This window comes from Pteropus medius, unplaced genomic scaffold (genome assembly GCF_902729225.1).
Source record: "Pteropus medius unplaced genomic scaffold, Ma_sr-lr_union100, whole genome shotgun sequence".
NCBI classification, from domain to species: Eukaryota; Metazoa; Chordata; class Mammalia; order Chiroptera; family Pteropodidae; genus Pteropus; species Pteropus medius.
In genome coordinates, this window is record NW_024354875.1 from 20,008,358 (window position 1) to 20,152,536 (window position 144,179).

A 144,179-nucleotide genomic window follows, 5' to 3' on the forward strand; every position below is an offset into this window, starting at 1 on the left:
ACTCAAAGTCTAAACCCAACCAAATTGATTGAATGTTAAAACAAACAAAAATTACAACCTCCAGAAGATAATAGAAGGAATAAACTCACAATGTAGTTTAAAAATTTTCAAGATAAGTCCAAAATTCCTTGACATATAAGTAACCAGGGAAATATGACAAATTTCAAAGGGAAAAAATAATTAATTTCAATTCCCAAGTGGCCCAAATGTTCCTTCAGGTAAAGGTAAACACTCTTGAAATGGAAAGGTAGAAGTACTCAGCAGTAAAATAAAAACTGTATGAAAAAATGAAAATGTACTGAAAAATACAATATCTTCCTTTAAAGTATATAAAGTCTCAGAAACTCGTGTGGCAATATCAAAAGATGTATATTTGTCTCAGAAGGAAAGAAAAGAGATCAGTTTAGAAAGCATATTTGGTAAAATGGTAACAAAAACTACAAATTTGATGAAAGGCAAAAATTTACAAATCTAGCAAACTCATCAAATCTAAATAGAATAAACTCAAGGAAAACCATGTGTTTTGACATCATAGTCAAAATACTGAAAACCAAAGATTTAAAAAAAAAAACAAAACTTGAAAGCAATCAGAGAAAAATGGCATGTTAAAGGTTTACACGTTTTTAAATTACTGTGAATTTCTCATCAGAAACCACACAGACAAGAAGACAATGGAATGCTATATTTAAAGTACTGAAAGAACTGTTAGTACAATATTTTGTATCCAGTAAAAGTAACATTCATCAGTGATGATGAAATTAAGTCATCCTAATGAAGGAAAATTAAATGAATTTCTTACCAAGGGATCTCTGTAAAGTAACTAATAAAATTCTTCAATCTGAAAAAAAAAAAAACGATACTAGAAAGAAACTTACGACTTCAAGAATAAAGGAAAAACAAGAGAAATGGTTAATATCTGTGTAAAATTAACAACATTTTTCTCCATTAATTATTTAGGATATATGACTGTCGAAACAAAACTTATAAAATTATTTTATGGGTTTCCAATATATGTAGATATAATATATATGGCAACTATAACATAAAAGGAAGAAGGTAGAGTGATCTGCATAAATGTCTACATTTTATGTGAAGTGGTAAACTACTAATTCCAAATAAACCATGAAACATGATTTATGTATATAGAAATATCTAGAGAAAACAACAAAAATGGTACAGAGAGATATAGCCAAATAACCATAGATAAATTTTAACAAAATTTTACCAAGTATTAAACTATTCTAAATTAGAACAGAAAAAGGATAATAAAAAACTAAAAATTGAGAAAACAAACTAAAAAATACACAATGTAGATTGAAATGCAAACATAATAATAATTATATTTGTGTGTACAAAATTAAATATCAATTAAAAGGTAGAAATTCTCATATTGGACTTACAAAGACTCAACCATAAACTGCCTACAAAAAACAAAACCATTTTAAATATATTGATCTAGACAAGGTAAAAGTAATGGAATGGAAAGCGATATACCTGCAAATACTAATCAAAGAAAGCTGGAAAGGCTGTTTTAATATCAGACAAAATAGACCTCTAAAATAATATTATCAGGATAAATCGGGACTTTACTTAATGACAAAAAAATGACATGACCAAAAAACACGTAACAGTACAGACTGTATATGTAGTTAACCATAGAGTTTCAAAACATGAGGAGCAAAATCTGATATTACTGATAAGAGAAATACATAAATCCATAATCATTCATAGAGGTGTCAACTCTTCTCTATCAAAAATAATAAATATGTAGATAGAAAATTAACAAAGATATAGAAGCTGAAAAATACAGCCAACCATCTTGACTTTATTGACATTTATGAAACACTCCATCAGAAAAATCAGAATGCAAGTCTTCAAGTGCACATGGACAATAAGTATATAAAAAAGTAATTATCATTGTTAGTAAATCAGGAAAGCAAAAAATGTAAAAATAATGAGATCCTATATCATTATTTATAATAGATAAAAGTTACAAAGATTGAGAACACCAAATGTAAGCAAGGGTGTGAGGCAATCGGAATGCTTATACATTGATAATGGGGAATAAATTGGAAGAAAAAGTTACAAAACATGTTTGGCAGTTTCTTATAAAATTAAATATATACTTATTGCAAAATCTAAATAATTCTGCTTCTTGATATCTATCCAAGAGAAATGAAAATGCATACTCTCAAAAAGTTTTGTACAAGAATAGTTGTAGAAGCTTTGTTCATAATAACCAAACACTAGAAATAATTAAAATGCCACCAACAGGAGACTGTATAAACAGATTGTGGTATACATATGAAAAAAAAAAAATCAGAAAAGTAACTTGGAATGATAGAACTAGAAAGAAAGTTGAGAAAACTCTGTGAGTTAATAAAAATGTTCTGTATCTTGATGGGATAGGGCTTTCATGATGTTTGTTTTTGGAAAAAGGAATTGAACTGAATTATTAAGATTTATGTATTCCACAAAAATACAACAGTAAACAAATATGAAATTCATTTTTATGGTAATACGAATTGGTGATTTTGAAACTACTTTCTGTGTGCTCTAGGCTTGAGCAAATGAGTAAACATTGACAATATTCGAAGCCCAGTTTCTCATTTTTGTGAATTTGAAACAGTATGAATTCATCATTTTTACAAAAGAGAAAAATAAATGGATAGATGCAAAAACGATATTATATATGTCATATTCCCTTTCTCTGCCCACTAAGAGGGCCTAGAAGCAATGACACAAGCAGCAATGAGCAAACCAAACATCCCGATCTTGGTTTCTAAATACCATTTTCCACTAAAAGTCATGAGGCATTTTTGGAGATAAAGCTTACTTCATAGATGGAATATGAAAATTAGTAAATAAGCCTGAATTGCCTTGTACTGTCTTCATTAAGTAAGTATTCAAAGAGTGATGAGGACAAACCAAAATGACACAGAGCCAAATTTAAGAGGGCCCTACTGAACAAGTCTGATATAAATTAAGCATTAAAAATGAGTAATAATATTAATAGAATACAATCTATTGTATAGAATAAAAATCCATAAGCCATCCTAACATAAATAGACAATTCTTTATAGTTTATCAAGCATTCATAGTTTTTAGTGGGAGATATCTATTTATTCTACTGGTGAAAATGAAGTATCTTACAATCTGTTTTGGATCTCTAAAACATATGGCACTGTGGTGTATGAATATAGTATATGGTATACGAATACATAGTGTGAACTTAATAAATATTTGTGGAGTCTAGGAATAAAATACAAATAAAAGGAAAGAAAAACAAATGGTATTATGTACATTTGATGGTCTTATTTTCGACATAATATGCTATTTTAAATTTTGCAATAAATGTTGAAACAATTTATCCAAACTACATTTTTATCACCTTTTGAGTAACAAATTACCTAGTCGACCATATAAAAATCTACTCCTCCAAGCAGCATCCTTTCCTTCCTCATGCTTTCCATGATAGAGTTCCCAAATATTTCACAAGGGAATCCCATATAGAGAAAATGAGATACACACACTGCCAGAAATGGGACACAAGGGAGATTACTTGGATATTAATACATGTGAGTTACAGTAAATTAAACTAAATGAAGAGCTGTCACATAAGGCATCGTGTCTACTGATTGCATATGAGCGATTCTAGACGAATTGCAAGCTATCACCTATTCTCTCCACATCAAACCAGGAAACAGTAATGTTTGCTTCTATTTGCAATGGCAATAAAGAACAAAATCTGAGTGGTTTTTTTTTTGTTTGTTTTTTTGCTCCTGTTATATTTTCGTACACTTAATATATATTATATGCCGTTGATTACTTTTATTTTAAAGACAATGTCTCCAAAATTGCATCATACGCTCACATTTTTGTTAACCTAGATACATAAAATCATAGGTGTATTTTTCTAGTTTCAATTTGCAATGATTTTTTCATAATCATTTTATTCTTTCTGATTTCTATGTTTTTCAAACAATCATATTCTTTTCTCTTAATTAAGACATATTAGAATTTAATATGCCCTTATGGAAAAATAAAAGACAGAAGATATCCAGTAAGGCAAGTTTATTAATCTCATTATCCAATGCCAATTAAAGCATTGCTACACTAAAGGTAAGTTTCAGCTGATCTTTTTCACTCTGGTAACTGACCTTTTATAATTCAGTGTAAGGAAATGATTGGTTTCATCTGCTAACTTTGAAGTCAACATCACATCTTTCCTTTTTTTACTGAACAATTGATTGTTCTCAAGTTCTGTTATATTAGATACCATATTAGGGAGACAAAAGTAAATAGCTCAACTTATGTGCCATTTAAAACCTTCTAGCTTTTCATGCTACCTCTTGTGTTGTCTTTTATTGACATATCCTCACAGAATACAAGCACAAAATAATGGGAAGTTCTTACATTTTACAATGAGTTAAGGACCAAATTCCAAGGCTAAGCAAATTAGATAAACTCCTTAGTATCAACAAATAAAGCAAAACCTGAGTTTTCTTGCTCTTAAAATGAAAGTGTTAAACTAGATAGTCCATAGAGTTTATCATACATCTAATTGTGAAATAAATTCATTTAAGTAAAATGAAAATAATAAGATGTTCATATATGAGACTCCCAGTTAAGAAGGTCCTCTGAGTTCAGGTATTAACTTCCCCACTTGTCCTATTATATAGAACACAATCTTAAAGATATCCTCAGATTTATAGTATGACTCGCTTCTTATAACGCATTTCCATATGCAATGCCAAATATTCATTTGCACTGGAAGTCCCAATCACCCACTTTTGGCTACCTACATATCTCAACTAACCAGCTACAAATCTGGGAGTTTCCAGCTCTAATGACATTTCTAGACTTGAAACTATACCAAAAAGCATGGGTATGACATCCTGAGCTTTTGTCTGAAGGATGATAAAATCATGTACAGAAAAATAATTGCCTAAATGTATGAACTTTAACCCATAGATTAAAGAAATAGTCAGGAGCCTGGAAGATTCCTCCCTTTATTATATTAGTCTGCTAGAGCTGCCATAACAGAATACCATAGATTGGGTGACTTAAACAACAATTATTTATTTTCTCACAGTCCCATAGGCTGGAAGTCCAAGATCATGGTTTCAGCGGGTTTGATTTCTTCTGAGACTTGTCTCCTTTGTTTGCAGATAGCTGTCTTCTTTCTGTGTTCTCACATGGCTTTTCTTCCATGTACACACCTTCCTGATGTCTCTTCCTCTTCTTATAAGGATAGAGCATCACCCTCTTGACCTCATTTAACTTTACTTTCTTAAAGGCCCTTTCTTCAAATACAATCACATTGGGTATCGGGGCTTCAACATAAGAATTTTGAGGGAACACAATTCAATCCATAACATGTACTCACTCATCAGCTACTCTAAATTGTGGTTACTCAGGAAAATTTTTGAATAATGAGCAGACATATCTATTAAGCTGTTTCTCTTTGAGTCTTGTCATGAAGAAATATAGATCTTGGTAATATATAAATTAGCATCAGTTTATATTTCCTCCCTCAGTTTCCCTTTTCCTTACTTTCCCCTCTCCTTAGTTCTTCCCTCAGATTATATTTTTTAGATCATCTTCCATAACATTGATAAGTAAATTTTATATATATATCTTCCTCAGGACCATCTAGATCAAGCAGACAAAATTAGTTCATAACATATAGAATATTCAAATAACATAGTTAATTCATTCCCAGCATTGTACCAAAGAAGCAGAAAACACACATTTTTTTCAAGGTAATGTGAAACCCATAGAAAAGTTGAACTTAAAATAGGCTATGTGGAAAATTTCAATTTAATTATTTTTAAAAAAGAATATTATATAGACCTCGTTATGTGACAAGAATTAAATTGGAAGTCAACTATAAGAAAATATACTAAATATACTAAAATATAAGGTTTAAAAAATCAGGGAAATTTGTCTATTTTTCTTATTGATGTACTCCAAAGACCTAGAAGACTTGGCATATAATATGTACCCAATCTTATTTTTAAATAAATTAATAAACAGTTATTATTTTAAAACTTATATCTGGAAAATTAAACACATACTCAAAAGATTTATGAGTTAAATGGAACACAACTATTTAAAACTGAAGAAAATAGACACACATCATATCAAATCTTGTGGAATGCCGCTATTTTTTTTTGGAGGAAAACATATATATTAAATATCAGGAAAGCCTAAAAATTAATAAACTAAGGTATTGATTCAGGAAGATATAAGGTAAACCAAAGACTATCTGAAAAGAGAAGAAAATAATACAAAATTAAAAAATGATCAAATAAAGCAATCTTTGAAAAACTAAGAATAGACACATTTATGGTAAAATCCAAAAAAACATAATACATATGACAAAAAATTAGAAACAAATGAGTATATGAGTATATCGAAAAGTTTATTTTTATATTTTATGTTATTTTTATTAGGTATGTAAATATTTATAATTATTATGTTTCTAGTACACATTTATTATTATTAAATATCTCCTTTTAGGATGTGGTTCCATAGTGTAGTGGTTAGCATGTCTGCTTTACACACAGAAGGTCCTGGGTTCACACCCCAGTGGAGCCACAGTCCATAGTCTACGGCTGTGCCATCCTGAACAAGCCTGATGTCTAATCTCTGCTAAGCAGAGTTGGGCCTAGTTATTTCTTGGATGGGAGACCACCTAGGTGACCAGGTACTGTAGGCATAAATAATAATAAAATTAAATTAAAAAAAAACTCTTTTTATCCTCTTTTAACCCACTTAAAGTATTGTGTATTGAGAAATATATAGTCTAATGTTAGTATTGCTACATCTCTAAAATTTTAGTTAGCATCACCTAGTATCACTTTTGGCATTCTATTATTTTAAAACTGTTAATTTTATGTAATATTTACCTTTTTAATTCAAATGAAAATTGCTTCTTAAAGAAATATAACACATACAATTTGATTGTGATTATTGATGAATTTAGCTTTACCTCTATTATTATATTTTAAGTTTTCTTTGCATTTTTGCTATATTTTATAGTAGATTTCTTTTTAGAAGTTTTATATTAACAGAAATATCAAGAAGATAGAATTCTCATATATTTCCTCTACCCTCACACACATTTCTTCTATTATTAACATCTTACATTAATTAGTATAGTATATTTCTATAATACTTTCCTTTTGCGCTTACCTTTTCTTCTTATTTCATTAGTCTCATATTAGTTATTTAGGCCAATAAAATTGTAAAACATAAATATTGTTAATATTTTTTAATTCAGAAATATTCGTACAAGAAGGAAAGTTGGAGTAGTGAACCATTCACCTATAACACCATTCACTACAGTATGTCCATTCCTATAGTAAAAACAAACAACAACAACAAAAATAAACTGAATTCTCAAACTTGTTTTGAACATCCACTCTATCTCTTTATGTAAATGAAACTTTGCTTTTGCAACTTTTCGTTTCATTCTATATATATATATATATATATATATATATATATATATATATATATATATATATATATTTATATATATTGCCCATACCTTGTTTCATATCCATGGCTTCAATTATCATCTTAAATTTTGATTCTAAATACTAATCATTCATAAATCTATATCTCCAGCACAAAGCTTGAAAGATTATTTTCCAATGTAATCACCTTTTGCTTTCTTTCTCTTTATTTTAAAATTTCTCTTTGGCTATATTTATTCTCTTTTTTTCCTACCTCCCAGAAGTTGCTACATGGTAACTTTTATGACTATTCCCTATACATGTTCATTTGATCTATTTCTGTCCTAGTTCTCTCAGGAATTTAGCTTTTGAATGATTTCTTTACTTTAGTTCGCATTTACTCTTTTCTCAGTGGTTGCCTCTTCTAAAATTCAAAATATTCTTCTCAAAGATTATTAAAATAATGGCTATGAAATTATGAAAAAAATACTTTTAAAACCATATTTTTATAACCAACATACCTAACTTTAAATATGAATGAAGACTTTTCAGATTTGCAAACTCAGAAATTATATCATCCACATATATCTAGAAACTATTTTTGAATAAAGTAATTGTACCATTGAATGTCAAAAAAATAATAATAATAAAACACTGAAGCCAGAGAATTCCAAGCAAAATTGATGAATACATTCTAATAGAATTTATAATTAAGATAAAATACTTATTGCTGTTATGACTGTGTAATTTTTATTTCAAAAGAAAATTCTAAAATCCAAGAGGCATGAGATGAAAAACATTTATTAACAACATGAAAAAAATTAAAAGAAGTTATGAGCAATAGGAAAGTTGAAGAAGGTCTGTCTTAATTTGACAAAAAGTTAGACTTGCTAATTATAATATGGCCTTAAATTTTTTATGAATCTTCTAAACCACTGGAGAAAAAAGAGCAATAATTTTACAAAGTACGAGAAAAAGAAAAGCAGGAGAAAATAAAAGAAAAATAAAACAATGAGAAAATATAAATAGAAAACACTGATTATAATAGCAGCTATAAGACCAAACATATTAGTTACCAAATATAACATCAGATATTACATAAAATATATCAATGAGTATGATAAATACTAGTGTTTACAACTCCCCGCTTCCACCGGCCACCACACCTAATGTATTTAGAATGAATGATATGAGCCCTTTTCCCAGGTCTCATTTCTCAAGGGTGAATTGCCAGGTGTGGAACGCCAGGCCTAAGATGTGGGCCAGTAGTCGCTGGAGGATGAAGGTAAGTAACAGGAGCTTGGACTCCCAGGCATGTGGTGCCCACATACACTCGTGCAATGCAAAGCTTATCATTGTGCAAGATGATACAAACTGAGGTAGAAAGAGAAACAAAGAACACAGGCCAGGTAAACATTATTTACATGAGTCAGTTCTAAATGACCTAAAAGTCTAGGTCATCTTGAAGGTAGGATTTTCAAGAGAGAAGATTAAGTCATATTTTATTTAACAGCTTGTAGCCTTGAAATGTAACTTTTAAATATCAAGGGCTCCCTCCATCTGTACTTCTACTCCATGCCCCTCTTATATCACAGGTGGGCCTGCATTTAGATTTACAAATGGATTTGACAATTTTTTGCATACCATGTCTTATTACATTTCATTCCTTCCTTCTAAGACTAATTTCTATTATAATGATGTACAGATTTAGTATTTTCTGTAGTGGGGTATGTAAATTGGAAATTTTCTCAGTCTTGGTCTGGAAATATCCTCATTTTATCCTATATTTGAATCATAAGTGGAAAATTCTGGATTGAAATGTTTACTTTCAGCATGCTCAAGATATAATTCTAATGTTTATATTATTTACTTTTGTTGGTACAAAATCTGCCAAAAGTCCAATTTTAATTCCTTATGGTATACTTATCATTTTTTCTTGTTTCTTTTATGATTTTTCTTAATTTTGATGTTCTGCAGTTACCATATTATGGCTGTGTGAATTTATTTGTATTTATTGTACTAAGCACTAAATATCTTTCTTCAAATTGATGATTGATATAGTTCTTTGATTCTCGATGTCCAGTTTTATACAAGTAACTCAATTTACTTCTCCAAGTACACCAAACAAGGAGTATTGGACTCTGTTTCCAATATACGTCAGCGTCATAGCCTAGGCTCTCAAAAACATTCAGAAGCAAAAACTCTCGAGAACTTTCTAGCTTTAACACATTCACACCTCTTCCTTTTATGCCCTTCTTCTTTTTAGGCATCTTGGAATTTTTTTTCTGGGATTCAAATTCTGCTAAGTATTTCTTTTTATTTTATTCTACTTGTCTACCTACATAGATGGACAGGGTATTCAGATACTTTCTCATCATTTTGATGTTGCATTACTGGTTCCAATTTTATTTTTACCTTTGTTATTTTATCTTAAAGTAATTTTGGTTTGGAAATATAATTTTGTTGATGTGAAAAAAACTCCAGAAATTTGTTTTCATTTCTTTACTGCTTTTTCAGCACAGATAAATTAGGAGAAAGATGTATATTTATGTCATCCCTTCATTCTCTTACCTCCATTTTTAATAGTAAACCAAAGAAATCTACATACTATCCTATGAGTCTCCCTAGATGTTACCCTCCATTTAGAGTCCCATGGAATAACATGTCTTTCTCTCTTTTTATACCCCCAAAGCATTAACTGTCTATGAAGCATCTTTACCACAAAGGTTTTCAGCACTCATTATTACCAATATCAACAAAGTATGAGATCGGTATTAGTTGGGGAGGGGAAAGGATCTGTATAAGATTAAGGTTATTTTGCACTTGGTCTTGGGTAGTTCTATGCTTATTTCCAGGAACACCTAGAAATCTGGCACTAAACCTTGGTAAAAAAAAAAAAAAATAAGGATTAGATGCACTAGCTAGTAATTTATAATATCCTTTTTAAAGCTTAAAACTTCCCTGGAGACACCAGTTTGTCTCCATTCTCTAGATTTTATTTCTTCTTCTATTTTTTCTTTTAAAGAGTAGTTTCAATATATTAATGGTGAACAGCACAAAATGACTCAAAAGGCCAAGAAAGATAAATAAGGGTTTGATCTGCCTGATTCTCTAGTGCATGCCAGAACAATCCCTCTCTGTGCCTTATGGATAATGCCCATTAGATGAGTGAATGCTGATCTTGCAGGGGGAAAAATAGTTTTTCTTTGCTTCTGTGTTATGGGTGGAAAGCTCTCTCGTCTCCCTACCCCCGCCACCCCAAATCCACCTTGGAAAGTTTCTGTCTGTAGGATCACCCACCTGCAAATGTAAGACCTGAAAAACACAGCTCATGAAAAACAGTTTTTGTAGCTACACTTTTCATTCCTTTGGATTAATTTTTCTTTTGTTTGCAATAGCACATCTATAGATAGACTAATAACCCAATCTATTAGAAGCTGTTCTTCTTTTCTACTGCTTAATTGTCTAGATTCAGGTTGATCCCTCTCACATTCTGAAGAGAAAATAATAAGACATTACATTAGAGTTTTCAGAAGCACGAACATATTTCATCTCATTCTATCCTCACAGAAGCCCAAAAGGAAACAGGCAGGACAATGTTGTTATGAATTATGTGATGAGGGGAAAACAAAGAGTATTTCACCACAAAACTTACTGATACCATCAATTTTTAAAAAAACAAAAGAGTGAAAAGAAATGACAGGCTAAGGAATTAAAATAAACAAATTAAGAAAACCAAATTAAGAAGTTACAAATAGACTGAAGTATGGGGGTGGGAGGAGAATTTTTTAAAAATTAACTAAAATAACAGGTAAGATTGTGTCAGAAAAAGAAATCTAAACTGAGGAGCAAAAACAAATTATTTAAAAGCAGATATTATCACAGAAATAAATACCATTAAGCTGTGGAAAGTAAATTAGTTATTTAATGATTTCAAACTAATTGATACAGTTTTTAATAACATGATAGAGGTGAATTAAATGCAATAAATAAAAAACAGAAATGAGCAACATAAAAGACATTTTATATACATATATATATACACGTACATATATACACACAAATACACACACACACACACAATGTGGGGGTAGAAATTAGAAGATTTCTTGAGATAAAAGCAATATATGAGAAGAAGGAGCATTATGCTGATAACTTGTGAAAAGGTCGACTGTTCGCTACAGAGTATTGAGAAGGAAAATTTCTACTGTAAGTCACAAAAAAGCTTTTGATCAAACTAACCCTGATTCTCCTTCTAAAATTATTTAAATAGTACCTAATGTTAAGTAAGTATAAAGAGTTAACACTGGTTTTATTTTTATATGAATAGTAAAAGAGAGAATAGTACACAGGAGGTTACCAAGTATTGAAGTGAAATATAATGTCACAACTAAAAGTTAGCAAAGACCTAGATCTGGAATCATCACTGTATTTTAATTAATTTCTATTGTTGGAAGAACTAATAAATATGTGTACAGAATTATTTTATAATTTGTAAACTTAAATTAAATAGAACTGTGGTTTATAGTAAATTAGCAGAAAAGGTGAACTATCATACATTTATAATATTTTTGTTATAACTATTGTAAAGAACATTTGCAAGGTCACATTTGCCTCCTTGCTTATTGCCTTAGGCAATACAAAGAATTATACTGCTTGGTTAAAGTTATAGGGACAGTTTTAATTAGTAATATAAACTGGAATAAACATTGACAAAAAAGAATAGTTCAAAGCATAATTTTATCTTGCTTAATATAGTAACATGATATAAAAATCTAAATTAAACATAGCTTTACATTTTTTTCAGAGAAGAATTAGCTCATTTAACAGGTTGTCCACAGGTCCTAAGACACTCAGATTTTTTACTTTACTCTGCTTTTATGTGGGAAGTCCAAATTTGAAAATTTCCACTAGATTTTATGACATTCTGTTACACTCTTTCTAATTCAGTCATTTTGCCTTACAATGCCTTACAATTGGCTGTTAGATTCCTTGGGGAAATGTAAAATGTAAAGAAACATTAAACTCAGATAACTTCACTACCTGTCATAGAAGTGACGGAAATATTGTTACACATCATGTCATTTTTATGACACTTATGATTGAGATAATATATATTTGTCGAATGCTAAATAACTGGTAATGTATACATATTCTCAAAATCTTAGAGGAAGAAAGGGTAGTTAAATTGTGTGGTAAGGATAAAGTTGTAGGTGGTACAAACTTTTAAACTTAGCTATGCTTCAGAAGATAAGAGAATTCTTTAAACTTTAGAATGTACTTTATATAGAATAATTTTATAATTGTGGATAAGATCAGAATGTCCAGCAGTAGATTATTTCAACAAGAATGAGACTAATTTATAAATAATGTAGTACTGATTTGAAACGTAAACATTATAGACAGTAGAAGATAAGGGGGGAATAAAATAATGCCTAAATATCGTTCTAAGAAAACAATTAAAATGTATAAAACAGTCTTTCAGTCAAAATGGTGGAGTAGGTAAACACTGTGCTCGCCTCCTCCCATGACAACATCAAAATTTCAACTAAATTACAGAACAATCATCACTAAAAGTCACCCGATATAAGTCTAGCTGAACAGAAGTCCTATAATGAAGGACATACAGAAGAAGCCACCTTGAGCCCTGCCGAAGGGGTGGAAACAAAGAAAGGACTGGTCCCACACTCACGTGTGGCATTTAAAAATCAGGAGAAATAATTCGGCTGCAGCAGCATCCCCTGAGTTAGAGGAGCCCTGGCCTCACACCAGACTCTCTAGCCCAGGGTTCCAGTAACAGGAAGAAAAGTCCCCATAACTTCTGACTGTGAAAACCAGCAGAGATTGTGGTTGAGTGAGACAAAAGCTACTAGAGTCTCAGGCATTCCTCTTAAAGGGCCTGTGCATGGAATCACTTTTTCTGAGTTCCAGTGCTGTGGCAGCAGTTTGCAAGGAACTAGGGACATATGAGGAAGAACTTAATTGTCTGGCTTTAGAGTAAGAGCTTTCTAGCTTCCCAGACAGAAGTGCTAGAGAAATCATTGTGCCTTGTGGAGCCTTCCTCGCACCTAGCCTGCACATGCCGGCAGGCCCATATTTGAGTCTCCATCAACCTAGCTAACATTGTTTGCCCTGCTCTGGATATTCTCTGAAATTCAACCTCACCCAGCTTACAGACCCACCCAAGGAGCTTCCACTAGCTTTTCCTTACAAAGAGCTTGTCTTGGCTCATGCTTTGGACTTTTCTAAAATCGTTGAAAGTTTCACAAACCTCAAACAAGCAGTATTTCGACTCAGCATACCTTGTACTTCTTGCTAAATAGCTCCAAGCCTGGAACCAGCAGCCACTGGCCTCAGTTTACAGCTGAGTTTCCCCCTGGCACCTCCAAACAAAGCACAAGTGGCAACTACTTGTAGATACTAAATGGCCCCTGATGGGCACAGACAGTAGCCTACACCAGAGCCCCTTCCAAGAGGCCCCAGAATCAACTCATTTGGTGGCCAGCTTCTCACCACACCAGAGAACCATCCAACCATCTCCAAAAGCAAAACATCCAAAGGGAAGACTCGGCAGGCACCAGAGCCCAAGTAAAGCGAATTCTGCTCCATAAAGTCAGCCCCTGCAAAACAGCTCCTTCACTGTAGACATGCCCAGATCTCACAATCATCAACCTGAGGATTAATCCCTCCCAACAACATGCCAACAGCAGTCAAGGCTCAACTACAATAGGAGGGCAAACACAACCTGCACAATGGATACATCTGGAGCACCCGACTCAGGTGATCAAGGAAACTGCACCACTGGGTCCCGTGGGACACCTACTACAAAAAACCACTCTACTAAGACTGGAAGACATAGTAGCTCTAGCAAATACAGAGAAACAAACACAGGGAGTCAGCCAAAGTGAGGAGATGAAGAAACATGTCCCAAATGAAAAAACAGAACATAGCTCCACAAAAAGAACTAAACAAAATGGAGACAAGCGATCTGTACAGAGTTCAAAACACTTGTTATAAGGATGCTTAATGATCTCATTAAAAAACTTTAACAAAAAGATAGAAAACATAAAAATGGAGATAGAAAACATTTTAAAAAGTCAGAAACAAATACAACTGAAATGAAGATGACATTAGAGGGAATAAACAGTAAATTACATGAAACAGAGGATCGAATCAACAAGTTGAGAGATAAGCAAAAAACACCCAATCAGAACTACAAAAAATATAATAATAACAATAATAATAATAATAATCCAAAAACATAAGACCAGTCTAAGGGTACTCTGGGACAACATCAGTATACCAACATTTGCATCATAAGGGTACCAGAGGAGAAGAGAGAGAGCAAGAAATTGAAAACCTATTTGAAAAAATAATCATGAAAAAATTCCCTAACCTGGCAGGGGAACTAGACACAAAAGCTTAGGAACTACATGAAAGCCCAAACAAGATGACCCTAAAGAGACCCCCACCAAGATACATCATAATTAAAATTCCAAAGGTTAAAGACAAAGAGAGACTCTTAAAAGAAGTTAGTTACCTACAAGGAAGCTCCCATAAGACTGTCAGCTGATTTCTCAATGGAAAGTTTACAGGCCAGAAAGATTTGGCACAAAATATTTGAAGTGATGAAAAGCAAGGACCTAAAACCAAGATGATTCTTTCCAGCAAAGGTATCATTTAGAATTGAAGAACAGATAAAGAGCTTTCCAGACAAGAAAATTCTAAAGGAGTTCATCACCACCAAACCAGTATTACAAGAATGTTACAAGGACTTCTTTAAGAAGAAAAAATCAAAAAAATAAATACTAAAATAGCAATAACTACGTATCTATTAACAATAACTTTAAACGTAGATCAATTAAATGCTACAATCAAAAGAGTGGCTGAATGCATAAGAAATCAAGACCCTTACATATGCTGCCTATAAGAAACTCATTTCAGATTGAAAGGCACAGACTGAAAGTAAAGGGATGGAAAAAGATATTTTATGAAATAAAAATTCTGGGGTAGCAATATTTATACCAGACAAAATAGACTTTAAAATAAAGTCTATAACAAGAGACAAAGAAGGACTCAGTAATTCCACTTCTGGATATTTATTCAAGGAAACTCAAAACACCAATTTGAAAAGACATATACATCTATTTGTTCATTGCAGCGTTATTTATAATAGCCAAGATATGAAAGCAACTTAAGTGTCCATCAATAGATAAATGAATAAAGAAGTGTTACGTATAGACAATGAAATATTACTCAGCTACAAAAAAAGAAAAAATCTTGTCATCTGCAACAACATGGATAGACTTAGAGAGTATTACGCTAAGTGAAATAATTCAGAGAAAGAAAAATGTTATATGATTTCACTTATATGTGGAATCTAAACCACAAAATAAACAAACAAAACAAATTCAGATACAGAGAACATTTTGATGTTTGCCAGATGAGAGTGGAGTTGGGGAATGAGTGAAAAAGTCGAAGGGATTAAAAGAGTACAAATTAGTAGTTACAGAATAATTATGGGGATGTAAAATATAGCATAGAGAATACAATCAAATATTTGTAACAACCGTATGGTGTCAGATGAGTACTAAATTTATTGGGATGATCATTTCATAAGTTATATAAATGTCTAATCACTATGTTGTATACCTGAAATTGATGTAATATTATATGTCAACTGTAATTGAAAAATAAAAAATTATCAAAAGTCACACATTTAAAAATGTGTAAACATTTTTTTTTTGGTATTTATCTGTCTATTCTGCACCATTTTTCACTTTAAAGAATTATTTTCTTTATGTTCTCAAGTACCTAATGGGTTCACATTGTTTCATGTCACTTCCCAACTTTTCGGTCCTATCTCACGAGACCTTAATATACCTACCTCATCTTTTCTGTAAATTCAGAAATTACTTCACTCAGAACAGCTAGCCTCAATTATATATTATATGTAATTTAATGTTATTAAACTAATGTTTTTCAGAGTTGACTGATGATAATAATCTGGGTTTCATATTAAATAATGAAAACTGTAGAAACTCGTTTATTTTATTGTTTTTTTTTTTGAAATTAAATAATCACTCTTTATTCAAAATAAATAAGCCCTCTTAGTTATAGGAAAATACACTCTTGTTTATTTTAGATCAATTGATTGATGCATTTGAATTAACTCTTGCCAAGCAGTGTATGTGTGTGTACGCTCTATTTGTGCATGTATGTAGATCCATATTTGTTTATATGTATACCATGTTTTATATACTACTAATAATATGCATTTATTTATACCATATTAATATATTTTATATACAATTTTACATAGCATAATATACATAGTAATAGTACATAATATAATTGTCAAAGTGAAAGATGCACCTATCAATTAGTACATTTAAATTATTTTGTATTTCAAAATATAAGCACTATAACACTTTGATGAACATCATTATGCATAAATATTTCCTTGCATTTGTGACTTTGCTTTATTGCATAAAACTTTTGCATAGTTTTCTATGTAGAAGTAATAAAAAAAATATGCTATTAAATGTTTTACCAAAGAATCTGACATGCATCTACCTTTCATATTTAAGATGGTGTATAATTTGTATCAAAAAGTTGGCTCTTTAGGAAAAGAGTGTCTGGAAGATTGTATATGTATTAAAGAAAAAAGGGGGGGTGCATTAAAAAAAAGAGAGGAATTCAAATTTTACTGAATAGTTGGAGAAAAAGAGAGTAAAAGAGAGAAGCTAAGGAGAAAGAGAGAATGGAGGAAGGAAAAATTGGAAGAGGATTTTTATCTAGAAGAGAAAAAGAAAAGGAAAGAGAGAGTTGAATAACATAGCAAGAAAAAATCTGGTGGAAATCTCTCATGGTGGGAATGGAAGAGAGATTTTTCTATGCAGGTGTTTGTGTATATGCCTATCTTGATTCTTCTTAACTGTGAGATAAATACTATTGTTTTTCCTGGTAAAAATATATTGTTGGCATTGGTCAAGGTTTGAAAGCTTCTTATAATAAACTACATTTAATTATTGCATTGTATCCCTTGTAGACTTTCCACAGTGTATTTAAGCTATATGATATTGTTTGACCATAGAAATATAATCTTAGTCATTGTAATTTATGCCTTGGTGAGCATTTCAATATATACTGATCATTCCTAAAATTGGAATTACTGCAACATATGCTTCAGTTTTTTTCTTTAATTGACTTGGTCAATCAGATTAGGAATCATTTAAAGACTCAGCTTACACTTCCCAATTTTCCTCTGGCCTAGTAATGCTGTATTATTTTTATACTCCCCACGTGGGGTACGTGAGTTTGCTTCCTATCTTACTCAAACTTCGCTAGATATGAGAAACTTTTTCATGCTTAAACTTTTAGTTAATTAGAGGTAAGGAAAAATAATCTTATGGTGAATTTCAGGTAAATTTCTTTTAATATTTTTTATGTTAAACATGCAAAAATACATCTGTATCTCTGTATCGCTTCTTTTGTGAATAACCTGCATACAGAAAACGTTTTCTCCTGTTGATGGTTGTGGTATAAAAGCTTTTAAATATTAAGATAATTAATACTTTATGAGCAAAATATGCTGCAATCTCTTCCAACATTATCATTGTTCGTTTAATTTAGGCATAGTCATACACTTCCTTTTTTATGTTCATGTCATCAAAGCTACTATTTTTAGTTGTGCTTTTTACCCTCTTTGTACATTTAAAAAGGTCGTTTATTCTTCTGTGTAAGAGATGTTTTATCCTCCTAATAATGTCTGATGGTTCCTTCTAATGATGTTATGACTTAATTTTTATTTTATTAATATACTTTAATATACCTGGCACCTATTTACATAAAAGGTATGATATAACAATGTAACTATATTATTCCAAATTACTAAATAGTTTTTTCCAATAATGTTTATTAGAAAAGGCCCCTCTTCCTCACTGATTTTAAATATCCTTGATAATATATAAAATTTTAATATCAGTATTTTACGATTCTTACACCAGTAAGATTTTAACCAATGTTACTAGAATGAAGTGAAAATAATGGAAGAAACTTAGAGGCTATCCAAATAGAAGCAGATCAGTGCTCTTAGAAAATTTAGCATATGATTTGAGAAAGGGAGGCGTTTCTACAATGAAATAGTTTTTCAAAAATTCAAAAATATATGCTAAATAAAACCAAAATGCTAGTTTGGCATTTCTGGTGAGAATAATGTAGTTTATACCCTTTAAGTAATTAATATATTATGTCTAAGATACTATTTTGCACATTCCTGAAATGATCATATTTGGTCATTTTGTTTTAAAATAATGTTACACTAAATTAGCTAACATTCTCTTTAGAATTTATATTTTTTCACAATTAAGATTGACATGTAGTTTTCATTATTGTCTATATTTTAATAGAAGATTCATACTATCTTAACAAAATAAATTTAAGGTTCTTTTTAGTTTTTCTATCCTCAATATATATAGCATAGAAATTAATATATTGACATTTTAAACTTATTTTTGTTCAACTTCCTTTTTAATTCTTACTTATCCTAATATGTTACCTTTTAGATATCTAAAATTATAGGTATATAATCATATTTTCATATCTTATTTTAAATTTACTATGCCTTAGATCAATAAACAAATAGGTTAAGTTAATATAAGAATAGTTCTTATTTGATTTATAATTTTAATGAGAGTGCCTCTATTACTTCAATATTATCATAATATTAAGTACTTAAATAATATAATATTTATATTTTAATTAATAATATATAATTAATAATAATTGTATGTTTTGAATTAAATTAAATCAAAGGCTGTATCATTTAATCTATAGTTACCAAAGATATTTAAAGACATTGCAATACATCAGCATCTATTGATGTTCGACTTCTCCAATGGACAGTTAAGAACAGCTTCTCTGGACCCAGAGTACCTGAGTTTAAATTCCAGCTTCAAAACTTGCCAGTTGTGTAATTGTGTGAAGTTTGCTGAACTTTTTTTCCTAGTTTACAAATCTTCAGAATGGAATAATCATAAAATTACTTACAGGATCATTGGGACGACTAAATTTCTTAAGATATCGAAAGCACTTAACCCCACTCCTGTCATAAAGAATTGCTAAATGTGTTTGTTATTTTCTTGTGAGATGTAATAAAATTATTGATAGTATTATCTAATATTAATTCCTCCCTTAATCCACTTGATAATATATACACACACATATACAAGCATACAGTAAACTATGTGAACTAATAGGTATTTTAGTATTATTCTACATCCTTATATTACCAAGTACAGTTGGATAAATATTTTGTGTGCTACATTAAGTTTTGGCATGTTTACAATATATGTCATGTGTGTTTATTTTATTTGATCTGGTTCAAATGCGTAAAACAAAATATGCATTAGTTTCTATTGCTGTTATAACAAATTACTATAAACTTTCTGGCTTAAACAACACAAATCTATTATCTTACAGTTTTATAATTCAGATGTGAGTCTCACTAAAATTAAGGTGAAAGCAAGATTGCCTTCCTTTCTGGAGGTTCAAGGAAAAATTGGTTTCCTTGACTTTTCCAGCTTCTAGAGGCCATCCCCATTCTTTGGCTTGTGATCCCCATTCTTCATCTTCAAAGAACTTTTTTGTCATTACATTTTTCTTTCTGACTGTAGGTGAAAAGTCTCTCCATTTTAAGGACTCATTTGATTAGGTTGTGTCCACTTGAATAATTTAGGATATTCTACCTATTTCAAGGTCTATAATCTTAATCGCATCTGCAAAATCTTTTTTTTTGGCCACGTAAAGTAACAGATTCTATATTAAGATTAGTATGCGTATATCTTCGATTAGTTCTCTTTTAATTGTTTTGGATTTTAAGCATTCTCTTATCTAGCAAACTTGATTCCCCACTTAAAATCTCTTGATACCTTGAAACTCATTTACTAACGCATAGCTGATTCTCCCATTCACACTGTCTAAAATCTGTACAAAGATTCTATACCCACCTTGTGTAGTGGTTGCTGTCATCAAGTATAGGCTTCCTCAGATAATTTCACTATAGCTTCTCTGTTTTAGAGACATTTCAGGGGGCACCTTTCCATTATTTCCTAAATGCAGGTATTAAACTGAAAGAATTATTTCAGCTCATTTTTAAATATTTCCCCTCTCTTCTGAAGTTAAATCATTTTACATCTAACTCATTATCTCTCACTGAGAAACAACTAAAATATTTCCTTCTTTCCTTTTTATACTAGTTTGCTTGAGCTGCCATAACAAAATATTGTAGACTGGCTGGCTTAAACAACAGAAATGTAGTCCTCAAAGTTCTTGAGGCTGGGAAGTCCAATATCAAGGTGCTAGCAAGATGCTGAGACCTCTTCTCTTAGCTTGTAGGCATCTTGCTGTGTGCTCACATGACTTTATTTATTTATTTATTTTGTCCATAATGGAGAGATCGCTGGTGTCTATTCCTTTTATTATAAAGGCATCAGTTCTATCAGATTAAAGACCTATGCTTATGACCTCGTTTAACTTTAATCATCACTTTAAAGATCCTATCTCTAAATAGAGTCACATTAAAGATTAAGGATTCATATAAATTTGGTGGAGACACAATTCTGTCAATAATACTCTTCCACCTACAAAAGCAGTCTAAAGACTTTGGTTCTCAAAATATGCACCTTAGAAAGTATTGAGTTTCTTCCCCTACAATCACTTTGACATTCTGAAAGAAAATGGCATTTATTTTAAAAATTTAAAAATGCATTTATGCAAATTTGGGGAAAAAATAAATAATCTGAAAAAAAATATGCAACATGACATCTAATGTATACAAATAAGTTAGTAATACAAAATCTTAATTTTTAATCAGGATAATCAAGCAGATAATTAACTTTAAAAATATTACATCAAGACTGAATTGTCTCTCAAGTTGAGACAGATTTCATTACTTTGGGACAAGAAGGAAGATGAAGGGTCAGAAGTAATGATTAAGATAAACATAAAATTAATTTAAAAATTGCTATTCAGCACATAGAAAATGAAAATTTGTGATATTAATGAGTTAAGAAATACAGAAAGTAATGGATTTGCATCACCACTACTCTTAATATTAGAGAATAGAAAAACGATAACTAAAGAAAATAAAATAAATTTTACAATAAAATGATAGCTTCATGTATTCTTAAAATATTCATAAATCATAAAATTTTAAAGGTCTGTTTTAAATGATTAAATAGATAAATATAAAATACATACGAAAATAAGAATATGCTATTAAAATAAAAACAGGAAGAATTTTTATAAAGCATCAAATTGAATGTTTAGATATAAAAATATAAGGATAGAAATTAAAAACTCTCATTGAATGGGTTAGACACAGCTGAAGAGAGTTTTCATTAACTGGAAGATATATCTGAAAAAATTGCCTGGCATTAAAAAAAGCAATTAAAAAATTAAAATATAGAAGAAAAATTAGATGTCCAAAAGTTATATGTCTAATAATAATAATAAATACAGAGAATGTTGGGGAGACAATACTTGAGGGTAACATCTAAGAATTTTCTAAAATATTTAAAAGAGTTGACTACACGGATTCAAGAAGTACAATATGTTTTAAGTAGGCTACTCTGTTTCTTCATTTTTTAATTGTTTTTAGAATTTAAACTGAATCGCAGTTTTTAATTTATTTAAAAATCTCCCTAGAGTCATTCAAACTGTTAGGAAATTAATGTCCTAGCAGCAAATTAATTTCTCGCAGCAAATTAATATCTAAACAGAATATTTTCCAATAATTGATTTTACTTAATGAGTATTGTGACTTTTATTGTGGTGTCATTTCATTTTCCTTTCATATTAATCCTAGTAATGTTTTTCTTTCTCATAAAGGTGCTATAGCTTCTTATTTGGTGGCTAATAAAATCTCATGCCATAAATTTGTTTTTTTACAGTAGAAACAATGCTTAATTTGTATTTAATAAGAAACCAGAGTAAATTTGAAAGCAAAGAATCTAAGCAAGCCTGAAGACTAACAAGAAAGAATTTCTGAGGGAAATCTTCTACTCTAGATGGAGTTCAAAACAATATAAAGTGAAATAAAATTTAGGTTGCCAATCCAGCACCAATTATCAGAGCCTGATACCAGCAATCATGAGGCCAAGGTTGCACAACTTAAATTGGTAATTATATTATGATGATTTAAGGAGTGTCCCACCCCAAAAAAGATAATGAAGACTATAGCTTCTAAGACTTCACCTAATTTATAATGTCATTTTATTGTTTTTACAGATAATGATACTAAATTAAATGTAAGAATCCTATACAGTAGTAGAACTATTTGTCTTAATAAATTTAGTTACAAAGGAAATTATGATTTTGATGTTTTTTGTTATCTTCATTTTTACTTTTATTAGGTTTATATAATTTTTCTGTCTTTATAAGATGTTAAAAAACATATCTATGTAAAATATATTTATATTCATTTTACATAGAATAATATCAGATTTTTCTATCTTCAGACTGAGGTCTTTATTCACATAAAAATAGAATTATATTATTTTTAATATAATTTTATTATGCATAGTTTATGCATGTCAAAATGTACAATATTCATGTAAAATACACAGAATAATATTAGACTAAATATTTACATAATAGCCACCTGGTTTGAGAAGTATGACATCAAGAGTACATTGAAAGAATACTGTTTATAATAAAATTACGTGCCCCTCCTACATCTCTCTAAGATAATTACTATTTTGAATTTAGTATTCGCAATTCACTTTTATAAAAAATACATTTAACCACATGTGCATGCATTCATAAATAAATGTGGTTCATTTTTGCATTGTTTTTATCTTTATGTGAATGAAAGCATGAGTGCAATATGCTGATTTACTAAATCTTATCATTGTAGGAGTCTTCCATGAAGAGGCATATAGCTTTACCAGCATGATACCTTCTACTAAATGCATATATTTCAATTTATTTCCGTATATATGTCTAGAATGTTGAGCACCATTTTATGTTTATTAATTATTCATGTTTCCTCTTGTGTGACGTGCCTGCTCACGTGTTTTCTCTTCTTTGATTATAACGCTTTTTTTTTCTAACTGATTTTTAAATACTGCTTAATGCTTTTGCCTGCCTATTCTGACTGTTATCAGTATAGTTATATCATTTTTCATGAATTGATGTGATATATATAATTTTTATATGTGCTACATATAAATGTATATACTTACAAAATTCTTATTTTAATAAATTGTATCAAGTCATATCTACTAATGACAGTTTTTAGTTTTTCAACATATCTGTACCACTTATTTCTTGTCTCATTATACTGACTTCAAAATGCAAAAAAATGCTCAGTAGAAATGGATGAAAACAAGCATTTCACCTCCTAATTTTAATAAGAAGGAGTTTAATATTTCAACATCAGGATGTCATTTGATACAAAATTTTGATAGATGCTCTTTTCAGATTAAAGAATTTCTCTAGTTTCTCTAGTTTTCTGTTATTTTTTGTTTGTTTGTTTTACTTGTTCATTAAAAAAAAATGATATTTACTTTGTCCAAATGTTTTTCTCTGCATTTTTTATAATTGGGTCCTTTAAAAAATTAAGATGGACAATTAAATTGATAACTATTCCAATGTTAAATACAGCTTGAATTTCTGGATAAACACTGTATGGTTTATATATTATACACATTGATGGATTTCATTGTTAATACTTTACATCTCTGTATATAAAATCATGATCGATAGTGACCTATAATTTTTTGTTTCTTATACATTTTCTGTTTGATTCTAATTTCAGTGTTATTTGAAGCCATACACATTTTTGCATGTTTTTGTTTTGTGAAATACCTTTTATTTAATTGTCTTTGGACTAGTTTGTTTACATTTGGTATTAACATCGTTCGATGTTTAATTAATATTTGTTTAAATCACCCTGTAAAACTTTCTGAATTTGGTCATTCTTTTCTTAGCATATTTTTTAGATTTTCAATTACAATTGGCATACAATTGAATATTAGTTTCAAGTGTACAACACAGCAATTATACATTTATATAATTTATGATAAATCTAGTATCCATCTGACACCATACACAGTTATTACAATATTATTGACTATATTCCTTATACTATACTTTACATCCCTGTGACTATTTCTTAACTATCAATTTCTACTTCTTAACCCTATCAAAACTCCCTCCCATATGGCAACTCTCAAAATGTTCTCTATATTTATGACTTAGTTTCTGTTTTGTTTGGTCATTTTGTTGTTGTTGTTGTTGTTGTTCTTTAGATTCCACATATAAGTGAAATCATATGGCATTTTTCTTTTCTGACTTACTCCACTCAGCACAATACTCTCTAGGTTCATCCATGTTGTTGCAGATGGCAAGATTTCATTCTTTTTTCTATTATTTTTTATGGCTGAACAATATTCCTTTGTATATATGTATCACTTCTTCTTTATCCATTTATCTATTGATGGACACCCAGGTTACCTCCATATATTGGCTATTATAAATAAAGCTGCAATAAACGCATGGATGCATATGTCTCTTTGAAGTAGTGTTTTGGGTTTCTTCAAATAAACACCCAGAAGTTCCTCATTTGGATGGCCTCCCTGTGTACTAGGTAGGGCTCCTAAGTCTCAGTCTTAGTAAAGTGGCCTTATGGAGTAGGTATCTTGTGAGACCCAGTAGCATAGTCTTCCCTGGTCACCTGAGTCAGGTGCTTCAGGTGTGTCCTTTATGTGGGTTGTGTGTGCCCTTATCTTGTAGTTGAGACTTAGTTCCTGTTTGCACATCAGTGAGAGAGACTGACCCTCAAGACGATTGGCTGTGAGGACTGACCAGTAAGGAGCTAACTCTACAGAGTAAGATTCACTTTAGAAGGGTTCTGGTGCCTACCCAGTCTACTCTTTGGATGTGTCATCCTCAGATGCAGCCATGGGTGGTGCTCCAGCTTGGGTCGAAACTGGCCACCAACGTGCCAGCCCCAGGACCTTCTGGGAGGAACCCTGCAGCAGGCCAAGTTTGGCCAGCAGCTTGTGTACTGCCTGGAGCCATTTGGCAAGAGTCATGAATTTGGTAATTCTTAAAATGATAACTTTAATTATTATTTTAATACCTTTAATAGTTATAGAACCATTCATATTTTCTATTTATTCTTGAGTTATTTTAAGTAAGCTAAATTTTGCTGGGAATGTGACAAATTAGTTGCATTTTCAAAATTTCTAATTTATTGGCAAAAATATAAATGTATTTTTTTATTATCTCCTTAATCTCTATTGTATTTATGCTTGTTTTATTTCAAATTTCATTTGGACCTCCTCTCTTTTATTTAAATGAGTATTGCTGAAGATTTGACAATATTATTAGTCTATTCAAAAAATCTTATTGGTTTTCTTTTTTGACATGTTACTTGTTTTATTTCCTTCATCAATTCTATTTTATTTTTTATCCTTATTTCTTTCATCCTTTATTTAATTCAAGTTTTTTTTTGTTTCTTTTCTATTACCTGAAATTAATTGTTTAACTCATTCATGTTTATTTTTCTTCTTTTGTGATACAAGTATCTTAAGGCAGCAAAATTTCCACTGTGAACAACTTTAGCTATGTCTCTTATTCATTCTAAGTACTGTTTAATTTATTTTTGGACATTAGGCATTTTAGGTGTTTCTTTTAGATTATTTTTATTTTTCCTGAAATACAGCTTTTAGGTTGTTTAACTAGGTTTGAAAATTACTAGATTTTTTTTTCCAGACAGTAAAAATAGGGAACGCATAATCTTAGCAGAGATTAAGAATCCCAGAGGAAAAGAATAATTTGAAGACTGCAAGCTAAAATTCAGATACGATGACTTGGAGATATCAGAATCATGGGCATGTAGAAATGAAAACTAGACAAATGAAACTGACAGGGAAGTCCATGTTAGAGTTGTAAATTTGAAAATTGTTAGTATAGAGATTGATTTAAAAGTCATAGGAATTAACACTATTCTCCTAACAGAACAATTAGAACATAAGAGCGCCCAGGGCCAAGGGTCTAGGAACCCAGCATCTAGAAGTCAGGTAGATTAAAGTGATAAAATGAAGGCAAATTAGTTAATAAAGAAGAAAAGCTTAGTTTTTAAAGAGAGTAGAGAAATAATTAGGTAGCTGGAGGGGAGCATTTGGTCAAAAATGTTTTGTTTTGTTTTGTTTTGTTTTGTTTTTTGCTTTGTTTTGTTTTGTTTTGTTTTGTTTTTAAAGGAGGAAAATACCAGAACATGTTTGAAGGCTGATTAAAAAAAAAATCCTGAAGAGAGTGTTCGATGACATAAACAAGACGAGGGGAAAACTAGAAAAGTGAAAGTGCAAAGCAGCCTAAAATAAAAACACTGACAATATTAGATGTTGTCAAGAAGGTAGATCAACCAGAATTTTTGTTTATTGTTGGTGAGAATATAAAATGGTACAATAATTTTGTTTAAAAGTCTGTCATTTTTTTGTAATAACCGTATACTTTATGAGCCAGCAATACTACTCATAGGTATGTATTCGAAAGAAATAACAAGTCTATGAAAAGAATATCTATCTCCGCTTTATTCATAATACCTCAAATTCAAAATAACCCAACTGTCCATTTATAGGAGAACAGATAAACTTCTGTGTACTCAGAAAAATGTAGTATTATTAAGCCATTAAAAAAAACTTACTGATATATGTGACAACATGGGTAAATCTCAAAAACCGTTTGAAAGAGTTATATAAGCCAGACACAAAGTAGTGCATACTATATGATTCTGTTTTATATGAAATTCTAACAGAAACAAAACTAATTTTTATTGGGAAAAAATCAAAAGAGCAGTTTCCTCTGTTGGGAGTGGAGGTAGAATATTGATTGGAAAGGGAATGAAGAAATTGTCTGGGGTGATAGTTGTGTTCCTATCTCTTGATAGGGGTTTGGGTTGTATCAATATCTTCATTTATCAAAACTCAACAAGTACACATTCTGTTATATTTAAAATTTACCATGAGAAAATAAATAAATATTAAACTTTGATTAATAGTAACCAAATGTTGAAGCTTTTAAGAGAAATGTAATAGTGTCTACAATTCATTTGAAAAAACATTAAAAATTACAAGACGAATTGATGACGGATAGATATATGATAAAATGAGTATAGTAAAATATGAATGGTATAATATAGGTTATGGCAACATGGATGTCACTTGCTATGCATTTGAAAATTTTTATAAGAATATATTGTAAAAATAAGCAGTAGAAAGAAGGCTTCTGGGGCTATGTAGTCATATTTTCTTTTTTTTTTTTTTTTTTTTTTTTTTTTTTTTTTTATAGGAGAAATGCCACCACAAGGATTTGGAGAAGAAAAGGGAGTCAGAAAAACACTCTTCCTACAATAAACTGACACTGGTAGAATGAAATAAATAAATAAATAAATAAAAATGAACATAATTAAGTCATTTTGGTATAATAAAACTACTCAGGAATTTCAAGTTGTAGAATTGCAAGAAATGTCTGGACATTTTTCGTGGCCCAACTGCTCATCATTTGTAAGATTGTTAAGGGCATTGCTAACATACATTTTTCTCTATACACTTGGCATAGTGACCATTCATTGAAATTTCAATTAATCAAATGTTCCCATTCTTCCTCTCTCATAGTCTTGAATCATGTGAAGGGCCCAAAATCATAGTTTTGTAAGTGCATAATGCACCTCCTTTCCCACGTCTGTATGTTCATTTAAAATCTATTCTTCACCATCCTACGTAAAAATCTTTTCTTTTGCTCTCTCAGTGCTTTGGAGTCAAAGACATCTTCATTTCATTTTTGCAGTTCCCTCTGAGGAGCTGATGTAAGCTGGCAGAAGACGAAAAGTATTTAAAGTGTGGCAGAAGAGCTCAGTTCACATAAAGCAGTCATTCTTTCTCTGATAATACTCTTGACTACTCTGAACTGTGCTAGGTTAAACAAGTTCAATCTCTCTATAGTACTTTATACAGGATTTGAGTTTTCTCTAGAAAGGCATGCCCACATTTATTTATTTGCATGTTTATATTTTCTGTGGCAAGCAAGAACAAAAGGAAAGTAGAGATGAGGGTCTTCTCTAATGGAGAAATATTGGGATGGACTTACTTGAAATGTGCCATTATTCACACCAAGAGAAACCTCAGTATCCTTTGTAGAAAAGGAAAGCACTGTGCAGAAGAAGCACAGCCAAGGTATTCTCTAAACGCAGCGTGACATAGACTGGACCCTGAAATTAAAAAAAAAAAAAAAAAATCTATTTGTTTTCTATTTTTAATGACAGAAGATTAAGTAAAATTCTACCATCTAGGTTGAAGGGGAAAAAAGTAAAAACAAAATGAATTAAAAAGCAGCAGTATATTCAAAATTTAAATTTCTTGTCAGTTCAGTAATGTAAGATGTCATGGGTAACATGGGAAATACTTATTTAAATTTTTCATGTATCCTCAGAATGAATCAAGATTGAAATGAGAAAGTGCACATAATAGAGAAAAAGGAGCAAAATCTAAAGCTTTCTTCCAGGTAAAAGATTAGTCATTTAGGGACTTCCCATCTAAAATGCAAAGTAGCAACTGCTATTTGCTTGCTGAGGAGCAAGCTTGTCAAAAATAATTCTCTAGACATTTCTACTCTGTTAAATAACTAGCATATATTGTTTAAAAAACAACCCCTGTCTTTAATCCTTATTAAAATACACACATACAAACACAAAAACCTTCTCCAATAGCAAATACATTTGGTCTAAGAGGCTGATCATATTTGAATAGATATATAAATTCTGGTTTAAATTTTCTAACATAAACAGACATTTGTGTTTAGATTTTTTTAGTGCACTTCATATTAGAGTTTTGTTTTTATTTTGGGGGGAGAGTTGTTAATACTATGTACAAAGCAGGTCAGTACATGCGTTAATCATAAAAACATACAAAGAAACTTGAGAAAACGTCTTTATTTCAAATTCTGACTTTGTCTTTCACACTCCAGTTGTTACTGGTATTAGACACTGTGACATAGACAGAGAAGGGACATGACATAGATAAAGCAAACAAAAATTGAACAAAACACAGGAAGACGACATTTATAATGTCACTGACAAAGGCAGTCACTTCACTTTAAATAATGTGGCAGGCTGCAAAACTATAGTAATTACTAGAATTCCATTTTCATTAACTAATAAACCAAGGAAAACAATTTAAGTATCTGAATGTCATTTTTCAAATGAAAATAAACTGTAAACATTTGAATAACATCACAGCAGGGATAATATACCTAAAGAAATCTATTGAAACATGCTAGTGGATTCATCCTCTTCTATCACATTAAAACTGCAATTGACTGTAAACCTCCTACCACTCTCCACTGAGACTTTAATTGTAAAGATTCCTGTTACATATCATATTAGAATTTAGTTAAAATTGTAGAACACATTATTTCCAATCAGACGGCCAACCATCACTCACAAAGATTTTTAAAAAGGTGATTAATAATTCATCTCAGATAAGGAAAAGATCTATATTTATACCATCTTCTCAGCCACCATAAACTACCTGACAATTGTTCAGTAATGATGCCCAGTAAATTCTTTAAAATGGTAATTTGTCATTCTGTCACTTCATTTGTGACCTAAAATTCCTCACTTGAGGCATCATCAAATAAATTAATCACTTTCCAGGATCCATTTCTCTGTTCTGCACGTTATTATGCCCGAGCTCTCTTGTGTTTCTCTTCATTTACATATATTTAATGGCTGAGCCGTGGTTCACGATGGCACATAACGCACACATCTCATTACAGGTGAAATATTCTAACTGCCACTATCACTGGGAAAGAAAATAACTCTCCCAATTTAATTTTCCTGATGTAACAAAACCATGATTCTTCACTATGAAATGTTGATGCCATCCATCAGTCACAATCAATAAAATCATCATAGAAGTACGCCTTCTTCAGCATCTTTCCCTCATACTGGTATTATTTGAGGAAGGTAATTAAACTCATAATATGTAATGAATGTAAATGAAGTAAAAATCCTCATGTTAGCTCTCTAACTATGATGATTTTACAGCTTTGGTTTAAAATATTTCTCCCACAACTTACACATACATAAGTCCTGAATAGAGAGATATCCACTGCAAAGACGCTATTCATCAACAAACAGAACTCATTTTTAAAATAGTATTTTTAACGTAAAAGTATTAAGTATTACTATTTACAGATTTTCTACTTAAATGATATATTATCTTTGAATTTATGTATTTTTAAGCTTCTTCAAATGTAGCTACCTAGTAGTTCTGATGCAGATTCTATCATGTGACAAATTAAATGATATTTTTTTAAGTAACCTGGTCTACTTGATTCCTGCCATTTAAGAGCTGCAGGTGCCATCTGTTCTCAAATAAGAAATTGTCTTGTTGAACTTGGCAATCTTACTCGTCTCTGCCTGAAGAAGCCTATGAAAACATAGATCAAAGAAGCAGGACATTTTACAAACAGTGGTTTGGGAATTAGCACTTCAGAACTATTTCTACCTACTGTAAATATTCATCTCAAATTGCTATGGTATTATTTTTGCAAAGGTCAATAGGGAGTGTTTTAAAGTAAGCTAGTGTCACATAAACATCGCCCACGTCTCTAAGTATGTTACAACTTAATTGAACATTCATTAACTGGTCCCACATACGTAGCTTCAGGAGAATGATGCCTTACAGAAGTCCATTTGGAATGAGGATTCCCTTCATTATGGATTCATCATCAAAAATGGCAACTTTCTTTATCTTGGAAGTGGTCCTTGTTTGCCCGTTTAAAATAATGCTTGTGAGAGTGTCTAAAATAAGTGAAATATTAACTCTATGTCTCTGAAACAAAGGAGAAAGTAGGTGAATACCACTGCTCCACAGATGAATGACCTAACTACAATATTGACAAACCATATACACTGTATTACCTTCCTTCCTCATTAATTATCATATAGTTATTTTTAATAGGCACTTACTTTTAAAAAAAAGACGGTGTGTGCAGTTTTGCATATGCTTTTATTAACACTACAGCAGTCTGTTAACCTAAAGCAAAACCTCCAGCACATAAACCCTAATAGACTTAACTGGAAAATAGGAGCTGACCACTATTCTGGAGCTTGATGGGGAGACCCTGAGCTTTATCTGAATTTTTAGAATGTCATCAACTTATTGAAGCAAGAGCTAGAATGGGCATTCCTACATGAGACTAGACTGGGGCCTCAGATGATGTTCTGATGTGGCATGGAATGGTTCATTGTGGTGACAGTGGCAGGAAATAGAAATGAGCTTTTATCATAATTAAAAAAAAAAACAGACACAACTCAAGTCCCATAGAAAATAAGATTATGATGCAAGGGTAAGGATTAGAAGACTTAAACTTAAGTATTAAACTTAGGCAATTTAAAAATCTCACAAAAACTATAGCTAAATGACACTAAATACATGTATTAAAACAGAAACACTAAGCAAAATAAACTATTTTGGACAATAAGAAAAATAGAGAAAAACTACTTTTTGTGATGTATGACTGAGTTCTATGTATTTCAGCAAATTTGACGTTCTGAAAATTCAATGAACTAAAGCATATTTTAAGGACAGATGCTAGTAGCCAGCAAAGAAAACAGGTATGAAGATGAGTAGAGTTTGTTTCAGGAACAAAGGAAAAAGAGGAAAGACTCTTGCAAATACAAATGCATATATTAATTATGTTAAATGTACCATGGAAACTAGTGATTGCCCACATTGTGGAAGAGTGCACTTAACAAGACCAACCTTTAACGGGGGTGGGGGACATTTCCTTATTATTTAAACAATCATCTCTTTTGCAAAAGAAGAATTTACTCCCCCAGTCATATTTACAGTTTTAACAAAAGTTGCCCAAACTGTTTGAAATTCCTGGCTATTCCTCTCATAGAGACCTGACCAGTGACATGTGCACCCTAATAATAGTACCAGAGATATTGTTGTTATAATTATTTCCTTCAGATATTGTTTTCTAAAACCATAAAAAATTTAAAACATAATTAAACCCCAAGCTGCAACTGCTAAAATAAATATTCCTTGGTAATTTCCAATTAAATTGAAGTTTGTATGGGGCAGCAATCTTAGTCCATACATCCCTTTGTAGCCAAAAGCAAATGTTTATAGGCTTCTCAATTAATCACTTTTGCTTGAGATAACTCATTATTGAAAATTTGGATTACCCCAGAATACAAAGTAAACATTGTGCTGAGTTTGGTCCACGAGTTAGCTGGGAATAGGTAACTGCGTTAGTTACATTGCTCTTGAGAGCCTCCTTCTGATCTGTAGAATGAGAATTAAAAAAACAAATATGTAACTTACAGGTTGTCTACTAAAATCAATAAGCAAATAGGTGATAAAGAGCTATAAAGCTGTAAATATTAGGCTAATAACATTTATTTTTCTTTTATGTTGTATTTGTTTGCTAGGGCTGCCATAACAAAATATCAAAGACTAGGTAGCTAAAACAATAGAAATTTATTTTTCATGGTTCTGGAGACTGGAAGTCCAAGATTAAGGTGTCAGCAAATTTTGTGCCTCCCATGGCCTCTCTCCTTGGCTTGCTAATGGCCGCTTTCTCATTGTGCTCTCCCACAGTCTTTTCTCTATCATGTGTATCCCTGGTATCTCTGGATTAGGGCTCCACTTTTATGACTTTATTTAAAATCAATTACCTCTTTAAAAGCCTTTTTCCTATAGTCACATTTAGGGTTAACATATAAATTTTGAGAGCTCATAATTAAATCACTACAGTACAACAACCACTTTGTGTGTGTGTGTGTGTGTGTGTGTGTGTGCGTGCGTGCGTGTGCATGTGTAATCAAAAGTTTTAAAGAAGGTATCTCGAATTGAGATGATAGTGTCACTAACTGAGGTAGCCTAGATGTCTGAGACTCCACGTGAAGGAAAGCTGCCCTGCGTAGTTACTGAAAACTGCAGCAGACTTTGCATGGATACGATATAAACTCTTGGTTTTATTAAACCACGATGACAGGCATGACCTAAAGTGACTCTTCATGAGTCATACCCTTGTATAAGCCCTTCTCTTTTCAGCAGGCAGAACTTGTTGCTTCTTACCAACATAATATGGCAAAGGTGGTGAGATATTACTATGTTACATCATAAAGACTCTGCTTAACAAATTGCAGGGGAGAGACTCTCTTTCTGGCCTTTAAAGTGAAAGCTACAATGAAGTGAACTGCCTGCCTAAGGAAAGCTCATTGTATCAAGAAACTGGGAGGCCTCTAAGTTCTGAGGATATCCCCTAGCCAAAACCTATCCGAAAAGTTGGGCCCTCAGCGTTATAATCTCTCTGGTGTGGGATATAGCTGATCGAATATTTAAATCGACATCAAAGTGACCTTAAATGGTTCATTGTGGTGATAGTGGCAAGGTGAAATGAGTTTTTATCATAGTTAAACAAAATAGATACAACTCAAGTCCCATAGAAAATAAGATTGTGATGCAAGGGTATGGATTAGAGGAGTTTAACTGTAAATCTTTTAAAAAATGTCACAAAAACTATAGTTAAATGTCACTAAATATGTGTAAAACAAAAACAATAAACAACATAGATTAAACTATTTTGGACAATAGGAAAGATAGAGAAAAACTACTTTTTGTGATATATGAATGAGTTCTATGCACTTTAGCAAATTTGATACTCAGAATATGAATTTGGAAAATGAATTCTTCTAACAACCATATGCACTTGGAAGTCTACTAACCTCTACAAAGGAATGTAGTCTGGTCAACATATTTTTTTGCAGCTTTGTGAGATCCTGAGCAAAAGACTCGTAAACTTTGCCTATACTTTTGATTCATTAAAGCTTGAGATAATAAATGTATTGTTTTAAGCTTTGAATTAGCCATAGTTTGTAGGCAGACACTGAGACTTTAGGGTTTTTCATCATCATAGCATACATTTAGTCTATTCTGGCTAATCTTGGAACAACTGGTTAGGGTGGAAACAATAGAGGCTGATTGCCAAAATATTAGCTACATAATCAGTTGGACAATCATAACCAACATGAACATAGAAGAATGGACTGGTATCTTTCAGAAGAGAGGTGTGCTACTGTACCAATCTTTCACTCACATTTTTGGCTATTGGGTGATATGAAGAAAACATACTTCTTAAATTACAAGACATCAGGAAGTTTAGAGGGTTATCAAAAAAATGGAATTTTAGAAATAGGACCTTGGGATACCCATAAAGGATAAACTTAAATATGATTTAAAATAAAATAAAAAGTAGGGTCATCAGACAATTGTGCTGGCTTCTCTACAGGATAAATAATAGATGCAATCCCTTGAGAAGCTTCACATCTATGAGACTCATGCACTCATTAAAAAGAAGAGATGGAGTTTAAATAGTTAAATACACAATCCTGAGGCTTACAAAGAACTAAATCCTCTAATGCTTAGAAAAGTTTTGACTAATGAATTACAGAATGGAATCTTAAAGCATGGCAAATTCAAAAGAGAATTCTCTAATAAGAGTGCTTGTTTGTTTGGGAGGTTGAACAACTAAATAAAACATCAGAGACAGCCTTAGTTCCTTCAAAACGGCAGCATCCCAATAGAAATGATAAAGTAAAATATTCTCTCTAGAGTTTGTAAAATTGTGGAGTATCAATAAATACAGTAAGTAAGTAATCTGTCTATTGTACATTTTGCTGCTGGAATTCATGAGAGCTATGGAATCTCTTTATGTATAGGTTTTATAATTGGGCATACCCCTACTCTCCAATAGTATAATATAAACAGACCTGATTGAAAGCATGGTGCTGTCTTTTCTAGTCTTTGATTCTACCAGAGAATTTTTTTAAAAAATGTTTTAGCATCTCATTCTAAAATGCTAAAGTGGACTCTTTTTTTCCCCTCTTTGACATTTGACTGCAACAGGCACATTGAGTTCTATACCAAGGATTCTGTTATCACTGTAGAAACATGCCCAAAGGAGAAGCTGTCCATTGTGAATAATGCTGTTGTAGTTCAGGTGGGCGGTAGGTATGTGGACCTCAGCATTTTCAGTGGAACAGTGTCCAGTAAATATATGAGCCTTGTACCACCTCTGTATATTTCACAAAATAAGATGAAATGGAACTGACAAGCACAACAAACTCATTCCAAAATTTCTTTTCATTTAGTAGTTTCAGTTCAGTTCGGAAAATCTAAACCCTGAAATATATTTTACCTGTTTTGTACTATTGCACAATGTAGTGAAATTGTTTTTTCTTTTTTTGTTTTGGTTTTTGTTTTTAGTTATTAATGTTACCATTTGCTGTTTCTATTTCCATGATACTCAGTTTCAATGATAACAATTAATAGGAAATGTGCATTTGCTCCTTAGTGCTGGGAACTGGATTTTTTTACAGGCACATCTAATTTTCAGAAATTGTATGTACCACCAAGGAATAAAACAAAAAATGAAATACTCTTCGTAGGAAGACGAACAGAATTAATATTCCAATTAGGTAATTACAATCTACCATCCTAAAAAATCTTCAGTCCTTTCCTTTTCAAACTCAAATTGTTTTGCAACGTAGTTCTGTTATTCTTAAAGCCTACTTTCTTATACCACACACAAGTGCTTTTCAAGTTTGGGTGAAAATCATTTTTTTATAACGTTTAGAGTGGCTAGTTTCAATTGCTTTGGAATTTTCTGGTATGATACAGTAAATGAACTGATTTTTCTGCTTTCTTACTCCCCCCACCTCATTTAAGAATCAGATGAAAGGGATCATTTACATGATATACTATAACATGTTAGATATCTTTTACTGAAAAAAAGTATCAAATTAATGTTAAGAGAATGGACTTTAAATTCTCAGTATCTCAAGTTTTTCCCAATGCACAATTCTAATAGGTCCTACCTTATCAGATATAATAATAGTAGTTAATACTTGAGAGCATTTATTGCACACCAAGCACATGTCTAAATACTTTATACATATAGCAAGTCTATGTATGCATAAGCCACCTGGAATAATTTCTGGCATAAACTGAGCACTCAATAAATGCTAGTAATAATAGTGGTTATTATTAGTGTTAGTAGCGGTCATAGTAATAGAAATACATGTGGTAGAGTTTTTATCTACTTTTTGTCACTTCATCTGTTATAGATTTCAAATACAGCTCTTCACCAAAAGGGCATTTCAAAAGTTCTGTTTAGTTTTAGGAAAAAGTGCAAAGACTATGTTATGAATATCTATAAAAGATGATGAAAATTTCACATTAAATCCTTCAAATTTTAAAATTGTCCTAGAAATACAATATGTATTGGCACAAAAAGAATTTCATCCAGTAAGTAGGGAATAACAACATAAAGAAAACATGGATTCTAATACTAGTTTCCTAAATTAATAAAGCCTTTTTAGAATATTGAACACTTGCCAACTTTTGTGTTTTCTATTAAAAATATTGCTTTTGTGATGATGGTTGAGAGGGCTGGTTTTAGGAATAAAAAATGGAAAAGTTAGGGTGCTCCTTTCCCTTATGTATATGACAACTCTATGTTTGGACCAAAAATGCCCCATATCTCTCAAGTGGGAATAGAGTGAGAAACAACAGTTCACATGCATGCATCTTTGTGCATGCTCACAAATCCTCTCGCTGTTTTAATATGCCATGTTTTCCTTATTCATTCTCTAGAGAGAAAAGTTAATGTAATAGAATTATAATCCCAAACACCAACTTCTATTGAAATTATTAAAGAATATCAATAATTACAAATTTTACCATCTATTTTTAAGATAATGACATTTTGTTGTTCTTGGCTAAAGTGTCAAATAAACATGCTCTTTGTTAAAAACTAGAGCAAAAGGACTAAGTCTTCCATTCTTCTCCTCTGAAGGAATCATTGTTCATAGAAATTGGTTTATATTCTTGCAGGTGTCTATGCTTTTCTTCTCTTGACAAGGTATTGTTACTATGCTTTCACAACAGTATTTAGAGATTTTTCTTAATAAATATTTGAATGATCTTCACACATTGGGAAACAAAATACAATCTTGAGAATAGATTAAGTAGTGCGATCACAAAGGCAGGAGGGGAGATTTGAACAGAGACCTGAATAAATAGGTAGTGTGCTGATCCAGGGAATGGATTTGTCATTAGGACACAGGTTTGTTTCATGTCTCCACTATTTCAAGGAACCAAATAGACTAATGTCATGTAAATGCTGTGTACTCATGTGAGTTTTTCACTCATAAAGATTTCTATATGTGCAACAGAAGTACCTTAACATGTTAATAAATATTTCCAAATAGCCTTCCAATCTAGTTTACCAAAATGTCCTGACATCAAGACTACATGAGGGTACCTGTTCTCCTCAGCTCTTACCAACCCTGCAGACGGTCATATTTTTTAATGTTTCCTAATTTTGCTGGTTAGAAATAGTGTTTCTACTTCCATTTCTCTCATTACTAGTGAGTTTACAGATCTTATCATATATTTTTGACCATTATTGCTTCTTTTTCTCTTAACTGACTATTATGTATGTGTTTTTGGTCATTTCCTAAGGGATATGTAGGAGGTCATTGTGTATTAAATTATCTTTTCTATCATATAGGTTAAAAAAAATACTGTTTAATGCTGGTTTTTTAACTTTGCTTATGTTGTTTTCTATAAAATATTTTTAAAATTTTTATATAGTCAAAAATTATTTTTCTTCATCTTTATTAAGCACCTCTGCTGTGCCAGCCTCCCTTCTAAGAGTCAGGGATAGAAATATAGTGGAAGGAAACAGACAAAAAAAAAATGTGTAAATGTGAGGTGATTCCTATGTTGTGCAAAAGATAAGCAGAAGAAAGAGTCAAAAAGTTTTAGGGGAGTGGGGCTGCCTATTTACATGAAGCAGAAAGGCCTTTCTGAGAGGGTGACATTTAATTAGACCCGAGAAGGGAGTAGAGGGAACCACATAGGGAAAGCCTTTCGAATCATGGAAACAGCAAGTGGGGCAGGCCCCTGCTAAGCATGCACAAAGAATGGCAAAGAGGCCAAAGGCGAAGTAGATGAGTGAAGGGTGAACGGGAGCGTATGAGATCAGAGAGGTGGCAGGTATCAAACCAGGTAGAAACTTATAGGCTGTGATGTGAATATTTTCAGCAGTGTATCTGACTTAATTTTAAAGGATCATTCTGTCTGAACAACAGAGAATATACTATAAAGTATAAGAATGAAAACTGAAGCAGGAAGAGTATTTATAAGGATATTGTAATTGGCCAAGTAAGAGATAATAGCTTCTGGGCATTTTGACATGCTTATGAGTTACTTTTTTTAAGAATATAAAGACAAAATTTATGAATATTTCCTTTTTAAAATTAGGTTGAAATTTTTATTTGTAATTAGAACTTTTATATTGTACAATGTTTTATTTTTAATATTTATTTTTATTGAGAAAACTGAATATAATAATATGTACAACATGTTGATTTGATACAGTTATGTACTGCAATAAGATTATCCTACTGTTAACTAACACCTCTATCATGTCACATAATCATTATTTCTTTTTTGTGGTGAGAACATTTAAGATCTCGTCTTAGCAACTTTGAAGTATATAATACAATACTGTGGACTATAATCACTATACTGTGCATTAGATATCCAGAACTTATCATCTTCAAGTTGTAAGTTTGTACCCTGTAACACCTCCTCAATCCCTCCACCTCTCCAGCCCCTGTTAACCACCACTTTACTCTAAGCTTCTATAAGTTTAGCTTTTTTAGATTCCACACTCAAGCACTATCATATGGTATTTGTCTGGGGCTTGTCTCACATAATGTCCCAAAGATTCATCCATGTTGTCTTTCTTTCTCATGGCTAGAAAATATATATACACAAATACACAGATATATATACATATATATATATTCACATACATACATGGTATGTGTGTGAGTATGCATATGTATCTCACATTTTCTTTATCCATTTCTCCATTGACAGACACTTAGGTTGTTTCTATATGTTGGCTTTTGTATATAATGCTGCAATAAACATGGTAGTGTGATTTTTCTTCAATATCCCATTTTTATTGCTTTTGAATATATACCCAGAAGTAGAATTTGTAATTTTTTGAGAAACCTCCATACTGTTTTCCACACTGGCTGACCAAATTTACATTCCCACCAATAGTGCATAAGGGTTCCCATTTCTTTACATCCTCACCAGCATTTGTTATATCTTATCTTCTTGATGATAGTCATTCTAATAGATGCAAGGTGATATCTCATCATGATTTTGGTTTGTATTTCCCTGATGATTAGTAAATGTTGAGAACCTTTTCAAGTACCTGTTGGTCCTTTGTATGCCTTCTCTGAAAAAGTGTCCATTCTGTTGCTCTGCCCATTTTTAATTGGATTCTTTTGGGGAGGTTGTTATAGAGTTGCATGAATTTTTTTTATGTATTATGAATATTAACTCCTCAGCCATCATATAATTAGTAAATATTTTCTTCCATTCTATAGGAAGAATTAATATTGTTAAAATGTCTATGCTATCCAAATCTATCTATAGATTCAATGAAATTTCTATCAAAATGCCAATGACTTTTTTCACAGAAATAGATAATACAATCCTAAAATTTGTATGAAAACATGAAAGACTTTAAATAGCCAAAGTAATCCTGAAAAGAACAAAGCCAAAAGCTATTCATATTTTGTTGAAATAAATAAGAATCCATTGCCAAATCTAAAATCATGCAGAGCTACTCTTATATTTATTCTGACAATTATAGATTTGGCTGTAGTATCTAGGATTGAAAATTTTTTATTTACTTTTTGTATATGGTGTAATAAGGGTACAACTTCATTCTTTTGCATGTGGAGATCCAATTTCCCATACCATTTGTTGAAAACATAATTCTTCCCCCATTAAATGTCTTGGTCGCCTTGACAAAAATCAGTTGACCATAATACATTAATTTATTTCTGGACTCTCAAGTCTATTCCATTGATCTATATGACCATCCTTATTCTAATATCACAATATCTTGATTTTTATGTTGCTGTATGGTGATATTTTGAAACTGAGAAATGAGCATCTGTGCTTCTTTTTCAATATTTTCTTACCGATTCTGAGTTCCTTTCAATTCCATATGACCTTAGGATAGGCTTGCCACTTTCTAAAAAGAAGCTAGCTGAAATTCTCTAAGGATTGCGGTGAATCTGTAGATTAATTTGGAGAGTATTTCCATTTTAACGTATTCCAATTCATAAACATGGGATGTTTTTCCATTTATTTAAATACTTTTACTACAATGCATTGCAGTTTTCATATGATGAAACTTGCACTTCTTTTGTTAAATGTATCCTTATATATTTTATTCTTTTTGACACTATTGCAAATGAAATGTTTTCTTGATTCCACTTTCAGATTATTCATTGCAAGTATACAAAAATACAATTGATTTTACATATATTCATCTTGTATCCTGCAAATTTGATGAACTCATTGAAAAACTAACAGACTTTTAGTGAATTCTTTAGGATTATCTTTAAACAAGATCATGCCATCTGTGAATACAGTAGGTTTTTCTTATTTTTGACCTGTATAATTTTTATTTTTATTTTTCCTAATTATTCTGACTAGAATCTCTAATACAATGTTGAATACAAGCAATGAGAATGAAAATTCTTCTCCTATTATCTCAGGAAGAAAGCACCAATTCTTTCACTGTATATGCTGGCTGTGGATTTTTGTACTTATTCCCTTTTTTTTTTTTTTTGACCATGCAAAACATTTTATTTATTATTTCCAGAAATAGCTTAGGTATGGACAAAATGGCATTAACTTTTGAATGCTATTTTTTACATTTCTTTGCTTTTTAATTTGAAATTTATTGTGGTGACATAGGTTGATAAGATTATATGTTTCAAGTGTACAATACTATAACACATCATCTGAATATTTCATTGTCTGCTCAACACTCAAAGTTTAGTCTCTTTTCATTACCATACATATGACCCCCTTTACCCACTTTTACCTGCCACCACCTATCTTCCCCTCTGGTATATATATATTACCATATATATATATATATATATATAGAGAGAGAGAGAGAGAGAGAGAGTCATTTGTATCTCTTCTTGGGAAAAGTGTCTTCTGCCCATTTTTCAATTGCATTGTTTTTTGTTGTTGTTGTTCAGTTAAATAGTTATTTACATATTTTGACTATTAGCCCCTTATCAGAGGTACTGTTTGCAATTATCTTGTTCCACTCGGTTGGTATACTTTATCAGGATAAGAAATTTCCCTTCTCTTCCTAGTTTGTTAAATGATTTTGTTTTTTCATGAAAGAGTATTGGATTTTGTCAAATGCTTCCTCTGCATTTATTAAGATGAACACATGCTTTTGGTTATATTTATATGGTATATTATTATATTAATTGATTTTTAGATGGTAAGCCAAACTTGCATTCCTGAAATAAATCGCATTTGGTCATGGTGTATTTTCTTATATGTTGCTAATTTGGTTGCTAGTATTTTGTTGAGGAGTTTTGTATCCACATTCATAAGAAACATTGGTCATTAGTTCTTGTGAAGAATTTGTCTGATTTTGGTATCAATATTGACTTCATAGAAAGAGATGAAGAGTGTTCTCTTTTCTATTTTTTGAAAGAGCTTATGAAGAATTACTTATTTTAAAATGTTTGGTAGAATTATTCTGTGAATCCATCTGGGCCGGTGGTATTTCGATGATATATATACATATACATACACAAGCACGCAGATATATAAAATCACATAAAATATACATTGTTATTATTACATCTATCTCTTTATATAAATAAATTCAAAATTTATCTTAGTAATTTGTGTGTTTTTAAGAATTTGGTGAGTTCGTCTAAGTCATCAAGTTTATTAGTACACAATTATTTAAAGTATCTTATAATAATCATTTTTCTCTGTAAAGTCATTGGTAATGGTCCCTCTTCCATTTCTGATTCTACTGAATTTTCTCTCCTGTTTACTCAGTCAGTTTAGCTAAAGTTTTGCCAATGTTTTAATTTTTTCAAAAAAGAAAATAGATTTGGTTTCATTGATTTTCTATATTTTTTTCGATTGCATTTTCATGCCATTTATTATTTACTTTCTTCTACTTGCTTTGTGTTTAGTTTTCTTTCTTCCCTCCCCCGCAATGTTTCAAGGTGAAAGATGTTTATTGATTTGAGATCTTTCTCTTTTTTAGATTTTAGTCATTTACAGATGTAAATTTACCTCTTATCATTGCTTACGTTACATCCCATACATTTTGTTATATTGTGCCTTCATTTTCATTCATCTTAAAATATTTTCTAATTTCCCTTTTGCCTTCTTTGACCCATTGGCTATTTAACTGTATTGAGTATTAACTGTGTTGTTTAATTTTCACGTATGTGTTAGTTTCTCAGATTTCTTTATGTTAATTATTTCTAATCTCATTCCATTATAGTCAGAGAATATACTTTGTGTGTGTCTTAGCATATTTTCTTTCTTGGAGAAAGCATTCTTCCAATTTTCTAATTCTTTCTTCTGCCAGTTCAAATATATTATAGAGCCTCTTAAAGAAAAAAAAAATTCAACCAAGTAAATATAGAGATCTAATTGGCTTTATTTAAAGATTCATGAATCAATTAAGCGGTATCCCTCCAGTAAATAGAAGTTGTTGAAAAGAGTTATAGAAAATGAAAGGCTTTTATAGACAGAGGGAAGGTGGGACAAGAGGTTAAAAGAGTGGATTATTTTAGGCAAGGTCAATTTCCTTTAGGGGAACACCATGGGTGTTATCAGGTAGATTATCTCACTAGTGTTGATCAGAAAAATTCCAGACTGATTAGTTTAAAATTTCACTACTGGGAGAGACTGAGATTGCAACTAGATTAGGTATAAACTCTAGGTTTCTGTTGTCTTCTTTTATTCTGATATTTGGGTCATACTTTCATGGCTTTCCATATCTCATAATTTTGTGTTGGAAACCGAACATTTCAGATGATATATTATAGCAACTCTATATACTTCCTCCCTCCCTTTCGGGACTTGTTATTATTATTTGCTTCTTTATTTTGTTTAGTAAATGGCTGGGTTGTTTTAGTAAAGCCTATTTCATTTCTTCCTCCCTCCCAATGTGAAGTCTCTGATGTTGCTTTTTAGGAGGCACAGCCTTAGTATGCCTATAATTCACCCTGGGATGACAGTGCTTTTGGCACACCTCTCTTTGATTATCTCTGTCCCTGACCATACTCAGGTGTTAAGCTCCACTAATTGCTGGTTCATTGCTCTATTGTTTTCAGCAATGCCCTAGGGACACAAATTTCTTCATAAACTAATCCAATCAAATTTGGGTACTTTGTAGCTATAGAGCTTGATGTCAGAAATTTGCTCTGATCCTAAGGGCTCTCTAGCTGATATCTCTTTTCCCATTTCTCTCCATTAAACTAACTGTTCTACAGTTTAGACAATATTTCCTGTAAATCTATTAATCTTGTATCTTAGCCCTTCACTAAAACCTCTACTGGTTTTGAGAGTGCTCTTAGTCTATTGCAGATAAAATCTATTCTTTTGGAGAGGGATTCAAAGTTCAACGTTCCATGGCTTGCTTGTCCCCTCCACCCCCTTCCAGCAAAGTCCGAGTTGTGTCTTTGGTGCTGGCAACAGGAGCAATGATTAGCTTTTCTTTAAGTGACACCTTACTTTAAGAACTGACTCAATGGATGAGAAGGAGGCGTCATCCCTAGGTCTCTTTGCCTTGCCTTTCTTGCTCCTGGCTTGGAACTCCACCTTATAAACCAAAGCAAGTGCAATCTGAGGTTCCAGTAATCTCAGAAGCACCATGCCCATGGTGGAGCCTCAGTCCCATGTATAGGGGCTAGATAGAAGATGGGAACCCCCATCTCTCAGCCACACTCACCTAGAACTTAACCCCAGCAACAGGTGGTTAGAAACAAGATGAGAAATGCTGATGTCCTGTACCTCCAAGAAATATAACCCTTCAACTGGTTGCTGGAAGGAGAGAGACCTGTGTTCTGGGGTGTTCCAGTCTGGAATAGAATTTCTCTCTTACTGAACTGGGAGAAGGAATAGAAGAAGGATGTGGTCTTTATTCAAACACCACAGGTTCTTACGGTTCTTACTGAGTTATAGAAGATTTTCTAGAATAAATGTTTTTGCTATATGCCCTTAGAACCATTTCCTGAAAATTTAAATGGTTATTTTTATTTATAAATTTTACCAATTTACTGGGAGTGGGCTTGTAGAGATCCTCAAATGTCAAGCCAGAAGTGAAACTACCGTTGTATTTGTTTTTTAACTAAACAATATAGATTCTACTTTATGTAAATAGAATCATATGTGTGTACTTCTATTATGTCTGGTCCTTTCACTTGGTGTTACATTTATGTTGATATACCTGAGATATATCTATGTTGTTTCATGTATTAATAATTTTTTCTCCTTTCCTGTGTACTATTTCATTACTCATTGTCCTCTAAAATGTTATTTGGTCTGGGACAATTATAAAGCTCCTATGATAATTTTTCATATGATTTTTTGATGGACATAAACAGTCATTGGTTCTCAGTATATTCTCAGGAATGGAAATTATAGGTCATAGAATGTTTATATGTTTAGCTTTAGTAAAATTTGTAAATTTATCAAAATCTTTTTTTTCAATTTACAATCTCACCAACAATAATTGAGAGTTAATTGCCCAGCCACCCTGTGGCATTGTTTGGCACTTTTAATTTTAGCCTTTCTGTTAGAGCTGTGATTCTGTCTCATTGTGCTTATAATTTATATTTCCATGAAAACTAATAATGTTAAGTATCTTTTCATATGTCAGCCAAATAATTTATTTTAGGTGTAAGTTGTAGTTGTTTGTTTATATACATATATATTTTTAAATTTATTTGGTTGTCTTTTTCTATTTTATTTTTAGGAGTTCTTTAGATACTATGTCAGATATGTGAATTACAAATATATTCTTATAGCCTATGGCCTGTCTCTTCATTCTGTTAATGATGTCTTTTGATGAATAAAATTATTTATTTTAATAAATTCCAGTTTAGTCACCTTTTCTTTTTCTAATATTTTGGTATATTTTAAAATAAATTTTTACCTCAAATAAAGTCATAAATATATTGTCTTACTTTTTGGGGGGAAACAATAGTTTTACATATCATACTTAGATTTAGAAACTATCTTAAATTACTGTTTCTGCGTGGTATAAAACAGAGTTTAAAGCCCATTTTTATCTATATGGATATGTATTGTCCCCTCAAAATTGGCATGGCATAAGTAGGCCTATTTCAAAATTGTTTACATAGTTGCTTTGATATTTTATTGCCAATACCATACTGTCTTCATTACTGAAGCTTTACCTTGAATATCTGGCATTGTACATTCTTCAATTTTGTTCTTATTTAAGATCGCTGTGGCTATTTTTGGTCTTCTGCTTTTCCATACTTTTAAAAAAAATTTTACACATACACATATCACTGTACCCCAAAGCATAATCGGTGAGTCAAAATGATTAAATCAGGCTGTCACTGATTACCCATAAATAAAAGAGACCCAAAATTTTTTTTAGGAATGTTTTAGAGGAAAAGAGTTAAGAATATGCAAAAGGAAATGAATACATGTTTTAATTTGATATTCTTAACTGTAGAATAATGTAAAAGATTTTAGCAAACCTAATTAAGAAACTGCTGCTTAATATTTATATATTCAAACCATATTTTGAAGGAAAACAACTCTAGTTTAACTATATCATAAAGTATTCCTTACATCTTTTTATTGCAAAGAATGTACATTATTGAAAAGAATGTACGCATTGTCAGCTACATATTATCATCTATAGTATAAACTGTGTATGTGTATATATATGTGTGTTTGTGTGTATATATATATATACAAACACAGTTTATATATATATATATACACACACACACACACACACACACACACACACACACACACACACACATATATATTTTTGTTTTGTGCATAAGAGTATTATTTCCCTAATAAGAATATGAGTTCCCTAAGGACAAAAATTTTTAAGGTTTCTTTTCATCCTTCATGGCTAAGCAATCTATAGTGCTTACTGAAATGCTCAACATATTGAAATATTCAATAAATGCTTCTTAATTGATTGACAATTGACTAAAGGCCTGTTGGCTGTCTGCTGTCTTACTACTTGGCATTTTTCTATATATTTTTTATATAGCTCTGGTGATAGTGCACAGCAGAGACAGACTGCTATGCAAGTAATTTTTCAATTTATCCTTGTAGTGACAGTGGTCATCTTTGTCAGGCTCCTAATACTAACATAAGAACTCAGCACTAAAAAAAAAAAAAAAAATAATTCTAATGGCAAAATAAAATATTGGAAGACACTGCCTCGAAATAAGAATAGAGAAAGGAGTTCACCAGTGAAGTCACCTTTGGATTCCTTCATACCTATTCAATCTTCTAATCATACACTGTAGAATGCTAAGCACAAAACAGACATATTGTGATTATCTGTAAACATTAAAAGATATAGCATCGAGCTGTATTGCCTCCACTAGGACTCTAAGCCGTAAACTTGTAAGTACATTAGAAGCCAACACTCTTAGCAGACTTTGCTGAATTGCTGGCAGCATCAACATCTGATCGATATGCATGTTCACCAGTCAAGCTGACTAGTACATCTGTTCTGTGAAGAAACATACATTCTGCCTCTAGTACAATCAGTGTAATTAAAAATTAACATGCATTAATTGTTAGAGCTGATGTAAACAGCTGATGTTCCACTTAGCACTGTCTTCTGTACATATCATTAGGCAAAGCCAAATATTGTTAAGTAAACAGGCAGTGCTTACGAAAAGGAGAGAAATAGAAAACTAATTCCAACTAAATAAACTGACACTGTATTATAAATCAAATTAAAACGATTAACTAGAGCCATATTAGGCTCTGGATCTTCAGAGGAAAACAATTACAAAAGTCACATTTAATTATCTGAATCTTATTTTGGTAAATGTATTTATGTTCAGTCTGTAATGGAGTCGGTGCATGCGTGATACACTAGGATTTCGGAAGAGTGGGAAAGAACTCTAGGAAAATTATGATTCAGGATTGATTTATGGCTGAAACATTCTGAGAGAATGCATCATTCACAGCCACTCCAGCAACCAGCATGCTCTGGGGAGACCCAAATCTGAAGTTCAATGTTAAAAAGAGCCTATTTTCTTCTGCATGCATCTGCATAACTGCCATTGCTGTCAGTAGGAGTTACAGGCACATACTGAAAAGAGAATATAGACCTCAGGAGTTAAGTCCTGTCTGACTTTTTTTTTAATATAATGTCATAGCAAAATGATTTCTCCATCTTGATTCAAACCCAGAAAGAGAAAAAAAAAGAAAGATAGAAAGAAACTCCAACAAGCAAATCTGTCCAGTAAGAGCACTCCCAGCATTGGTTCAGAGAGCAATTCTGTCTTTACATATTGCCTGGGAGATTCAGCTGCTAGGACCCCAGGCACTTTCTCCTCTGCTGAGGCTGTCCCTGCAAGTGGCTGGCCTCTCACTCCCAAGCTCAATTTAAAAATAGTGTAAATATGAATTTTGAGGATGATTTCTTAGGCTATTGCCTTTTGAAGTTTGACTGGGTTTAAGATAAACAAAAGTCCCAATAAATATTATTTTCAAAAGGAATAAAAAACACAGGGTGCTAGGGTCAAAGGAAAATCTGACAACAAGAAATTACTTAACAAACACACTGCTGTACTACTCGGGGCCAACCTTTTTTGTTTTTGTCATAATGGTAAAGTCAATGTAAAGAGAATAAAGACATAAAAACTTCTTAGCAAGTAAACATACAATGGTGAGACTTCTGTTGTAACTACTTAGTGATGTGTTTGAGACAGTGCTTATGTTATTTATTCATGATTATATCTAACGACTACAAACTAAATTAGTTCATGTATTGTAGAAAGATATAAAAATGTTGAATATACTCATAACAAACATTAGATGTGTCAAGGATCACAGGAACCAAAATGAAGCCTATAAATGTTAAATAAGTTATATAAATTTAGGGCACAAATAGAAAAACTTGCTTATGAGATTCTAAGTTTTCTGTTTGCTATTCAAAACCCCCAACAATCTGCATGAAAATAATATGAAAAATGAAATGAAAAATTTTAAAGTTAACAGTTATAGGATAACTATTTTTGAGAATTTAAATGCCTAAAGACATCATCTTAATTATAAAAAGTCTGATATTTATACAATATTAAGCCATTAGTATTAAATATCAATTACTATCTGAAAACACAGTTTGTGAAAATTGTGGCATGATATTAAATATGTTTTTCAAAATAAAAAATTGATTAAAAATTGTTGGATGAACTACTTAAGCAAAATAACTTAAAAATCATGTCCAAATTAATTAAAAGTTATCACATATCCAATGTATGGATTAATGATTAAAAAGAAGTAAATTATGCTTCCCACAGAACGTATATTAAACATTAAGTATTTTTTAAAAATTTTCCGATTGCTCAGAAAATGTTGATGATTCTTTTGGTAGCACAACACCATTCTTATGAATGTCTCCAAGCAGTAACTTGTGAAGTATTGTAGATATTTATAGTTTGTATAATTAAGATAAACTTGTTTTTTACCTTGAATATTTCTTTTAAAAAAATATCTCATATCATTTTACTTTTTTGAGATTATACATGAGTATGCACACACACACACACACAAGTCAATAAATTCTGGGAAATTTTGTCTAATTTCAGTTCTCCATATTTGTAAAATGACTAGACAGAATTTGCCAAAATTAAAATGTTGTGCACCACTTTTGTTAACATTGAAAATAGTAAAGCTATTCTCACTCTCAGGGAAAGGCGAGATGAAGAAAATACATTGTCCATGAAAGGAATAAAAATACATTTTTCTATAGCATTTTTATGAGGATCTCCTGTAATATATAATAATAATTCTCAAATCCTCAGTGTATTTACATATATACATTTTCCCCAATGAAAGAACTCTGAATTTGTGTTATCTTAAATCCCTTACAGTCTGTAGGAGACTTTCATGAATATAGTAGCAATCAAATACAGGCACACCTCAGAGATATTGCAGGTTTGGTTTCAGAGCACTACAATAAAGCGAATATCTCAAAAAAGGAAGTCACACAATTTGGGGATTTCCCTGTACATATTAAAGTCATGTTTACACTATACTGTAGTCCATTAAGTGTGCAGTAGCATTATGTCTAAAAAAATAATAATATACATACCTTAATTAAAAATACTTTATTGTTTAAAAATGCTAACCATCATCTGAGACTTCAGCAAGTTGTAATCTTTTTGCTGGTGGAAGGCCTTGTCTCGATGTTGTTGGCTGCTGACTGATAAGGGTGGTGATAGCTGAAGGTTAGGGTGGTTGTAGCAATTTCTTAAAATAAGACAACAATGATGTTTGACTCTTCATGAGCAATTTCTCTGTAGCATACAATGATGTTTGATAGTATTTTATGCACAGTTGAACTTCTTTTAAAATTGAAGTTAGCCTTCTCAAAACTTATTGCTGCTTTATTAAATAAGTTTATGAATTATTCTAAATCCTTTGTTGTTATTTTAACAATTTTCATAGCATCTTTACCAGGAGTAGATTCCACCTCAAGAATTCACTTTCTTTGCTCATCCGTTATAGTTTTATCATGAGATTGCAATAATTCAGTCATATCTTCAGGCTATAATTCTTCTTTTCTTGATAACTCCACCACATCTGCAGTTACTTTGACCTCTTCACATATTCTTATTGACATCTAGAATAGTAAATCCTTTCCAGAAGGGTTTCCATTTACATTGCTCAGATCCATCAGAGGAATTACTATGGCAGCTATAGCCTTATGAAATGTATAACTTAATGAGACTTAAAAATAGAAATTACTTTTTGGTCAATGGGATATAGAATAAATATCTTAGCAGACATGAAAATACATTAATCGTATTGTACATCTCTATCAGAGACCTTGGGTGACCAGGTATATTATCGATGAGAAGTAATATTTTGAAAGCGATCTTTTTTTTCTAAACAGTAGGTCTTAACAGTGAGCTTTAAATAGACAGTAAATCATGTTGTAAACAGATGTGCTATCATCCAGACTTTGTTGTTTCATTTACCAAGCACAAGCAGAATAGATTTAGCATAATTCTTAAAGGCTCTAGGATTTTCTAAATGATCAAAGAGCATTGGCTTCAACTTAAAGTCACCAGCTGCATTAGCCCCTAACAAGAGAGTCAGCCTGTCCTTTGAAGTTTTGAAGCCAGGCATTGATTTGTCTCTAGGTATGAAATTCCTAGATGGCATCTTCTTTCAATATTAGGCTGCTTTCATCTACATTGAAAACCTGCTATTTCGTGTAGCCGTATTCATTAATTATCTTAGCTAGATTTTGGTAACTTGCTGCAGGTTTTACATCAGCACATACTACTTCACTTTGCACTTTTATGTTGAGATGATTTCTTTTTTTAAATCTCTGCTGGCTTTAAACTCTTCCTTTGCAGCTTCCTTACTTCATAGAATTGAAGAGGGCTTTGCTCTGGATTAGGCTTTGGCTTAAGGGAATGTGGTGGCTGGTTTGATCTTCTGTATAGACCACTAAAACTTACTTCATATCAGAAATAAGGCTTATTATGTGTTCACTGGAGTAGCACTTTTAATTTTTTTCAAGAACTTTTCCTTTACTTTCACAACTTGGCTAACTGTTTGACACAAGAGGCCTAGTTTTTGGCCTATCTCAATTTTTGACATGCCTTTCTCACCAAACTTAATTATTTCTAGTTTTAATTAAAAATGAGAGATGTGTGACCTTTAATCCTTAGAGGTCATTCTAGAGTTATTAATTGCATAATGTAATATTGTTTTGTCTCAGAGAATAGGGAGGCCCATGGAGAAGGAGGGAGATGGAGAACGAATGGTAGGTAGAGCAGTCAGAACTCACAAAACATTTATCGACTAAGTTTGCCTCTTACATGGGTACATTTTGTGGTATCCAAAAAAAATTACAACAGTGATATCGGAGATCACTGATCACAGATCACCATAACAAATATAATAGAGAAGAAGTTTGAAATATTGTTAGAATTATCAAAATGTAACACAGAAACAAAAAGTGAGTAAATGCTGTTGAAAAAAATGTCACTGATGGACTTGCCCAATGTGGGGTTGGCACAAACCTTCAATTTGTAAAATAAAAAAAAAAGAAAAAAGAAAAAAGATAAAAAAGAAAAAGAAATAAGAAAAAAACACAATATCTGCAAAGTGCAATAAAGTGAAGCACAATGAAAGGAAGTATGCTTGTATCAATATCTTGTTAAAAATTCTTCAAGATCATTGAGATACAGTTCAAATTTCTTATTATCGTATGGAAAGCTCCTCAATACCTAGCCCCTTCTTACCCCTTCGGCCTCAACTTTGCCACTTCCCATTAGACTGCATTGAAATCAAATAACACTTTCTTTAGCTGTCCCCTATACCATACTCTCTCTTCAGATCTGGCTGGATCAATTTTCTTCCAAATCCTTCATTTGAGCAATCTTTCCTGTTTTTCAGAGATTATCTGGCAAAACTTTCCCAAGTCTGTGAGTCCATATTTGGCACTTATCCTCAATTCCTTATTCTATCACAACTATATTGCAACTGCCCAGTTTCTCTCCTTTGCTAATTATAGGAATCATAAATGTTGAAATTATATCTGTTCTGGTATCAGAACAACACTTACAACATAATGGATAGTCAGTAAATATTCCAGTATCCATTTTAGCACTCTGATCTTGGAGACATTGTCTTCTAATTTTATCTCTTACCACTCAAATATTTCAATCATTTGAGTTGGGAATTAGAACAACTCAATCAGAGTCCTTATTCTACAATTAATTAACTGTGAAGACTTTAGTTAATCTCTTTAGCTCTCTTCAGCCAGTTTCTTCGTCTCAGGATATGCCTTGCATGTGAACTTTGTCTTTCAGGTGAGTTTCTTTCAGAAAAAAAGATTGATTCCTCTGTACTAGGTGACTTTTAAAATCTTAATCAGCTCAAAAAATATGGTGTTGCTGGACTAGAAAATATTAAGTTGAGGTAGATGACAAGTATACAAGGCCACATCGCTCAATTATATTAAATAGTTTTATTATAATTTCCTTTCTACATAGTCTTCTTTCATTAATTCTATACTTAGTATTTTTTTTCTTTTTTTTTCACCAGTTCTAGTTCCATGTTGACTTCACATCCACAGATTATGTCCCTGCACCCTCAGCCTCACTTCCCAACTATTTTCAGACATATGTAGTTTACCATTGTTAATGTGTGAAATGTCCAAACCTGTAGATCATTTTTATAAGAGTTTATTTGAGGGAAAACTGATGACGGTTACCAGGATGCAAGATTTTAGATGCTCTATAAAATAACAATTTCACCTTTTCTTTCATGCATTTCAGATTAAGAAGAGAATTCAAGAAAGATTACATGATGGTGGGTGAAAGTAAGGTGAGTATTGGAGTACAAGGTAGTCAAGATTAGGTGCCCTTTTGAGGGGGGTTACTCCTTTGAGAGGTTTTACTTCTGGCATTTCAAAGGTGTATTAATCGAGATACATAAGAACGATGGACAGAGGTTCTTAAAAACCTTTCACAAATAAGTTACAGGCCTACGGCATCACTACCCACCATGACCTGCCCAGTTAGGAATTTATGATCAGATCATCTTGTGAGGTTATTTCATAGAACCTCTTTTTTTTCATCTACACCAGCTAGCTAGTGTTCCAGAGGTCTGCCTATGATATCTTAATTTCTCTCTTCCTCAGCTTGTTTTTCTGTAAAATGGGTATAGTAATAATATCTATAAAGGGATTTTTTTTTTTGGTAGAAAATTGAGTTAATTTTCTTAATATATTTGGCACACGGTAAGCTTTATAGAAAAATATTTTTATGGTAAGACATCAGATCCTTTTCCATTTACTCTGGTTTCATCTTTGGATTAATTACCCATCTGCATGAGTATCATAACCTCTCAACTGGCTCTTTTATTTCCAGGCCTTTAATTATGTTTCTAGTTTGTTCAATACCAGAAATCAATTTTTGTTTAATAACTTTGAGGCTTCCTTCTACTCTTTGGGTAAACAAATTTTTGTAAACAAAACAAAATTAAACCAATAAACGCACCTTAAATTATTTTCCTTTCGCTTCCAATTTTTGCTCCCTGTCAATTCCTTTGTGTACCTCACTATTCTTCTTGAGTATGAAGCATCTTATAGCTTAAATAAAATATTTTGAGCATTTTTGAGTAGAACTGTCACTATGTTCTTGTATCTACATTACAATAGCCATGTCCTCAGACCAATTGGACACTCTCCGATCCATTATAACTTTAAGGGAGGGAGAGTTTTACTGCCATAAATATTTGTTTAACATTACATGGGAACTTGAGAACTCTTAGCAACAGATTAGAGACTCTCTTTCTGAAAAATTGTTCCTTACCATCAGGCAGAGGTAAAGCTCAGTTCTTATGAGATGAAGACTATAGTATTTAATATTTCAGAGGAGATAGAAAAGAGGCTGTTTTACACTCTACCTAGTTTGTGAAATTGTAGGAATTTAGCAAGAAAAGACCAGATATGCTCAATACTCCCTCCTACTCTCACCTCAGCCTATCCTTACTCCCATTGCCGCCCCAGGCAATATGGCATGAAAAGGCTCAGCAAGAAATATTCATTTGTAAAAGAAAAACAAATCATTATAGCAACACTCACTGGTCATTCTGTAGCAAATGTGCAATGCTCAGATTTTGTATTTTCCTGAAATAACATGCACATTTTAGGCATGAAATTATGATTGTTTGACTGTGAAATGCTGCACCCAAACACCATGTGGCTTTTAGCAGCATATCATCATATCAAGAACTATTTTTACCCTTTGGCGATTTTTCCTGCTTTGGCTCTGAGAGCTAGTCCATACGGTATTTGTATGTGGCATCAGTGGCAAAGATTTTTTAGAAGAGTAGATTTTTTTATGTAGCATCATGTACCAATGATAGCACAGCATCTAAAGTAGAAATTAAAATAACCTACTTTCAGGTTTAGCTGGCAAGAATTAAAGTCACAGCAAATCTGAAAGAAGGAGAAACAAAAATAAGAAAGGACTTGAAGCATAGTTTTCTATTCTTTCTTATTTTCCTTAAATATGATTTAAGTACCTACAAAGTTTTAGAGTACCAGAAAAATAACAGTATATTTAAAATGCATATTTTACATTTCTTCCCCAAAGACTTTGTATCTTAGTGGCAATGAACTTTGTCTAGCATCTCATTTGACAAAAGTAGATACAAATCCTTAGAACTTCCGTGTAATTGCTGCTTTTCAGAAGCCTGGGCAAAAGAAAAGAGCAACTTTTTACAAGATTTAAGTGCATATTGGTCCCCTTCCAGGACTCAGACATGAAGCCATATAAGAAATATTTTGAAAAGGCAACCAAAATTAGCCAAACTCTTTAAACTTCCAAAATGCTTGGAGCAAAAGTCTGTTTTAGTTTAATCCAAATTAGTTTGCAGACTTAACTAGAAAGAGAAGCTATAGGAAAATATGAGCTGGCTTAACGTTTGTGTCTTGTCTATAACTATAAAGTTGGCTTTTGTCTCCTGAAGAGACAGATCTGGTTATGAGGTTTCCAAATTTGTGATGCCATAAAGGTATAGTAATACAGACCATAGATTTTTAGATTCAAAAACTCAATTTGCAATGAAAATAAAACAAAACTATGCTAATTCATATGAAATTTCTACCATCCCCTCTATATGCTAAGGAAATAACAGCCTTAGAAAGATTAAGTAAATCAACATTAGTTTATACTCACCTATTATACACTGCTGTTTGACTTGGTGAGAAGATATTTCAAAACTGCAGAAGTCACTATTTAAGGTCTACTATTGTTAATCATATTATCTTCTCACAGTTACTCTTGTAGTAATTTCTTTAAGTAGCTTCTAAGCACTATTCCTTTATAATAAAATGTTCCAGAGTTTCTATTTAAACTGAAGTTCAACTTGTCCATGCAATCTAACTTGCCGCATATGTATTGTAAAGAAATTCCATTTTGTCAGTTGATTTATTGCTGGATCAGAAAGAATAAACTCTTGAACCCCCAGGGAGAAAAATTATGCTGTTTCATTCTGCTCATGACATTTCAGCATAGGCCAAAAAATAACTGGGATTATTTTCTCAAGTGAGCAAACTGAAATAAAATTTTTTAAGAAAATTTTTGTCAAAATCAATGTTTTTATAAGCTTTTAATTGCAAGAATTGTTCTTTCTGACAATATTCAAGCTTTATGTTCATTTTTTCTAGAAAAGTATTCTTAAACTATTTATGTCTTAAAATTTACCATCAAAATTAAAGGAGGGTACTAGGTAAAGAAACAAATATGCAAAGTAATTAATTTATTTCTAGCTAATTATTTTAGTGAACTATCTGCCTGATAATTGAATTTGGTTGAAGCAGTGTAATTGTCCTTGTCATTTTTGACCATATATATTTAAACCTCCACATAACAATAGCAGTAGTCCTAATAATAAAGAATAACAATTATTGATTGTTCATAGACGTATGCAAATGCTAAAATAAAATAACATTTAAAGTTCTCGATCTTGAGCAGTAATAACTATTATGATCTCATTTCGGAGAAAATGAATCTGAAGCTTAGAGAAATTTAGTAACTTGCTGACAATCACAAGTCTAGTAGTTGGCAGACAGGACTTTGAAGCATTTCGTCTGACTTTAAAGTTCGTGTAGGAATTACTGCCTATTCCTGTGCTGTTTTCCTTCTGTCCAGAAACTAGCCCATTGGGTACCCAATAGGCTAGATTGCCAAGACTGCCTTTAGTATGATTTTCTTTCATGTCATCGTTCTTCACCATTACCGTATGGGGGAAAAAATTGCCATTAAGAATGTAGGATGGCTTTCATTATTAGCGAAGCTAATAGAAGTCTGTTTGAGTTACCATAGCTGATTAGCTCAATTATGATCATCGAACAAAAGAAAGGGGCAAGAAACATCAAATGAAAAATGCCTACATTAAAATTCTCAGTTTTCCAAAATGTGACATATCAAGGAGGTTTTTCTAATGAAGAAAAACACTAGTTCTCAAAAACAGAATAGTGGTTCTTAAAGTTGATTAAATGTGTTATTCAGCTTTATGCTGTGAAGCAACTTACAGTACTCCAATTGTTTACTCACTCAGCTACATGTAAAATGTGTACTTAGGAATGCTTTATAAGATATTCAACAAAGTCTGTCTTATTCAACTGCACTGATTAGAAGGAGCAAGCATTTCATTTTGGCATAGTGTGGCCCACTACCTCATTTCCTACTGTTTGAAATATTAATCAGAGTTCAGAATGCCAAGTTGTGAGCAGAGAAGAACAATGTGTAGTTTAAAATAAAGTAAAATAACAATAGTGATGATAAGAAGAAGGTGAAATGGTGCAATTTTAAATTATGCCAGAATGTAACTGGTTTGGGGGAGGGAAGAGGGGAATTAGTCCCATGATGTTATCAAAACAGAACCAAAAAAACCTCTAACATTACAAAAGAAGCAAAGTTTAAATCTACCCTGTAGGAGTGAGAATCACCAAAGCACTGGGTGGGTGACTAAATGAGAAAAACTCGAAGAAAATGTCTGCGAAAAGAGCTACTGGTGAGGAGGAGAGAAAAATTGCCAGGCAGCCTGAAAACAAACCTGATTTAATCGCAACCATATTAAAAATATGACAGAAAATCTCATGGAGAAAAACCAGTGTAGTAAAGAAAAGCAAAAGCTATGTGGAGTCACTTAAATGTTTTTCATTAGCTAATAGAAATAAAATATTTGATTACTGGCCCCTAAGTTTGGTTGGTGTTACAAGTAAATGAGTTCCAGATTTTCACCCAAAAGAAAAAAAAAAGTCTGCTCCTTCATAAATATAGAATGAGACCATTTATCTGCAGATACAAGTCACATTAGAAAAATGAGATCTATCACCTCTCCTCCAATCACCATTAGATGAAGAAACTATAAATTGAAACAAATTAAATGACTATTCAGTGCCACTAGCATAGTCACTGTCAGAACTTGTACTTTGCAGGGTGTGAGTCTGTATGTGCTGTAACTAGGGGAACAATTTTTAATCCCTTTACACTAAATCATATGTTTATTTTTTACATTTTAAAAAGCCAAGCTTTATTTATTTTCTCTTATTTTCTTTCCTTCTCTTTCTTTCCTTCTCAACTTTCCTTCTTTCTTTCCTTCTTTCTTTCATTCCTCGTTTCCTTCCTTCCTTCCTTCCTTCCGTCCTTCCTTCCTTCCTTCCATTATTCCTTCCCTTCAGCCTTCAGCCCCCTATTCCTTCCTTCCTTCCTTTCTTCCTTCCTTCCTTCCTTCCTTTTTCTTCCCTTTCTCCCCTTTTTAACCTTTTCTTCCTCACTTTCTCTCTTTTATTCCCTCCCCTAAAGAGCTATCATTAAATCTATGATTCATCTTACATTCTTGCTTCTGTTGAAAGAACTTCCAGACTGAAATCTAAACCAATAATGTAAAATTCCCAATGAGCAGATCATCGATATGATGGAACTTTGAGGAGAATACCACTACAAATACAGCTGAAAGCTTTTCTAGTTTAATTAATTTAAGTCCCCTAAAATATTAGCTATACAATGTCTAAAACACATCTTTTCTAACTATAAAGCTAGTATTTTATTTACTCTATTGCATTTATCAGTTTAATTATTGTTTTCACACATTGACAATTTTTTAAGTTATAGAAAAAAAATGGTGCTTTGCTCACCTTCAAGCTTCTGGTCAGTACAAAGTAAAATTGAGGCTGAGCCAGTATTTCATGAATTTCATCAGCGAAAGTTCATATTTTCTGAAGATTAGGTTTGTGTAGAAAGGTGCTCTAAAATTATTACATTGAATTAGTTGATAAAACTTTATATTAATTAATGTATCATAGAGCAAACCTCAAAGTAATAACACATCAGCAATAGATCCTGAAAATGTGGGTAGAGATTATTTTTGCGAACTAAGTTTAAAAGACAATGATATAAAGTCAAGTTAACAAAAAAATTCTATGTATATACTTAGCTATAAAAAACAGATTCTCTTATTAACTTGTTCAGATCACACAAATTATTTCTAGGAGTCATCGCAATATAACTTACTAAGGTGACTTATTGTATGAAAGGAAGAGAAGGACAGATAAAAAACCAGCACAGACCATTTATTTTTCTCTCTTTTTCTTCTATATTGGCATTCATCTTTTATGAGTATACATTTCCTTTGAAAATTGCTATTGGTTTGGATCAAAATCAATTTAAATATTAGAATCATAGCTTATTCATGGATTTTTACAACTATTAATTCAAGAACAGTTTTTGAACAGTTTTAGGGGAAATTAATTATCCTCTCTTTTTCTGATTTTAATAGTCCAGGATACTATTGATTTATTAAAGTATCAGTTCTAATTGAGAAATCCAAATACTTTTTGTCTAAGTCAATGTACAACATTGGAGATATGGGCAGGAAGTTTATATTTATTCTAAAGAGAAAATTCTACCTAAAAATTTCAGATTGAGTATATGATGTAACTTTTATGATCAAAAATTATCTTTTTGCTTGCTTTATGTTCCAGATTTAAAGAAAAAACATAATTGCAACTACTCTTTGTACATGTCAGACCTCTCATTTCTCCAAATAGTCTTCTCCAAATGAAACAATACAGATCTATTAGTGTAATTATTGCAGAAGATCATTTACCACTTTGTAATTGCTGCAGGTTGTGAATGATGTATGAAATGAAAGCATCTGCAGTGCAAATAGAACATAGGCAAGAATGGGCTGTGTGCTAATTAGGTAACTATCTAATGATAAGACCCTAGGGAAACACAGTACAGTAAAATCTCACAGTGCTGTGCAGTCACAAGGCAATAACACATTCCTAAGGAGTTCAAAAATATATCTATTATTAAGGATAATTCTTTCCTCTCTCAAACTCCTGGAATTCTGTTCCCTGCATGCACACACCCCGTCTGCTGACATCATCTTTGCAAGGCTAATTAGTCTCCAACAGTCAAGAACCACCTGGTTGCTGTGAGAACTATTCTATTTATCCATATTAAAGACTGAGGACTTATCTGAAGAGTATTGATGAGTTTTGTGTTTTTGTTGGTTTCCTGATCCTATTAAAATTTTTGTTCAAGAGTGGGCCACTTCACTAAGTGAAGGTAGCAAGTCTTAGTCATCATAACCTCAACTGATTGTCATTGAAAGAATGAAGTTTATGTCACCTAAAGCAGAATCCTATTTTCTTTATGCAACAATCCAACAGGTTTAGAGCATAGAGAATACATAGACCAAAAAACCCCAAAAAACAAAAAACAGAAATGTTTAACAAGCTGAGTTCTTAACTAACTCTTATCTAAATATTTTAGATAGATTAACTATAAATTCCAGTATAGTTCACAGAAACTGAGCATCTGACACCAAATATATTGAACAACTTGGCCAAATTAACCAGTGATATGTTTCTTTTGCTCAGCTTCCATAATGCACTACCAAACATATTTTTTTAATTGCCCGTGGCCTTCATTTGGGTAGGAAGATTCTAATTGAGTAAAGTTGCCTATCAAAATACACAATCTAATCATCCTGAATACCAAAAGTAGCAATTATTTCCTTCCATTGTGATCTATTTGTTGCTTATATAATATGTTCTCTTCATCTTGCTTTCTTCTTGAGCTCAACATAATATACTTCTTATGATGTCACACTGTTACTTCCCATTGCCACTTCAGTACAACAAAATTACTATGAACTTGTCTTCAGCGATAAAACTTAACCCTGTGTTTAGTTTTTTGCCTTTCTATTCACTGCTATTTGTGACTCATAAGTGTTGCCAATAAAATTTGTCTATGTGCTTCACACAACAGGTTCAGATCTTTGGTAAACTTCTACTTTAGTTTAAAACTTTAGGTCACATTGATTTTTTTCATCCAATCTTCTAATTAATGGGCTTCTTCTCTTGATGTATTTTTTTTCTAGCTTCTGGCCACTTCACAGCTAGTTAAATGAACAGAACTTAATGACTGCTTTTCAATTTACAGATTCAATTTTTAGATTGTGAATATGGTTCCCCAGATGTTGGTCATTAATGCAGAAGGTAAATTTATTCCTAAATTATTATATAACTTTGTGTATGTTTGCTTATAAGGTCTAATCATCGTTTTCTTTATTAAAATATATGTATTAAGTGCCTATTATGTGGCAGAAATAGATATACATTCTCAGATACAGAAAAAAGAATATCATTGTTATTATAGAACTTGTACTACAAGTGGCATAAAATCAACAAACAAAAAGCCAAGAAGATTCTCAGGTAGTTATAAGTATTTGGCAGAAAATTAAGAGTGTAATGTGGCAGTGAATGCAAATTTAGACTGAGGATTTAAGAAGATCTCTCTAAGGATGTGATATTTATGCGAAGATCTGAATGACACAAAGGAGCTAGCTTGATAAAAATCTATGGGAAGAGCATTTTAAGTAAAAGGAAGAGTTAGCGAAAAGGTCAAAAGGCAAAAATAAGTTTAGTTCCATTAGAAGCTCTTGGAAGTTTTTAAGCCCAGAAATATGTGTACAGCATAGGATTTTAAAAGCCCTCACAGACTTCAATGGGGAGAACTGAAGTGTCAGGGTTTAAAATGAGCCTCGTTAGTTGATTGCTGTAATAGTCCTAACAAGAAAAGATGGTGGCTTAAACCTGGTAAGAGGTGGTAGAAGTGGAAAGAACTGGATGGATTTGGAATATACTTTGGAAGTAGAGTCTACAGGTAATACTTGTAGAAAAGATGACAATAGAACTAGTAAAGAGAGGAATAAAGAATAATTCCAAGATTTTTAGTGGTCAACAAGTAGATATGGGTCTGTTTATTCAGATAGGCAAGAACAGAGGAGGAACCTATTCCTTGGAAAGACTAGAATCGAAGTTCTGCTTTGGCCATGTTTTGACTTTGAGTCTTAGAGTCTATGAGAATGCCAAGTTTGAACTGGAGATAAATTTGAGATTCATTACAGCCCTGAGACTACAGAGCTCACGTAAGGAGTGTATACAGATGGACAAGATAAAATAGAGGAGAGCCATGTCTCAAGGGCCTGCCAATGTTATAGGCGGAGTAGAGGAAGCAAACAAAGGAAACTGAAAGGAAAGGCCTTCCAGTGAAGTAGAAAATACCACAGTATTATGTTATCCCTGAAGCCAAATAAAGAAAGGCACTTCAAGAAAGAAGGAATAGGGCCAATGTGCTGAAGAAGGAGACCGCCAGCCTCCATCACCACGAAGATCAATGTTTAGCTATCCATGAACCGAAGGTACTCAGGGAGAGCTCTGGAGTGCACCTAAGAAACTTCAGCAATACAGTTAGACAATCAATCAAACAAACAAACAAGTCACACACACAAGTATTTGTGTTTCAGAAGCTAGCTACCTGAGTTCACCCCAAGGTCCCTCCCTCTGCCACCACCTGAGCCTGGGATCTATACCAGAAGCCAGTCCAGGCCTCCTTGCCTGTACAAGTTGCCAGCCAAGATCCCTGAGGCAGAACCACATACCCACACACTACTGTGTGTGCACTTGAGATTAGCTACTCCAGCTGTATACCTCACGTAGCCAGCCTGACACTTGTCATTAGCCTCTACTGCAGCCACAGAAGTGTACACCACAAGCAAAGCCCCCAAAGCTGCATGTGAGCCCTGATGTGGTCCTATCTTCCGTCATTGGCCTGTGTTACTGGGCTTACCTGCAGCTACCTCCCACCCAGCTATGTACCTGCATGTCCCAGGCCTGACTTTGACACCCATCATTGTCATGTACCTGTGGTGAGACCCCAGGAGTACACTCTGACAGCCTGAACCCCCATAGTTGTACATGAGTCCTGCTTCAGGCTATGTCTTGTCACTGACTTGCTCTGCTGGGCTTGCTTACAACTAGTCTCTTCAGCTGTGCACTTGCATCCCACCAGCCCAACTCCTATCACTTCCACAGATATGCTCTTGCTCATGATGAGACTCTGCAGACACAGGAGTGCATGATGAAGGCCAGGGTCCTTCAGTACAGCCTCAGTTGTCCCTGGCCCTCACTGCATGCCCTGGCCTCAACCATTGAGTTTGTGTCTGCAATTGATCCCTACAACTATAGGGCATCTGTTGCTGGACCCCACAGCTACCTATCTGTATACCACCAGTTCTGCTATCATCACCACCTATCTTTGTCCCTAGCTGCTGGAACTTGAGGCACTGCTGAGGACACCAGCAGCCCCTGCTGTCACTGTGGACCATAGAGTCTACTTTAAATATCATTTAGGATCAAGAGTGAAATTAACTTGGAAATGAATAAATCTGTCTTGTTCAACTGAAACCGATTCTTCAAAATATTTGCTAGGTTCTATTACAGAAAAACGATGACGACAATATGCATCTACAACAATCAGGCATATCCGAATAGAAACTCCGGCTCTGCCATTTACTTACTGGGTTATCTTGAGCACTTTATTTTTTTTCTGAATTGCAGTGTGGTCAAGTGCAAAATGAGGCTCCTAATGCTTATTCATGGGATTCATTTCAGGCTTAGTGAAATAATTATATGAAACTTCTAATATAATATCTGGCAATATGATACATGTATAATAAATGATGAATATTTTTATTAAGACTTGCCATGATTAATAAAACCTTTAAATGGTATATTCTTTTATATTGATTTTATATATAATTATATATCCAATTTTGTTAAACTGTAAGTTTCATGATGGAAGGAACCACATCTTATTTCTTTTTAAATTTCTATAATGTCTACAATGCCTGCAATATAGTAAGACATCTACAAATACCTGCTGAAGTAAACTGAATTTCTTAATGGCTCTTATCAATTGCTATGTAACAAATCATCTCAAAACTTAGTGGTTTAAAACAACACAATATTTCTTTTTCACTGGGACTCTTTACTCTATCCCACTTAGTGTTAGAGTGTTGCAAAGCCTGGGGGCTAGAGTCATTTTAAGGCTCACAATTTACAAGTTGATGCCTAGCTAAAAAGACCTAAATAGCTGAGCTGGAACTGCTGGACAACTCGGGCATATGTTGCTATCTCTATGTGGTCTCTCCAGCTTGATGGCTTCAGGGTAGACAGATTTATATGCCAGCTCAGAGCTCTCAAGGCATGAATCTTGAAAGAGAGAGAGAGAGAGAGAAATCACTTCCACCACAGTCTCTTCATTGAGTTGTAGAACAGAACATATTGTGGACTTTTCTGAAAATATAATATATCCCAATCTGTTGGCAACATTGTCTAGTAACTGAACCAAGGTCATTTGACCAGGATTTTGTGAATGAGAGCAACGAAACAAAATTGGCCATACTTTAATAATTGTTGAATATAAAAGATAGGTGTATAAACGCATCTATTTGGCAGACCTGGAGCAGCTACTGTTTGCTGCTAAAGTTCCAGTGCAGATGCAAGAAAAAAGGTTACTCACTCTTTCGTTCTGTCTGACTGTGGCAGCCGAGATTGAATGGGGGAATACAGTGGAGGAAGATAGAGTTTGTACAACTCAGAAATTACCTTGTAAACAGCTGAAGAGCATGTTTTACTCCAAAGAAGAATCTAAAATGCAAGTATACAAGAGAAAAAAAAAGATAGATGTATAAGGGGTTCATTGTTATTCTATTTGTGAATATATTTGAAATTGTATATAACACAAGGTCTTTTTTTAAGGTTTTTTTTTCTTAAGTTCTGATTTGAAGCTAGAAATCTACCTTAGATATTTGTTATATTCCTGTCAATATTTACTGTGTGCTTTTTTTTTTTTTTAATTCTACTCTTATGGGCTTCCTATTTTCTGATTTCAGTGTGGGATAGAGATCAGGCTCTCAAAGAGACTCCTTGATTCTATTCATCATTGCTTCTCATTTATCCAGTTTCCTATAGTCACTGTTGACACTGCCTATGTGCTCTCGGAAATGTCAAAGGCTTACCTTTGTGATCCTACCCCTAGCTTAACAAACTGCTGCTTAATCTTGGGCTAGGTCATATTACTGTTCAAAATACTTATTGCCCTTTCTTGTGGGGGAATTATCTATTCCTATCCCATTGACATCAGATTTGGCATATAACATTCTTTGCCCGGTGGAATGTGAAGAAGGATAGGTGTGACACTTCTAAGCGAGGCGATCATGTAATTCTAATATTTTTTCTTTTCCCATTTCACAAGACTAATAATGTCCCAGCAAGCAGCTGCTTCTTCAGCCTAGCACCCAAAACAAAAATGACTCCGAGTATAGCCATAGTCAACTCGGAATGAATACATACAGATGAGTAGCAAATTTGTTGTAAGCCACTTGTTTTGAGACTATTGTTGCAGCATAACTTAGTGTAAGCTACCTAACACAGACTCTGTCAAATCAATATTTGTTGTGGCTTGTTCAATTCGGGACAAAAGAGTTTTCCACTCACAATTATCTGCTATCCATAAATTAACTGGTTGAGTTTGATATTAGATACAAATGAGGCTCTATTCTCATAAGTAATAGCAAGATCATCATTATCATCTAGATTATTTTATTTGTGCTGTCAAAAGTATTAGAGATTAATCTGTTTGTCTATGCATAGTCATAGCCAACACTAATCCCTGTAATAAATTATTATCTGCTGATCAATATTATATGTTAAACTGGTAAAATGCTGTGGTCAGTTTATTATATGTACTGAAATATCTAGAAACAACTATTAGAATACTGAATAAAAGCAAGCAAACTCTAACAGTAATAAATATTTATCTACCATGTTTTCATCCTTTTAGTGCAAGCGCAGTGATAGTCCATTAAAATGAGTAATGTGCTCTTTTTCTTTAAGACAAGAATGCCAGCATTAGTTATATATGAAAAATAAAGTAGTGCTCTGTATTAGTTAAGACAGACTAGGTAACAAACAACCTCAAAATCTCAGTGGCTTAACATCTATAATTTATTTATAGTTCATGCAAAATGTTCTATAGGTCAGGTCACCCTTCTGGGCAGCTGTCCTCAGTATGAACATAACAACCTAAGGTGTTTCAATCTTGCTGCTCCACCCTCTCAATAAACAATTTCTATGATTACTACTGAAAAAATGGAGACCTGAGAATCATGCAGAGGCTTTACATTGTCTCCTTCCAGAACTGCCACATTTCATTCACCAGAATCAGTTATGTAGCCCTATCTAGAGCTATGGCCAGGGCTGGATCAGGAGGCTCATGAAGAAAAGCAATATTGATAAGCAGTAGTAATGTCTACCATTGCTGCTTTTATGTTTTAAATAATATGAAAAGAATGCTCTAATAAGGAATGGTTACACTAATGAAAATGGAAAGACAAAGGTTGCATGAAAATTTAATTCTAGGGTCACCAAATTCTCACCAATGAACAAAATATCAAAATATTGAAAGAATTGTATTACTACCATTAATATAGCAAGATTTCCCCAAATTACACAGTAATCTCTCCTGTCATTGTATTTCTTTCAATAGAATAGTAGAATATCACTGGAGGAACAGATATGCCAATAATAATAACAGCAACAACAACACTGGGAGCTAATATTGGTTGAATACTTATTCTGTGCTGGGCACTATTTAAAGGAATTACTTCATGTAAAATATCCTACTCAAAGAAGACCTAAGAAATAGTCTCTAGAAAGTGTATTTAGAATATTTGAGTAGTAATTAATACAGACAAAATTATTTCAAAGAAAAATGAGTAACTGACACCAAGGAATGTATGATCTTATTAACAATATCTCATTCCGTGTAGTAGTTTTTATAATTCTTTACTTTCTTTTATGATTTGGCAGGAGTTCAAAGATAACATATGTGCATTCCAGTGCTCCAAGTATTTCTGAGCCTGTGCTAACATAAAATGTGCTTTCACCTCACCAACTCTGTGCTATAATACCAACTGGGGAATATTCTCATGTATGTCAATCAGACATGGAGTAGACACTACAACTCTTAATCCTGTCTTGGGTTGGCATGGGAGCAGGGGGAAGAACTTAAACAAAGAAATTATAAGACTACAAATTTCTATAGAAAATAAAGGAAGATAATGGGGCTGGGGGGAGAATGTGGTGAGAAAGACACACAGTGGCTTTAAAAAGTACTGGTAAACTTTATTTCTTAAACTAGGTTTTGGGTATATGGATATTTGTTTTATTATTGAAAAATGTGTATATACTGTACATTTACGTAGTATAATTCCAGAAATAACAAAAAATTTATAGGGGGAAAAATTTAGACATAAAATCACAGCTATATATTTGACTCTTCACATCACCTTATAAATTTATTTTTGCTATGTAAGACAAAAGACCTTAGGAGAAGGTGACGTAAAAATTGTTTTTGAAGCAATAGTGACCATTTTAATTACTGGGCAATTAAGTACAGTATTGTATGTGTAAAAGTTAATTGGATTGGATTAACAATCATTGCAATGCTAAATGATCAAGAATAGATTTTTATGTGTGAAAGAGCTCTCATGACTTCCAACTGGTCTCCTTTCATCTACTTCCCAACCATCAGATAAATCCTCAAAACAGATGCCAATGGATCTTTGTAAAATGCAAGTCTGATCTCTGATTCTTGCTTGGTATCTTCCAGGGTCACAACTGTTTCCATGGAATAGTATCAAGATCTCCATCAACTTTTTCAACTTCATTTTCTGCTACTCCTACCATGTAATAACCATTATACTCAGCCATGTGCAGTTCCTGTCCCATGCTAGGCTCTTCCTCAACTTCTTGCTTTTGCATATGCTGAACTAATGTCCAGGAATGTCTTTCTCTACCTTACCTGCCTAGCAAACTGCTACTCTTTTAAAACTCAACTGAAATTTCACCTCTGTTTAGAACCCCCGTAACTTTTCTAAGAGGATTTCAATGTTTGCTCCTTAGGCTCTCACAGTACCTTGTCTGTGCCTCCACAAATTCACTTAATGTATTCTTGTTTGTTTATGAATCTGTTTATCACACTGGAATAAAAGTGCCTGGAGAGTTGGAGTAAACTCTATTCATCTCTGAACACTTAGGATTTAAAATAGTGCTTGAAACATAGTGGACATTAACAGATGCTTGTTGGATGAATGACTAGAAATATATGAAGATGAGAATATTTGGAGCCAAGAGTGTAGAAATCCTTAATATAGCTGAATCTACTACTTCTCAGGTTTGACCAAACAACCAACAAATTATTCACATTTCTTCTTTCCAAAAATAATGATGATCTTCTAATTATATCTCCCCTAATAATAGATCTAATGTTTTCCCTTTGTTTCATGTATTATAAACCTGACACTACATTAGGTGCTTTACATATATTCTCTCTAACCTTCATATCAATATTCCTAAGGTGAGTAGTATTAACCCATTTTGTGGTGAAAACCTGAAGCTCAGAATAGTTAAGTAACTTGTTCAAAATAACATAGGTAAAAGGTGATAGATTCAATCTCCAAATCTGCCCTAAATGAGTATGTTATAATTCTATTGCACAGGAAAACGCATCAGGGATCACAGAGATGAGAAGATTTCTCGGCCTACAATAATGACAGAAAACCATTAGTAAGCTTGGAGACCAACATCCAAACAATCTATTCCCAGTCAACAAGGTTTATAAAGGATTGCTCCTACATCCAAGATAGAAGCATGTGAAGATCTTAAATCTAGAGAAAGGACGATCCTACTTTTTAAAGCCTACATTTCTGAACTACACAAAAAATATATATATATATGTTTCAGTAAACTCATTTTGATGTTTGTTTAAGTCAACAGTCTGGGCAAACATGTCTAGTCCACTCTCAAATGTTCACCTTTTTATTTACAATTTTTTTAATCTCAGAAAGAAAAATAAAATAGCCTAAATTTTATCTATGTTGATTGCTAGCTTGGAGATCAAGAGCCATACTTTGAAGTTACATTTTCATCATTTTTTTGATAAGACGTTTTCAATTTGTCTGATTATTTTTCAAAACCATATTTAGATCCTTCTATTTCTAATAAAATATTTTTTACCTTTGTCTATTCTGAAAGAGCTGTTAAACTTTGCTTTTTACCTGTGTTTAATTCTATAAAAATAATTTAATCTTCATTTTTAATTTCTTTTGCTAAAGTAATGAGGAATAACTTATCTTTGTTTTTTAATACGTAGTCTTTTGTGAGCTGATGGGGAAGATGATTACCAAATTAATTGGCTGTTTAATTTATTACATATTACTGGTTTATAAAATTATGTATTTTAAATGCATAATTAAAAGATGCACATAGGAAAGATGTCCAGAAGCAAATCTCCTAGTTAAACTAGAAGACCTCTTTATAACTTTGAGGGTATAAATCCATCAAGAGGAAACATGCATCAATATGGCTATATTCATGCATGAAATGCTTAATGATATATGTTATTTCTAGTACAAATAATCGTTTTTGTTTTCATTATCTTGCTTGGTGCATTGTAGCAGGCTACAGAATAGTGTATATTTTATCCCAATCTACAATAAGACAGTTCACAAAACTCTAATAGAAATTAAGATTTTGCTATTTGAAGTGGTCAAATTTCCATTTTCAAACACATCACAGCTTATAGCCACTGATAGCATATGGTTTTGCTTTTGAGTTTTAAGATAATAGCAAATTATAGAGAAAATCGACCAATTCTTTGTCAGTTGAACTATAAGGAAAAAAAGGCCTATTATCTGCTTGAAAGAAAAGCAAACTTACACAATGTTTTTTAAATGAAAAAAAATATTTGTTTGTAGCTGTATGCTATTTATGAATTTAAGATCATTAGTCCTGCTTAGGAGACCAGAGAGTTTGTGCAAGTAGATAAAAATCTTTCTTCTCTTACATTTAAATCTATTTCATGAATAAAGAAGAGAATAAGGAAAGCAGTATAAGAGAACACTTTTTATTTTTTTCTTATTGCAGTGGTCGTGATCCATAAAATCGAAGTGGTTATTTAGAACAATCCACCCTCATTGGAAAAGTGTTGTTGCATACCTTTGCCTTTCTAATACTTATTCTGCTGAATATTACTTCCACTTACCTTTCTTTGTACCTAATTGAAACCCCCAAGGCCTCCCTACTTTAACTTAAATTCCACTTCTTCCATGAGTATTCCACTGCCCGCCCCTTCTAACTCTTAGTGATCTCATTCATTAAACAAATTTCTCAAGAACCAGTTTAGAGATCATCTTCTCTAACCTCTACCCAATTTAGGAAATTTTGCTATGAAATTCCTGACACATTTAACTGTTGTTTAAATATTTGCAACTATGGGGAGCTCATTACTTTGCAATGCACCAATTCCTAAAACGTCCTCCCCATAGTTAAGCTAAAAATCTATCTATCTGTAGTTTTCATATATTAATCCTGGTTCTATTTTTTAAGAAAAGTCATTTTATCCCTTTTTTTCAAATGATTGTCCTTCAAATATGTGAAGAACATTGTCATATTTCACTCCTTCATTTTTTCTAAGTCAAAACATGCCTCATTCCTTCCATCAGTCTCCAGGACTCCTAAATTCTAATCACTCTAATCTTGATCTTCTTCCACATACACTTCAAGTAATTATTGTTACCTTTTAATATCCCGCCCTAAAAATTGTTCTATATCTTGAGTAGTGATGTTTACATGATTTTATACAATTACTAAAGCATATCAAACTACACTTAAAATGGGTAAATTTCATTGACTACAAATAATACCTTAGTTAAAAAGAAACAAACAAACAAAAAATACCGTGCCACCTAAAAGGAACACAATACCTCAGGCATTGTCTAAAGAGAGAAAAGTGCACTAAAGCTATCATATACAATCAAGAAAAACTTTAATAATCCTCTACTTTTTATGGAAAAGTATACACAATTGATTTTTTAAAGTAAAGTATAGGTCTAAATACATATCCCAGTTTTGTTTCTTCTTAATTTCTTTTTATCTTCAATGCTCATTCATTCCCTCTGCACAGATTGGTTGACTATATATTATATGGCATGCAAAGATGAACAAAAAAGATGAGGACCCTTCCCTCTTGTACTTACAGTCACATGGGGAAAACAGATATAAAACAAAAAAAGAGAACAAATAAAATAATTATCACTTGTGTTAGCGTAACGAGGGAAAAGGTGCTGAGACAGAAAATAACAGGGAAAAGGAGGTGGAAGGTAGTCAGACACTACCTCAAACTGAGAGTTTACAGAAGACAACATAAAGGAATTCACATCAATCTGAAATTTTCATGTTAAGTTGCAAGAGGCAACGAAGGGAAATCTGGGAAAATCATAGTGCAGGCCAAGAAAACAGAGCTTAGCATGTTTGAGGAAAAGACTGAAGGCTGGAACTGTAAGGATAACATGAGAGACCCTAGAAGAAATAGAGGAGGAGAGTTAGATTGAACCAGATCATACAGGCTGTCATAAAGGAATTGGATTTTTTTTTTCTATGTGCTATAGGAAGTCATCGTAAGATTTTTAATAGGAGAATGATATGGCCTAACATATAACATTTTTCTAAACATATACATTTTATAAAGATCACTGCACTTCATGTATGCATAATAGATTGGATGTTTGTAGGAAGAGACATGAAAACACATCAATAAAATTATTGAACAAGGTTAAGCTTGGAACAAAATACTTGAGACATTTCGTTGGATCATGGTGTCCCCTTGGTCACCACTCTTTGAATATGTTTATTTAACCTGTTGTCTTAAAGTGTGATGCATGCATTTCTTTAGTATGCAAATGCTCCTTTGAGATAAGAGAAGAACAATGTGCAATTTCTATTTATGTGTCTCTCATTCATTAAAAAATTAATACATTTCATGCTTATTTCATAACATATTACAATATCATTTGCCACATGTAATTAAATATCTATGTACATATAATAATGGAAGTGCTTAAAAACTTATACTGACATAAATACACCATCTAAAAATATGGAGATGCCAGTTTCAAACAGTTGATATTACACTTAAGCTGCTTTGCAACATGTAAGTCTCATTTTTGTCCATTAGTCTGTATAATACAAATTTGCTTAAACCTCACTCTTTCAAACAGTATAGCTATATATGGATTTAGAAAACATCATTCATTTCTGTTAATAATAGTAACTTTAGGTTCTGCTTTCTGTTTTGCATTATAAACTCTTAAGGATAAAGAAGAAATGAATATAGAAGATTATCAGTGCCTAGAAGTGAATGGTCATATAGTCCTCTTTAAGATTAGAAAGAAAGCAAGAAAGAAGAGAACCATTGGACAACTGGGGAATTTTAAAACTATTAGCTAAAACTGAAAACACAATACCATTTACAATTACTCCAAAATAGTAAACTAATTAGGTATAAACTTAACAAAATATGTACAGGACCTCTATGTTTCAAATGAAATAACTCTGATGAAAGAAGAATCTAAGATCATAGATGGGAATACGTAACATAATAAAGATGCTAGTTCTATTTAAGTTGATCTGTAGGATTTATGCAGATCTTATAAAAATCCCAGAAAGTATACAAAAGCAAGATTATTCTAAAATTTCTATGAAAAGGTACAGGCCTTAGGGTACCTAAAACATTCTTGAACAAAAAGAAAAAGTGAGAGAAAACACTGTACTAGATATTAAGGCCTACTAGATAGCTATTATAATGGACTATGTTTTATTAACAGAAAGATACATAGATCAATGGAACAGAACAGAGACCCCAGAAATAAATAAACTCACACAAATATGCCAAATTAAATTTCACAGAGGTGCAAACACAATCCAATGGAGGAAAGTTAGCCTTTTCAACAAATGGGACTGAAAAAACTGGATATTCATAGTTAACAAAATGAACTTCCACTTAAATATCATACCTTATAGGAAACTTAACTCATAACAGATCATAGATTTAAAACATTTAGAAAAAGTTAAGAAAAAGAAAAAATATTAGGAAAAAAATAAGAGAAAATCTTCAAGATCTAGGCTAAGCAAAGAATTTTTATATTGACACCAAACATACCATCTATACGAGAAAAAAAACGATAAATTAGATATTATCAAAATTTAAAATTTTGCTCTATGGAAACCCATGTGAAGAGGATAAAAGCACTACAGAAAGGAAGAAAATATTTCCAAACCACATATCTGACGAAGGACTAGTATCCAGACTATACAAAAAAATAATTCTCACACTCAAGATTAAAATACAATCAATTAGAAAACAAGAAAATATATAAAGAAATATTTTAGTGCCAAAATAGATAGATGGCAAATAAGCACATAAGAAAAGTTCAACAACATCAGCCATCAAGATAATGTAATTTAAAAATGTGAGATAACACTACTTACTTATCAGAATGGCTAGTGGGAAAAAAATAATGACAATATTATATGCTTGTGAAAATTTGGAGAAACTGGATCACTCACATTTATGGTGAGAAAGTAAAATGATACAGCCATTCTCAAAAGTAGTTTGGCAGTTTCTCATCAATCTAAACATGCAACTGACTACTATATGAATCAGCAATTGAACTCTTGGGTATTTATCTCAAAGAAATAAAAACTTATGTTCATACAAAAATCTGTGCAAAAATATTCATAACAATTTATTCATAAAAGCCAAAATAATGAAAAAAGCCCAGACATTCTTCAATGGGTGAATGGTTACACAAAGTATGGTGCATTCATACAATGGAATATTACTTAGTGACAAAAATGAAAGTATAAATGATACACACAATTTAAATGAATCTCCAGGAATTATGCTAAGTAAAAAAAGCCAATCTCCAAAAGGTTACATATTGCATAATTTCATTTATAAGAAATTCTCAAAGTGACAAAATTACAGAAATAAGAATAGTGTGAAAGAAGGAGTATGTGTGTGACTATAAAGGGCAATGGGAGGGATGCTTTTGATGATGAAACTATTCTGTATGTTGACTGTATTAATAGAGAGATATCCTGGTCATAATATGATACTGTTACCATTGGAGCAATCAGAGTTCTGGTAATACACTTCTAGTTCCTTTCCACTGCCAAAAAAATGAATTTCGACTCAGTGAACATGAGACATATTTGTTTACTAAAAGCACAATATGAAGTAGAAGACAGGTCAAGCCTAAAACCTCCTAGACACATGGAAATGAGGTTACCAACCATAAGGAAGGGTACAGATTACAGCCAGAGAAGATGGAGAGCTGTAACCCCAAGGGAGGGAGAGGTCTGTGTTATATTTGAGAGCAGTGATGGGCTGGTCCCAAAGGCATTCCTAGGTGATTGGCAAATGAGATCATCTTGATTGACATCTGGCTGCTATATAACTTTGCCTAGTGTGCATGTGCTTACCCAGAATTCTGCCTGTTATAATTAGATTCATGAACTTCCAGGCATAGTCATGATAATATAATGATGGTATAATGAAGCTGAAGTTATGGGCAGTACTTTCTGTGCATGCGTTTGTGGCCAGATTAGGCCAGCTAAGACTATGACCCTCCTTTCTTTTGTCTCTGGGGATGCAGGAGAGATTCTCTAACTATACTGGGCGTTATCTAGGCTGGGTCCCTAGTCCTTTGTTCCCCTGTAGCTCATGTCTAGCTACCTAACAATACTACTATAGTTTTGTATGAGGTTACTATTGGGGAAAACTAGTAAAAGGCACATGGGATATCTATGACTTTTTACAAATATTTGCAAATCTATAATTTTCTCAAAGTAAAAATTTTAATAAAACCTGTGACTATGAATATAGGCTATAATTAATGTACAATTGATTTTATCTTTAGAAGATGTAGCTTTCACCCTAATCTTTAGAACACATGTAGTAATTTCTGAAGAGTTGCCAATCAAAATGAAATGTCTAAATTTACATATATGTGTATATGTGTGAATATGTGTCTACTTATCTCTATCATCTATCTATCTATCTATCTATCTATCTATCTATCTATCTATCATCTATCTATCTATCATCTATCTGTCATTATCAATCTATATGCTGGACATTGATAAAACCTCTTCTCTTGCCCTCCATAAGACACATTTAAGCTTAGTTGCCGAAATGGAAAATATGACAGATGGAGAATAATATTCCTTCCAGAATTTTATCAAATTCATTTCAATAGTTTTAACATCAAGAAAGGGTGTGAACCTAAATCTTTTAATCCAGAGTTACAAATTGAATATTTAAAACTAGAGAAATATTTGCATTCAACCCAATAAAATAGTTTAGTATATTTAAAATAAATAGCGCTGTTACCTATGTGTATTTTCTCCTACATGGAATTTTAAAATGGATAAAATCTTCCTGCATATCTTGTGTACTAATGAGTAATTCATAGAAATTTGGTAATATCAATAATTTCAGAAGCAGAAATAAGGCTGGCAAGAAGAGAAATTAAAAATTGGTTATGTTTATATTTCAAGTCACATATATAAATGATATCAGAATCGTTGTTTAGCACCCTGACTACAATGACATAAATAACATAGATAGGTGATAATAACTGTAAAGAAATTCTTACCTTGCGATTATTGCCTATATTAAGACGAGGATGGCATTTGCATCATGGCAGACATAAATTAATTACAGATACTGTGGCCAAATATTGCCAAAGATTCTTTCTCAACTCTCTGCCTTGGAGTCATTACAAATATGACAAAATTAGAAGTCATATTAAAATATTTTTCCATTCCTTTGTGAGAAATTGCATTATAAACTACTTTGTTTATTTTTCAAAATTTTCTATGTTATATTTTTTATAAATGTGATTACATATTAAATAAATTAAAATGTTAAGCTAGAATTAAAACTTTCCAAAGAAAATTAATTTCTTATCCCAAAAAGATTGACCTAATGGGAAATTTATACACATGAAATATTACTCAACCATAAGAAAAGATGAAATACTGCCATTCGTGACAATATGGATGGATCCTGAGATTATCGTGCTAAGTGAAATAAGTCAAATAGAAAAAGCTTGAGAACTGCATGATTTCACTCATATGTGGGATATAAAACTGAAAGCAACAAAAGAAAAGACAAAGAGAGACTCATGGACACTGACAACAGTTTAATAGTTACCAGAGGAAAGTAGGGGGAGATAGAAAAGGATAAAGGGAGTCAAATATATGGTGATGGAATGAAATGTAACTTTGGGTGGTGAACACACAAAACAATATACATAATATGATATATTATTGAATTATACACTTGAAATCTCTGTAATTTTATTAACCAATGCCACCCTAATAAATTTAATTTTTAAAAAATAAGTAAACAATTTTAAAAATAAATAAAATTTTAAAAAATAAGAGAATGAAATGCTTAAGTTTTCCCAGAGAGAATAATTCCAAAAGTGAGAAAGTTACCAGAATTGTTACATAAACTAAAATCATTGCAAAGGTTTACATACTGAGAGTTAGAATGATAGAGGTCAAGTTGTTTTTAAGTGTAAATTTTTACTCTACTAAGAGCAAATATCAAACTAGTCTGTCCAAATGAGATTAAAATTTCAATTTAGCTATTACCTTCTATGTTCCAAAAACTGTGCTATGGTCTAGAGACCCACAAAATGAGTAAACTGTACCCACAGTCTTCCTTTTATGTGCTTCACAGTTGATCAAGGGAAAAGACGTATTATTACTTGTAATATCAAGTGGTAAATATCCTAATAAAGGAATATATACAAGGTGCCTCGGGAATGCAAAAGATGGATAGTTAATTCTGACTGGAGAAATCAAGGAAAGCTGTATGAAAAAAGGTAACATCGAATTATCTAGTTCTTAAAAAACAAAATAAAGTTCTTCAAGTATACGAATGAAGAAATCCTACAGAGAAATAATGCATAAAGTAAAAGTATTATGTGCCCAACTGTCTCATACCTCTACCTCTCCTTCCTACTCCTAAATTTTGACCGTGACAGAACCTGATACCTGCATCAGCAACCTTGGAGGTGGGGGCCTTACTTGGTGGAGAAACTCAGACTGTGATGTCTTCCACAGCACAGGACAGCCCTTGCCATAGTGATGAAGTAGAGGCTGGGAAAAGGCTTAAGATTAAATTAAGCTAAATTTTTTTAACTGGAACTTTTCAAGTAGTAAATTAAAACAATATCGAACTTAAGGAAACAATAGATCACTTTTTTTTTTAACACTTAAAGGAAGTCATGAGCCTGCTGGAACTTTCATCAAGAAGCAAGGTAAGAATTATCCCACGAAAGACTTAAAGGGGCAGTGGAGCAACTAAATGATGTTGGTTTTATGATTCTGTTATTGCATTTGTTTGTTTTACATGCTAATGACTCAATCACTTGCTGGAGAGGCTATAGGAAACAATATACAAAGCTGGGTTCTCCAAAAACTGACCCTCAAATTAGCTCATAGCTATGGAAAGTTACTAGGAATCAATCACATATCTGTTTTCATTGTATGACATCACTTCTTCCTCATTAAGTCCAAGGACATACAGGTGGTAAGTAAGCAGCAGGTACTGGATTTTAAGCCAAATAGTCTGAATCAAGCAGCCATGCTTAAAATAATATAACAACATTCCTTCGAAAACTGTAAAATTTTAAATTCAAAGTACATGATACATTTCAAATCTGAAAGATCTGATTTTAATGTAATATTATTAATTTCCTATCTGACCATGTATTTATTATTATAATTAAAAATATATATTGTCAGTATACAGTCATGTAGAAAAAGCAACTCATTGCAATGAGGCCAAAAACAGACAAAAGCAATGAAACAAACAATAATAACAAACACACTTTGGGTTGGGCCTTTGTGGAAAACAGGGTTAAGAACGCACATCAATCAACTTTTAGACTTATGGACATGAGAATATCTTTTCTTGATATATACAAGAAAAGGCTTCAGGAATAAATAACCAATGTTTAGACATTCAAGTATGGTTCACTAACACCGTCTCTTCTAAGCCTTTAATGACATGCAGGTTAGAATCATTTAATGATACCTAAAACAGTATCATTAAAGTCCTGGACACACTCATGTCTCAAACTCAAAGTTGGACGCATAAAAATCTGTTATCTCCTTACTTATTTAATCTGTCTGAAAGCTAATAGTTGAATAAAACACTCAACAGTTAAATTCTTTTTTCTATTAAAAGACTTTTAATGTGAAATTACAAGCAGAAAAAAAAGCAAAAAAAAATGCTCAAAAGGTTACAGAAATTGATGCATGTAAAAATGTCCATCTAAAAATGACACAACCTCAAAAACTTTCTATTTTTTTTAACAAGTATGTTCCAAAAGAATATGGCCACATTTCAGAGAGACATTTCTTCTCCCAACACCATGACAAGTGTTGATATCACGAAAAGGATTCTGAAAATGAATTCAAAGCAACATCAATTTTTTTTTAAATGTTGGAGAAAATAAAATGACTTTGGTATATATGTCTTGTAAAGACCTTAGTTTTTATAGACTCTGAACTCAGTTCTCTTAATACTCAAAAGAACTGTTTGGACTGTTACATGGATCTTTCTCAGAAACTTTTTTTAAGCACTCATATTCACACACAGATGCACGTAGACAGACACACACACAGAGACACACACACAAACTTTCAGATCTTTTAAAGTGAGCAAGTCGTTTTATTCACGAACTCACACATCTTTTTTGCCTCACAGTATATTTTGATTCCTGCTAAATAATATAAAAATAATTGTTTGTAGCTAATGCTCATATAAAAAGAGTTAGTAGAATGTTCTGCAGGCATTCTCCAAGCTCAGGGTGATTTTTCCAAATGGTCTGTAAATTAAGTACTGGCATTTCACTTCCCTTCTGCTAATCACATTGAGCTACCTAATTCCTAACTGTAAAATCAAATGTCTTCCTGACTTTCTCCTAGCTGAGTCTTTTCGAATAGGATTCAATGGCTATGCTTTAAATGAACCTGTATCACTGGCAGGTGCCTGCTGGTTCTTAGGTTTTAAACGGTACCATTACTATCATTTATAAGGATAACATCACAATTAAGAATGTATGAATAATTTAAAATTGAGTAGCATTCAATTTCACAGTCTGTCTGGCACAAAGGTTTGAAAGTGCAAGGTCTTTATTTTATTACAAAACACTGGCTGTCTGGGTAAAAGGAGATGAAAAGTTACTAATTTCAGGCTTTACTTCAAACCCTTTAATCTTGCAAATAAGTGCCTTCAGCGAAGACTTTGTTATCTCCTAAAGCCTAGCTAGAGTCGTTCATGATCTTTTTGTCTTTTCCCAAGGTCCTTACCTTATCCTAGGTGAGCCAAACGAGACAAAAGGGAATCCGCTGGAGAAAGTGATTACTTAATAGAGCTTTTCTGTTTAAATCCCAACTTGTGCTGTTTGCAAATATTATGAAACACGATCATTTCATTGCCATAAATAATGTTATATAATTAAAATTCCATTCTGTGGTTAGGAACAGTGTGATAAACTGTTTGCAAATTGGTAATTCTATTTATTAAAAACAGAGGCATTAATTTTGACACATTGAATTATAACACAGACAAACAGATCTTGTGTTTTAATTAAATGCTCTATTTGATGAGCTTTTTTAGTCTAAGATTTAATACCAGATCCTTACAATTCATATGGTATAGAACAGAGGACACTCTTAGCAGGGAACACAGAGATTCCCGTGGAAAAGAACTGTTCTGTTCCGATTCAAAAGGCACAGAGCAGAACTCCTGAGTCTCTCCCTGAAACACCCCCTCATTGTGTCAGGCCTGGTACCATTAGCTGGTTTGTTAAGGCCTCTCCATGCTCCCTTTTGCTTCCAAAGTATCCAGCAAGGCTTCGGGTCTGGTAATGCATTACTTATTTTCTAATGATGAAGCAGGGCTGAATATTTTTAAAATAAATAAATAAATAGCTACCAAACTGCTTTGAGCTTTCTTTCACATTAAGCTACATTTAATATTCATTTCACATTTTTTTCTATTAATTAAAAGTAAACCAAGTATTGTATGGTACATTATCCCTCTAACAGCCCCATGTGGAGATCATGAAGTGGAAGACTAATGGTGTAGACTTTAGCATTTAGTTTTAACCAGAATAATTTACATATCTGTGAGAAGAGTCTAAGGCATGTGTAAATAAGCAGAACTCTGAGATATCAAGACCCTTGCTCAGTTTACTATGGACTGCCGAGCTATGGGCTATGTATTTATTCCATCAGTCAGGTAATTTAATGAGACTTACACAGCATCTATTTCTGCAGAAGAGACAAAAGTTATTATTAAGGAGAGGCATGTGGCAGTAAGAAAAATGTGTTTGCTTGTTTTATTTTATTCTATTACCCCAAGTAGCAAAGGTGATCCTATTCAATGTTCATTAAAGTTTACCTTTATAATTTATCAAAGGGGACCCACATCAACAGTTTTATGCTGAGATTTCAAAATTGGAAACATTAAAATTTGATCCAAAATGCCAGATATTTAGGGAGACTTTTTTATTATAAAAATAACTACATGGCTTAATTTACAGATTTTTATTAATACACAACTCTATTAAGTGAACAGAAGAAAATACATTAAAGAAAAGTCCTCAATTCTGAAAGGGCATTTTAACTTCAAATTATCAGACTTTGGACCATTTCTAAAGGAGGAAAGATATTTCTTAAAGAACTGGTAAGTTTAAATAAATTACCACAAAAGCATAATTTCCAGTGAATTTTTCTGGGTATAGTTATGCTGTATTATGAATAGTTTGAGGCAGTTACTAGAAGACTAAGATTATTTTACTAACACACTTTCTGTTTCTTTGATAAAATGTAAATCATATTATCAGAATTTAATATTCAAGCTGATTTAAATAATAAGCTCTTAAAATATGCCTTGTATGAAATAGTTTTCTCTCTTAGGAAATCACGGTTAAGGGTAAAAATTCAATGAGGACTATGACTATATGATGCCAAACATCATGAAGAAAATTGAAAAACTCTACTGATGATGTTCCCAAATATTCATAATTTTTGACACCAAGATGGTCAAATAGGAAATAAAGAACAGAAGCAAGTCTTGCCCTAATGATAATTCTTTTTTAGTAATATATTCAAATCATTGATGCCAAGGCTGCTTGTAGAATTTGAATAACCTATTTATCCTAAAACTTTCTTCTGGACATCATGCCAAAATTGAAATTAATATTAAAATACTTAGAATGGATTGCATTGACACTGTTTCTTTAAAGAACATCATAATCTTTTGTAACCCAAACCAACAGGACGAGAGCACAAATATTCAGACACTGAATTTTTACATGGCCTCTTGAATGTTCACACTCCTACAAAGGCTGTCAGACCTGCTAAATGGCATAGCCAAATTTCTCTGGAATCTTTTTATAATACAATGATGCATAAGTGTAAGTCAATGTAGCATTTGACTCTTCAAATACCACACCAAAAAATTCTTTAAATATACAACACAATCCATAGGACAAATTTGAGCCAATGAAACGAAAATATCTGTAACTTTACATACTCTTTGCATATTATAACCTAATGTTAAACTTACACCCAATTATTTCTGCAACAAAAACTTATTATAAAATTCTCTACCTTGGTTTAGAATGGATCTACTCCACTCAAATTATAAACTTATCCCTGATTACATGCAAATATGCCTACAGAATGCATATGCTTATAAATTCCCTCTGTTTTCGTTCCAAAATAGTTATTTCAAAGAATATGGCAGATAATTTATTCATAAAACATGATGAAAAATAAATCTGACAATAGAAGATTGAGAATCTCAGAAAAAATAAGTTCTTTATGTTTATAAAGTCTTGTACTATATTTAAAAATTTTTCATCATTATCACCAACAGATTCTAAGTTTCTAAGGTACAGTCTATAGTTTAGCTCTCTCCTCAGCACCATTTATAGTGCCTTGTATATAGAACTAGTTTTCAAAAAATATCTGTATAGAATGCTAAATGAACTTTTCCAGAAATTCTTGTAAGAATTTCAAATAGATTAGCTGTAACCTGGATTTTGAGACTATACATAAAAGGCAAATTGCTTTGAGTAGGAAAAAAAAACACATACATAAATAATTGAAAACTTTTTTTTTAATAGGGATAGTCGTTCTTTCTGATAGATGATTGATTTTGTCTTCAAATGTGGTCACCTTTTTAAACTTAAATAAGAATTCCTTCTTTTTTTTTTCTTTTATTTCCACTTAGATGTCATAAAGTATTTTAGTTTGTCTGACAATGTCAGGCCATTTTATGTTTTTAAGACATAATTTAGCATTTAAAAATATTGTACTTTCCTTACTCTTCCAGTAAAGTGTGATAATATAGTAATATGTGTCAATTAAAAGATTGTTTGTTACAATCATTAGTTGACAAAGATTCAATGGAGTTTTTCAGCAAAGTGAATTTTAAAGCATTTGTCGTTCTTTTATTGTAGTCTTTTCTATATTTCTGTCATTACACTTTGGACAGAGATTAAAGTAAAGCTATTTTCTATTAAATTTCTCAGCTAATAATCAATGATTCTGAATTCTCAGTGCCTTTTTTTTTTAGAATACACACGCATATGCACATGTCCCTTTATTGGTTTTAATTTTAAAATTCTGGAAGGAGTTCTGGGTATTTGTACAAGGCACTCACTCAAATAATTTTGATTTTCCCGCATGCTTAAGAACCAGTGTTAACTTTCATGACATCAAATCTCCAGTGTCATATCAGATGCACACTTCTATTTTTGTTTTCAACTTAATAATATACAGTATACTAGTATTATATGATTAAGATCTTAAAGTGTATAACAAAGATTATATTAATTTTCTTATCTTTTAGAGTCAAACTGTTATAGTAAAGCAGGATATTGGAAAATCCTGAATATTTAGAAATTCTTCAGTTGAGGTACTGTGATTTTTAATGATCTTTCACTTCTACATTTTTTATTATTGATATTCAAAGACATACACAAATATTTTAAAAATATTCATTTCTCTCTAAACTGTAACAATTTTAAAAATGACTCAAAATATGTAAAGATATTGGTGCTGATAAAATTCTTGAACTTCAAAGAGAGAAAAATCCCTTTCCTATAACATGAATTTTATAAAGGAGTCATATGATTGTTTAGATAACGCTGGCTTGAGACAATAGAAACTGGAATGCTGTACATAGAGTCTCATTCTTTATATATTAATAACAGCTTTCTAAGCATACATATTCACTTTCAGATTTTTAAGCGATTAGTTTGCAGATGTCACTAAATAAATGGCATTCATTCCTTAAGCAGGAACCATACCTGTTAACCATCTCAGCCTATTCTAGCTTTAAAGCTGGGCTTGATGTGCACAGCATGCTCAAAAACTGTACTCACAGTTCAAATGAGCTGGATTACAGACCATGACCACTGAGACCCTCACATGACAAAGCCTTTGTGTAATTAATATGCAGGGTAAAATGCTCCCTGGACTGCTGCTAAAGCGATTTAAATCATGCACATAAAAAATGTAATCACAAATTTAGCATGGTGGACAGAGTAGTCACACTGGGCTTGATTGCATAGAAGGTTCCAAGTGTGTTTTAAATGTCCTTTAAGATTGAGATTAGGACTTGTACTTACAAGATGCATATTAATCTAAAACTCAACATTTTTCAGTGTGGGATCACAGTAGGAGAACATTATGGGCAATAGAGGTTCATTCTAATCCCAGTAGGTAATTACACTTTGAAATAATATTCTTTAATTAAATCTTGTTTGCAGTTGATTGATTTAAACACTAAATCTAAAAACCTAAATTTGAGTTTTTATCAATTTTTGATGCTTATTGCACACAACTTGGGCTTTAATTGATGTTTCTGAAGTTTTAAAGGCCCTGTCCACCGTATCCTGGTTGAATTTAGTGTAATTATCAACATCATTTTTTAATACTCTTGACGATTTCCTCTGGAAGCTCAATAAGTTTGAGCACTCTTACTGTTTTAACGTATACCTAAAAGGTATTTAATATGTCAAAGTGCTGATATTTGCATGGGAGGTTCTTCTATCACACCTTTAGCAGACACATATCCTTATTCCTTCTCTGAAATACTAAAGGAGATATTTTTCCCCAAAAAATATTTACCATTTGCAATATTACAGCATAAAAACTGGAACATAACTTTAAGAATGAACAAGGTACAAAAAAAAATGCTAAATTCCATTTGCATCTTTTAAATTTGAAGTAATGTGGCATTAAACAACAGCAACAAAAATTCTCTTTCAATGTATTCATTAAGAGAGGCTGTTTAACAATATATATGTATATATCATCTTTTATGTTTATAGCTTCTTTCTCACCATTTGGCAAAGCTTACCAAAACACGATTAAAAGACTCATTATGGACATTTTAAGATGTTTTCCTTCTATATTCAACAATCTTTATGCCATCATATCTGTGTAATAACTGTTAAAAGCAATATGTTTTATAAAATCATTGTGAAGGAAGACTATTCTGTTAGGCGACATTAATTACTAATTAAATTTTAGTCTTGTAGATTTTGCTACACTTACAATTTCCTCACTCTTCTGACGTAAGTGTTTTTTTCTGAAAGTAGGTTGTGGAAAACATCATGTCTTATGACCCACAGAGAGGAACTTTGAAATATGTCCTAATTTGGCACATGATATTATCTGTCAGGATGATCAAGGATCTTCATAATTTGTGGCAAATTTGCAAATTACGATGAGACCATTTTATTAGGCATCCATATAACCAACTAGTTGTATAATTTACTGATTTATGTCCAAAAATGCAAAATTAGGTCTGGTGGTCTAAGCATCGTGATTTAAAGATGTTGTTCACTAGTGTTCATATTTAAATTCACACAAACAAGGATTGGCTTAGTTTCAGCTTCAGCAGTGCCCTACAGCAGCATCTTGTAGATGTAGCCCAGTAAATTACATTCATGATGCCATATTTAATAACTGAAAATTCACATTTTACAACAATTGCATTTGTCACTGCTGAAAAACAAACTAGTAGGTAGAATGTTTTATTACAATGACTATATTCTTGTGAGAAATGATTAAGTCACTATAAGAGAAAAGTAAGGCCAAAAGACCTCATTCACCATAACACAAATATTAATCATACATAAATAATACAGGTGTCTTGCAGTAAGCCACATTCCCCTAAAATATAGATTACACATCCTAGGGGCAAATAGTAGCACAACAGATTTGAAATAAATCCCTCAAGCAATGGTGGCCAAAAGGAAATCATTTATGTTTTGACACTTTAATATACTTTTTCGTTATGCATAACAGATGAAAATATTTACACCAATATAAGAGAGTGAAAGAAAAATTAAATCTGACTAATCGACCTGTTCAAAGTATGATTTTTAATTTCAAGGAATTTTTTTTATAACTACTCCAAATAATAAATATGCTTTCTACAATTCAACCGTATCCATTCATTTTTAATTATTTCACGGCAACCAAAAAATAAACCAGTCTCTAACTAAAAGAGAACTTTCCTTGGTATCTAAACATATCCCATCTGCAGAAAAAGAAGGCTGACTTCTAACCCAGAACATAGTAGAGTGAGACAAATGTCACCAGGCGGGCTGCACAAGAAGTGGAACTGGAAATACCTCTGGGGAGAGAATCAGGGCTATAGGAAGTTATGGGGCAGAAAGGCCTATTTGACACGACTTTCTCTTTTGTACTGATCGCAATTTTTAACATATGTATGTTACATTCTTCCCCCCAAATTTTAAAAAGTACATCGATAAAATAGAAATTGTTGCTTTAGAAACATGTCTGATCTACTTTTCAGCAAGCATTTATTAAACACTTACAAGTACTCAAAACACTAGGTTAGGCACAAGAGAGGAAGTGGGAAATTAGCAATAAGCCAGCTCCTTGAGCTTTGTGTCCAAAATGCACTGACACGTTAATCTGATAAATCAAGTATCAAGACAGACTGTCTACAATCAAATGTAACATTATATGGTTCCTACTAAAGCATTTCAGGAGAAAATGCAGGATACTCAGAAAGAAAGAGATACAAGGAGAAAGTGAATATGAGTAGATAGCCTTTGATATGAACACAGACACTCGAATAATGTAAGGAATTCCCAGATTGAAATACAGAGTTCTGAGATTGAGAAATGCATCTGTGAGATGAATATTAAGAAATGATTTGTAATATCTATTTTAAGAAATTAAGAAAATCTATGTTAAGATTTTAGAGATTTTAGCTAGAACATATTTACAGGTGACATTTGTACCAAAAAAGCTGATTAACCCATAATCAATAAATTAGACAAGGTGATCTTCTGCACAATTATCACTATTCAAATGAATGGTGTCTTTGGAGACTTACATTTTAAGAGATTCCAAACTTCCTTGTAAGAGATAGCCAAGCAAAAGCACATTCTACTCTTTTTTACTTGATTTGTTAAATTCTCATTTCTGTCATTCTGTGTTGACTGGTTAGGAATCCTTTTCTTCAAATAAAGTCATTTTCTTCTGTCAATATCTACATCACAAGAAGTCATTTATAGTTCTACCACCAAAATAACAAACCAGCCAGCATGACAGCCTCTACTCTTCCAATATTACTAGGAATGAAGTGTCCTACTACCTGTCGATGCCAAGCCCCTCTGCTTATGCCCCGGATCCTTCTTTCTTCCCACTATTTACATTGATGAGAACTTTGCTCCTTAATGATCCCCTATGGCTCTTACATCATGAGTATCTCTCTCCTTACAATATCATTTTTATCAGCATAAAAACATGATCTACAATAGTATTTTTAAAAAAGAAGAGAACGGAAGGGAGGGAGTGATAGAGGAAAACAATTCTCTCTCTAGCCCTCTTCTCTTCACACTTCCTCCTTCACACTAACATTTCTCGATATGAAGGTCTATATTCACTTCCAAATCCTCTCATATCCCTCTAACCTAAACCCAATACAGTCATACTATTATTCTCATAATATCACTAGAACTGCTTTTAAGATTACCACATTTTCAAATCCAATGAACCAATCTCTATTCTTATCTATTTTAAACCCCTCTGGCATTTGACACAGCTGGCCTCTCTGCCTTTCTGAAAATATTTTCTTTCCTTGGCCTCAGTATTCCCACAGTCTTTTTTTTTTTTCTTTCTGCTCTACAGGTGGCCATTTCATGGTACAAGAGTCCCCCATCCCAGACCACCAGTGGATACCTGAAACCACAGATAGTACCAAACTCTATATATACTATTTTTTCTATATATATATACCTATGATAAACTTTAATTTATAAATTAATCACAGGAAGAGATTAACAACAATAACCAATGATAAAATAGAACAATGACAATTTTACCATAATAAAAGTTATGTGAATATGATCTTTCTCCAGTAATTTTTACGCTTTTCAGTCCAAACCTATTTCTGAATCTGTGTAACCATTCCATACTTTCAGTAAATGCTTGATGTCACTCTTTTCAGGGAATCTCTTGCTGAAGTCTTCTTATAGGCTCAGTGCTTTCTGGTACAACACATTGTCTTCAGTGGGAACATGTTTCCTGTTCATGTCTTTCACCCTCAAATTTAATGCCTTTTCTATCTTTACTAAACACTTACCATGCTATGTGACTAAAGCTTTTGACATTTGGGGTGTAATAACAGAACTATCAAATTACTCTTTCCTTCTTCACAATTTCACAGAATATTCATTCTTACCACAGGTCTTAGCAACTTCAGCATATGCTTGTTTTCTTTATTAAGTTTAATACTTATACTTTTTTATTTAAAGGAAATAATTTACAGATCCTCTCTGTCACATCCAAATTGCCAACATCACTGCTCTTGCTCTGCTCTTACATGTTATTAAGTAAAATAAGGATTACTTGAACACAAGTACTGCAATATCCCGACAGTAGATCTGATCATTAAGATGGCTACTAAGTGACTAACTGGCAGGAAGCATATATAGAGTGGATACTCTGGGCAGAGGGATGAGTCACACCTGAGCAGAACAGAATGAGACTGTGTAAGATTTCATCACACTACTCAAAGTAAAGTGCAATTTAAAATTTATGAATTGTTTATTCCTAAAATTTTCTATTTAATATTTTTGGAGCTTGTGTATAACTGAAACCATAGCAAGCAAAACCGCAGATAGGGGGTACTACTATATAATTTTCTAGAGTTTCCTACTCAGCTCAATCTCTAAATTTTGAAGACCTGCAGAACTCCATCTTCTGTATTTTTCTCTTTCCTATCTATACCTCCCCACCTAGGTGACCTCATCCAGTCTTTCAGATCTAAATTCTAATTTTAAGGCTCAATATTTATCTTTTTGAAACTCAAAACTCATATCCAACTGCTTAATTTGCTCTATTTCTTAAACAGTGGAATAAAATTTGCATAGCAAAACATAATTTTTAATTACTTTTGTCAAAATTTCTTCTTTATGAGTTTTTTCCCACTCAGTCAAGATGGTCACCATCTGTCCAGCTTTTCAAACCAAAAATATTGGGTCATGTCCTTCTCCTCTTTGAATGCCTCCAATAAATCCTCATCATGATAAGAATGAAAACCATGCTTTTTACTTGTAATTGTTTCCGGTGTTCCACTCGATCTGGCCCTCTTCTGTGTATCTTTCCTTCTCCAGCTGCATCTGCCTTTTTCAGTCTGGACTAACAAATCTAAGGTAGCCATAATGTTCTCTAGCCTATTATTCTTTTATCATTCTGGCATTGAAATTATTACTATCTGATATTTGTCTTGTTGATTTATTTCCTATCTCGTTAGAATGTTAACTGTAAGAGTGTAGAAACCTCACCTGTGTGTTTCCCACTGTATTCCTGTAGTCTAGAACAGTCTGATACATAGTAGATATTCCAACAACTTTTATAAAATTGTGGTGAAAAATCAAGGATAACGCATTTGAATAATGTGTGAACCAATGTATGTTAACTTTTGTTATTTTAAATTACTTTTTCATTGATATCATTATTTGTATTAATAGTATTATCAATAGTTATAGGTAAAAATAATATATATGACATGTATATCTGTTAGGAAAACCATAGCTTTCTACTAAAATGTTGAGGTAACAGGGGCATTAGTTTAGCTTTATTCCTCATGTGTGATGCTAGCTTACAGTAACTATGAACAAAGACTAGATATAGGAAGGAGGAGTGTTAATTTACTTCACTCATCAATGAGCAAAGTAGTATTGTATAATAGCCCTTTAAGATTGTTCCTAAATAAAATAGAGACCAGCCATGTAAAGCCAAGGACTCATATAGTATATTCTCAGACCTGGACTATGATCGAGTGTCTCACTCTATCCCTTTGCTTCCATCTGAGAGGTTTGCCTGATGCTTTCAACTCTAGACATCTCCTCAACTTTTCCCTAAAGAAATGTCCTTAACAGTCCCCATGAGGACCTTTACCATTATTGATGAAAAGATGTTAGGAAACGAAAGTAATTCCTCTCCACAAAACACATAAGTATGCTTGAGGAAAGAGGATAATTATCTTTAGAGATTTTTCAACTCCTAAAGAAAATATGTTACTTTGTGCCAGATACTCAAATGAAAATGAAATCTTAGGTAAGATCGAAAACGTTTATTCCAGCACTATACCACAGGGTTTTAAAAGATTATTTCTTTAAGGAATAGATATTTTTATATATATATACTTTGACTCAATGACTTTTGTAGGCCCAAGGCACTTTTGCCTTTGTGAAACCTCTTTTTTCATAAGAATATCAAAAATTATATTTTCTGATTGCATTGATTGATATAGAAACGAATATGCTAGTATATATACAAACATTTTTATGATCTAAAAATGGATTATTTTTTATTTAGATTAAAAAAAATTAAAGCATTTTCATAGACCCCAAAAAAGTATGGTAAGCCCTGCTGCTGTGCCTACTGGACCTAATGGATAAGTTGGCCCTCCTCAAATAAAAGAGAGAAATATTTTAAACACAATTTATGTGTCCAAAGCCTAAATGATTCTTCAAACAAAAGATTGCATTTGCATCTCACAGTTTTTATGATATTCCACATTACTAAATGATTATTCAACATATATTTTGAGCACTTAGACACACAAGACAATAAACTCAAGGCCTATTATTTGCCCTGATTATTAAAAAGTTATTTTATATATTTTTTCTCACAAAAATAAAACAAAAAATTTAAATCTTCAAAAATATTGCAATTTAATATCCCTGAATATGTGAATTCACAAGAGCACACTCTCATTTGTTTGTGGTAAGTAAGATCTTTAAAACTAGAAAGATCTACACCAGAATATGAAATGATAAACCAAAGATGTTATTGTAATGGCTCATTATTCTTCCCTTTTTCATTTTTCTGAAAATATTCAGACATGTTTTTATATACTGCATCCTACATCTTTTCTATAACTTCACTCAAAGAAGGATAACTATATATTCCAAAGGACTTGGGAGAGTTTCTGTTTATTTGATTTTTGCTCCCACACCCCCTTTGACTCTTACAAGTGATTCAAGTTGGATAATAAATTATAGCCATCTTATCTATAGTGACTCTAGAGTTGATTGTTCATTTAATTCTATTCATATTCTTGTTAACAAATTAATCTATTTAAATATAGATTATAAGAAAGGTATTTCTACTAGATTAAATATCTTTAAGCACTCGTCTAGCTCTGTGATTTTTAAGTGCAGAAATTACTATTAATATTGTGTAATCATGTCTCTTTTGTCATAGATCAAACCCATAGGCATAGGTTTATTTCTGGGCTTTCTCTTCTGTTCCATTTTTATGCTAGTACTGTGTTTTTCTGATTACTATAGTCTTGTAGTATAGTTTGGCATCAGGTAGCATAATACCTCTAACTTTGTTCTTCTTTTTCAAGATTGCCATGGCTATGGGTCTTTTATGATTCCATATAAATTTTGGAATTATTTGTTCTAGTTCTGTGAAAAATGCCATTAGTATTTTGATAAAGATTACATTGTATCTATAAATTGCTTTGAGTAGTATGGACATTTTAACGATGTTAATTCTTCCTATCCACGAGCACAGTATAAGCTTCATTTATTTATGACTTCTTCAATTTCTTTCTTCGATGACTTATAATTTTCCAAGTACAGATATTTTACCTCCTTGGTTAAACTTATTCCTAATTTTTTGATGCAATTGTAAATAGGATTGTTTTCTTAATTTCTCTTTCTGATAATTCATTATTGATGTATAAAAATGCAACCAATTTCTGAATATTAATTTTGTACCCTCCTACTTTACTGAATTCATGATCAATTCTAACAGTTTTGGGGAGGAATCTTTTGGGTTGCTATATACAGTATCATGTCATCCGCAAAAACAAACATTCCAGTTAAAAAACAGGCAGAGGATCTGAACAGGTGTTTCTCCAAAGAGGACATACAGATGGACAATAGACATATGAAAAGATGCTCAAAGTCACTAATCATCAGAAAAATTCAAATTAAAACCACAATGAGATATCACCTCACACCTGTCAGAATAAATCAAAAATAAATCAAAAATTGATAAATCAAAAATAACAAGTGTTGGTAAGAATGTGGAAAAAGGGAACCCTTATGCATTGTTGATGGGATTGCAAATTGCTATAGCCACTATGGAAACAGTTTGGAGGTTCCTCAACAAAACTACCTTATGACCCAGCAATTCCACCTCTGGGTATTGATTGGAAGAAATCCAAAGCACTAATTCAAAAAATATATATACACCTTAATGTTCACTGCAGCATTATTTACAACAGCCAAGATATGGAAGCAACCTAAGTGCCCATCAATAGACAACTGGATAAAAAAGTTATGGTACAGAGAACAAACTGGTGATTGCCACATGGGAGGAGAGTTAGGGGGCTGGGTGAAAAAAAAAAGAAAAGAAAAAAAGAAGAGGTACAAATTGATAGTTACAAAATAGTCACAGGGATTTGAAGTATAGCACAGAGAATATAGTCAATAATATTGTAATAACTGTGTAGTGCCAGGTGGGTACTAAACTAATTGGGTGGTTCACTTCACAAATTATATAAATGTCTAACCACTGTGCTGAACACCTGAAACTAATATACAATAATATTGAATGTCAACTCTAATTGAAAACAAAAAAAAGTTACCATTAACATTCTATTGCCTGTATAATAAGTTTCAATATAAGACTTTCTATAAACTTATCTCAATCTGTGAATATGTGTTCTCTCCTATCTAATCTATTCACAGTTTCTACTTGACTTTTCATCATATTCTCATTTTTCCCATTCTTAGTTACTTTAGATAAAGTATTTTGCATGTCTCAGGTCCAACCCTGACTGCTAAATCTTAAGAGCTGGCCTAAAATACCATCTCAAGCAGATCTTTCTCTCCCTACTATGAAAGAATGTTAGCTAACAAAGCCACATAGCTTCTTTTTTTTTCTCAAGATTGAAAATTTGTCTTGTAGTTAGGCAGCATAGAAATCTATTTACATAACTATTTCAGGAATTTATTTATGCCCAAAATATGTCTCCTTTTTCTCAGGAAGAACATCTGAGCTTCATCAAATATCTTGTTTTAATTTAGATCCAAATGCCCCTGGGGAAGGCAATTTTTAGGGTGTTTTTTTTTTTTCAATAATTTATACTCTACTATAAGTCAAATTTTCAAAACAAATTTTACTAGGGAGAATGGTGGTAAAATTGTGGTTTTGGAGTAAAGGCAGGGCAAAAGGTTACCTTGCTAAGAGAAAGTCATTATGATTCTTAGTTCAGCTAGCTCTACAGCCCATGAAATCCTTTCCTGCTAGAATCAGCTTTGAAACCAATTTAAAAATCTCTCTCTCTCTCTCTCTCTTTTTTTTTTTTTTTTTTTTATGGAAGCATCATAATATGGTGTTAAAAAAATCTACGAAACTCACGTACAAATACTGATTCTGCCCTTTATTTATTACAAAACCTCATGAAACTTAAGACATTTCTCTAAGTCTTAATTACTTAATCTGAAAAAGAGAGATGATAATTCTTAACTAATATAATTGTAAAAATTCAAGGAAAATTACATCACTATAGTGCCTAGGCTACTCTGAAATTCATTTAAAAAAATAATAAGGATCCTTCCCTTGTCCACTTGTCAAATAAAACAAGGTATTACAAATTTATCAATATTACAAGAAACATAAAACATGCTAAATGAGGACACTTACACAGGAATAAGTGTCTGACCAAAAAAAAGCAGTTTTAATGAAAGGTAACCTAGTCTCTAGCTGGACAGTCAAGCACTGTATTTTTTTTTATCCCTGCAATTCTGAAAATTTTAATTTCTGGAGGAAAACAATGAAAACAAAAACAAAACAAAACAAATCTTTTATTCCAGGACACCAAGCATAGATGATGGGGTAAAGTCACGACCCTGTAAACAAGGGACTAAATAAGAGTCTACGTAATTAAGACTGAGACCTCTCATCCTCTTCCCACACCACTCTCAGTACCTGTGGCTAGGCTTCTACCACCCACCCCACAAGCCCTGCGAACAAGCAAGATGGCGAGCAGGCTGACACCCTGGTAAAGTCAGCCAGTCAACAGTCTTTCCTGTGCACAGCAAGCTTCCAATTAGTATAGCCAAAAATCATCAGATATTTTCAAGAAAATGTGAATGAAAAATCTTGAAAAAAAGAAAGCAGCAAAAATAAATAGGAAATAAAAATAGAAATAGAGATAATGTTGATGAAAAAGAAAATTGTGAGGGAAAATTCATTAGAATACTCAGAAAATAATACATAAGACTGCATTCTTAAAACATATAGAATGCTATTCTTTTTAAATCAGAGAATAAGAAATGAACCATGGAAATTATAAAATATAAAAACAAAATTTAAGAATGAGTATAAGATTTGGAAGATAAGTTTAAGGAACCATCAGAGTAAACAAAAATATGGTAAAATGAATGAGAAAAGTTAAGATAATTAGAGGACCAGTTCAGAAGCTCTAACATCTGACAAGTAGAATACAAAATGATAGAGAAGAAGTTATTAAGAAATATATATATATTTATATATATACATCTATGACCTTATACACATATGTGTGTTATATATATATATATATATATATATATATATATATATATATATATGTGTGTGTGTGTGTGTGTGTGTATAATCTTCTCAGCACTGAAAGATATATATTTGTAGACATGTGCCCAGTAGGAAGAATAAAAAAGACCCACCAAAGAACAAAACTATGAAATTTTGTAATGTCATATATTAAAATTAGATTATAATCGCTTCTGGAGAGAAAAACAAAACTCACTCCTTTAACAAAGTTAACATACAAGAGTTTAAGAATCAGAGGTATTTCAGACTTATTAAAAAAGCACTGGGAGCTAGCAAACAGGACAAATAAGGGAAAGGTATGGGCATTTCAGACATAGGCTCTGAGAACTAAACTTCCAAGAACTCTTTCTCAGAAAGCTTAATAGAAGATTATTTCTTCAAACTAAGAAAGTTAAACAAGAGAGAAACGAAATTTCAGAAGACACGTTTGAGACAATTTTTTAGCAGACCTAACTTGAAAACAATTAAACTAGAATTGAGACAAGAAGGGACCCTTCCTAAAGGAGGATACCAGAAAAAAATATTGAGAGATTCAAAATTTGAATGCACAGAAAATTGAACTAAGAATTTGAAGGTTCAGGGGAAATTTAGCTGTGGATACAACAAAAAGTAAGCAAATCGAACATAAAAATCTATTATCATGAAGAAAACTACAAAGAACTATGCAAGAAAAATACTACCTTGACTGTGTTGGTCTGCCTTTACCATATCTTGGAAGCAGAGCTCTCTACTTTGAGCTGGAAGATAATGAAGACTTCAGGCTACCTGCCCAGCAGAAAGTTCTAAGGTACAGGTCAGCCCTCTTGCAACTGAAATATTTTCTGTTTATTCAGACCTTCACTAGCCTTTGACTTCTGGGAACACATAACTAATAAAGTTATTCTTATCTTTGTTTTTAACTGACTGGCTTTCCCCATCACTAACATGCTGCTCCATCTTCATCACTACATCTGCTTAAATTTGACATGTGTTTTTTAGTAGTGAGAAAGCCAGTCTCTTTTTTAAAAAAATTGTACCTTCATTTATCCCCATATTTTCTCCAATAAATGTGCAAAGAGATCAAAGAAAAAGTTCTATAACCAATTGAGCCCTTAACCTTGGAAGAATAAATTGGGCTTCAAAAATTGTGCCTGGCTTTGTAAGAGCTGAAGAAGTTGAACTCATTTCCAGGCTTCCTTTATTTAATATGTTCTTTCTTTTACATTTTATGTTGGATCTCATGAAAAGAGTGCCAGATAGTGAAGTACTGATTTCCTCAAATGTTAAGTCGTGTAAATAGAATGGGGAATAAACAACGCAGTATTACTAACTTCAACTGGGATACAATGGGACTAAAATGAGAAGCAGGAATGTACATTATAAAGAAATTATGGAAAACTGAGAGCCTTATTCTTTATGTTTTTCTAGCAACCTAAGAAAGAATCCCATAAGCATATGTAGCAATTATAGTAGACAATGGGAAAATATTGATGAGTCCTATATCTAAGAAGACATCTTGCAGTAGAACACTCTGATGTTGTCCTGAGCTGGACAGAGTCCTGATCCCTTTCAGTTTGCTAATCCCTTCTTTTGCCTTAATCATGAGAACTCTTTACTCAATGACCTTCGCTCCATCTAGTCAACTCGCCATTTCTTTGAGACTTAGTCTCAAAACACAGCATGTTCAGCTTAATAAACTGACTAAATTGCATTGGCTGTCTCCTTAGATGTTTCTGGAAAGATATCATGATCAGCTGCAGGTAGATTTTACAGTCACAAGTCTGTGATGAATGTAACAGGAAATAATGTTAAAAGTGCGCATAAGCTCCCAGACACAACAGTCATAAAGTAATGCTATAAGTGAATGTGCCATATGAATCCATAGATGGCCCTATGGTGTCATACGAATCCATGGGTGGCCTTATGCTGTGTGTGTGCTATATAAATCCCTGACTTGCCAAATGGACGTTACTTTCTGCCTATCCAGGTAGATACTTGACACACATTGCCCTCAAATTCCTGTGAAGTCGACTGCAGCACAGCAGGTGCTACGGAATAGCTTGTGCTCCTTAAATTCATAGCGTGTTCAACGTTCAAGGAGTTAATTAAAAAATACTCTCCAGATTTACACATTTTCTCAAAGTAGATCAAAAGAGGGTTTGGAAGTACAAGCCTAAAGTAAATAAGACCAACTGCTGATTTTTCAATTAGGTTATGTTTCAGGGATACAAAATTATATATTCCTTTCCTATGCACGTCCCCTGCACTTTTTAAACACAGAACAACCCATTATTAAGCTATTAATCACCTCTTCCAATTAATTGCTAGAAAATGACCTAGGTTTTAGTAGTAGAGTTACAATTGAAAAGCTCTTTGATATTTGGCAAGGTAAAGTTACAGGCAGTAGTAATTTGAGACAGTGAGGCTATTAGCTGCTGTTTAGAATCTCAATTACTTTAAAGATAGATAATTACAAATAAAACAAACTTGTTCTACATTAGTAAGTGCTTCTTTTTTGTTTTACAAAATTTATGAGTGATTTTTTTTCAGCCGCTAAATATAATTTTCATGTGAAAAATTGACCTTAACAGTATGAAGTATGGTTACAAGAAAAAGGTGTGTTTTCATCAAACAGAATAGATGCATTTCCTAAACTCTGGCTGTTAAAGCTAATTGATTTATTGGCTCTCCATATAGTGTACTATTGTCTTTATGCTCTTGGGACATGGAAACTCTTCAGAAAAGAACTAAGTTCTGCAACATTAATATGATACTTGCAGCACACCTTCCTTTTCTTCAAGTGTAGGGTTTGCTGAGCTTAAAAATAAGAAAGAAAAAGAAAATATCTTTCCAGGATTGGTTGAACTTAACTGAATGCCACTGCATCCCTTGGTTTATGGAATGTGTACTTTTACTGCTTTCATGTTCCTGAGAAGTTAATAGTTCTTTCCTTTTTAATCATATTCCTTTCATAGTAAAATATTTATTCAAGCAAATGTAAAGTACTTGTCAAAATATGAGAATATGAAATTCCCTTTTTTTAGGTTTCTTAAACACAGCAGTGATACAAAATAAAAAGTGATGCATTTTCCCTCAGGGCTAGTTTTTAAATTCTTGAAATTACCAAATATGTTTTTGTTTTATTTCCCTTTTACCTTTTGGCTGCTATATAAATTAGTAAATATAATGAGAAAAGTTTCTCAGCTGCAGTTGATCTCAATATCGTACAATCATTTCATGAAAGCTATGAAAAAAAGCAAAATGAAAAATCCAAATACTGAAATGGTTCTATCTAGATTTTTCCCTGAGCATGAACTGTAGTCAACAGATTTGACAATGCTTTAAAGAATTCCAGTTCAGAATGCAAAACAAATCTCAACAGTGTATAGTGTCTGTGCCCATACCAGACTAATACCAAAGGAAAGAGAATATAGATGAAGTGATTCTGGGTTTGAGGTATCCTGTACAACCCGCAGGTCTCTGGATCTTTGACAGTAAAGTCTAACCTTTCCTTCCTAAGATCCTACCTTTTATGTAGTTGTTGATTTGGATTGGTTGAAAAGATGGTATAGTGTCTTGTTTTTTTTAATATATGTTTTGTTTATATATATATATATATATATATATATATATAATTTTAAAGTGAATAATAAACAGAGCAATAGGCAATCTATACTAGCATATATCCATGAAATCATTTTCAAAGTGCATGGCATGGTGACTAGTCAGAATTTTATCAACTGGCTGAAAATGAAAAGCTTACAATCAGATTTTCTATATTCACAGATATTCACATTAACAGAGAATTCCATCTCTTAATAGCCATCATAATGCTGACTCAAAAAGTCAGAGATAGATATAGTGATAAGCAATATACAAATTTGACTTTTCAGTAATTCCACATTTTTTGACCCTAATATTTTAGTGTACTCTATATGTCTTTATATCAGCAGTAACTTCCAGTGCCCATGCACAATAGTTAAATAAAGTCAAAGGTTGAGTAAATGGATGAATAAATAAGTAAATCTGCACTTCTTGTGATAAAACGAATCAATGAGCACAAACTGGGTGGTTTATAGACATTTCAGAGATCATGCCTTTTATTCATAAGAGAAATTTCTGTTTAATCCCCTTTGGCGAAAATACATCTGCAGAGATTAAAAAATCTCTACCACTCTCTGACTCATTGTGTGTGTGTGTGTGTGTTCATGTACTACAGAAAGTATCAAACTTTGTAGAGAAAAAGCAACCTCTATCCTGGGTTTAGAATTCCCCTCTGGATTTTCCTGGTCCCATAAAGTTCGTGGTAATTATCTGACATTGGTTATCTATACACATTATATCTGCCTGATCCTGCCTGTGTAGTGCTGGATTCAAGCTCTGGAATACATATTTGCATTTCAGATTTTTTTCCTACTTGGACCTCTATTTCTCATCTCTTTTAGTCAGCTATATACTGTTTCTACATAACTTGCAGTCAGTGAAACAAGGTGAATTGATGGTAATTCATCACTACTTTGAAGACTATATCAATTAGACTGAACATTCTGAACAAAATTATAGTATTCTCTAAGTAAAAATTAAATTAAACTGATCACCTGAAGTCTAAGCTTGCCTGCCTTCATACCTCCACAGATAATAAGAGAAATAAGAGAAATAAACAACATTTTTACTTACAAATGACAATAAAGTATGTAAACCATCATCTTCCACTGACAAATGAGTTAGAAGGTATTGAACAAGGGTTTTGTGGTATATCTATGGCAACCCAAACTAAAATGATTCCACTTCCAATGTTACTTTTCTTTTTCTAGTAACTGTCTATTTTTGGTGGAACAAATACTTAAGAGCATATCCAAGTTCAAAGTACAAGCAGCACACAGAAACTTAAAATTCAAGGAAAAAAAAAAATAGCACGACCGAGCAGAACATTTCAAATCTCCTACAATTTGTATAGTTTTTACCTAACCATACATGGCCAAGACTTAAGTTAGCCTAATAACATATGCAAGTTCTTACCTAAATATAGTCAAGGTCTATTGGCACATAGAGAGTGAACTACTCAAAGTAAACCTAAGTGAGATGTTCCATGAGCCTAAGAAACTTTAGAATACTGACCCCCCAAAATGGTTGTTTTCCCATCATTGAAATGAATTTCATCTTTTTGTTTTGTTAGGAAGACTGGAACTGGTGTTAACGTCCACATCTTGTAGGAGAGGAAGAGGAAGAACAAAGGATAAAGTATTAGTATTTTTCATAGTAAAAGACCATTGATCCATCTTGACTGAATAGCAAACCTATACCCGCAACCCACTCTTCTGCTCAGGCCATGTGGTTTTAAAACCCAGCCTCATAATAAGCTAAAATATGCAAAATTAGAAAATATAGAAAGGTCAGGGAGAAAAACAAGGTGTTTTTTATTTCACTAGATTTTTCATGTTTTCTTAGAATGTTAAGGATGGATAAAATGAGTTTTGTTTCATTTACCTATTTTTTCAGTGCAAAGGGAAATAGCAATCTTGTGCATAAATAACTACTCCTGCCTTCCTAGCATTCTTATGTGTTATAAAGCCCTTTATAATATTCGATACCCAACTGAGTACTTCCTTTTACCATTAACTCCTTAAACCATGAATATTTAACGCAAACAAAGTTTAAACCCTTGACTCTTTCACAGTTAGTATCTATAATCCCTTTTTCCAGACTAGGTATTTCTAAATCATGTTAAATCTTTAATCTTCCTTCTGGTCAATTTCAAGGTTTTTATTGAATCAAATACAATTTTTTTTATACCTGTTTTCCTTTTGATTTTAGACACTTCTGGCTTAACAAGAGCTGTTTAAATTAGGTGATTATTTTACATGCGGTACAATGATTTAAGCATTCCTTAATTTTAGGCAACTACCTCTAATTGAATCATTTTTATTTCTCTTATTTATTTTTAATGCATGAGATAATTAAAATTGGTCCTGAGAAATTGAGGACATTTTTTTCAGACTTTGAAAAAGTTTGATTTATTTCCATTTTAACAAACAACTCAAACTTTATTTTTTCATAATCTTAAAATATAAAATGTTAAAAAATAAATCTGCAATTAGATATCACATTTTCTTCTGAGAAATTATTGGAGTAATACACTAAAAACAATATAGCTGAACTATAAGTGCAATGATTCTGTAATAGGGTTTTTTTCTCCTTAAATATTTTTATCTTCTAAAAAGTTATAAAAGATCGTGTAGCTGACTTTGTTATTTATTTCCCTTAAATTGTAAAACCAAAGAAAAGGTAAAGAGGAAAAACAGTTAACCTCTAGTGACCAAAGGTGCACTTGATCTGTTATTTTGTATTCTATACTCTTCAAAAGAGCAATATAAACAGAATTATTTATGCCCAGCAAAATGTTGCTTAATTACTTATGCACCACTGTTTGCTTGTATTTTAAGCTCTCTCTACCACCCACAGGCAGACGTTAAACAGCTGCTAAAAGCTAGCTTTAGTCTTGCCTGTTTGAAATTAGCATACTTGAGCTTTGAAAAAACTTTGTTACCAATTTACATATGCATAGAGACTGATATTTAGACTCACCATATGATATGTCCCTCAAGAGCTTTTCTTATTGCCTCCATCCTCAGGTCTCAACCTAGAGACTGTAAATCTAGCAGGTGATTAATTCTATACCCTTGAGAAACTAGCAATTAGCACTTGCAACCAGTAAAAAATTGTCATTTCAAAACCCTGTTTACTATGCCCATGTATTTTCTATGAACTCACTGTTAACTCTAAATAGATGTGTATGGCAATAGATCTGCAGACATTTCTGTCTCTTTATGTAAAATATAATATTGCTACCAGCTAATCAACCTATTAAATATATATAATTGACATTCTTTTTTTAATATAAAATAGCAAGATGTAGCAAGCATGGAAACGCTATACATGATGTTTTATGTTACTAAACCTTAATCAGTTCATTTCAACATGATGACTTTGTAGGGTTTACCTGTTCTGTGTCAATTCTTATCTCTGATAGCTGAAATTACCGTACTTCCAGATGTTCTTATGCATTATTGAGGTCTTCTGCTGTAGATGCTGGAAAAGGTAAGATAAGGTTTTATTTCTTTGTAGTAGTCACAACACTGAGATCAAAGACGGTAAAGTGCAGTGCTTACTATTGAAAACTATGATGAACCTAACATTTATTTTCAAGCTGCAAACCTATCATAAAAACTGCTCATCAATCTTTAGTTAACCATTTCATGTGTTAATCTGTGAGTTGAGCAAGAAAACATTGAAAGATTTTAAAATACATATTTTGTTACACAACAAACTAATGCTAATTATGCTTGTGTATAACACAAATTTTAAATTGAAAATATATGTTAGAAGCTCTATCCTGTGAGACAAAAGTGAAATAAAAGAAAATAAAGACATATTAAAATTATTTCATAGAATAACTTGCATCGAACAATTCACTTTGGTCAGGTTTAAGAATTTGTTAAGAATAAGTTATCCAATCACACATATTCATTTTTAAAAATGGTTTCTGATAAAATCTGCCAGTGCTCTGGAGAGTGCTAACTGAAGTGAAAACAGAATAATTCTATTTTCTGAAATGTTTCAGTTCAGTTAAAGAAAAAGGTGAAAATAGCTAACATGCATGCTACTTGCAGTGTGTTAACTTACTATAACCAAAACATTTCATTTTGAATTATATGTTACACATTTTTATGACTACAAGAGTAAAAAGAAAAAAAATGGCATGCAGAATATCTTAATTCCTAACTTTGGGAACCTTCAATTAACAGTCTCCCTTTAAAATTCAGAGAACACATGTAGGAACCATTTAGTTCCCAGTACTAGGACATGAAGCGCAGCAGATCTCCTTTATTCAGAAGTGCAAAGTTAGAAGCAAATGCAAAATGATCTTATAGAAAAGTGGACCTTATTTTCTCCACTTGCACAGTCATTAGATGGCCTGCTAAGAAATTCTGCTAGAATTTCAACTAATTACATCATAGGACCATCATACTGTTAAAATCAGTTGCAGGGCACTTGTACACAACTAAATCCCTGCTTCTAATTACTATTTTAGTCTCTTTTTCCTTGTGACATGTTGGTGATAGATCATTATTTTTTCAGCAATTTGTTCGCATTTATATGCAATATAATTGGATCTGATTAATTATTATGATTAATGACTGCAGAATTTCCTTGCAAAGCTATTAATACTGGTAGTATCAAATGAAAGACATGGACAAATTAAAGCCAATGGATTCCTGTTGCTCGTACTTGCAGCGCCTGAGCTGAAGTAACCCTTTGCTGGTACCCAGCAAACAGAAAGTGCCTGCAAACGAGAGCTCTTTGAGTGGTTATTAGAAGCTCATATTGTCTGAAGTGTTTAGAATGCTTTTTGGCTTATTTAGGTGTGCTGTAAATGAGAAAGCTGGCAGATCTATGTTAAAAAAGAGCACAGAGTGCTATTGATCTAAAAAAGTAAAGAAATGTGTAGCATTGAAAATATGCAAAAAGCTATTAAGTAATTGTATTAAAGGATATTTATAATTTATCCATTTTCCTCGACATGATATAAGGCACCTAGTTAACGTCCATTAAATGTCAGATTACAAAATTTCTAAAGAACATATTCATGTAGAGTGTGTTTTGTATTTTAAATTATACTCTGGCTTAGAAGTAGGATATTACATGTAAAAAAAGCAAACAACGACTGAGTAGCTTAGGGGATCGACTTTCCTGTTACCTCTGGGACCTGACTTTAAATCTGGCTTTGAGCAAACTGAAGAAAAATCATTTCAATCTAATGGCAGCAGCAAATAAAAAAAAATCAGATAGTTTGAGTTCCTTGAAGGTGGCAGCAAGCTTTTTGCTTTATGAGGTGTCCAGAATTTCGGACTTTAAAGGAAAGAATTGAATTTGCGGGATACACGTCTGATATTAAAAATTCTAAGTACAAAAGATGTTGAATACAATTTGCATCTGTCATAAACAGTACCAGCCCTGTGCATAGCATGAGTCTTAACAGGGGGCATGAAGTCTTAAATCTTGCTGAGAAAATGGATTCATTCTGTCTGACCCAGAATTGGTCGTGGTGCCTGCCTTAACATCAAGATGTTTAAAAAAAATTTTTAATATAGCTTTTTTGGTTAGAACTGGATGAAGGTATCTGAAAATATTCAACATGAAAATGTGAACAATTATTTTTTTAATAAAATAAAACTTCATAGCAAACCCAATACACAAATAAAAAAGATGCATTTGTTTTATAGACAGCTGCAGTTTTTCTATGATGATTCGTATTAAATTAAGCTCCCCAAAAAGAGAAAGAAGGTGAACTAAAGAAATCACATTCAGGTGAAAAACAATATTTAAAACACACATGACTCTTAGTCCTTTTAGTTTTAACAGAGAGTGAATTCCCGTGAGGTTTTTATGTGATTATTGATAATAAAATCTAAATTTTTTATCTAAGTTTATACATTTTAAAAGATATTTGGGTCTGGTTTATATTTCTTATGGAAATGATTAAAACAGATTCAGGAACATCATTCAAAATCTTCTAGCCCCTACCAGAATAAGTAATTTGACCTATCAGAGTTCTTAGATAAGCCACCAGTGCCACCCCACTCCCCTGTCAAACGGCTTTGTATAAATTATTTATATAAGGATAATGCTAGTTTTTCTTCTGAGAGTAGAAAAACAGGATTAATGTGAAGATCAACACTGAAGCTGTTTTCATGGGCTCCTTGTATATATACACTATGTCCATGGCAATTATTTTAGAAATTAGAGCTGGCCTTCATCCCAGGTGACAGTGGGAATTGTGGAGAAGGGCAAGAATCCCGCGAAAGTATTTTCCTAAGTAAGCATCACTGCCCAGGAGAGAGAAGCACTTATACATCTGACAATGTTGGGTATTCACAGTTACTAATTTGAGAAAGGTAATAAAACAATTAGTAACAGAGTGATTAATGGCGTTATTAAAAACACCATGTATGAATCGCCATTAAGAAAATTGGTTTTGAAGTACATTTTGGGGGGAAATGTAACATAAAGCAAAGAAAATCTCACACTATTTGGGGCATAAGTAAGAATAGTCCTGGGCACTGGGTGTTTAATTAGAATAGGTGGCCCACCTATCACTATAAGAGAACTTCTTTTAGTTCATATCCTAGCTTGATTGCAGGTAGTCACTTTGGACTTAATGAAAAAAATTATGATATGTTAATAACTGTAATGCCTTGTGGCAACACGCATCTAAGTGTTTTACCCACTTGTGAAGAGAATCCTTACGCCTGACACTTAATGTCAAACACAGAGATCATAGGGCTGTGTTTGATATATGACCAAAGAGTTCCAAAAAGAAACCTATTTTTATTTCAAACTAGATAACAGAATGATCAGAATCAATTATTCCCATGTTACTATTTTAGAGAATCGACATGGGTTCTTTATCAAACTACTCAGAGCCAATAACAAATCATCTAGCAAAATAGTAGAAAAACCAAGAGCAAATCCTAGGTCCTTGAATCAGTCCTAAGCTGCTGACAGCTGATTATTTAAGTGTCCTGCATCGACTCAGTGTATCCGCTAAGGGACAGAATCTCTAGAAGCCTCTCCTTGTTACACTAAACTCTAAACAGCCTGTCCTAATTCAATTCTAAGACCAAGAATCTGCCCAGACAAAGCAGGGTCTAGAAGAACTTGACCAATCTAAGGCTGACCAAAGATCAGAAACTCTTCCACACAAAATGGAATTGAACTGTTGTGTCAGAGTATAAAGCATCCCTCCGAGGAATATAAAGTCTGAATTCTCTCACACATATCTATACTATAGATTGTAGAACAAGAGATGGCTAAAATGCACACATGCAAAAGCATATAAACCCTGGGTGATCTCAATGTATGTTCCGTAACCTCCATTAGCCTTTCCTACCACAAAACAACCTAAGATGATGGGGGACTGCTTGATTTTCTCTGGAATCCTCACATCGCCTAGCTAGTGAAGGGTGCATAATTTTTTCTTTTTTCTTTTTTCTTTTTCCTTTCTTTTTTTTTTTTTTTACAACAGCAACACAGAGTCTTTCACTTAAAGTTTATAGAGATTTTAAAGACTGCATAGTTCACATTTATCATTTTGTAGATGGAAAAACAAGTTTTGGAGAAGTGAGATAGTTTGCCCAAAGTCATATTATTAATAAGGGACAGGATTTGAAAGGGATTCAAGTTTCTTTGAGTCTAAATCTATAGCCCCTTCTAATACCCTACGCAGTTGCTGATTGATGTAAAAATATAACATTTAGATTACTATTTTTTAAATCTTGACTTTAGTCAGTAAGAATTTCCTAAGAGATTAGTGTTTTTCATTAAATAACCAACATTCTGGTTTATACTTAAAACACGTCTTTTGCAACTATTCCTTTAGAAATTGAATTAAAATTGGAAAAATCTAAACATGCACCTATAGGTAATTAATTCAATAAATGATGACATATTCTTATAATAAAATGTTGTTAGACCATTTGCAAAAATATGATAACCCTTCTTTTTATGTGCTGGCTTAAAAAGATATGCATTAAATATGGTTAAATGTTTAAAAAGCAAGTCAGAAAAATATGTATGGAATGATCCCATTATAAAGTTCTATATTTGGTTATATAAGGAAAGAATGTCTGACATAATACACACCAAATGTTTAATAGTGGGTATCTCTGAGAATAGAAATAGAAGGGTTAGTGAGGAGGCTTTTATGATGTACTACATATATCTCTTTGATTTTATTTTAACAACAAGAATATATTTGCTTTTGTAGCTAAAATTAAAAGGTAAAAGTAAAGAAATTGAATAAAATAAAATCTTAAATTTTATAAGCCTATATGATATTCATAAAGATAAATTCTATGATTTTCAAAATTTCTTATCACATTACTGAAGTGTGGACATTTTGGGGGAAGCAAAATGTTTAGTGTTTTTCTTTAATACCTTGCTAAATATTTGCTATTTTAAAAATAGGAATGTAAGTAATGTGTGGTTATAAACTAAGTTATAGAGTATTACATTTTTATCAAATAAGTAGAGATTATTCTATTTATTTGCAATTAATAGAGTGCTATTTTATGCAGGGAAACAATAAAAACTCATTAAGATTTGGTTGTTTTTGTTTGCTTCCTTTTTTCCCCCCATTCTTTAATATTATAATATCACTTCCAAGGATGTTGGTGCCCATTTCTTAGTAGAAAGATTCAAAAGACAAGGCAATTTAGTTGGTTGGCAACTGTCTATGACTCTGCCATGCATTTTCAACATATAATATTTCAACTCCTTAGTTTTTCACATTTACAGCATATTCCTGGGATGAAATGATGCAGCTTCATCTGGATTTAGTAAAATCACATTAGGAATTTGGAACTCCTCAAAAGAAGGCATTCTATAAATATTACATTCGAAGAGTCCCAGAATTGCTTACTTAGTGTGCAACAGACTTTATCATTACATCAATTTGTGAACTCCATTCTCATCCAAATGTCTGTTTTAGCTAAGGTTTTTCAAAAATGTTAATATACATCATACAACTTTTGCCTAAAACTCTATTTAACAACAAAACAGTATTCTTAATGTTACAACTCAGAATACTCATTACATTTTTAAAAAATTTCTGAAGTAAAATTTATACCTTTAAGTAGAGAGAAAAAAAACTGCTAATAAAGTTGTTTTCTAGAAGATGAATATATCAGTATTTTTCTTCATTCTGATAAGTAAAGAAGTTTTTAAAAATACATTTATTCAAGAAAAATATGAAATAATTTTAAATTTAACAATTCCATATTAGCAACATCTGTCTGCCTAAATATCCAGGACTTGTCTAAGAGTTATAAAATGGAAAGGACTCCTTTATTTTATTTCCCATGAAACTATATAAAGAGAGGTTTGGTTGCTTACCCTAATGACAAAGCAAGAAATTAAAAACCAAGTCAAGGTCAAAGAATAGCTAATGCATTGCTATTCTCTAATATTCTTTTACTTTGATGTACCATTTATATGTTTTGATGTTTCAAATTCCAGCATCTTAGATAAAAACCCAGCAGGAAGGGCACATGTCTTCTGATCGAACATTTCACAATGAAAAATTTCATAGAAATTGTTAAAGTCTTATAGAACTTGTTATGCTAAATATAGTTGTTCTTTTCAAATATTGATGATGGTACATTACAAAAATATGAAACAGATCATCAGCAATATTAACAGCCAGAAATATGTTGCTAGATATTCCTGTTCCTCTGAATTTTTTAATCTCAGAAGTAAATATATACAGAATGACAAACATGCATTATAAACTGAAATTTGTAAATCAAATGTTTAGAACTCAAGAATCTGAACTTCAAAGAAGGTCAAATGGCATACTATTGTAAAGGAGCCCTGAAACCACCAACTTTTAGAAATCCACACCTTAAATATGATAAATGTAATTCATTAAAGATCATCTCTAGTGATATTATGATTTTGCAAGTACACTGCTTGTATTCATAAAAAAATAACAGTGGCTTGCCATTTCACTGCCCTGGATTCCAGTGCTATTGCTGTGGAAAACACTTAAGCTGTTTTACAATCAGAGAAAGGCTGTTCGTCTTCTACTGTTGAGCTGAAACACTCCTGTATGTTCTGTTAGATCAAAAACAGCAGAGGTCAGTTTATTTTCTACTGTCAGGAAGCATCATTGCAAAGAAATTCGAAAACAAGAAAGACGGTTAAGTGCAGGAAGCTGTAAAACACAGTGGTTGGGGAGGTAGAGAGTAAGAAAAACAGGTAAATAATATCTAGCTGTGAATAAAAAGAAAAAGATTTTAATAATGGAAGATCCAAGAATTAGAATTTTGTGATAACACAATTTTCACCTGTAATTGACAATATTTGCCAAATAAAATCTTGTGGTTTGTGATCAGAAACACATTAAACACACTTCACTTTTTAAGATACACATGAAATCCCTACAATCCGAGTACAAGAATTTCTAAACATGTCCATACTTTTCTGGTAAATGATTTACTAAACCAAGAATTTGGTCACTCTGCTCTGAAATCACAGCAAAAATATGTACCCAAAGTTAATGCAAGAATAGCTAGGTACAAAAAAATGTCTGCTACTTTTTAAGGAAGAGTAAAATAATTAAGAATAAATACTGATTTCTAGAGAAGCAGAAATTAAGCTTAGTATACACATCTGTTTGGATATGTATATATGTAAGAAAAACAAGATTTCTAAAACAAAGGGTCATTGATGAAACAATGACCAGAAGCATACTTGATAAAGCCATGCTAAAATCTTCCATGATTGCTCTGCCTGTCTACTTTTGTGCCCAACTTTCTGAGAAAAGATCCTGAACATCTGAATTAGTTTATTAGGGTTGCCGTAACAAAATACCACATACTGGGTGGCTTAAACCACAGAAATTTATATCTCACAGTTTTGGAGGTTTGAGTCCAAGATCAAGGTGTTGGCAGGTTTGGTTTCTACACAGGCTTCTCTCCTTAGTTTGCAGATGGTCACCTTCTTCTTCTGTCCTCACATAATTTTTTCTCTGTGTGCATGCATTCCTAGTGACTTGTTATGTGTCCAAATTTCCTCTTTAAAGAACTCCAGTTAGATTGAATTTTAGGGCCTACCCTAGTGGCCTCATTTTAACTAATCACCTCTTTGACGGTCCTATCTCCCATACATTCTAAGGTATGGGTGGTAAGTCTGCAGCAAATGAATTTTCAGACAATAACAGCATCACTCATAGTCTATCTTTAACATCCATTGTAAGCTATCTCAATATTTTGATCAGCAGAGAATGCTATTTCATCTCTCTGAGCTGCTCAATGTAACATGAGGATATTGCACAAGATTGATGTTTTTCAATTGTGTTCCTCAGAGACTTCGCATTCCATAGTTAGTAGTCAGTGGCAGACTGGTGGATGTTTAACAATGGATTTCTGGAAAAGAAAAAATGATCCTTATTTGTAGCCTTTATAGTTTCTGTAGTGTAATACTCCTACCTCAACCAATTACAATCTACCACTTAAATACTGCTGAATGGGAAGTTAGGAAGATATGCATACAACTGGGTCTCATGACCCAGTAGAGCTAGCTCTAGGACACCAATGTTGGGCATTTTGGTGACTTCAGAGAGATCAAAACTCACGTTATAAAAGCATTGCTCTTTCTTATTTACTTTGTATTCTTACCATTTTTTTTAAAGTGGTTGGATTGACCTCACAATAAAAAGTTAGAAGCACCTAATTACCTAATCTCTAAGATTTTCTAATACTATAAAACTGTTACTCTTGATTCTACTATATTGGGTTTCCATTTTATTTTTGATGAATTCTAAAAATATTTTTAAAATAGAATATTATTTTTCTATTGCCTCCTTTCTTTGAGCAGAAAAGTGTGGTTCGTAAAACTCTCCTTGAAATTTTTTGCAAGATGCATGATGCAGCCTTTATCTACAAGACGTAAAAACAATTGATCACTTTTCACAAACTAGTGTATGTAGTTATTTGTCTTTAATTCCTGTAAAATTGCAATAGTCACTTCTCGGCAGCTGTTTATGTTTTAGTTTCTTTGTTTTTATAAACATAGCATCTAAATTAAAGAGTTTTGAAAAGAGCAATGCAGCTATCCAAGATTATAAGAACTTGAATGAATTTCTCCCTTCTAATTTAGTAGTCCTTCTATGCTCCTACTAATCTCTAAAATATCTTTATTAAAGCCACAATTGTTTCGATCAGTAAGTGTGTTTGCATTTTTATCTTTTCAACACATTCAGAGAATGCATTGTATTTTGCCTTTATATCTGTAATACCTAGAATTAATTGTACATATAATAAACATTAGTGTATAGAATAATTATTAACAGTAGAAAAATTAATAATTAGTATACAGAAGAACAAATCATTATTAAAAATACATAAAAATAAAGGGTTAAAATGACCCTTTTTTAATAAAAAGAACTTTCAGACTGGAAGACTTGTTATATTTACATTAGCCAATATTATTTTTAACTTTGGAAGAAATTTTTAGCAAATCTCCCCTAAGGAAATTCTTAGAAATGAATAAACAGTTTATGACTTTATTTACTTAAATGTTCTAATGAATAAAGATTCCTGGGTAATTTCAAGAAAACTATGAATTAACTAATGAACAAATTTTAATTGTATTAGAGAATAATTTGCATTGTAAGATATAATATTGAATAATCACTAAAAAAAGTAACTTCAATACTTACAAAAATTTCTTAATTCTAACTTTATCACTACTAATATCAAAAATATAATTACTGGGCATTACGATACTTCCTTGGTTCAATAGTATTCTTATTTTAAGGTCCCAAAATGTAACAATATAACTTAGAAGCTTTGTATAATAATTCAGTCTCAAAAATCAGCCCCCATCTGTAGCTCTTGAATGTATGCAATAAACCACACATATTAACACCACCCTATTGATCTCTATGATTCTCACTGACTTCACTGTACAAATACAGAAAGAGGATCATAAAGAAACACAAACATTCACTTACATTAAAACAAAGACTTCATTAAAGAACAGTATAACTACGATGCCTGATAAATGGCCAGATCTAACCATTTCATTCTAAAATTAATCACTAATCATTATCTACTTTTTAAAATATGTATATATTTTAAAAATCTTGGTCAAAAGATCATCTGCTAAAGAAAAAGCTACCTGAAAAAAAAAAAATGTAGCTAGACAAGAATATTCTATTTCTAAGAATGTGAAGAACAGAGGCTTGAAATCTCCACAGTCACACAAGATATCCCCAACCAAAGGATTCCAGGTAAAACGAACAAATCAAACAACATTAACAATCTATGCCCAAAATTTTTGCTTTTTTAATAAGAGTAACAAGTTTCCATATTTTTTAATTTGTTATGCAATTTCAGATATATCACACGTCAATTAACGTGTGTGTGTAACGTTCTCATTTTTTATCGTCCAATCAAATATACAAAGTAGGTCTGTAGAAAACCTGATATGGAATAACTAAATAGGGTTAAATATATAACTAATAATCGAACTGACATTTCACACGGCATCAAAAGGTAGCCCTCTTCCCTTCAAAACTATAAAGCAATATTTATTTCTTCTCATTTTGAATAGGCACACTGTGACATTATCTTTAGTGGGATAGCATATTTCTTCAGGGGGAAAAAAGGACAGAAATATATATTTAAAACTTTGAAATGAAGTAAGATTTCATTAATAACTTAGAGAAAGATAGAATCTATAGAATCTAAAGTTGAACTGACCAAAGGAGATGGCCATTAAACATCATGACACTATCGTAATAAAGGAATTAGGATGTATGATTTGATAGAAATTTGCTTACCTGGTCTAATTGTATTCTGTATAAATGTTCAGTCTGCTTAAAAGTCATCCAACATTTAGGAATAAGAAAATGCCTAGCAACCTGTGGGAAATCTAAGATCACAATATCATTCTTTTTAAAACAACAGTATGTAAGAATTGTAACTAGTTGTAAAATGAGTATTATGCTCCTAAAATATTCTGCCTTCCTTTGGCATGACTTTTTAAAGGACACCAGTGCGTTGTCTTGATTCTCATAAACCAGTTTTTTCTTCCTCAAATGATTATAACTTAAAAAAAAAAAAAAAGAATTTAATACTTAAGCATATGTATCTCAAATCAAATAAATGAAGTCTGTAAAATGATGTGGGGAGATACCTTCTCCTTAAACCGAAGAATTTTAAAGTATAATTTTAAAAATATTACTTTGTTTATATTTTTTCATGATGATGTCTCTGTAAATGAGAGATCAGTGAAGACATCAGTTCGAAATGAAATTTAGAAGGTACTAGTAGGAAAGGCAAGAATGAGGTTCATAATCTGTTAGTGCCTTGCATTGTATTAGCAAAATACCATATCATCAATCTCCTTTCTTTTCCTGTGTCTGACTCTGCCACCTTCTTGGCTTGCACACCCGGAGGAGCATAATTATAGGCATGTAACATATGCATTGTGACTTTGAAGGTATGGAATTTAAATTACTTCAGTACATAAATCAACCTTAGCCCATAAGTCCATATTACTGTGCAAATGAGGAAAACCTAGTGCTTGTTTACCATACTTTGGAAAACTTAAAAAAAAAAAAAAGCATTGCATAATTATTAGATTTGTAAAAACATGCTTTGATCAAATGAAATGGACATTTAGTTTGTTCAGAGCTACTTTCCATTATCCATTACACAGCATAAATTTCACATAACTGCTCACTTAGCAACTTATAAATATATCTGTATATTTTCCCTCACTTTAGCATTAAAAATATAGTGAGCAAAACTCCACTTACAGATTTTTTTTTTAGTTAAAAAATCTCAAACTATAAGAATTAATCCAATAAACCTGCAGCTTATTGTATATGACACTGTTTCTCTCCTTTTTCTGAAACTTTAATAACAGACCAAAGGTTAGGTGGTTGGTAAATACTACAAATTCAACAAGATGTAAATATATGCTAGCATCCTCTCAAAACCTGAAAGAGACATTCATTATATTCCAAACATCTAACACAAACAGAAGCCCAAAACTTAATCTTACCTTAAATTAAGAAAAGGAAGCTTACAGAACATCACTTTGGCTTTAATTATTATCTTCTGAATAGCAGTGCAGTGTTCTCTGGGGCATGAACAACTAAGGAAGATTAGAGTTCAGTGAGAGGTTCCATTTATTTCCTTCTACCAGTTTAAGAGGGGGAAATGTATAAGAGTTCTGAAAAAGGGAAAAAAAACAAAACCAATTAATAGATGTCCTTGTTTTTTATACAGTTCTGATGGAGCTGCTCTCACTCAGTCATTCGTTAGATACTAAGTCCTAAAGCATTTTTCTATCTTCAATCTCAAGATGACTGTGGAAATACTAAGTAACTGATGCTAAAGTGAATTCCTCCACTGAAATTCATACTACACTTGAAAAAAACCACTCCTTTCCCCCGCCTAGAAAGTATTAGCTCTGCTGGTTGACAAAAAAATTCCATAAAATTCTCCAGAGCTATAATTTCCAACTATTTTTTAATTTCTACATATTTACCAAGAATTATAATGATAAAAATGTAATGAATAAAAATAAAAATAAAAGATCAAAATTCTATTAGAGCAGCAGTGTCCAATGGAAACATAATGAAAGTCACATGTGTAATTTTAAATTTCCTAGTAGTCACATTAACAAAGTACAAAGACACAGGTGAAATTAATCTAAAAAGTTTTTATTCAATCCAGTATGTTCAAAATATTGTCATTTGATCATATAATGATATGAAACACGCTTAATGAGATCTTTTACATTATTTATACTAAATTTTGGAAACCCACTGTATATTTTACACTTAATTGCATCTTGATTTGACACTAAATTTTCATTAGAAATAATCTGTATTTAGATTATATACAGTTTGCAGGTGAAAAAGTAAATTCACATACCCAATATTCCAAACATACCTAAAAGTTTTCCAATAATGGAATTAAATATCAGTTTTCAAATTTAATTTGTTTAAAGAAAAGAAAAAAAGTAAAACAATATCACAGATTAGCACATTTCAATTGTTCCATATCCACATATGGCTAGTGGCTGCCATAATGGACAGAACATAAGAGAGAAATAATAATGATAATTAAAACTTTAACAAGAAACATTAATGGGTTTATTATCTAATTAAAGATCTAATATACCTATCCTATCAATTTCTGCCATATCTGAAAGCATGTAAATTATTGTTCATTATTTAGCAAAATTGCTATATATGTAAACACTATATGAACTCAATCATATTATAAGTCTCCAATCGGTTGACATAGTATTTTCTACAGTATATTTAGCTTAATGCATTTAAAAATTTTGAAAATATTTTATATGATTGTTATTGAAAACATCTGAGTAAGAGATTTTAATCTCAGCCTTAAGCAAGTTAACACTGAGATACTACATCTGTCATAGATATTAAAATGCTTGGAGACATGATTAATTATTTGATTTACTTATTAATACTTATTACATCATTTGGTGATATAGGTATGAAAATTTTTTTCTTCTTTTTAGGTTATCAAAGTCAAGGACAGAAACTCTTTAGTAAAAAAATAATCATTCATAAAATAAATATTATTCAATTTTTCACTCCCTATATGTACATTACATATCCAAACTCTGTGAATGTAATTGTTATTAGAACCTTTAAATACCAGCCAATAAAGTTATTAACCTGAGTTACATGGACCCATAAGAGGTCTCTAGGCGAAATTGTATTTCAGTATGACTAATTTCCTTTTGTTTTTATGTATTTGGTTTTATGTTTTAAAAAATATTATTCTGAGAAAGGTCCATAGGTTGTGAAGGAGTCCATGGCACATAAAGATTGAATCCCATTTCATAGTTTAATTTATGGTTTTGTCTAGCCCTATATTCTTCTTCCGAGGCTGCTAAAGAATTAAATAATCATACATACTTGCTTTTATCAATTTTGTGTATTGTGATTCCACATAATAATCACCTGAAAGAATAGTTTCTGTTACTAAAATGAGGTTTTGAAAACTCTAAATATAATATGCATGTAATATACGCGTATATATGTAATGTACAACATGTATGTATATACATATGTACATGCATGTAACATATGCATGCATGTAACATGTATGGGTCATTCAGGAAATGACAATTCCAGAGAGTAAAAGACCTACCCTGTATCACTGATGATTACTATGGAAAACTTACTGATAAGAGAATAGGAAACTTGAACTCAGATCTTAGTTGAAGTTAGCCAAGTAAGAATTTATTACATGCTTTCTATATGAAAAGTAAAATATAAACTGGACATGGGCATGGCTAAGAGAGTTCATAATCCACGGGGCAGATAATATGTGCAAACAATTAAGAAAAAATGCAGAATGAAATAAGCATTATAAAACAAAATATTATGTGACCAAAATTAAAATAGAAAGTTATGAGAGGTAATATTGTGTAGTGTCAACAAATCCATGTGTGAAATCAAGCAAATCTATATGTGAAGCTTAGTTTTAGCACTTAATTACAACCTTTAGCACTTAATTTCGACCTTTTCCTTAAACATTCCAAGCCTTGATGCTTGATGCTTTAATCTGTAAACTGTCTAACACATAGGTTTTTTGTTTATTTTTTGTTTATTTATTCGCTTGTTTTTAAAGTTAGATAGTGGATGTAATGCAGCTTCTTACAATACCTGGCATATAAATGCTTAACATGTAACAGATTATTATTTCCTCTAGTGATAGTTTTGTCAGCTTTATCCAATCTTGTGGGACATAACCAAAAAGTATAAAAGAGATTCTGTCCTTATGTACTAGATGCCACGTACTATATTATAAAGAAAAATGAACAGTAGTGACCTAGACAATAGAGATCTTGTTTTCATAGAACTTGCCTCTCTTTAGAATTAGAGTTACATTAAATTGCAAATATATAAAATTATGAGGTAATGGAGTTAGATAGTATTTTAATAGTATCAAGAAGACATTTGACTATTTTAAACAAAGATATGATACTATCTGATTTAGTTTTATAAGATCTGTGTGGAGAAAAAACTGTAGGTGGGCAAAGGTGGGTCAGAGATTATTTAAAGTATTTTGAAGGCATAATTGATAGATTTTACTTATGGATAGGGTGGAAAATAGAAAAATTAGGCATTTGGGGAGCTCCATTGAATGGATGGAGAGTCATTAATTGCAATAGATGGTAGGAAAGGAGTTTTTATACAAAAATCTTATTTTTAAGCATGTTACTTTTTTTTTTTAACAGACTTTTTCTAAGTGAAGTGCTGAGTGGGTAGTTGATTATAAAGCCAGTAGTAAAGGGGAAAAGCTAAAGCTGAAAATATAAATTTAGAGAGCACTATTAAGGATTAACAGCTTAAAAATTGTATTTCAAGCCATTGCCCTGGATGAGATCTACCTAAGAATGGCTAGATAGAGAGGGATATGAACTCAAAAAAATCCTCCCGGACTCTTGCCTTAAATGTTTGGAGAGAGAACAAGAAATGTGTAATAAAAAACTGAAAAGGAGTAAATGACCAAGTAAGACAGGAAAAAGAATAGTTACATGAAATCAGCAAAGAGGTCTTCGGCGCATTTTGATAGGCCCAATCAGTAATGCAGTGGATCAGCTGTCATATTGACTATGATCAGATCAGTTTCAGAAAAGTAATGGAGATTAGAGTGAGTTCAAGAGTAAATGGCAAGTAAGAAAATAAAGACAAACACCTTAGACAACGTTTTGACAAATTTTGCTGTGAAGAGAGGGCAAATGGAATAGTGAGTAAAGGAAAGTTACTGGAAATAAGATGTATTTTTAGAATGGATAATAATTAAGGCATATTTGCATAATGTCATAATCTTTTAGTCTTCTTTTTTCCGTTAATTTCCTGTTTTTTATATGAAAAGCTTTCAAAAAATGCTTATCTTAATCAATTGAACTGAGACAAATTCAATTTTCCTATTCCATTAAAGAGGGAAAGAAAGAAGAGGGAGACCAATAGGAAGAGGGATAGAATGAGAAAGAAACACAAGAGTAGAACTCAAATATACAAGAGAATGAAACGGAAGATATAAGAAGAGTTTGCCATTGGATAGGAATAGGAACATTTATTTCATTCTAACAACATGGAAGGCAGAGTAGTTGGATACATAGATGCAGGCTGACATGAGATTTGGTAATAGAAAAACGAGGGGGCTCACATCCTACTGCTTCACTATAGTTGAAAGGCTGAACTAATGGAAATAACATATTTAGGGTACTTTGGAACTATTTAGTAGTCTAATCCACATGCATTTTTGATCAACATGTCATTTTGAAATAACCTCTAATATCTTTTCCACTTTTATTCTATCTTAGTGAAATGGTTAGAACCTTGGCTTCCTTCAACTCCAAATTTAGTAATAATCCACATCAAGCAGATACAGTGGGAGGCAGTGTAAGGTGCAGTGATTAAGCTTAGTCTGGAACTTTGGATTGGTCTGCAAATGTGTGAGCTAAGACAAGATATTTATTCTATGTTTCATTTTCCCTTCTGTAAAATGCATATAATAAAAGTACCTACTTTGTAGGTTACTGTAATTATTACCAATACAATAAATGCTTAGAAAAATATTTGGCATTTTAAAACAATATATAAATTCAGCTATCTAATAGAGAAGTGGTTTGAATTTGTCTACAAAGAAATATATTCATATGTATATATAGGCATGGACATTTTTAATGTAGCATTATTTAGTTCTTATTATTTCCAAGTTTTTATTCCATATACAATTATTAAGAGTATTTCAAAATATTTTTATGTAAGTTCTGTTAATAAAAACTTTAAAGTTATATTGCACATTCAGTTCTAAGAATAAGAGTCATAAAAAACCATTCTTAAGTGGTATAATTTACACTTTAGTTTTTAGAATTAGGCACCATTCACAATTATAATGATAGTTAATTTATGCCTACCTACTAAAGAACGCTGCCAAGTGAGATCATTTATTTATCTTTGTTTTAGAATATATTGCCTTTTCTTTTTCTCTAGTTCATAATTTGAGTGTGTTTCCTACTAATGTACATGAAATGTTACAATAATTCACATTTCCTTTCAGCTCCAATCTCTATCTCAAATTATTAATACCTTATACCATCTTCCAACTATTTAAATTCATGGGTTATATTTATTTTTAAGAGGCTTTTATTGAAAGTCTATTTTTAATTCAATAAATATGGCCATGTTTATGTTTACTACCATATTGTAATGCCAAATAATGAAAGAGCCTTAGTTGATTATGAATATTATAGTTTTCATATTTCTGCAATCATTCCTCAACTCAGGGATTGCTTTCCTCTACAACTGCAGAAACATAATTTTCATGACATCCTAGAACCTCCCCTATACAGAGATTAAAGAAAATATAAAAATTTGTGTAAAGTGCATTACATAAAATGACGTGTAACTTTATATATGGCTGTCTGCAAGATTTTTGAAATATAGAAGAACTGAGAATTTTATTCATATATTTATCTTTTGTCACTTTCTACACTCTGTTAAAATGATACAAAATATGGAAAAACATGTGGTTTTAATGTAAATGTGTAAATTGGAAATAAAGTCAACTGCTAATAGAATGGAAATATAATAAAAATTCCTAAAAATCTAAAAAGAAGCCAAAAACATTCGATTCAGCAAAATTAAAAAAAAAGGAAAAAGAAAACAATTGGAAAGTGTAAAACAGAGAACATAAATTATAACACAATATTACCAAATATATAATGGCAATAATTATGAGTTAAATTATCACATCTAATATAAGATGTTATATCAACTAATACAGTAAATGAGAAACATAACATAGATTTTTTTTAAAGAAACTTAATTTTTAAAGTAGTTTTAAGGTTACAGAAAACTTGAGCAACAAGTTCAGAGTTCTCATATGCTCCCTGTTTTTTCACATGCACAGCTTCCCCCACACTATCAACATCTTTCATCCGAGTGGTACATCTGATACAATTGATAAACCTATATTGACAAATCATTATTAACCAAAGTCCATAGTTAACATCAGGGCTCTCTCTTGTTGTATATTTTATGGGTTTTAGCACTTGTATAATGACATGTAACTACCATTATAATAACATACAGAATAATTTCACTGCCCTAAAAATCCTCTATGCTCCATCTATTCACCCTTCTCTTCCCACTAACACCTGGCAATCACTGATCTTTTTACTGTCTCCTTGTTTTGCTTTTTCCAGAGTATAATATAGTTGAAATCATAAAGTTACATAGCCTTTTCAGATTAGCTTTTTCCAGTTAGTTAAATGCATATAAGTTTTTTCCATGTCTTTTGATGAAATATAGGATTTTTAAAAATCAAAGCCCCTACCAAGTCAGAATAACCCAGAATGTGAATAATATATTTATTTTCTATTACTGCATAACAAATTAGTAAAAATTCAAAGCAACATCCATTTGTTTCACAATTTCTGTGGGTCAAAAGTCCAAGAACAGTGTAATTGTGTTCTCTGCCTAGGGTCTCAAAAGGCTGAAATCTATGTGTTTACTGTCTACATTCTAATCTAGAGCTCGTAGTCCTCTTCCAAGCTCATTAAAATTGCTTACAGAATTCAATTTTGCATCATTATAAGGCTGATATCCCCATTTTCTTGTTGTCAGCTGGGGATTACTCTCAGCTCCTAAAGTTTACCCTAAAGTCCTAACCGCATGACCTTTTTATAGGTTAGCAGCTTATTTCTTCAAGGCAAGCAGGAGACTCTCTCTTCGGTGTACTAGAGTATTTTATGAAGTAATATACCACTCTTGCTCTTATAATACAATCTAATAAAGGGAGCGACTGTCTCATCATATTCACAAGTTCCTCCAACACTCAGGTCAGGGGACCTTTATTCAGGATGTGTATACCAGGGGCAGAAACGTTGGGCGATATCTTAGAATTCTGCTCACCAAAAATAGCAATACTAAACAAATAAAAATTTTAGAGGGCTATTAACTTTAATTTTGGGCAAGTTCAAATATAATAGAATCAAGAAAAATACAATAGGTTCCATCCCTGTGAAAAATTTGTATCAAAAAAATTAAAATACATGTAGAAGATCAAATAATCTTGATGACTTATGCACTAAAAATTATAGGACCAAAATATTTAAAGAAAAAGCATTGTTAGAAATAAAAGAAATAAGCAACACTCCAAATATAGCACACATGTTTTCTATAATTTCACATGGCAGAACATGAATAAGGAGATGGAAGATTTAAATAGAATAAAGAGTAAATTTGGCGAATACATAGTACTTTGTATTTAACTATAAAATATACCCATAAAAAAAGTCTATTTTTCAAATATTAAAGGAATATGAACAAAATCAATCATAAAACATCATATTATTTCAAAAAATTAAAATACTACAAACTATATACTCTAAAAATAAATTACCAATTAACAAAGATAAGTCACTGTAAAAATATAAAAGGGAAGGGAATAAAACAAATAAAGATTAAAGCAGAAACTTAAAGATATGGCTTCATATCTAATACCTACCCCTAAATAATACCAACACACAAATAATAATATTGATTGATCAAACCAGAAGCTGTATTTTTCAGGGATATTGACCTAAAACTTTCTTTTCTCGTGATATTCTTATCTGGCTTTGGTGTCAAGGTTATAGTGTTCTTGTAAAATAAATTTGGTTGTGTTCTCTCCTCTTTAAATTTTTGGCAAATCATGAGGAGAATTGGTTTTAATTCTTTAAATGTTTGGTAGAATTCACAAGTGAAACCATCTAGTGCTAGGCTTTTGTTGTCGTTGGAAGTTTTTGATTACTTATTTAATCTCCCTTATTTATTATTGTTTTATCTAGATTATTTTTATGATTCAGTTTTGGAAGATTGTATGTTTCTAAGAATTTATTCATTTTTTTTCTAGTTGTGCAATTTGCTAAGAGAGTAGATCTTAAAAGTTCTCACCACAAATTTTTCTTTTTTTTAAATTTGATTCTGCGAGGTGTTGGATGTATTAACTAATTTTATTGTGGCAATCATTTTGCAATAATTATTATGTTGTAGTTCTTGAATTGACACAATGTTATACAACATTTATATCAATAAATTTGGAAAAATATTTTAAATAAACCAGAAAGTAGTGTTACTAAAGCAAATAAAATAAATAAACAACAGAATGTGAAGTTCAGAATACTAAATGAAAAAGGACACAATCTCATATTCAGAGGTTTTCAAAAATTTAAAAGATAATTTTATGTTAAGTAATAAAGTCTAAATAAAAGAGATCATATTTTCTAGGTAAATTTAAGTAACAAAATTGACAGATAGTGATAGAAATGTGTAAAAAAATATATATAAAAGGAATAAAAAATGATTGTTGATTATCTAAATTAAAAATTTAATAGGAGAGATTCATACAATTTTCAAAGAACAAATTATTTTAGGTTTTGCAATCAATTCCAACACATTATCTGGTATTTCTAATACCAGATAATGAACTCATTCTCAATCTTAGAATCACAACAAATTCTGCCATTTCTTTGTCTTTCCATTCACTAACATGTAGTTCTCTACCCAATATATATACTTGTATTTAGACATATTTTCCTCATTTGTATTCTGTATAATTTTTTTACTTTTCTTGTTTACATATATTGAGGCATAATTTACATACAATGATCCAGTAATTTTAAGTGTAAATTTCAAGTAATGTTGACATAAGTATAGGTTTGTATAACTACCACCATAATCATAGTGTAAGATATTTCCAACTTCCCAAGCAATTATTAAATGCCCTTTTGTCACCGTAGTTATTTCTTTTCTGGAATTTTATGTGACTACAATCAGGCAATATGTAGTCTTGTACATCTACCTTTTTTTTATTATTTAGCACAATTCTTTTGAGATTTTTTTCTCCATTGCTGCAAAAATTTACATTTTTCTCTTTGTTTACTGCTGAATAGAATTCCATAGTATGTGGGTACTACAATTTGTTTATCCATTCTTCAGCCGATAAATATTTAGGTTATTTCCAAGTTTTGGCTCTTCTAAATGAACTATGATGAACAATTCCATACACATCTTTTTGTGATTAGCCTTTAATTCTCTTGGATAAATACTAGGGAGAGTTTTGAGAAATATGGTAAGTCTATGTTTAATTTATGAGACTACTCACTCTCCAAAGCGCTGTATTATTTTGCATCCCCATAAGGTATAATGAGAGTTCCGGTTATTTCATATCCTTTCCAAGACTGGTATTTTCACTCTTTTTAGTTTTAGTCATTTTAGCGAGTATGCTGTAATAAATCATTTTGGTTTTAATTTGCATTTCCCCAGTGAGTGTTGATGTTGAGCACCTCTTCATGTATTCTTTATCATTTGCATTTCTTCTTTAGTGAAGTATAGATTCAAATATTTTGAGCAAATTTTTAATTGGGTTGTTTATATTACTGTGTTGTAAAAGTTCTTTATATGTTGTGGATACAAGCATATGTATTGGAGGTATTTTCTCCTAGTTAACGATTTGCATTTTTATTTTTCTTAGCATCTTTTAAAGACGGAGTTTTTAATTTTGAAGTCCCTACTTATTTTTCCCCTTATTGTTCATGGTTTTTGCATCCTTTTAAATAAATATTTTCCCAATTCAATGTCTCGAAAATTTATTTTTATGTTTTCTTTTAGAATTTTTGGAGTTTTATGTCTTACATTTAAACCTATGATCTATTTTGAATTAATTTTGTAGATGGCATGAGAGATAGGAATATACATTTTTTTGTACATAGCTACCCAATTGTTGTTGCACAATTTATTCTCTACCCACTGAATGATCTTTGCATTTATGTCAAAATCAATAAATGGCTTGATCTGATTTTGAATTCTCTTTTCTGTCCCATTCACCTATTTGCGTATTCTTCTCCCAAACTCATACTGTCTGAAATATCTTGAAATCAGTAGTCTAAGTTCTCCATTTTTTCTTATATTTCAAAATTAATTTTCCTCTTCTAGAATCTTAAAATTTCCATATAAATTGATAATTTCTACTAAAAATTCCACAGGAATTTTTATTTCAATTGCATAGAATCTACACAACAATTTGTAAAGAATTGATATCTTTAAAATAATGAGCATTCTAATCCACAAATATGTTACATCTTTCTATTTGTTTAGGTATTCTTTTTTTTTAGCTATGCTTTGTTATTTTCAAAGTAATAGTTGTTCATTTTTTTTCTGATATTTATTCCTAAGTATTTTCTAATTTTTGATGTCAATTTTTTAAAAGTTTATTTTCTACTTTTTCATTGTTAGTAGATAGAAATAGTTAATTTTTGTATACCAAATGTGTTCATTTCATGCAGGTGACCTAATTATTAGCAAAAGAAGTTGTTCATAATATTTCCTTATTTACCTTTTAACTTCCGTAAGATCTATAGTGATGTCTTTTCTTTCAATGCTGATTTAGGCGATTTGTGTTCCCTCTTTTTATTTATCAGTTTAGAATAGTTATATAAATTTCATTATTTTGTAAAGAACTACTTTTTCATTTCAATGACTTTTTTTCTGTTGTTGTTAAGTTTTTTGTTTGTTTGTTTTTTGTTTTGGTTTTGTATTTTGTATTCTGGTAGATTTGGCATCTGGTGAGAGACAGCTTCCTGGCCCATAGACACTGTATTCTCATTGCTCATATTGTCCTCACATGGTAGAAGAGCTCAAGGGGCTTTCTAGGGTCTCTTTTATAAAAGTAATAATCTCATTCATGTGGGCTCTACCTTCACGTCCTAATCATCTCTCAAAGGCTCCACTTCTAATATCATCACATTAGGGATTACGTTTCAACATATGAAATTTGAGGGAACACAAATATTCAATATCAAGCAACAACATTATTATTCAAATTCATCTTAGTTTTCTATTTTACTGATTTCTGCTGTTATCTTCATTATGTTTTTCTTTTACTGTTTACTTTTGGCTCAGTTAGTCATTCTTTTTCTATTTACCTAAGTGTAGGCTTTGGTCTGTGATTTGATACATTTCTTGTTTCCTTTTCTGGAACTCTATTGTCTGATATTAATGTAACCACTCTCATTTACTCATCTTGCTTTTTTCTTTGAATATCTATCTCTAGTCTTTTGCCTTTGGTCTACTTTTGTTTCAATAAAGTACAGCTCATGGAAACTACATATAATCAGCTATTGCTTTTTTATATAGACTGACAATTTCTGCTTTTTTTATTGGTGTCTTTAGTCCACTTACACTTATTATGATTATTGATATGATTATATTTTTACTTATTATTTTCTATGTATTTTTGTTTTTTTCTGTTCTTACATTTCTGTATTTCTTTATGTTAATCAAATATTTTGTAATATTCCATTTTAAGGCTACTATTGATTTTTAGCTATATTTCCTTTACTGTAATTTTAATGGTGCTTTAAGCATAGCAGTATGTCATCTGATCTTGGAAGCTAAGTAGGGTCAGACCTGGTTAGTACTTGGATGAGAGATCACTTAGGAAGACCAGGTGCTGTAGGCATAAAAAATAAAAATAAAAAATAAGGAATTGAAAGCTGACAAAAACCTTGCAATCTGGGAGATAAACCAAGGGTTGCCTCACCAAAAAAAAAGTAAATGAAATTAAATTAAAAAAAAAAGAATAGCAATATGATTCTTAAACTTATATTAATTTACCTAGAATTAATAGTCAATTAGTAAAATAGTAAATTACTTAAGGTAAACTATAAGATGGTTTGCAACAGTTAATTTCCATTTGGTCTCTCAATTTTAGGGTCATAGTTGTCTGTCATATATTATGTATGTAAACTCAATAAGTGTAATGTATTAGTCATAATAAATGAAAAGGAAAAATATTGTTTCTATACTTACCTTTCTGGTGTTCTTTATTTCTTCTTATATATCCAATTTCTTAACTAGTATCATTTCCTTTTAGACTGAAGACTTCATTTAACATTTCTTATAGTTCAAGTCTGCTGCTGACACATTCTCTAAGTTTTGGTTTCTCTAAAAACGTCTTTATCTTGCCTTCAGTTTTTACAGATTTTGTGAGGTAAAGTAAATGTACCACGAACTTTACATATTTAAAATATATAACTGGATTAGTTTTCACACACATGTTATGTATGTGTATATGTGTGCATTTCAGAGATTACATATGTATTATGTACTTATGTATCATCATCAAATAATCATCAACATCAATACAGCAAACATTTTCATCACTTCCAAAACTTTCCTAGTGCCTCATTGCTATAGCTCTCCTTCTAACCAGTTTCTCTGGCAACCATTGATCTGCTTTCTGTCACTATAAATTAGTTTGCATTTTGCGAAATTTTATTATAATTGGAATTATACTGTCATCTTGTGAAGGATAACCTCTGGTTGTCTTTTTTGTTCCTTTAGAATTTTGAAAACATCAAGTCAATGTCTTCCATAATTTTTAATGAGAAAAATTTATTAAATTTATTGTTTTCTTGCATAGTTGCTTTCATTTTCCTTTTTAACTGACAATGTGTATATATCTCAAACTGGATTTATTTTTAGTTAGCTTGGGTTTCAGTGAGCATTTGAATCTGATATTTCCTACTAAATTTAAAACGTTTTGAAATAATTTTATAAATAATATTCTGTCACTTTCTCTTGCTTTTATTCCAGAATTTCAATTACACGTATGTTGGACTACTTCATGGATTACCACAGGTCTCTGGGGTTCTTCTCATTTTTCCTCAATCTTTTTCTTTCTGGATTTTGAATTGAGCAATTTATTTTTATCTATATTTAAATCACTGTTGTTGTTTTTTTGCCATCTTCAACATGCTGTTATGGTCACCTTGTTATTTCAGAAATTGTAATTTTAAACTCTAGATGTTACTTTTTAATAGTTTGCATTTCTCTGTCAAGATTGCTTATTTGTTAAATTTTTGATGACATATTTGCCTTCAAATATTTAAATATATTTTCATTTAATTCTCTGAACATATTGTAAAATGGCTGCTTTGAAATCTTTCTCTGCTCATTTTAATATCTAGACCTGCTACGAATAAGATTGTATTGACTGTTTCTTTTTAATTTTTAATATTTTTGCCTGCATATGGGTCACACATTTCTGTTTTCTCATATGTCTGTCTAGTGGTTTGATTGTTATTTGCACATTTTAGATAATTTATTGTAAAGACAATGGACAATGTTCTCCTAAGAATTATTGGATTTTTGTCCCAGTCAGTAGTTCACTGGCCCAGAATCAAATGCCAAACTATTTCTACTCTAAGTTATGCAGCTACTTGCATCTGTGCCCTGTTCTTATGCTTTCCCATTGCTGCATTTTTATCTGACCTAATCCCTGTGGGAGTCTCTTTTACCTACAAAATTTGGCACATGGTTTTGTTTTTCAAGATATCCTTAATTACAGTTACTCTGCTGGATTTGAACTCTGTAATCTTACGGGTCAGGTTTTCTGCATCCCAAGATACTCACAATTGGAGAATGCACTTGTTTAAGAAAAGCATCAAATTCACATTTCTGGCTCCCTATTGCTCTAAAGTTCAAAAGTATTTTCCTCCCTGGTCTCTGCATTCCTTTTTAGTGTGCCCTTTGTAGTGTCTTTTGCACATGAATAACTTAACAGTCAGCCAGGAACTTGGACATTATATGTTCTAAAAAAGTCTAATTCTGTTTTTTCACAGTTTCGATTTCTCTTTTAAATTTCTAGATGTTTTTCAGACCTGAATGTTATTTCTCTTAGCTATAGTTTTGGGTGTTAGGCAGCACACTTGGGCCAGGAATCTATAAACTCTCTTCTAGTTCTGAGTTCTGTCATTGGACGATTTTTAGTATCCTTAAGTATATATATTATTTTATCTGGTTTTTATAATTGTTTGTGTTGAGGGTTCCTGGGACTATTTCACATTTCTGCCTCATCAGTAGTTAAGTCTCTGATGCAATTACTTTTTCAGAATTCATGGAGCTAGGCCTAGGGGTTCTAATACTGTTCTCAGTAATTATAAAGTTTCATCTAAGAAACAATAGTGTTCCATATTTTTTCCATATTAAATAACAATGGTGTTCCAAATATAATGATATATTTGTGACTTTTTAAAAACTAGCAATATATTTTTGATTTTTGATTTAGAAAATAGCCTCTTAATGTTAATGAGTTTGTTTGTTTATTATTGTGAGAGTTGTAGGGTGGATGGAGCCCTACAGATAAGTGTTAGAAAACTTAAATCAACTTTAAATTTAGTTGCTATTCTATATATTCATACATTACTATTTTAAAAGTATTTATTTCTTATTAGAATACCTGTAGAGTCAAAAATACCAGGCATAGGAAATCTCTAGAGAACTCAACATCTTGAGGAAAAGTTTTATCACTTTTTGTTGAATTTTGTATTACAAACCAACATAAAACTGCACAAGAAAATTTGTCAAAGCAGAAAAATATAATGAAATAAGAAAATATGCTGTTTTCCTTGACAGAGGTATGGGACTTCATCACCCCTGAGCATTAGTAAATGGATTGGTTCTTATACTCCCTTAACCTACTTCCTATACAGTAAAACATGAGTTCCACTGGCAACATAGAAAAGCCATATTTAAGGAGCATTTGTGGTATCATATTATGCAATTCAGTGGAAAAATCTGAAATACATGAATTAGTTTTGTGTTTTAAGTTCAGAGGAAAATAATATAAAATGAATGTTCAGTGCATAGAAAAAAAGATTTATTTTTCATTCTATGAGAATGAAGAATGTTTTAAAGTTCTTAAAATATTGTTTTCTTTTACTATTTGTCAAACTCAGCCAAATTTTTTATATCTTGGTTACTTATTTCTATAGTCCTGAGCTATAAGTGACCTATTTTTTTATTGTAGATATGTTCTCCAAAAGTTTGTTTTACATTCAACACTTTTGATATTTTCACACCATTTCAGCTCCAAGTTGGCATAAGTAGTGATGTTCTCACACTATTCTATCTTAGAACTAGAATTTCACAAAAAAAAAGTACAAATTTCCTGTTTCTCTAAAGAAGTGGAAAAAAAAAAAGAATTGGTGATGTGGCAAGCAGATGTTAAGACTATGGGTAGGAAGGAAACTATATTTATATATTAATAATTTATCCATTTAAACAAGTTTAATAACTTCTTCCTGGACATGATAATCTTAATTTGTTTCTATAATAAATGCCAGTGTATCAAGTGGGCAGAGAATATTAGGAAGAACAGATTCACACAATATCAAAATGTCATCATTGGTGGCAAACTCAATAATAGCACATGATGACATCGGGTATCACTTCGGATCTAGAAAGAGCCTCTAGAAAGAGGCAAGTAAAATTACTGAGATTTTGATAATAATAGGATTTATTATCCAAACCAGGACACTCTTAAGAGAGAAAAACTTAATTACACTAGACAATAAGTGAATCCTAGCCTCTACTGTGCAATAGGCAATCAGAGAAAAGATAGGTAAATGCTAATAGAAGGAAGTCAGAATTGCAATTTACCAAGTTAGAATACTCAAGAAGAGCTGATCATATCAACAAAGAGTGTTTCCTGAAAGATATTGCTCTATTTTGATGTCTTGACTGAAACCTCAAATGTTCTGTAACTCATCCTTTTAAGTCAAGGTAATTGTTAGAGTTTTAAGAGCCTCAACCAAAAGTGGCGTTGTCCTGGAAGAGCTAGATATAGTTTTTCAATTCCAAATTTTGTGTATTTTAGGCCTAAATGAAGAATCACATATTCAAAGCAAGCTTTTTTTCCCAAGTATACTCTGAAAAACACTAGGACTGAAATATATAGCATGTTACTGTAGAGAAGAGATTATACCACTGTTAAATAAATTTGGGAAATTATGGATTAAATAACATCAATAATATTTGTCAGTAGTAGAGATTAAGACAGACATTTTAATGCAAATGATCTTCTAAAACAGTGTTTTGGGGAGCAAAATATAGTTTTAACTGGACGCTAGCTTCGGTTTGATCTCCCTGGAGGGCACAAATTGCACCACAAAAGTAGTCCTACTTTGTGGCAACATAGCTAGCTTTTTCATATCCCTTTGTCAATCAACCACTGACTAAGCTTTGCCTGGATCGTGGGTGTAGGGGAGATGCTACCTTCTATGTCAGATAGCTACTATTTAATAAGAGGGTAATTCTTTTTTCTTTTTCTTTTTTTTTAAAGTGAGGAAGCGGTAGCGAAAAGCTATTAGCAGTCAACCTTCACAGAAGCTAGAAGACTATACTTGATAGTAAAGGTGATCTAGGCAGAACAGCCATCCTCTGACCAGATAATTAAGGTTTTCACACAGAATCTAATGAGAAAAGTGTTCTATTAACACACTGGAGAGAACACCTCTCTGAGAAAACCATGTATCACACAGTTTCTGTATCTATTTTGCACTCTGTTATGCTAAGCTCTGAGAAGTCATTCACATTCTGGCAAGGAAACCTCAAGCTCTCATTATCAGATAGTCTCCCAGTAAATAAAACTACAAGGACCTGGGGCAGAAATCTTGACATCTGGGATACTGGCAGCAAATCATATAAGAAACTAACATCAATTTGTAAAAAACAAATTTTCAGGTAGTATAGAATCATCAGTATTTAGATTTTTTTTTTTTTTTTTTTTTAACTAAAAGGGGCTATGAAAATCTCAAAAATTCCAGGTCAATTTTTAGATTAAAAGATTTAGAGAGACATAATGTCTCATAGTTTGAATGTATGAGTAATTAGAATTACTATTTGCTATAGCAACACCAAAAAAATTTATTCGGTAAGAGAATGATAATGTTTATAATCTATTAAGAGTATTTTTAATTTTAATCTAGCTTACAACTTGATAGTATTTCTATTAACTAAAATTTTCATGATAGTATTTCAATTGTTTTATATCCAGAATTCGAAATCCAATATTAAACTACATGAAATTTCTAGAAGATAGAAATAATTAATTAAATCAGAGTATCTTAAATTTTCAAATGAAATTAAGAATTATATTAAGTCAGTTGTATAAATGATAATAGAATAACTGTCAGTATATATAAACATAATTTTATAATTTTTAAAAGTATTACATTCTTCCACACCATCCAAATGAGTTCACTTGAGTTCTTCAAAATTTACGACTATCAAAGATACTAAATATTTTATTTGCGTATACAATATAAAACAATATTTATATTTTTTGTCTTTGGCAAAATGTCTAGTTAAAAGTAGTGTGTTCCTAATTCCTAAAAACATTTTGATAAATTGGACTTCTTCAGAATTAAGTATCTCTGAGTTTCAAAAAAGCATAAAAGTAATAAAACGAGAGAAAAGATTTGCATATCATGTATCTTATAAAATATATTATCCAGAATATATATTTTCAAAAATCTTAAAATTCAATACAAAGAATAACTCAATTAAAAAATGGGGAAAAGATTCGAATAGATATTTCACCAAAGAAGACATACATGTAGCAAATTAGCAAATGAAAAGATTCCCCCCAGCATCATTAGTCATTAGAAAAATGTCATTTAAAACTACAATGAAATGCTAGTCCACACTTATGATGACTAACATTTTAATAATAATAATAATAATAATAATAATAATAATAGTAATAAGAATAATAACTAACAAGACCAAAAGCTGGTGAAAATGTGGACCTGTTGAGAATATGAAGTAACTAGAACTCTCATACATTGTTGGTGGGGAATGTAAAATGTTACAGCATCTTCAGAAAACAGTGGTAGTTTTTTTTGTTTTTTGTTTGTTTGTTTGTTTTATAAAATTAAACATGCTTATCACATAACCCAGACTTTCCACTCCTAGGAATTAACTCAGTGTAATAAAAACATGTTTACACAAAAAACTTGAATGCCAATATTTGTAATGGCTTCTTTATAATCACCAAAAACAGGGAAAAAGTAAAAACATCTAATGGCAGTGGGGGTACCCAAGGGAATAAACTAGGGGATATTACTCATTAACAACAAGGTAAAAATTGCTGATACACATGATTACATGAATGAAACTCAATTGCACAATACTAAGTGAAAAAACCACACTCTGTATGATTCCATATAAATGAAATTCTGGAAAAGGCAAAACTCTAGGGATAGAAGACAGATCAATGGTTGCCAGAGACAAGGTTGGATATAAGAGTTGACTGAAACAAGCATGAGGGAAGTTTGAGGTTGATGAAATTCTTCTGTAACTTGATATATTTGTGATTTAAAACCGTATGTATTTGTCAAAAGTCATAGAAGAGAACACTAAGAGGGGCGAATTTTAGTGTATTTAAATTGTATCTTAAAAATAGGGAGAAAAAGCAATGTGTCTAGTCAATAAAATAATTTTCTTATCAGAATATTGTGGTGGTCTAATTAATCTTATTTCGATGCTCTAGCTTGAAAGAAAACTATATGCCACTTGATATACTATCTCATTCATGAGAAAACACATCACATCTTAAGACGAGTCAAAGAGGAATCTTTCAAACCAATATTGGTTTGGTTAGCCAGTTAGTTAAACTTTAGAAGTTCAGCCAGTTTTTAAGAATGTACCTCAATCCAAATTGTCTTACTTAACTGTGAATTTTTTTGAACCATGATACAATTAATTCTAATATCGAATACAATCTAGAATATTTTTGTCATGTTTAAATGACTTTTGTTGCTGCAAATGTTCCTTTCAATTTAAAAAATAAATTGCTTGTTGAGCTTCGTTTATTAAGAAACAAATCTGTCCCCATTGAAAGATTTTTAAAAAAATAGTAAATATTTATTCCAAGTATTCCTATAAAAGTTAATATTAAATCTTGATAAATAGAAATATACGTAAAGCCTGAAACTAGTTAATATTTTCACTGTTTTCATGAACCTCTATTTTCAAAATCTATCAAAATTTAATTGCAAATAAAAATAAAGATAAGAATGCAAGATGGCTTCTTGTGTAAAATTCAGCTTGAGCAATCTCAAATTTCTATGTCAATTGGACTCCATGTGAAAGAGACACACTGGAAATATCCCCAGAGTGTGGTTCATGGCCCTCTAGTATTCTGCCCTGGTTTTAGAAATGAGAAATCTTGTCATCTTATCATAGAATCCCAGAAAATTGTAGCAAACTTTATCTGCTAAGTGAACCTTAATAACCCCAACTTTAACTTCAAGAAAATTACCCTTGGAAACATTTCACAGTCCTGCAGGTTGCTGAGGATATAAATTTTTTTTTCCCTCTCCAAGAGTTATTAACCCTCACAACAGATTCCTTGAGATCCTAGCAGTAGCAATTCAACAACATTCAATTATAATAGTCACATTTTTTATTTCTTTAAAAAAACTAGTTCCTCCAGATTTTACATAGCAAAACAAACTTAGGTCAAAAGGCGTTAACAATTTATTCACTTTGCAGCTGTCCAATTCTTCACGTGAAATTGTTACTTTATTGACACAGTGGAGTATGCATCAGCCCTCAGGAAATGTTTTACAGGGTATACCAGATTTTTTAAAAAATTTGATTCTGAAAATGTTCTCAGAATATCGTGAATTCATGTAGAAATAGTGGAAGACATGTCTACCCAGTAGGCTAGAGTTCTTCTTTAACTAGTTCCCCTCAAATTGCTTTTATTGGAAGGTTATGATTTTAAATTTTAGGCTTGAACTTTTGGAAATGTATTCTAGAAACCTATATACAAAGAAACTGTAACAATCAATCTCCACAGATACTTCATCTAACTTGCAAGAGACTAAAACAAATTATCTGATTTTAGGAAATGTAGAGTATCATCCAATACCCACAAGCATAATGAAATGCAGACGTAATATTAATGTCAGTCACACCATTCCAACCTTTCGTTCAATGAAGACCCTGCACCCTGTAATCAGGCAACTGAAAAACTTTCCTTTCACAGACTTTGCTTTGCCATCTCTGTGCCTGTGCTCAAGCAGTTCCTCTACACGACCTCACTGTGCCCAAATCCTACTCATTCTGCAGTCATGTCAAATGTTCAACCAGCCCTGAAGGTTTCCTTGCCCACCCAAAACTGGAGTAATTAATCAAATCCCTCCTTCATTGAAACTCCTATAGAACCTCATTTATACCTAATGAGACAATTACTTTACATTATAATAGGACTATTAATATACATGTGTTATATTCATGTATCTTAATACCTTCAAGAGTCACAAAAATTTTCTGATTTATTTTTAATCCTCTCCCCCAACCATGCCATGCTTAGCACATATCAAACTCTCAATAAATATTTGATCAAATGGAGAAAGGGAGGATAATATTTCTCTGTACATATCTAGCTCAAATAAAAATGAGCTTGAGAAGTACGTATGTTCTGCATAATCATTTTTAAAAAGTCTTTTTCTCTACCATTTCAGAGAAAATTATTGCCACTCAAAAGAACAAGGAGAGGCTTAACTAAAGAGATGAAATAAAGAAACTTCCATTTCTGATAACACTGCCTCTGTTCAGTTGACCCTTGAACACTGCTAGTTTGAACTGTGAGGGTCCATTTATACTGGGTTTTGTTCAATTGACTCCAGTTCAATTGACCCGCACAGTTCAAACCTAAGTTGGGTGCCAGCTACACAGTTGGGAATCTGTGTGTGCAGAGGGTCGACTGTAGTTATTCACGGATTTTCTACTGCTCAGAGGTTAGCTCACCTAATACTCAGGTTGTTCAAGGGTCAAAGGTATATATATTGATGCTCGTAAATACTTTTATTTTTTCTTAATCACTTTACTAACTCAAAAAGTATTTCTTGTACCAAGCATTGCAGATATAAATTCTGTCCTCAAGAAAGACAAAATCTATAGGTTTGTTTAATCTTGAGTCAGAAAGATAATAATAAAATATAATGTAATAAGAACTATATTGGGCATAGAAAGCAGAGCATCACAACTTTGCATGACAAGAAAATCTTCCCAATGAAGAGGGACTATAAACTGTCTCCTCAAAGATAAGAAGAAAACTCTCAGGCCAAATCTGGAAGTGAGGTGGATTATGACTTCTTCAGAGTCTGCAAGTATTTCTGCCTGGAGAGGCATGAAAGATAAGACAGTGGTGAAACTAACCCAAACAGCCTGGTGCCATTTGAAATGTGCAGATCCACGGAGATAATGGGGAGGTCTTGCCAGTAATATCCACTGCCCTCCTCCCACAGTATGCAGGAACATTTTTAGTTCATTCTCTGCAAGCACTACTCAACAAATTATGATACTCTCTTTATGGTTCAACATGTGGCCTATTTTGATAAACATTCTATGTGCTTATGTATTCTGCAATGGTTGGGTATAGTGTTCTACAAATGTTAATTAGCTCAATTTGGTTAATATTGCTCACATTTTTAATAACTTCTATAATTGATTATATGCTTGTTCTCAAAATTACTGAGTTTTTAACTATGAGTTTTTAACATTTTTTAACTACGATTGTGGATTTATCTATTTCTTCTTTTTTGTGTATTTCTCCTGATTTGCTGTCATGTATTTTTGTAGTTAGGTAATTAATTGCATATACATTTAGTATCATTAAGTCTTCCTGATGAACTGACCCATTTGCCAGTTTGAAATGTCTAACATCATTTCTGAAAATTCTTTTTGATTTAAAGTCTACTTTATCATATATGAATATAATGAAATATAGGTTTTTCTATCCTTTTACCTTGGGATAAGTAAATATATATAATATATACATACATATGTATTATATATTATATATTATATATATATAAAAATATATATAATATATATGTATTATATAATATATATGTAAATATATATATGTAATATATATGTATTATATATTATATATAATACATATATACTACTTGAGTCTTATTTATACTGCCTGACAAACTCTTTTAACTGGAGTTTTTATCAGAGTCAATGTTATAACTTGTATAACTGAGTTTAAATATATTCTGCTATTCATTTTCTGTTTGCCTATTTATTCATGGCTTCTTTCTTCTCCTTTTCTTGCTTTCTTTTGGGTTAACCAAGAATTTTTTGGAATCCATTTTAAATCTGCTACCAGCTTTTTAGTTACAACTTTTTGTATTTTTAATTAGCCACTCCAGAATTACAATACACATTTTTAACCAATTAGAACCTACATCAAATTAGTATTTTATCATTTTATGAATGATATAAGAACCTAGCAATAGCATATTTCTATTTATTCTCTCCTCTTGTAATTCGTGCTGTCGGGTGCTGTATTTGACCTCTATATGTTACACACCCAATACTACGTCATTATTTTTGTTGCTTTATATAATTTCTTTTAAAAAGTTTTTTAAATGTCTGTTGTATTTACCCACATATTTACTCTGTTTCTTTCTGCAATCCCATGCTTTTATCTAGAAGGTTTTATTTCAACCCGATGATTTCATTTATTTTTTTCTATAGTGTGGGTCTTTCGGCAATGAATTCTCCCATTTTTAACCTTTCTTAAAATGTCTTTATTTGGTTTCATTTTTCAGTGATTTTGTCCATGAATATAGAATTCAAGCTGGCAGTTATTAGCCCCAGAATTTTAAAACTAGTTTTCCATTGTAATCTTCACCTCTATTGTGCTTAGAAATCATCTTTCAATCCTATGGTTGCTCCTTCCCTGAACATATTGTGTCTTTTTTCTCTGGCTGCTTTTAAAATTTTTTCTTTATCTTGGATATTTAGCAATTTGGCTATGATATGCTTAAGTGTGGTTTTCTTTATATTTACCTTACTTGGGGTTAGCTGAACTCCAATAATAATAAGGTTGAATTCTTATTATTTATTAGTTTCAAAGAAATTCTTGGTAATTAACACATCAAAATTGCCCTTTCTTCTCTCATAAGTAAAAAAGAAAAAGCAATTAATAAGTAAGAAATTTTTAACGGGTTATCAGAAATGATGGAGTTTCAGTTGCGTCCCTACATTCTGCAGTTGTGATCATGAACTACCATGCCCTCCCACACACAGTTGCTCAGAGTGATGGTCAGAGACAAGACACTGTGCTGGACCCCAGAACTGGACTCAGATCTCATCATGGCAATACTCTTCCTCTGCTGAATGGCACAAAGGAGTATTTTTATGTCTCTAGGTCTTTTCCTGCAAAACAGAAATGATCATATTACAATACATTAGTTGATGTTCACAATGAGTATGGCTTAGCTTAGAGACAGGATTTTTAACACTATTATTTTTTTTAATTAAAAATAAACAATGCTACAACTTCAAATTCAAAATATACTTACAATTTTTCAAAGAAATCATTCCAAATAAGTAAAGAAAATTTAATCAGATGCACAAAAGAATAAAGAGAAGTAGCTAAATTCACTACAGTAAAGGAGACTTCTTAAATGACTATTGACTTAGGAATACTGACAGACCAGATTTCAAAATTATTATTTGTATTAGTAAAATCTTGATTTTCTCATAAAACTGGAAAATATCATTAAGCTTTTCCTAAGACTCATGTGTGTATGTGTGTTTGTATACATACGTATTTTTAAAATACTCTATTCCCTGAAATAATTAAGTTATTGATGAATAGTCACTTCTACTGGAGTTACACTAGAGCATTTCTTTTCCTAGCACAAGACTTTCATTCTTCACCCTCTAATCCAAAGAATAAAATCTTTTTCCATATAACAGAAATTATATTTTTAATTTATTTGAAAAGTAAACTTTTTTGAATTTTTATTAAATTAGATTTAATTTGCAAGAAACTAAGAGTTGAGATAGCAATCAAATATTTTTTTCCTTTTTTAGGAGGATTACATATTATAAGTTGCCTTTTTAGTTCTGTAATTTTAAATAATCATTTTCACTAAATTTTTTAAAACTCAGTTTGTTTGGATAGGAACTCTGTACAAAATATGGTGCAAAAATAACTTGTTTTTAAATGTGCATAGAAAGATATGGCAAGGGAGAAAAAAGAGATTATTTTATTAGGTTTAACATCTGGCAACTGAAAAATCAAACATGATTCAAAATATAAATTGAGAAAAGAAATTCTTCTAAAATGTACTTTGGTTTAAGTTCTTATTATTTCCCATGAATCATTTTGGTGAATACAAATATTAACAGTATTTGAAAGAAAAGAAAATAATAGTGGCTGGTTGCCAAAAACAATATGATAAAATGAGATGAAGAAAATCTTCACAGTTTAATCTGTCAAATAAATTCAATTTTTGTCATAAATAAGTTCACAATTTGATCTGATTGAATTGTCAATATAGTCTCTTTGGCATATATAAAAAAATATTAAATAATGGCATGTAGATATTCACTCTTTACATGGTATTTTTACATTTATACTTATTTATATATTTTTATATAAATTGACTATGAAAGTTAACAAAAACATTGGCTGGTAACTTAACCACACAGTACATTCCAGTCTAGCTTTTTAATTCAAAGGATTAAGATTACACTGCAAAAGAAACCTGAAGGTATTTCACATTTTCAATTCTAAAACGACTCTCAAAATCTAACTGCAGTCATTTAAAGTGGATAATATGCCAATGAATAGATACTTTAACTTAGAATTTTAAAGATAATCTCAAAGAGAATTTTTTTTCTGATAACTCATGAAGAACTTTGCTTTTACTATTTAATCTTTCAAAAATTTAAATATATAATGAAGTAAATGAATGCTTTCTCACATAAAGTAATCAAAGTGATCTAAAACTTTAAGAACCATTCCGCTGGTCAATAAATACCAAATATTTTTCTCTGATGATGATTCAAGGATATTTTTTTCATAATGTCTAACTACTTCTTATAATTTTAGTCTTACCCATTTAAGTAAATCCTGGAACTGTATTGCCCCAAATTGTGTTACCTATTATATATATATGAAGTAGATATATATATATTAAGTAGATATATAACATAAATTATGCATAATTATACCACAGACCTTCTTCACTATATAATTTAATTCTATACTATTTCTTAACACCATAAGCCTATGTAAACATGAGAGAGTGGAAATTACACTAACTACACTAACCAGTCTTCAACTAGGTGTACCATTTAACTTCCTAATGTGTTTTTAATTATTTGTAAATAAGAGGACTTGTTGGGCTGAAAAATATCTTTAGGAATGAATTCTAGCTCTACCTAGAAATATCTTTAAGAATGAATTCTAGCTCTAACTAGAAATTTGTGTTATCCTGCTGTTGACTAAGGGTTTCCCACAAAATAACTTGTTACTTTTGTTCTAACCCCTGATACCACATTTTCTCTCGGCTTCAGCATTTCTATATTTACATAAACATTTTTATCTTTGTCTGAAAACAAGCATGTCACTGATTCCCACTCCGAAATCCTCCCCCAATAGCATTTGATGATTTTAGTAGGTTCTTTTGACCTTGGGAGGAAGGGTACACAGCATAGTCATTCAGCAGCCCCTCTTCTGTCACATTTTCCACTTGCTTTCTCTCCAAAGAAACACATTTTTCTCCTTCCCTACCACTCTCCTCCTCTCAACCCTGATAATTCATTGAACATTTCTCTCCTCACCTGAGGCCCTCTTTGTTTCATTTTCCACTCCAAGCATTTATTTTCAAAAAGAATGCAGCTTGCTTCCTAAGAAGAATTATAGTAATAAACATTTTTGCTATTATATTACTTTATTATCATTTAATCAATTTGACACAAAACATCTTTTAAAAGAATGCTAGGTTTAGTTTTCAAAATATGTATAATAATAATAATAATAACGATGATGATGATGATAATTTCTGTCTCCTTGCATTTCCATGATTTTGTTCAAATCTGATCATTGTTATTCTCAATCTTCATCTTTCTAACTTCTATTTTTATTTGATATAATTAAAGAAATTTCTCATTTCTTTTTTTTCATAATTGAAGTTTCATTAAATAACTTTTGATATGCAGTTATAAGAACCAAACACAGCATTTGGTCACTATGGTTCTTTTTACTTTGAAGAAAAGACACTCTTATACTCTTCTTAAATATGACCAATACCAGTAAATTAAAATAGGAAGATAGCATCTATTTTAATCAGGACTTGAAAAAAATTATATGCTCTAAAATTCAGCACCTTTCTAAGCCACTGTTGTGAAGCAAATATACTAAATATTGAAAATCAGGTCACTAATTGTTAAGATTTATAAATTTAGACAAATGTAATATTTTGCAGCCTAACTGGCATACTTTATTTTTGCAAATTATTTTGAACACCTACACACTGGCCAGGAAAATTTTTTCATGAAACGAGTCAGTACTTCAAAATAAAACATGCAATACGCTTCACTTTCAACATAATATAATCTAGAAATAATGTATATTGAAATATAAACTATTGGATGGGATTAAAACAACCACAATTCGTTGTTTTAGAAAAAGATGGGTTAGGATTTGCAATGTACACCTTCAATGTCATCATACAAATACAATGCCTTTTATTTTATTTTATTTTATTTTTTTAGCTCAGAAACAAACAGGTACAAATTCACAGTATAAAGATTGCATAGGCATCTATACAAGCCTTTAATTTATCCCTACAAAGCTGTCTACCAGATATAGATTGAAAGAATCCATTATTAAAAAAAGGATCAAAACAGGCGGCAATTATGCCCAGTTAATCCCCTCAAAACAGTGTGGTATTTCTTCACCAGAGTATAATTATTTGCACAGGAGAGAAAATAACAACCATATAGAACAAATTAAAACTTTACCTTCAGATGCTACCTCAATTGTTATGCAGATTTCACTCTGTGCATTAAGTAACCAGCAAGAGAATCAAATAAGATTTTTTTCCTCTGAGAAAAAGGTTTTAATATTATTTATTCCCCAAATAATTAAAAATAGGGTTAACATTTCACATATTTCCTCTTTTATATTACCATGTACATTTGAGCACACTCGAAGGATGTCTTTACATACCCATGTATTAAACGGGTGAGCAAATATATCAACCATCCTTAGAATTTCTGTAAGCTGCACCTGAATGCATGTGCAAACACACATCAAATGACCACTGCCGTGTACAAACTGCTTGTTTAGGCTTTTTTAAGTACTATGATCACATGTTTAAATGTCATGCTGGGATTTAGTTAACTAAGGTGGCAGGTTCTTAAGATGGAGAATTTATTATGTTGAAATTTTCCAAATGTAAGACTGAAAAGAAAAAAATATGTCAACTTTTATTTATTTCCTATATAAATACAGGCAGTTTAGTTCTTCCCCCAAAATACAGGCGGATTAGATGAGTTAGAAAGTAGTCAATTCATTTTGCATAGGAATGGCTCATTAAAAAAAAAAAAAAAAATGGAGGCCCTGCATTTGTATTAAGCTCTGATTGGACAGAGCACAAAATGAATTTACAGTGTCACTCAGAGATGTAGCAGGACTAATGAGGGAGTATTGGTGTGGCGCAGGGTGGGTAAATCTGCAGTGTGTTCATTCATTCCTTCAGCTGGTACTGCTCACGAAACTGAGGTGTCCCTCATTATGCATGTGTCCCAGGGGCATTCTTTAATATTTTAATAAATAACAACATCAGCCCAACAAGAAATTAATGAATAGTATCATTAATAATGAGCTGGAGTCTTGTAGTGATAGGACAGATATTAAATTGAACCACTGTGGTGCTATCTCTAGAGACTTGGGATATTTCCAGTGGCAAACAAGGCGTCTGAATGAAGCAACCACCGCTCTGTGCCAACAGCTTTTACAACAGGTTGGGAGTAATAAAAGAGGATTTTCTGCACGATAAAGTTAAGCCCTAGAAAATCTGCTGGTGTAGATCGGTGTGAAAAGTACTGCCAAACGTGATCCTTAATTAAACTTTAATTAAGATAAAGCTTTTATTTTTTTTCCCCTCCAAGAAAAGTAGCAGCCAAATGGGCCCTGGCTATTTTCTACCAAAATCTGACTTAAAATCATTTTGTATTATATCACAAAAAATTATGCTCAAATAATATTAAGGCATTGATTTAAATTCACCAAATGAGAAATAGTTGAGATGGCATAATGGCCCACCACAAAAAGTAGGAACATGTGCATATCTGGCATTGTATGAACAATGAAGGGGTTCCCTGTTTCAATTTCTCACTTTCAATTATTTTCACATATAAGCCACTTTAATTTTTTTTCAATTTTGTTTCAAGATGAAAATATTTTTACATTGAAAACAATGATATGGGTTATATAATTTTTCAATTAATATTGAAAAATCTTGGAGTATATTCAAATTGTACAAAACTACTCATAACTTTAATAATCTTCATTATTTTTAAAAAACTGCTTCAGGCACTGAAAAATTCTTAACCTTAGCTTCATTTTTCTAATTACATGACACACTGCTGCTAGTTTTATTTGTATTCATAATTTTTTCCCCATATTTTTATAAACAGGTTGTAAAATTTAGTTTCTGCTTCTCAGCAAAATTGCAAATTGCAGACATGTATTACACTGATGATCAAATATAATATTTGGAATACTAGAAGTAACTATTTCATTGAAACATTTTAAATATAGCATTAAATGTTATTATTGTGTTCTTATTTTCTACTTACTTATTTTCCACATTGTAAAATATTAAAATATGTAATTTAAAAAGTGATTTTTATGAAAATTTGAAATTCCTTTTTTAACACAAGAAGCCTACATTTGATATTTTAATAGAAAGAAAGATGGTTGTTAGGTATACACATTGCTGCAGTTCTCTATGCATTTTATTTATATGCAATTATATGCTTTATTACATGGTGACAGATTTTAAACACTGACTTCTTTGTAGATAATTTTCAGATTTATAAGAATTATTATATTAAATGATTTAAATATAATCTTTGTAAACTTTTGACCATAGATTATATTTTTTATAGCTTTATATTTTATCACTAAAATTTTTACACAATATAAAATTGATAGCAATCACTTAGTTAAAAGATATTTTTTAGATATTATAGAGTTCAATTCTATAACTAGGAACATGCCTAATTCTATAACTAGTTTATCAATAAAAGCCTTTGACCAGCACAGTCACGGAGCAATCCAGAACTAATGCAAACATCTCCATAAGAAAACATTTAAATAAGATTCATATTTTTGCTCTGACCATCTTCATCTTTCTCCCTCTTATTATTGTGCTCACACAGTCACTAGTAAGGTTAAGGAAATATACATTCCTTCAGATTCTAAATAGTGGCAGTTAGATAGAATAAACTATCTATTAGGGGAGCTATAATAAATGTTCATTTTTATGGTAAGTATTATGTCACTGAAAATAATCAAAGACTGATAGAGCAGTTCTTGACACATAAGAACAATGACTATAGGGCTCAAAGTGTTAAGTAAGTAGAATGCCATGGTAGGGCTCTCTGATATGTTTGTACACAGTATGACAACGTGTTGCTGAGAAGGAGAGACTATGAGATGAGATGAAGAGCTAGGACTCTTAAATTTACCAAAAAGACAATTATTTATGTATTTCATTTTATTTGATTATGATTCAAATTAATCATCTCCTTTTTATAGTATGTATAAAAAGATATTAAGTTAAATAAACATTTAAATTAGTTCTTTGAGCTATTTCTAACAAATTATGTTTTCTCCTCGATATATTTAGCTTTTCAAATTGAGTTTCAGTAAATGTTGTATCATAGCACTTTTTGACCTCAAACCTAAATTAATCTACAGTTTATTGAAAACAAGAAATTAAATTAGATGTCATTATGGTAGTGGAAACATAGTGTCATTGTTGTCATAAGAGCTGAAAAAAGCATATTCTAATTGTGCAGTTGAGACTCTTACCATATATTCATAGAATATAATCTTAGCCTGTATGTATTATTCATAGTCTCTATCTTGGTGTCAGTAATCCACAGGGATCATAATTGAATCCTCCTGCACATGGAGAACTCTGAGCACAAGGATGTTCACCCCAGAATTGTTTATAAGAAAATTAGAACTCTGCACAAATTACACCAACAGGGAGCGATCAAGTGAAATATACCATAGATTATTGGGTAGTGATTTAATTTAAAAATAAAATTTTAAAAAGCTATTTAATAAGATGATAAATGTTTGTGTTATTGGTAATTTTAAAAATTAAATTAAAAATTATTGTATATAAAGAAAAAACATGTATAAGAATGTTCGTAGAAGCATTCTTTGCAATAGCAAAAACTTAGTTCATCAGAGGAGGATAGATATATAAATATTTGTATCACCATATTAGAATATTTTATAGTAGTCAGAAAACTTAACTACAGTGGTCTGCAACAATATTGGTTGATTTATAACACCTATCAAATAAGAAAAGAAAGTTTAAAACAACTAGGTTAAGTATGATATGCTTCGTATGCATCTAAAAATAACACAACCACACACACTACACAAATGCAACAAACATAAATAAAAAGGAAAACAAAGTAATTATAAGTATGAGATTCAGATGATAGGATGCGGAGAGCTTATAGATAAGGATTTTTTGTTAAATCAATCTGGATGATAGCTTACATGAAAAACAAAATGATTTATGATGATGATTATGATGAAGATGATGAAGAAGATAGAAAGATAGTTAGTGGTAGATAGATGATAAATATATATGCAGACAGAAAAATAGGAGAGTTAATGGTCAGGTATTATCATTGAAGATTATAATTACTTGATTTCTATATACTTAAATCCAGAGACAGGATGTGAAAATGAAAAAGGCATTATTATGTCTTATTAGTTAGGATCATAAAAATTTCAACCGTACAGATTTAGATCTGAGTCGCAATATAACCACTTAGTAATAGCATTTGAAAAGTAAAGAATTATACAAACTCTTTAAGCCTTAGTTTCCTCATATGTAAATGGGTCAATTAACAGTATCCTTCATACTGTTGTACAGCATACTATATACAAAGTACTTACCGAAATGTCTGGCATATAGTGTTACAATAAATGTTACAATCATTAAAAAAATAAATAAATAAAGCGTAAAGCATAAAGCATAAAGTCTAGAATAAAATATTTCAAATTCTTGACATCACTATTTTTAAACAGCATAATAAGAACGTATTTTTGTTTTCCTTTTCAATATATGCTAATTTTTCTACAATGAATATGCATTATAGAAGCCTGAAAATAGAGCCCCTATCCCTGAAAGATTAAGCATAAGACATTGCAATAGAATAAGACATACAAGCAAGTTATGCCAAGAGCCAAATGAGTGGGGAAAATAGTTTTACTATAGACTTCAGAGAGATGCTTAAACAATTCACTGATTTGAGTAGTCAAAAATGTTCACAGAGATGAATCTTAGAGAAAGAGCATATTTTCACCAAAAGAGATAAGTAGGCCTAGTGTCATAGGCAAACATAGAAATGTGAAGAAATAGCATAAGAAATAATAAAACACCTAAGAAGAAACTTAACAAAGGATGTGAAGGACCTATACACTGGAAACTACAAGGCATTACTAAAAGAAATTGAAGACACAAAGAAATGGAAAGATATTCTGTGTTTATGGGTTAGAAGAATCAACACAGTTAAAATGATCATATTACCCAAAGCAATATATAGATTTAATCTTCATCAAAATCTCAATAGCATTTTTTAAAGAAATAGAACAAAAAATTATCAGATTTTTATGGAATCACAAAAGACCCAAAATAGCAAAGCAATTCTGAAAAAACAAAACAAAACAAAACAAGGTCAGAGGTATCACTCTGCCTGACTTCAAATTATAGTGTAAAGTGACAATAATCAGAACAACATGATTTTGGCAGAAAAACAGACACACAGACCAATGGAACAGAATTGAGATTCCAGAAATAAACCCACATATATATATGGGC

At 31.7% G+C, this 144,179-nt stretch overlaps 1 long non-coding RNA gene across 2 annotated transcripts; it reads right to left on the minus strand.

Moving 5' to 3' along the window:
• Positions 1-26,792: 26,792 nt before the first annotated feature.
• LOC120596940 (uncharacterized) lies at positions 26,793-108,700 on the minus strand. 2 transcript variants are annotated; one of them, XR_005651270.1, is made up of 6 exons: positions 108,224-108,700; positions 100,750-100,838; positions 98,868-98,955; positions 31,224-31,341; positions 28,626-28,746; positions 26,793-28,349 (listed from the first exon to the last, which is right to left on the minus strand). It is a non-coding gene; the product is annotated as an uncharacterized LOC120596940 (long non-coding RNA). The 2 variants fall into 2 exon arrangements; XR_005651271.1 differs by lacking the exons at positions 31,224-31,341; positions 98,868-98,955.
• Positions 108,701-144,179: the final 35,479 nt, after the last annotated feature.